Source organism: Phodopus roborovskii, unplaced genomic scaffold, assembly GCF_943737965.1.
Source record: "Phodopus roborovskii unplaced genomic scaffold, PHOROB, whole genome shotgun sequence".
Classification (NCBI taxonomy): domain Eukaryota; kingdom Metazoa; phylum Chordata; class Mammalia; order Rodentia; family Cricetidae; genus Phodopus; species Phodopus roborovskii.
This window is the reverse complement of record NW_026125918.1, coordinates 50,218-194,396: the sequence shown is the minus strand read 5'-3', so window position 1 is coordinate 194,396 and position 144,179 is coordinate 50,218. Positions and strand designations below refer to the sequence as shown.

At 38.0% G+C, this 144,179-nt stretch overlaps 1 protein-coding gene and 1 non-coding gene across 2 annotated transcripts; both read left to right on the top strand.

Annotated features, from left to right (window-relative positions):
* The first annotated feature begins 62,808 nt into the window (after positions 1-62,808).
* On the top strand, positions 62,809-136,625 carry Lrch2 (leucine rich repeats and calponin homology domain containing 2). Its single transcript, XM_051178981.1, has 22 exons — positions 62,809-63,277; positions 87,721-87,865; positions 90,577-90,703; positions 93,835-93,940; positions 94,022-94,158; positions 98,636-98,769; positions 102,229-102,316; positions 102,607-102,718; positions 102,907-103,004; positions 103,102-103,160; positions 106,297-106,404; positions 111,451-111,528; positions 112,956-113,021; positions 117,524-117,572; positions 117,653-117,766; positions 121,242-121,286; positions 124,688-124,738; positions 127,171-127,228; positions 127,972-128,084; positions 128,258-128,395; positions 128,552-128,629; positions 136,478-136,625. Exons 1-22 carry the CDS (start codon positions 62,827-62,829, stop codon positions 136,595-136,597), a joined length of 2,475 nt encoding a protein of 824 aa, XP_051034938.1. The 5' UTR covers positions 62,809-62,826; the 3' UTR covers positions 136,598-136,625.
* On the top strand, positions 125,087-125,215 carry LOC127217976 (small nucleolar RNA SNORA35). Its single transcript, XR_007834132.1, has one exon. It is a non-coding gene; the product is annotated as a small nucleolar RNA SNORA35 (small nucleolar RNA).
* Positions 136,626-144,179: the final 7,554 nt, after the last annotated feature.

The following is a 144,179-nucleotide window of genomic DNA, read 5'->3' as shown; positions in this document are numbered from 1 at the left end:
CTCACACTGAATGTTTAAAAACAATCATGTTTGTAACTTTCCTGTTGGGATAATCTTTTTGTATGCTGTGTAAAGATGTGTCTCTGCCTTCCTCACCTGCCTAAGGCACCTTTTGATTAGTTTAATAAAGAGCTGAATAGCCAACAGCTAGACAGGCAAGGATATATAGGACTTCTTGGCAGAGATAGGAACTCTGGGAAAGAATCAGGGGCAAGGGAGATTTGCCAGCCAGATGTGGAGGAAGTTGGACATAACGTATTGAAGGGAGGTAATGAGCCACACGGAACAATGTAGATTAATATAAATGGGTTAATTCATGTTTTAAAAGCTAGTTGGGAACAAGCCTAAGCTAAGGTCAAGTATTCATAATTAAAAAGTATTCTCTGTGACCTGGCAGTCCAAAGAAAGATAGGCTACATTTTCCATGTCTGCTTCTGTGTGGTTCACAGAAGCATGGAAAACTCTGTATAATATACCTTTTGGTATGCTATTTATCCAACATATATCATTTAGATTTTATATTTATTTTAGTGGCATGGGCATGCGTGTGTGTGTGTGTGTGTGTGTGTGTGTGTGTGTGTGTGTATGTTTGTGTGTGTTGGTGGAGCCCACTCATTCTCTTTTTTACTATATGGGATCTAGGTTATCAGGCTTGTTAGTAGGTACACTGACCACTGAGTCATCTCACCTGCCTCTCACTATGTTTTGTTTTTCTATTTGGAACACAGATATGAGAAAATTCATATGACCTGATACTTCTCTCAATAAGATGGGGTCCAGACTTCAGTGTTTAAAATATAAACATTAATGAAATTAGATGAGTAGGATATTTTAATTTTAAATGTACTTCAGATTCAAAAGGGATGGGGAAGGGGGAGAAAAAAATGCATATTTGAAGTACATTATTGTTTTGTAGTTTTATTACAGGCTGTCATTGAAATTTCTATATAGCTGAGCTGAGAAGTCCCTGTTACTCCTAATCTTCCTATACCTGCCTCATTACATTCATGTGTCACCATGTCTAACTTTTAAAAAATGTGTATCCTGGGGTTTAAATTCATACCTCATACTTGAAAAGCATGAACTGTGTTAGCAGCTCATATTAACCTATATGTCTTTAATGCTATATTAACTTACCCTTTCTTTAAAACCAAGCCAAATCAAACAAGTGAAAATATCATGAGGGAGTGTGGCACTATGACTCATACCCATAACCTCAGTAGTTATTAAGTCAAGACGAGAAGAGTGATTCTGGAGTACAGGCTGTACTACAAATTGCCTTTCAAGAGTCTGGTCACATAGAATGTTTCAAGTCAGTCTCAGCTACATAGTGAGACTTTTACAACTTTTACAACAGTAAAATAAGCAAATGCAGCAATCTTTAAATCATATTATATGAAAATGATAGACATCTGGGCCCACAAATTATAAATGTGCTATGGGACTAAAAAAGATTTAAAATGCATTACCTGAAATTATGAATAATTTTAGCAATGCTATTCCTCTAATTTTACAAAATGATTTCCAAAGTTTCTACATGCCCAGCTATAATATCTTCCTAGTTAAATAAGACAATATTTATGTTTCTTATACATTCTGTTAGGAGGGCAGTGTAGATATCTCAGTTAGTAAATGCTTGTCATACAACCTTTAGATCTTGAATTGAACACCCATTTTCCTTATAAAAATCCTGTATTTGAGGATCAGTGATATGGCTCAGTGCATAAATACACTTGTTGCCATACCTCATCACCTAAGTTGGATCCTTGAAAACCATGTGATAAATAGAGAGAACTGTAACTTTTCCTTTAACACACCTATGCATGATCCCCACATAAATTAAATAAATTATAAATGTAAATAATAGTTAGCATAGAGGTATGCATCTGATCTGTAGTCCCAGAGATGTGGTGACAGATGTTATACAATCCCTGGGAATCACTCACTGGTCAATCTAGTCTACTCAGTCATCCTCAGGCCCCAATGACAGAACTGTCTCAAAACATGTATGAATGGCTATATATGATCAATCCTCAGGGTTGATTTCTAGCCTCGATGTGTATGTAAATCCACATTTAATCACACCTTTATAAACATGTGCCCCATTCACACACACACGTCAACACACTCTTGTACGTACACACACACACACACACACACACACACACACACACGGAAAGAGGAAGGGAGGGGAGAGGGAGAGGGGTAGGGGTGAGAGAGAGCAACAGAGAGAGAGGGGGAAGGGAGGGAGGGAGGAGAGAGGGAGGGAGAGACAGTGTTCAAGAGAAAAGAAAATGAAATTGTTAGGTACACAGTATTTAATACCTTAAATTGAAATATTGTGACAATAAAAAGTTTTATCAAGTGTCTTCATGTGCCTCATAAAAGTACTTAATGGATCTAGTTGGGGCACAGAAGTAGGACACAAAAAAATTCAAATCAGGAAAAAGCAAAGCAAACAACCTTCCTGGTTTGGAAGCTCACAATATTAAATCCTGACACTAGAGGGCAGCAAAGACAGACTAGGAAATTGAAGACTTGCCTGTGCTATACAGCCAGACCTGTCTAAAAGCATACAAATTAAAGCTCTTAACTAGTTCAAAAGTGGACAGGGCAACCGAGGGGTCCTAGCCAGCCTGATCATGATATACACGGCTCTAGTAGTCCTTGCCCTTCTCCCCCATTAACTCTGCCTCGCTAAAAATTATTAGATTGCATTCATAAAGCTTGCTGCCAATGTCTATTTGGCTACTTCCTCCTGAGGCTGACTACCAAGGTCCAGCTATCAAAAGTCCCCTTTGGCTCACCTAATTAACATGCTCAATTAAAATTAAACACCTCATCCTAACATGGAGTTTCCCCTTTTACCTTTTTAAACTGCCATTTGCCTATGGGCCACATCTGTCTCTTTATCCAGAGGCAGTCCTTTGTTCCACTCCAGGACAAACATCCCTGGCCCTCTTCTTGTTTCTTTCCCCTTCCCCCTTGTCCTCTATCTCCTGTTTTTGTCTCTTATTCCCTGCCCTCTGTCCCTCTGGGGCAATTAAATTTCCTTTGCGCTGAGAACTTGGTCTTGGAGTATCTTGAACTGACATTGAGGTTCCCTACAAAATAATTCTGTGATTCGGATTAGTGTATACCACCCTCTCACCCCACCCCCACCCCGCTCCAACTCCCTAATTCAGTTCTTAAACACTGAGACGTCCTAATGCCCTATCACTTCAATCAATAGTGGCTGATTGGTAAGTCTCCCACCCTTGCTCCTAAACATTTCTCAGGTTATCTCCCGACAGCGATGGAGTATCTGGTGTCCCTGCTCTGTCCTGTGGGATTGGAGAGACTGAAACCCACTATGCCCTTCACTGGTTTATGGTGGACTCCCTTGGAGAGAGGTGAGGCACACTCTGTTCTGTCTGTCTCAGATGGAAGTTTTCCTTTTCCTTTTGGTGGCCACAGCACTGGAATCCAGTGTCTTAAGTGTCTAAAATTCCTGTCTGACAGGTCCTGTCTTTCTCCTCTCACTATTGTGCCCCTCTTAGTGACAGAGCTTGAGCGATGCCTCCTCCATCCCAGAGGTCTCCTCAGGTATTCAAAACCAGTGGACACTTTAAGCTGTCAGCCCTGGCCCAAGGCCACCCCTAGGAAAGGGTATCCATTCTCTCCATCCTGACGGAAAACTCCCAACACACACTCAAAATTACTGATGCTCTCTAACACTCACAAATAGCCCTTATATTCCCTAAGAACCAAACGAAATGACAACCTTTACACTTTTATAGGCATAATGACTGATAGGGAACCTGTTTCCACCTCACCCTGTTTTCCCTTTACAAAACATCCTGTGCCTTCACCTGTCCCTGCTTATGCCTAAAACCTGCCTGTCCTGACTTACTAGTGGCCATGTCAGAGGAGCAGCAGGTAGCCCACCAGGAGGCAAATCCTTGATGGGTGAATCTGCACTAGGAAAGGTCCTGAGATCAAAGACTCCAGAATGTCTTTTGTTTCTGCTGTGCCTTTACGTGTTTGCCGCTGCCATCTTTCTCTGGTATCTGGCATGGTATGGATGGGCGTGGAGAGATGCCCACTGCCTGTAATGTAGTGTATTTATCCCATTCTACTGGGCATTTTGCCTGTGGATTATCATGAAGATGATTTCCTTCTAGCTGTACTGTTTATCTGAAGCAACAATTTTATACAATAACTGTGTTGATTTAAATAAGAGTTTGACGATTGGGTGAGGATTTTTAATAAATATAGTAAGGGATTATGACAGAGGTTCGTTTAATGAGAAAATGCAGGTAAAGTGAATAAAACATTGCTCTTGCCTCTGGTAAAGCAGAAGCTGCAGAGGATAAAAAATAAAACAAGGAAGCGTCACACAGCTAGAACACACCAGTTTCTATTGAGGAGTCTTATAGCCCGTGGCTTAGGTTAATGACTAAGGAAAACAACTGAGTCCCAGTAGCCCAGCTACTTTCAATTCTTTTCATCTTAATGTTGGGAGATGTGTTCACAGGTTTCAGACTGCATCATACCTGAAACATAGCTCTGAAAATAGTTAGACTAAGATGCTTTTGTCAAATAGCTTTGAGGTAAAAAAAATCCAAGAAAACAAATCTACAGTTATAGAAAGGCACATAGTTGAATGAGGAACTCATTAAGGTGAGGGAACAAGAACAAAACGGCCCAATTATTATTAGCTGATGACTTTCCTTGCTAGTATTGGCTGGTGACTAGAGATGATGATTAATTCCTTGTACCCATTTCTGCCCTCTACCTCTTGACATTAGAATCAATTAATGAGTGGGTATGTACTCTAAAGATTTAAAGTTGGGCTGACTAGTTGTTTTTCATGTATAAAAATTTAGATTTGTGATTCCTTTAAGATTACTTATAAGACTACTTTTTAAGTTAAGCGATAAAGTGATTCTTTCTTTTTGCAATATTCGGCCTGTTAGTAAAAGAAATGGCTGAGAAAAATACCCTACCTGCTGATACTTTGTTATCTATACCAAGTTACTTAGATGTAAATGTATGTGGATTCTTGGAATGACTTTGTTTTAATCATGTAAGGGAGATGAAAAACATGTTTTTTACTTATATTCATTATTATCATTCACTTGAAAAATACATGTAACCACACTGTAATTTTTATATTGCCTGCAAGATTTTGCTGGGGTATATAAGCTGTAAGAGAAAGAATGTCAACAGAGTTAGAGAGAGGGAACACATCAAGAATGAGAATTAGGAGGAAAACATCAAGTTAGTTAGAAGGAAAACACCGAGAGACAGAAGGGGCATTTCTGGATAGAGATAAGGAAATAGAATATTGAACAAGAATAAAGAAGGGAACCATCAATAGAGTGTATCTTTCCCTTACCCCTCAGATAAAAATGTCACACACACTGACTCAGCGGATTTCCTTTGGAGTCCTGTGCTACGGGAGGCTGGTCCCTCAAGCAGTGAAACCAACTGCTTTTCTGCCTTCTTCTAGCCACAGCTCAGCAATCTGTTCCTGTCCTCCTTGCGGACCAAATAGCATAATCCTGCCTGCCAGCCCTCTCCCTAGAACCATGGGAAAGCCCAGCCATCTGTGTCAGGCAGCCAGCAGCCTTTAGAGACCATGGCTGCCCTTTTCAGATCCCCTCTCCCAGTCTTCTTTCCTCCCCAGTCACCTCCAGTCAGGGGCCTCTGCCATCAGAGCCAATGTGCCCAGCCCAGCCTGGCCCAACTCAGGCTTTCAAAGTCTCTTTAGCAACTGGTAACCTAAATAAAATGGCTGTGTCAACCTGCCTCACTTCCTCCTGTTCCCTAGCTTTCTATTCCCGCTCCCAAAAGATCCCATGGCCGTGCACTCCCCCACACCTGACACTATGCCACTGTCCCTGCCCAGCCCATTCCTAGCTCTTTGTCACTGGCCCCTATGCCACACACCAACTGCCTTCTGCCAAACTGCCACCCTCCCGCTTTCTCAGCTTCCTGCTTTCCTGGCCTGAAACTCCTCCTGAAGCTTACATAAACACAGAGTCCTCAACTCTCTTATATCTTAATTTTGTCCTACACTGCCAAAACTTCCCTTGAACAAAATTTCATTCTTCTGTCCTCTTTCCTTCTTAAAGCCATACACAGCTACTACCAGGTTAAGGCCACAATCAGATAAACAGAATACATACTAGGACCTCAAACTCCTCAGACATCTGCTTAATATGGCATTTGAAATGTGCAACCAAAAACTTCCCACAATAAATAGACACCCTCATCCTACCAAGAAAACTTCAAGGTCTCCAAAAAAAAAAAAAAAAAAAAAAAAAAAAAAAAAAAAAACAGATGGGACACCACACCAGCCACTCCACCTTGGACCCTGGTAAGACTAACCACTGTGAAAAACTTCCCCATGCCTCACCTACTGCCAGGAAACTGCACAAACTGTGCATTCTTTTGGATCATCAGCTGTACTCTGCCTCCTCAAAATAAGGTCTCGTTTCCCAGATTCTTCCTCTATGGGAAAAATCCCTCAGAACTGAGTCTGACAGCCAAAGTCTTGTTCTGCTTGACAAAGGAAGACTGAAAGCTTGCTCTTGTCTGACAACTGAAGACCAAAGACACAATCCAAAAACGACTGTCTAAGTGAATCTGTCATTTTAATTCATTAAAAAAATAAACAAAGAAAAAACCAGATCTCAGGAAACAGTGATGGCTAACTGGAGCTTTAACAACAAACTCCTCCGCAGTCCACTTTATATGTAAGTTTACCTTGCTGACAGGCGGCACACAGATTAGACTTTCTAAAGGTTATAAGAAACAGACAAGTGAGGTATGAATGATATAAGTTATGAAGGTCTAAAAAAGTAATAAATGTGTTAAGGTCTGTAAATATGAAAGGTTAAGTAAATTGTAAAGGCTTAAGCAAGTCATTTATGAGTCCAAGACAGTAATTTAATTATATGAAAAGTAGTTTAAGATTTTTCTTTTTTGTTGTTATTGTTGTTGATTTTTTTTGGTATTGTTTTGTTTTTGTTGCTCTAGTGTTTTGAGATGGGGTTTCTCTCTGGAATAGTCCTGGCTGTCCTAGAACACCCTTCGTAGAACGCACTGGCCTTGAACTCACAGGGATCTGCCAGGATCTTCCTCCCAAGTGCTGGGGTTAAAGTGTTGCAGCTCCCTCCACCTCAGACTTTTTATTTCTCTCTCTGCTACTGTTTTGAGTCCCATTCCCCCTCTATCATCTATTGTCAAAATACACAGCCAATAGTGCAGACCCCTCCAGACTTCTCTTTTAACTTGCTCCTGTCAAGTTTTTTCTACTCCATTCCTTCATGCCCTCTTCCCTAACTATGAAAGGACTGACAGGAATTTTGCCTTTTCCTCCACAACAGCCCCCAGGGTACTGTATCCATCCTCTTCCTTCCCTCAGTCTTCAAAGATCATGGCTACAGTTCCCAACACTGTCCTCATCACTTCCTCTGAAGCTGCAAGGTTGCCACCTCTCATCCCCCCACCCCCTTCTACAGAGGGACTGAAACCACAGGTCATGCCCCTCAGGACCTAGCCACACCCCATCCCACTTCACATTGGCCAGGCGTGTAACTATTGATAACAAGCCAGGCCATTACTCCCTGTTGTTAGCCACACCCCCTTTCCTTTCCGCTCTGAGTTAGACTGCTGTCCTTTTCAGATTCCTTCTCCCAACCTGCTCTCCTCTCCAGTCACCTCCAGTCAGGGTCCTCTGCCTATTGCGGTTAAATAAGGATCAGGATAAACAGATAGGCCGAATAGATGTTTATTCAGGGAGAAATAACTTACAACCTAGACAGATGAACACCAGCAAGTTCCACCGGATGCTCTCCTCTCCACCTCCTGCCAGCAAGAGAGCATTCCCCAGCTCCTCCTCAGACCTCCTACCCCAGGTTACTTACACCCCTGGCTCCACCCCCAATGGGCGTGGTCGGTGCCACAGAAGGAGAAAAAGTGAATATCCCCCTACATCTGCCACCATGGCCAATCTGCCCAGCCCATTCTGCTCAGCCCACTTAGCAGAGGATAGCCAGGGCTTTCAGGTAATACTTGTTCCCCAGTTCACATTAGATAGCCAATCTAAATTTTCCTGGTACCTCAGAACTCTCAAACAGTCGCCAACTAAGTTCTCCTGCCGGTTTCCTACACCTGAGGGTGGGATCTCTTCCCGCCCCCCTCATCTTGGGACTCTTCTCACAAACAATCAGGACCACGAACCTAAAAAGTGTCAAATGTATATCCAAGATAATTTATTTAGTGAGCTTCTCAACTTTACCTTTGTCTGAACAGATTTCAAACCAACTGCCCACAGCTCCAGATACTCCAGTGCCAGCCACAGCTCTTTCCACTACATCTGCCACTGGCTATATACCCTCATAGCCCCAAGTGGTCCTGGAAATCTGGACATAGACAGACACTGACTGCTCTTCCTGTCCTTGATCAAAAACCCAGCCCCCTTGCATACCGCAACAATGACTATGCAGTGTCAGGAGGAAGCAGCCACAGAGAATGACATCCACTTACCCAACACCCAGCAACCCAATTATAAACCAGAGACGCATGGCAAAGTTGGCTCTCGCAGGCCTTGCCCTTCCCCCCATTTCTCGTAGCTTGCTAAAATCCATGAGATTACATTCATAAAGATAGCCACCAAGGTGAAGCCTTCAATGTACTGCAGTCCAAAAATCAAAAGCCCAGTTTGACACAAGTAATTAACGTGTTCAATTAAAATTAAACACATCACCAGAGCCCTGGGTTTCCCCTTTTAACATTTAAAAAAAAAATTTAAAGACAATCTTTTCTCATTTTACCCAGCAACCCCAGCTGCCACTCCCTCCACTCCTCCCTCGACACACTCCTTCCCCCCATCATACTCCACACCCACTCCTCAGAGAGGGCGAGGCTTCCCATGGGGAGTCAAGGAACTCTGGCACTTTACTTGGAGGCAGGATCAAGGGCCTCCCCACTAGAGCTATGCTGAGCCAGGTGTCCCTCCAAAGAAGATGGGCTCCAAAAATCCAGTTAAGCACTGGGGATGAATCCTGGGCCCATTGCCAGTGGCCCCCACAGACTGCCCAAGCCACACACACTACTGTCACCCACATTCAGAGGGCCTAGTTTGCTGCTATGCACCCCCCTCCTGCTGTCAGTCCAGGGTCAGAGAGCCCCCAAGAGCTCAGGTCACTGTTTCTGTGGGGTTCACAGACCACCATTTGCCTATGGGCCACACATGTCTCCTCTTTATCCAGAGGCAGTCCTTTGTCCCACTCCAGGACTAATATCCCTGGTCTCCTTCCATTGTCCCGTGCCCTTCTCCCTCATCCTCTATCGCCTGACTTTGTCTCTTTATTCCCTGCCCTCTGTCCCTGTGGGGCAAATCAATCTCCTTTGTGCTAAGAGTTTGGTGTTGGGGGATCCTGAACCAATACCAGTTCCTTTCAATACTCTCCCCCCTTTCTGACAAATTCCAACTATACACAGTTTCAGAAACCTTAGAAGGTTGTGAACTACACATAATTACTCAGGGGCTTTTTCATCTAGATCACCATGCCTTTAAAAGGAGGCTACTGGTTAGTGATAACATTATGGTTGCCTCCTTTTCACTGCACTGCTGATAGTTGTCTTGCTGCGCCCCCTGTCCCCATCCATTTCCTAATCTTTCTCCCCCTGCTCATCCGCCCTTATCCTTAGGACAGGGGTGTGTTGATTTGACCAAGCTGCCTCCAAACTCCCAGGATCAAGCACTGAGTGTTAGTATTCAGGCATCTGTACTGGCCTGTCCTTGGGGTTCCCACAGGATATGTCCTCAGCTGCAGCCACTAAGAGCACTCACTGCCTGTGCACATTCACTACTTTCCCCTTTCAAAGGGCTCTGTCCACTGTCCCCTTCCCATTTCTCTCTCTGCTCCTTTATCCCCTGCCCCCATTCATTTCTCTGCTACCAGTGTCCCTAGAGGCCGCTGTCTGCTCTCCACTCCCCCATTTTCCCTTTCCCTTAATAATATTATTATTAATAATAATAACACCCTCCACTTGAGCTCTGTCACATGGATTCAGTTTTGCACCGCTTTTAAAAATTACAAAACTAAGTATGTGTGAGACTGCTACTAAGCCTACAGTGCCCCTTCTAAAATCACTCCTTTCTTCCTCCTTAGGTAAGACCGCCTCTCTAAGATCTGCGCCCTCTGCAACACACTGCTATTTTTACCTTTCCTCTCCCACTAAGTCCAGCCCCTTCTCCAGTTCGGTGCTCACTTTGCCCCTCCCTTCACACATGTGTGGCTCCTCCCGTTTATACAGCCTGCCTTCCTGGCCCCTGCGGTTTCAATTTTCGTCTCTGCCCCACCCTGCTGACTTACAGGGACCCTGAATATCATACAGGAAGTCCTGTAGGGTACGGGTTCAAGGTTCAGAGCATAGGGAAGGTACGTGGGATGGCAAGGAGGATCTAGACAAATGGCTGAAAGGGAGCAAGAGTGGGGACCCATGGCGAGGGACCTAGGTGGAGCAATATCATGGGCAGCAGTTGGCCACAGTTAGTACAAAAACCGAGAGAAATCCACCAAGCAAATGCCTGTTTTCCATTTTCCATGCCTAGATCATCTAAACTTGTCTATGGACTTTCACCCTCAGGTCATATGGGCCGCGACTCTGCAATAGGCTCATTTGAAAAGAACCACCGTTTTAGTCCCCGCCCCTTTCAACAACTGTTAATCCCAGGCATTTTATAAGTTTCCCTTCTAGAACATAGAACGGAGGGGTGCATGGAAGACAACGAGCCCAGGACCAAGACAGGGTGGGAGTTTGTTCAGGGCAAAGAAGGCAGGAGAAAGAGCACAAAGCCTCTCCCCGAAGGTCACCACCACCCGGCGCCATTTTATGCATCCTGCGGGACGATGCTGAGGCCTGCCCGCCAGGATCCTTCCTGACCCGAAGACGGAGAGGGGCCCAGGGGCTACATTCAGAGAGACAGGACTAGAAAGGACCAGTTACCCTCACTGTTTGTAGTCACTTCGCCACCAGGACTTGCATTCCAAGCCATCTCCAAGAGGAAGGGGCCCTTCCCTTCTGGAGGACAGAGTCTCCTCCTGGACTCTCCTCCTGCTCTTCACGGGGGGGGGCATGGCGCCCTCCAATCACTGCCCTTCCTCGCACTGTTGCCAAGGCTCAATGGGCAGAGTTTAGTGTGTGCCACTCAGCACCACGCCTCCAATCAGGAGGGAGGGGCGGGTTTTTTTTTTTTTTTTTTTTTTTTTTTTGACCCAAAGTGTCTGAGCTTAGCCTGAATGTCTGAGAATTCACTATGCTGGGCTACAACGTTTAGCCTGTCCCTACTTCCTCAGTGCCAGGTGTAACAGTGTGTGCCACCACTGCCTGGCTGCCAATCTTTTTTACTTTAATCAAAATTTTTTTCAGCCAGGCGGTTATGGCGCAGGTCTTTAACCCCAACACTGGGGAGGCAGAGGCAGGCAGATCTCTGTGAGTTTGAGGCCAGCCTGGTCTACAGAGGGAGTTCCAGGACAGCCAGGACTGTTACACAGAGAGACCCTGACTGGAAACTAAACGAAACAAAATCAAAAATATTTTTTTTTAAGGCAGAGCTCTCAAAGTACTGACTGACTCTTCAGGAACTCACCATCTAGACCCAGCTGGCCTCAAACACAGTTATCTGCCTGCCTCTGGCCATGGAGTCCTGGGATTAAAGACATGTGTCCCTATTCCTAGGGAGTCATCATAAATCATAGCAGTTGGACCCATCCAAGGATTAATAATGCCTCAATTTTTAAAATCAGCTTCTTAAAATTTATTCCCAGTGTATATAAAGAAAATTGTGATCATTTTATTGGGGTTAAAATTTTATTTAATCTATTTTTAATTGTTAATTTTTAGTTCAAATGTTTGGGCCTTTTGCCTCCATTTATGTCTGTGTGAGTGAATTATATCACTGGGGGGGGGAGAGGAAGAGAGAGGGAGGGAGTGAGAGAGAAAGAGAGGGAGGGAGAGTAGAGGGGAGAAAGGAGGAGGAAAGAGAGGGAGAGAAAGAGAGTCAATGTTTGAGAGGGGGGAGCAGTGTGTATGTGTAGATCTCAGTGGACTCTACTTAATCTGTATACTATGTGGTAGTTTGACACACTTGTCACCAGATGCCCTTACCACTGAGTTATCTCACCTTCCACTTATGGTCTTACCTTGAGACAAGTATATATAACTCAGTGTTTCCTTCAAGTAGTATGGAATGCTTGCTGCAGTTTTAAAATTGTAAAGAGTAAATAAAATCAACTGAAGAGTAAGTTAGAATCTTAAATGTACTTCACATTGAGAAAGGAAAGGAAAGAACAAATTGAGAAAAGTGTATATTTGAAGAACATTATTTTTGTTGTATTCTTGGCTGGTCTAGATCTGATTCTATAATGGGGATTGGTTGTTACTCCTAATATTCCTGTACCAGCCTCATTACATTTGTATACCACCATAACTTTATCTTTTAGTGGGTCATCTTGGGGATTAAATCAATTTCTCATGCTTACTAAGCATGCAGTATGCCCCATATCTCAACACAACCATCATCTATTTAATGTTACATTATATTTCACAAGCCTAGTAATTAGAATTAAAAAAAAAACATTTTATATCATTTTCACAAGTAATTCAGGTATGATGGTGCACTGTTTTTCTGGCTTTTGGGACCCTACTCCTCCCACTGAGTCTCCTTGCCCAGCCTTAATACCCGGAGAGGATTTTAGTCTTACTACATGTTGATATGCAAAATTTTCTTGATAACCACGGGAGACCTGCCATTTCCTGAACATAAATCTAGAGGAGAGATGGGGTAGGGGGTGAGAATAGAAGTGAGACAGGAGGAGAGACTTAGGAGAGAGGAGTGAGGGGATAATATTTATTTTAAGCCAGCATTTATTTGAGCAAGGGACTGAGAAATTCTTTCTCATCCTCACCTACACTGGGCAACTGAAACAACCATGTGCTAAATGAGATCCTTTCCTAAAAAGCAAACCGAACAAATGAAATTATTTGATTATGAATGTGCTTGTATGGTGGCTTACATGTGTAATCTCTGTCCTGAGAAATTGAGGCAGAAGGACTGCCTTTCGATGCCAGTCTTAGTCACATATTGAGTTTCAGGACAGCCTCTGTCCTCCATGGTTGTACTCCCGAGCTAGCAGATGTATACTGCACAAGTACAGGCCACAGCAGTCAGAACAGGTAGGAGCCCCACCTGCTGATTGGAAACCCCTACTCCTCTGGATAGGACTCCGAAGACTCAAGCCCCAGATACCCACCCCCACATATACCCGCGGTTACCGCCACCCCCACATCTGAATCCATGTCCCAGCTTCTACACAGTTGGGTACCTGATTCACAAGTGCAGGCCACACCTGTTAAAACAGAGATCATCTGCTAGACCAAAGTCCACATTAGCTACCTGAAGTCCAGCCCCCAACTCTGTAGGAGAATCCCTGGTACATCTGAGGTCATGCTGGCCACCATGAATACAGACCACAAAGATCAGAAGACCAAAGGTAAAAAATGAAACCCAAGGAACAAGACTCACATCCAAGAAAAACAATTCAGAAAATGACCCCTGGATCTATAAACATCCCCAAACCAGATGCCTAGTTCCTAATTTCAGAACACAATCAACATCAGCCAGGGTAATATGGCATTATCAAAGCTCAGCTATCACTGTGCAGCAACCCCAGAATACTCCAAACAGTTGAAGCACAAGAAAACAACCTTAAATCCAATTTCCGGAATGCGACAGAGATCCTTAAAGAGGAGATGAATAAATCTCCTTTAAAAATTCAGGGAAACACAAAACAAAAATCTAGAGGAAATGAAGAAAACACTTAAAGAAACCCAAGAAAACAAGTGTGAAGGGAATTTGTAAAACTGTGAAGACCTGAAAACGGTAATGGAAACAATAAAAACAAAAACCGAGGGGATTCTGGAGATGGAAAATCTAAGTAAGCAAAGCCTAACTATAGAACCTAGCTAGCATCATCAACAGAATACAAGGGACAGATGAGAGAATTTCAGGCATAAAACAGACAATAAATGAAATTGATACACTGGTCAAAGAAAATGTCAAATCTAAAAAGTTTCTGACAAAACATCCAGGACATCTAGGATAATATAAAAAGATCAAACTAGGAATAATAAGAATAGAATAAGAAGAAACCCAGCTAAAGGACCCAGAAATATTTTTAACATTATCATAGTAGAAAATTTTCCTAATCTAGAGGAGATGCCTGTTAAAGTACACGATACTTACAGAACACCCAATAAATTGGAACAGTAAAGAAAGTGCCCTGCCACATAATAGTCAAGACAGTAAAGATACAGAACAAAAAAAAATATTAAAAGTTGCAAGGAAAACAAAACAAAACAAGGTATAGAAGCAGACCTATTAGAATTACACCCGAATTTTCAATGGAGATTCTAAAAGCCTGAAGTGCCTGGACAGGTGTCTTGCAGATGCCAAGAGACCACTGACACCAACACAAATTACTAAACTCAGCAAAACTTTCAATCACCATAGATGGAGAAAACAATAATTTCCCAGACAAAGCCACATTGAAATAACACCAAACCCAAATCTAGCCCTATAGTAGATGTTAGAAGAAAACCTGCAATTCAACAATGTTAAAAACACTCAAGAAAATACAGGCAATAAATAATATAAACCAGGGAAACCATACAGGAAGTACACACAGACAGGCATGTGTGCCTGTTTATGTGTGTGTGTGTTTGTGTGTGTGTGTACACTATCACTACTAGCAGCAAAATAGGAGTAATTAACAATCATTACTCATAAATATGCCTCAATGTCAATTGACTCAGTTGCCCCAATAAAAAGATACAGACTAACATAATAGTTGTAAAAACAGGATCAATCCTTCTGATGCATACAACAAACATACCTCAACAGCAAAGACAGATATTACCTCAGAGAAAAGAGTTGGAAAAAGACTTTCCAAGCAAATGGACACAAGAAGTCAGCTGGGTTAGCCATTCTAATATCTAACAAAATAGACTTCTAATCAACATTATAAAAAGACATGAAGAAGGCCGGCCACTTTATAGTCATCAAAGGGAACTTACACCAAGATGATATCTCAATTCAGAATAAATATGCCCCAAACAAAAGGGCACCCACATTTGTAAAAGCAGCAGTACTAATGCTTAAACCACAGATCAAACCCTATACATTAATCATGGGAGGCTTCAATATCTCACTCTCATCAATAGAAAGTGAAAGATTTTAGTTTGCAGAGCAAGGATGTAGGAAAGGGGCAGAAGAATAATTCTTGCAATCAGAATATAGAAAATCATAAAGAATGGACATTGACATGGGAGGAAAAGACAGAAATTATGAGAAAAGAAACGTCACTATGGTGATGGGGCTAGTGGTTATATGCTAGACTGATCGTGTTAAATAGAGCTAGTAACTGAGTCATCAATCTTTCGTAGAATAACTGAAGGCTCTAAATGTACAGCCAAGAGAAAGCCAGAGTATGAAATAAATTTCTCACAGGTCTTGGCCCACAACAAGGAAATAGGCCCCCAACCCTGGAACAAACTGTCCCAGATGAACAACACTGCTTGGGTCACTCCTGGCCAACGGACAGTCTGGGAACTTCCCAAGTCATTCTATGGTTTATCCTTTGAATAAGAACAGGTCGTACCTGGGTCATCTCTCAAACATGAGATCATACTTTGTAATCAATCACCTTGCACCCCATGCATGTATGCTGACTGTGGTCTTTCTCTATAAAAATAGAGCCTAAACTCTTTGGGGGGTGTGCAGCTTTCTCCAAGATTGCTGTCACCCGAGTGCACTCGTTCAATAAACACCTCTTGCTTGTTGCATCTCCTGGTTTTGGTGTTTGTGTCACAGGCCTCTCTCACCGGCCTATCAGGACCCCGGGATTAGGGTCCAACAAAAGATCATCCAGACAGAAACGAAACAGAGATATACCGGAACTGGAAGTCATGACTTAAAAAAGACCTAAAAGATATCTACAGAACATTTCACCACAACAAAAAAGAACACACCTTCCTCTCAGCACCACATGGAACATCCTCCAAAAGGGAACACACACTCGGCTATAAAGTAAGCCTCAAAAATTTACAAGCAAATTAAAATAAATCCTTGGATCCTATCAAACAAATATGGTTTAAAGCTGGATATCAACAATAACCAAAACAACAGATATCCTTTGAACTCATGGAAATGGAACTGCTCCCTGCTGAGTGACTACGGGGTCAACAGAGAATTAAAACAGAAATTAAAGACTTCCAGGGACCAAATGAAAACCAATGCAAAATACAACCAAACTTATGGGACACAAAGAAATAGGTGCTAGGAGCAAAGTTCTGTACAGAACAAAAAAAAAAAAAAAAAAAAAAAAAAAAAAGAAAATAAAAGAAAAGAAAAGAAATTAGCGGGATGTCATACTAGCAACTTAACAGCACACTTGATAGCCCTATTACAAAAAGCAGTAAACACACCCAAGAGGAGTGGGTGGAAGGAAATAATCAAGGGAGGGCTGAAATCAATAAAACAGACACAACAGAACAATACAAAGAACCAAGGACACAATCAGTTGTCCTTTGAGAAAATCAACAGGATAAACAACCCCTTATCCAAGGCACAGAGAAAATATCCAAATTAAAGAAATCAGAAAGAAAAAGGGGGTCATAACAACAGACAATGAGGAATTACAGAGAATATTTAGGTCATATTGAAAACACTGTACTCTACAAAATTGGAAAAGCTGAAAGGGATATACTGAACCTGACAGAAGAGAAAGTTGGGTAATAGGCATGAATGTATGGCACAGGTGACAATTTTCCTGAACTACAATAGTGCAGGCCCTATGATCAACAATTTAAAAAATGGGACCCCATGAAACTGAAAAGGCTCTGTAAGACAAATGACACTGTCAATAGGACAAAACGGCAGCCTATAGAATGACTGGGAAAAGATCAGCAGGGCAGTGGTGGCACATACCTTGAATCCCTGCATTTGGGAGGCAGAGCAGAGCAGATTTCAGTGAGTGAGGTCAGCCTGGTCTACAAAGTGAGTACCAGGACAGCCAGAAGTGTTACACAGAGAAACCTTTTCCTGAAAAACATAAACAAAATTTAAAAAAAAAATAGAGAAATAATCTTCACCAATACCACATCAGACAGAGGGCTAGTTTCTAATGCTTACTCTTACTGAAACTTGTTATGGACTGTTTTGTTGATATTCCCGGGAGGCCTGTTGATATCCCTGGTAAATGTAGCAAGAAAGGATGTAGGGTAGAGGGGAGGTAGGGGGAAGGGACAGTGTGGAGAGTAGGGAAGGATAAGTGTAGTCAGGATTTTAGGGAGAAGGGGCTAGCCAATGAAACACACCTTGAACAGAGCCAACACACTTTAGCCCTGCAACCAGAACTACAAAAACAAAAGAAAACAAAACAAACAAACCACCCTGATCCTGAACCCAGTGGCAAAGAAACACACTCTGTCCCTGGAAACAGAGCCAGTGCAAGAAATACAGCCCGGCCCTAAAATCAGAGCCAAAAGGCTAAAAAGGACCAGTGAAAGAAACACACTTTGCCCCTGATGGCAGAGCCAAATCTGACTCGAAACCTGTGCAGAAAACAAACAAATCACTGAGCAGGAGATCTAGCCAATCTGAGCACAAGGGATTAAAATCTGAGCAATCCCCAACTTGGAAATCTCCCTCGAAAAACTCCACCCCCTAAAAAGCACTATATAAACCCTGTGCCTGTTCAGCGTCCAGGGCTGCCCGACTGTCCTCTGCCACCTTGGCAGAAGGCACTCTCCTGGATTCTTGTCTTTCAATAAATCTCTTGAACAAGGTTTGGGTGAGACCTTCCTTGGCTGGAATGCAGCAGAGGAGGAGAGGAGTAACAACTTTTGGCCAGAGCAGAGAAGAGCCCAGTGTGCTGAGCAGAGCAAGGCTTAACACTTTCCCCTGGAAAATCTTCCCCTAGCTTAGCAGAATTGTTAAAGAGCAGAACTAAACAACTAAACAACTTCGCTGGGGGAACCCGCTCCTGCAGATACACTGGCAAAGCCTTGTGCTGGAGCAGGGCTAAAAACTGTTACTTTTACAGCAGTATTCTTGGCTCCCCAGCACCAGCATACCTTTCCATTCCTACTGCAAAACTCAGTATTCCACGGCTCCCAAATGCCAGAATCCCTGTCCATCCCATCCAAGCTGCCCCAATGCTTACAAGGATGTAATATATGAGACAAGAATTTTTTTAAAAAGCAAGAATTAAATAAATAACATGCAGCATTGTTGAAATGAAATGGAAGAAAATGATGAGGATAAAGTATCTTTGCTCTCGATCTGTAAATATATAAGGTAAAATATGTCAGCTCAAAATATGCTTTCAGTTGTGATATTCGTCTAATGTTTCCTACAAAAAGTTTTCTTTAGACTCTGTATGCCAAGCTTTAATATCCTACTAGATAGATTAGAAAATACAATATGATATATTTGCTTCCTTGATATTCTATTAGGAGAGCAAGAGAGATAAGTCACTTGGTAAACTCTTTCCATGCATGCTTAAGACTTGAATTAGATGCCCAGATCCCTCTAAAAATCACATACTTGAGGGACAATAAGATGGATTAGTGAGAAAAAGGCCTTGTCATCCCTAGTCAGCTAAGTTATATCCCAGGGAACCAAATGGTGAATGGTATAAAAACAACTCCTAAATTTACCTTCTGACCTACATATATGCACTATGGCATGTCACACAACATTTGACTCCCCCCCCCAAAGTAATATGAGAAACTGGTCTCAGAAGACATGAGGATGCCTTCTGATGAACAGTAGTTAAAGTTCACCTTTAGTCTCCACATGTATGCACACACACACATAAAAGACACGCCCCTGTGCACACACAAACAGAAATGAACACATCTTTAGACACAGCCACACTAATACACATACATAAACCTACACACACACACACATTAAATTCTGCTAGGAGCATAAAAATTATGTTACATACACAGGAAGCATTTAATTACTACTTTACATTGTCTTGGGATATAGCAATTTTAGACAGTAAAAGCTATCCTCATGTGCCTCCATGTGGCTTCTTTAAAAAAAAAATACCGAAACAGGTTCCATCTGTGGCTCAGGAATAGCACACAACCCAATTCATAGCAGGAAATATCCAAGCAAATTACACAAGGACCACGTCCTGCTTTGGTGCCTGATAGAGCTTGCACTAAAGATACCCATAGGCAGAGTAGAATTTGAAGGCCAGCCTGTGCTATATGTCCACAATCAGCCTTAAAAGTAAGAACTGTCAAAGTCTTCATTTGTTTAGAAGTGGGGAGGGTAAATTTGTTGGTAGAGCTCTTGACTAGCATGCACACAACCCTGAGTCTGATGCCTAGCACAGTGCATCAGGGAAGACAGCAAGTGTCTTGCATTCTGGTCCCCCCCATGCCTGATGACCTAAAGGACGACAGCCTCAAGTACATGGGACCCTATCTCAACAACAATTATCACATTCGCTAAAAACTTCAGGAATTGATTTTTTTTTTTTGATACGTGGCTTTGGAGACAAGATGACCTGTCTGTGGTGACACTAATATATTCCTTTCTCATTTGGAGCTCTGTTCTCTACTATCTGCCTCCTCCGATCCTCTCACTTTAGGTTTTGCTATTCTTGTGTGTCCACCCCTTTTGTAGCTCTGTGCTTTTGCTCCTCCTATTTCTATACCCTGCCTTCCTAGCATGTCTATTCATTACATTTTGGCATGCACATTTCTGCACCTTGCTTCTGATTTACAGAGGTCCTAGTTAATGTACACAAAGCTCAGTTTGAGGACCAGAGAAGCAGGATGGCGGGGAAAAGGCTGAGGATAAGGCAAGGGAAGCTGGGGGGAATGATTGAGCAGCTGAGTGGCAATCATTTGGAGCCAAGGTTGTGGGAGTGGGGGTACTCATGTCAATGCAGGGGCAGGAGCCAATCATCACTTCTACAAACAACAGAACAAACTCACCAATCAATTGTCCATTCTGTGTCTTTCTGGCACTTCCATAAATATATAATTAAAAAGCTAGCTCCAGATTCGGGGGGGGGGGAGGGGTGAGGTGGCGGCACACACCTTTAATCCCAGCACTTGGGAGGCAGAGGCAGGTGAATCTCTGAGTTCCAGAACGGGCTCCAAAGCTACACAGAGAAAACCTGTCTCAAAAACAAAAACAAAAACAAAAACAAACAAACAACAACTAAAAAAAACAAAATAATAAAAGATAGCTAGCGATTGGTTGCAGCTATGTGGTCTCGTGGGTCGCGACTCTACAATAGGCTTGATGTGGTCATTTGAAAAGAACCGCCGTTTTAGTCCCCGCCCCTTTCAACAACTGTTAATCCCAGGCATTTTATAAGTTTCCCTTCTAGAACATAGAACGGAGGGGTGCATGGAAGACAACGAGCCCAGGACCAGACAGGGTGGGAGTTTGTTCGGGGCAAAGAAGGCAGGAGAAAGAGCACAAAGCCTCTCCCCGAAGGTCACCACCACCCGGCGCCATTTTATGCATCCTGCGGGACGATGCTGAGGCCTGCCCGCCAGGATCCTTCCTGACCCGAAGACGGAGAGGGGCCCAGGGGCTACATTCAGAGAGACAGGACTAGAAAGGACCAGTTACCCTCACTGTTTGTCGTCACTTCGCCACCAGGACTTGCATTCCAAGCCATCTCCAAGAGGAAGGGGCCCTTCCCTTCTGGAGGACAGAGTCTCCTCCTGGACTCTCCTCCTGTTCTCCACGGGGGGGGGGGGGGCAATGGCGCCCTCCAATCACTGCCCTTCCTCGCACTGTAGCCAAGGCTCAATGGGCAGAGTTTAGTGTGTGCCACTCAGCACCACGCCTCCAATCAGGAGGGAGGGGCGGGGCATAAGCAGCTCCTACCATGTCTACTATCGTGTTCTTAAGTGTTGCTTTGCACAAATCTTAGCAGGTAGAAAACCTCCAAAGAGAAATAAGTAATCGCTCCGTTTTTCTACCACTCTCTTAAATGTGTTCCCTGCTTATATTAAGACAATGTCGTCATAAGTATTTGGCTCCAAATACTACTTATTTTTGTGTTTTTCTTTTTTACTTTTCAGTTCACGTTCACGATTATTTTGTGTCTGTGTTTGTTACTCAAGTGAGTGCCTGATGCCTGTGCAGTCTAGAGGAGGACTGGAATCCCCAGGAACCTGGAAATAAAGAGAATTGTGAGCCAAGTGGTGCTTTGAATCAATTGCTTTCTGTGAGCGAACAGCCCAGTGTTCCTAATCACTGAGCTGATTGTCCATCAGCCGGTGTAGTTTGTGTGTGTGTGTGCATGTGCGTGTGTGTGTTCTGTATGTCCGCACATGTGCAAGGTCTGATTCCGTGTGTGTGTGTGTGTGTTTCTGTATGTCCTCACATGTGCAAGCTCTGAATTTGTTAGAGTGTGTGTACGCGTTTCTGTATGTCTGCACATGTACAAGCTCAAAATTAGTGTGTGTGTGTGTGTGTGTGTGTGTGTGTGTGTGTGTTTCTATATGTTCGCACATGTGCAAGCTCTGAATTCATTGACTTTTTTTTTCTCTTTGCACTTTTTTTGGTGCTCAAACTCATCTTTTCAAGTTACCTTGTTGAAGAAGTAGGTTTTTCAGCCTGCTGCTGGTCTTGTCCTGCCGCCCGTGCTATCCCCAAATAACATGCAGAGACTTTGTATTTGATATAATGCTGCTGGCCAGGTACTAGTTTCTTATGGGCTAGTTCTGTCTTAATTATTAACCCATTTCTACTAATCTAAGTACTTCCACGTGGTCTTATCTTACCGGAGAGTGGTCGCTGCCCTTCTGCTCTCTCAGTCTTCCATCTTGACTCCTCCTTGCGACTTCCTGGAATCCTCCTTTTCTTCAAGTCCTGCCTATCTTGCTTCCTATTGGCCAACAGTGCTTTATTCATTAACCAGTATGAGAAACATATTTACAGAATGACATCTCCCATCACCTTGGCTTCTGACTTATCTCAGCTGCCCCTTATGTTCTTTTGCGTTGTACTTGGAATACACACATGATGTCACTTTATGGTAATATCATATAACTCAGTCCTTCTGTCTAATAACAGAGACATTAATGCAGGGGTTAAAATGAAAACAACAATAACAACTGACAGAGTAGGAAAATCAATCTAAAATGTAGTTCAGATTCAAAATGGGAAGGGAACAGAAGATAATTGTATAATCGAAGTACATTTTTCATTTCATTTGTAAAAAACAAAAGATTCTTTGGGTCTCTGTATGTCAAGCTATGTTATAAAGTGTAAAATTACAACTACCTTAACTTTGAAAAAGTGAAGGGCATACATTACTTTTTTTTCTTTCTTTTTTTTTTTTTTTAGATACTCTTTTAAGACTGCTGGAGAGACAGCTCTGAAAGTAAAGCAGTTTCCAAGCAAGCGTTTGGGCCTTTACTGTATACCCAGCTCCTATACAGCATATTCTCCTATGTGCTGGCCAGCAGGATTACTCAGTGGTTAAATGCACTTGCTGCCATGTATGAATTAATGAGATGGCTCCCTGGGACTACCTTTGTGAAAGGAAAGGACTTCTACATGCACATTATAGCAGGCCTTTAAAACTTTTTGAACCATATGGGTATATTCCTATAACTCAGTGTCAAGGTTCAGAAAAAGATTGGAGAATCCTTGGGACTCACTGGCCAGCCAACCTAGCATAATGGTTAAAACCCAGGCCCCACTGAGAGACTTTTTTTTAAAGAAAAACATGTGGAAGATCACTCAAGGTTGGCCTCCAGGTTATGCCCAAAGTTGTAGAAGAATGCCTATATGCATAAGTGCTACTCTGGACACACAAAGATGGTTATGTACTTGTACAGAGAGACCTCTACTTGTAGTGATATATTCATGATTAATTATATCTTTTTTATTTTGTCTTTTATTTTTTTAATTTACTTTATATAACAAAGTCCATTTAAATGAAAACAAACATTTATAGACAATATTTGGGAATTTGGGCATTGTTCTTTCCAAACTACTTCCTGCTGGTAAGGGGCGCTGTCATGGGGGATTCTAAGAAGATTCAGAAATCCTGGCTGTAGTCTGTAAGGCTGCTTTGTCCAGCTGTTTTGAATGTAGGATCACCTTTTCCCCAGTAATTTGTTCTTGATCTTAAATTTTGGAGTCAAAGCATTTTTTTAATTTAATTTATTATTTTACATGTCGATCCCAGTTCCCTCGCCCTCCATCCATCCCTCCCTGCCTCCTTCCCTCCCTTTTACCCTCTCTGCCCTCTCACATGCACTCTAACCACCCTCCACTCCCATCTCCCCACCCCAATTCCATATGTAGGGGAAGGCCATCCAGTTGGGGTCATGTAGATCTGACAGGTCATGTGAAATAGGGACTAGGGCTTTTCTCCTGTCTCCAGATTAAGGCAGTTATCCCTCCATGGGGGATGTGTTCGCAAAGTTCTTTTATGCACCAGGGATACATCCTGGCTCCACTGTCTGAAGTCCCTTAGACTGCTCAGTCCTTCTGGCTGAGACCCATATTCGGGGGTGGGGGGCTGAATCAGTCCTATGCTATCATTCTAGTGGCCCTTAGCTCCTCCTTGTTCGGGTAAGCTCTCTGTATTTGTTTCTGCCGCCTGGTCTTGTCCTCTCCCTCTGCATCTGGGTTCTAGTTCGACTCAGTGTTTATGTATGGGTGTTTGATCCTGTTTCCAACAGGCATTAGTTGAGAGCTCCCTGAATAAGTTAGTTGTTGATCTTACTCTCTGGGAAGGGCATTTATGATAGCCTTTCCACGGAAGCTCAAATTGTTAGTTGGTAGCAATCTTGTAGTTCTCTAGAACTTACTTTGTGTTCAATTTTATCTTCAAACCAATATTGGCTCCCTCTTTTATGTTCTCTCTCTCTGTCTCTGTCTCTCTCTCTCTTTCCTGTCTTCTATTCCTAACCAGGCTCAATCTTCGTGGTCGCACATGTTTTCCTTTCCTCCCCCTCATTTTCTCCTACATTTCCCTCCATTCGCTGCCCCCCCCCCACTTCCCCTGAGCTCTGGGGGACTTGTCCATTACCAGTTCTGTGAGGGACTTTGTATGAATCTCTTAGAATATACCTTGTATCCTAGTTCCTGAGGTGGTGTGAATTATAGGCTGGTGATCCTTTGATCTAGGTCTAAAATCCATATATGAGTGAGTACATACTGTGTTCCTCTTTTTGTGACTGGGTTACCTCATTCAGGATGGTTTCTTCAAGTGCCATCCACTTGCCTGCGAATTTCAAGATACCATTATTTTTTTCTGCAGAGTAGTATTCCATTGTGTAGATGTGCCACATCTTCATTAACCATTCTTCAATTGAGGGGCATCTAGGTTGCTTCCAGGTTCTTGCTATTACAAATAGTGCTGCTATGAACATAGTTGAACAGATGTCTTTGTTGCATGGATGTGAATCCTTTGGGTATATGCCTAAAAGGGGTATTGCCAGGTCCTGTGGTAAACTAATTCCCATTTTCCTGAGGAACCGTCATACTGATTTCCAAAATGGTTGTAAGAGTTTGCACTCCCACCAGCAGTGGAGGAGTGTTCCACTTTCTCCACATCCTCTCCAACATGAGTCATCTTTGGTGTTTCTAATTTTAGCCATTCTGGCAGGAGTAAGATGGTATCTCAAAGTTGTTTTGATTTGCATTTCCCTGATAGCTAAGGATGTAGAGCATTTTCTTAAGTGTCTTTCAGCCTTTTTTATTTCCTCTATTGAGAATTCTTTCTTCAGTTCTGTACCCCATTTTTTAATAGGGTTATTTGGTGTTTTGTTGACTAGTTTCTTGAGTTCTTTGTATATTTTGGAGATCAACTCTTTGTTGGATATAGGATTGGTGAAAATCTTTTTCCAGGCTGCCCTTTGTTCTTGTCCACTGTGTCCTTTGCCTTACAGAAGCATCTAAGTTTGAAGAGGTCCCATTTATTAATTGTTTCTCTCAATGTCTGTGCCCCTGGAGTTATGTTCAGGAAGTGGTCTCCTATACCAATTTGTTCAAGGGTACCTCCTACTTTCTCTTCTAAGAGGTTCAATGTGGCTGGATTGATGTTGATGTCTTTGATCCATTTGGACTTGAGTTTTGTGCATGGCCACAGACATGGGTATATCTGCAGTCTTCTACACACCCTCATCCAATTGTGCCAGCACCATTTGTTGAAGATGCTGTCTTTGCCCCATTGTATAATTTTAGCTGTTTTGTCGAAAATCAGGTGTTCATATGTGTGTGTTAATATCAGGATTTCCAACAGGATTCCATTGGCCTACCTGTCTATTTTTATGCCAATACCAGGCTGTTTTCAGAACTATAGCTCTGTAGTAGAGCTTAAAGTCAGGAATGGTGATCTCCTCCTGAAGTTCATATATTGCATAGGGTTGTTTTGGCTATCCTGGGCCTTTTGTTTTTCCAAATAAAGTTGATTATTATCCTTTCAAGTTCGGTGAAGAATTGTGGTGGGATTTTAATGGGGATTGCATTGAATCTGTAGATTGCTTTTGGCAAGATTGCCGTTTTTACTATGTTTATCCTACCTATCCAAGAGCATGGGAGATCTTTCCATTTTTTAGTATCTTCTTTAATTTCTTTCTTTAGAACCACAAAGTTCTTATTATATAGGTCTTTTACTTGTTTGGTAAGCGTTATACCAAGATACTTTATGTTGCTTGTGGCTATTGTAAATGGTGATGTTTCTCTGATTTCTTTCTCTGTCTCTTTGTCATCTGAAAAAAGTAGGGCTACTGATGTTTTTGAGTTTATCTTGTATCCTGCTCGTTTGCTGAAGGTGTTTATCAGCTGTAGGAGTTCCCTGGTAGAGTTTATTGGGTCGCTTATGTAAACTATCATATCATCTGCAAATAGAGACAGTGTGACTTCTTCCTTTCCAATTTGGATCCCCTTTTGTTGTCTTATAGCATTAGCTAGAACTTCTGTTACAATATTGAAGAGATATGGAGAGAGAGGGCAGCCTTGTCTTGTTCCTGATTTTAGAGGAATTGGCTTAAGTTTCTCTCCATTCAGTTTGATGTTGGCAGTTGGTTTGCTGTATATTGCTCTTATTATGTTCCTGTTATCCCTGACCTCTCCAAGACCTTTATCATGAAAAGGTGTTGAATTTTGTCGAAGGCTTTTTCCGCATCTAGGAAGATAATCATATGGTTTTTTTTTTTTCATGTTTGTTTATATGGTGGATCACGTTGATAGATTTTCGTATGTTAAACCATCCCTGCATTCCAGGGATGAAGCGTACTTGGTCATGGTGGATGATTTCTCTGATGTATTCTTGAATTTGGTTTGCCAGTATTTTATTGAGTATTTTTGCATCGATGTTCATCAGGGATATTGGTCTGTAGTTTTCTTTCTTAGTTGTGTCTTTTTGAGGCTTGGGTACCAAGATTATTGTGGCCTCATAAAAAGACTTTGGCAATGAACCTTCTGTTTCTATCTTAGGGAACATTTTGAGGAGTAGTGGAATTAGTTCTTCCTTGAATGTCTGGTAGAATTCTGTGCTGAATCCATCTGGCCCTGAACTTTTTTTGGTTGGAAGGCTTTCGATGACTGCTTCTATTTCATTGCGGGTTATAGGTCTATTTATGTTGTTTGTCTGTTCTTGATTTAATTTTGGTAAGTGATAGTTATCCAGAAATTTGTCTATTTCCTTTGAATTTTCAATTTTTGTGGAATACAGATTTTCAAAGTATGACCTGAAAATTGTCTGGATTTCCTCTGTATCTGTTGTTATGTTCCCCTTTTCATTTCTGATTTTGTTAATTTGCATGTTCTTTCTGTGTTTTTTCATTAATTTGGATAAAGGTTTGTCTATCTTGTTGATTTTCTCAAAAAACCAATTCTTCGTTGCATTGATTTTTTGTATTGTTTTCCTGGTTTCTATTTTGTTGATTTCAGCCCTCAAGTTGATTATTTCCTTGCATCTACTCCTATGGGTTTAATTCGCTTCTCTCTGTTCTAAGGCTTTCAGTTTTTTTGTTAATTCTCTTATTTGACTATCCTCTATTTTCTTTATATGGCACTTCGTGCAATGAACTTCTCTTGTAGCACTGCTTTCAAGGTGTCCCATAAGTTCGGGTATGTTGTATCCTCTTTCTCATTGAATATTAGAAAGTCCTTAATATCTTTCTTTATTTCTTCTTTGACCCAGGAGTGGTGCAATTGCACATTGTTCAGTTTCCTTGAGTTTGCAGGTTTTCTGCTATTTGTGTTGTTTTTGAATTTCCAATTATAAAGCATGGTGGTCCGATAAGATACAGGGGACTATTCCTATTCTCTTGTATCTGTTGAGGTTTGTTATGTCACCTAGTATGTGGTCGATTTTAGAGAAAGTTCCATGTGGAGCAGAGAAGGTATATCCTTTTGTCTTTGGATGGAATGTTCTTTAGATGTCTGTTAACCCCAGTTGAGACATAACTTCTGTTAATTCTCTTGTTTCTTTGTTGAGTTTCTGATTTGTGGTCCTGTCTAGTGTTGAGAGTGGTGTATTGAAGTCTCCCACTATAAGTGTGTGAGGTTTTATATGAGCTTTGAGTTTTAGTAGTGTTTCTTTTACGAATGTGGGTGACTTTGTATTAGGGGCATAGATGTTCAGAACTGAGACTTTGTGTTGATCGATTTCTCCTGCCATGAATATGAATTGACCGTCTTCATCTCTTTTGATTAATTTTGGTTTGAAGTCTAACTTGTTAGATATTAGGATAGCTACGCCTGCTTACTTCTTATTTCCATTTGATTGGAAAATCTTTTCCCAACCCTTTACCCTGAGGTAATGTCTATCTTTGAAGCTTAGATGTGTTTCTTGTATGCAGCAGAAGGATGGATTCTGTCTTCATATCCATTCTGTTAGCCTGTGTCTTTTTATAGGTGAGTTAAGACCATTAATGTTGAGGGTGAGTAAGGACCATTGATTGTTGATGCTTGTTTGATTTAGGTTTGATGTTGGCAGTGGTATTGTGAGTATATTAGTTCTGTTTTACCCTTGGTTTCTGGCATAGTTGGATTATCTGTTGCCTACATTTTTGTGGGCGTAGTTACCTTCCTTGGGTTGGAGTATTCCTTCCAATACTTTCTGTAGGGCTGGATTTGTAGATACTTATTGGAAAAATCTGGTTTTGTCATTAAATATCTTGTTCTCTCCATCTATAGTGATTGAGAGTTTTGCTGGATATAGTAGCCTAGGCTGGCATCTGTGTTCTCTTAATACTTCCAGAACATCTATCCAGGACCTTCTGGCCTTGATTGTTTCCATGGAGAAGTCAAGTGTAATTTTGATAGGTCTGCCTTTATATGTTACCTGTCCTTTTTCCTTCACTGCTCTTAATATTCTTTCTTTATTCTGTATGCTAGGTGTTTTGATTATTATATGTCGAGGGGTCTTTTTTCTTTGGTCCAGCCTATTTGGGGTTCAGCATGCTTCTTGTACTTTAATGGGCATGTCCTTCTTCAGATTTGGAAAGTTTTCCTCGATGATTTTGTTGAATATGTTTTCGGCACCTTTGAGCTGGGCTTCCTCACCTTCCTTTATGCCTATTATTCTTAGGTTTGGCCTTTTCATGGTGTCCCACATTTCCTGGATTTTTTTTGTTAAGGATTTGTTGGATTTATGATTTTCTTTGGTCGATGTGTCTATTTCTTCTAGTTTATCTTCTGTGCCTGAGATTCTCCCTTCCATCTCTTGAATTCTGTTGGTTATGCTTGTGTCTGTAGTTGCCTATTTTTTGCCCATTTTTTTCTATTTCCAGCATTCCTTCCGTTTGTGTTGCCTTTATTTTCTCTATTTCAGTTTTCAAGTCTTGAACTGTTTCCTTCACCTGCTTAATTGTTTTTTCTTGGCTTTCTGTACTTTCCATAAGGAATTTGTTCATTTCTTCCACTTTTTTGTTTGTTTTTTCCTCCATTTCTTTAAGGGATTTTCTCACATCTTCTTTGAGGGCCTCTATCGTTTTTATGATGGTAATTTTTAATTCGTACCCTTCTGCTTCCTCTGCTTTGTTGTTGTGTTCCATTCTAGTTGGTGTAGATTCCCTAGATTCTGGTGGTGTCATGCTTGTATTTTTGTTGTTAGGTGTTTTCTTTTATTGCCTTCTTCCCATAGTTTCTTCCAGTAGGTGTTGGTGGGGGTCTCTCCCTCTCTCTATGGTACTTTCCCGATGGGCTTATGTGGGTCAGAGATTCAATATCTGTAGCTCTATGTGGCCCAAGCTCTCTAGGAGGTTTCTCTGCAGACAGAGACCCAGGGATGGTGTCAAGGATGAGGATCCATTAGAAGATGCCAGCAGGTATGCACAGTGGTCTCGCAGAGATAGGGGAATCTCTGGGAGGGGCCTGGGACTCCAGCAGAGGACTGGAGGCGGGGTCAGAGACCAAACAGGTGGAAATTACTGGTGGTCCCGTGTGGATAGTAAGGTTTCCTTTGTTTAGAGTTGCTCCGAGAAGTCTCGGAAGTAGTATGGACGGTTGGCTCCACCCTCTGTCCCATTGCTTAACCAGGGTGGCCCGACGGTGGGTAGGGTATGGGGGGGTAGGCTCGAGGTGGGGATGGGTGGGGGTGTATCAGAGTATTCGGAAAGCAAAGTCATCCAGAAGCTGTGGAAGCCAGGCACACACCTTTAATTCCAGCAGCCAGAAGCTAGGAGGTGGTGATTCACACCTTTCATCCTAGGATTTAGGATTAAGAGAGAGGGATCTCAGTGAGTCAAAGGACACCCAGATCTACACAATAGTGAATCTGAGTAAAAGAGTATTATATCTTACCCCTTCAATCCCAACATTAGGGAAGTATGTAAGACAGTATCAAGGTCAGTATGAGGTATTCATTCCTCAGCCACCCTGAGGAGAGGCTACAGTCTGATGCTTGGTGAGAGCTCCTGGAGACAGGATCAGCCCAGTCAGCCTGAGGTAGAGGCAAGAAGCTAGTGGCCAGCTGCTTTGCTTTTCTGATATTCAGCTTGAACCTTAAATCCCAGTATTAGTCGCTGGATCTCTTATTTTTCATGCAACATGTACACACATAAATTCTCTTAGGAAAACAGGAAAAGAAAATTTTCTCAGGTACACAGTGAGCAATTAACGAGTACATTCAATTAATTGAATTGGTATGCAATCGTTTTCGTACAGGAAAAGATTTTCTCAGGTGTCTGCATGTCCTGTCACAAGTTCTCACTGGGTCCTGTTTGTGGCCCAGGAACAATGAAGCACAACCCATTCCATAAAGGAAAAAGCAAAATAAAACACCAAAGCAAGCCTGCCTGGATTGGACAGCCATAATAATAAATCCTGGCAGTAGAGGGCAGCAAAGGCTGACTAGGAAACTGAAAGTCAGCCTGTCTAAAACAATGGGAACAGTCAAAGGTCTGCTTTTGTAAAGCATTGTTCAAACGTGGGGAGGGCAACTCAGTTTTCAGAGTGTTTGACCCCCATGAACAAAGCCCTCAGTTTGATCCTCAACACAGCAGACCATCAGGAGAGATAGTACCTGTCTTAGCTCCCAGTCATCCTGACTGCATTACCCAATGGAGAACAGATTTGGGTTGGCAGCATGTGTTTCAAAACCTTATAATGTTAACTAAAACCCAAACATATTTTTATATTTTTGTTTTAGATTATTTTTATTTATCCTTTGACAATTTTATACATGTATATATAATCAACCTTGATAAAGCCCAGCAACCCAAATTTTCCCTCCCAAACTTCTTATCTTCATCTATATAAAAAAATTAAAAACTATAGTCCACTGAGTTCAATTAGTGCTTTCTGCATGTGCATGGATGTGAGGCCATCCACCAGACCATAAACACGCTACAAGTAGTCATATCCCAGAGAAAAATGATTACTCCTACCCTGGTAGCTATCCGATACCAATAGTGTCTGACCTAGGGGTAGAGCCTCATGAGACTCTCCCCCATGGTGCTGGAATGCTGACTCACTTGACCTTGTATTGGTCTTATTCAGGTAACCATAGCTACTGTAAATTCATGGGTGTAATATCATGTCATGTCCAGAAGACAGCAATCCCCTCTACCTTCTGAGTCTTATACTCTTTCCAATTCCTCTTCTGTGATGCACCCTAAGCCATCAGAGGGTTGATAAAGATGTCAAATTTAGCATCAAGCACAGTCACTTATTCTCATTCCTTAGAACACTTATGACTTTCTGGTGCTTGTTGACTTTGCAAACAGAAGTTTCTCTGACTGAGGTTAAGGGTGGCATTAGTCTATGGGTACAAATATAATCATGTAGATGGCAGTATAACAACATGTCTATTTAACAGAAGAATTTAAAAAAAAAACCTTGTGGAGGTTTCCCCCATAAGGCTTATAACCTCCTGCCCCAGCCATAGTGCAAAACATATTTTTAAAAGCTTTTGCCCGTTGTTTTTGAGACGAGGTTTCAGCTTCTTGCTCATATCCCCCCCCCCAAAAAAAAAAAGAAGAAGAAGAAAAGAAAGAAAGGAAGGAAGAAAAACCCTGCTTCACTTGTTTCCCTCCTCTGGATAAAGCTGTGAGCCACCACTCAATGCTTCATATGAAGACTTGAGGAAACATGTGTCTGTTTATCTGAATTATCAAAGCTACGTTCATTTTGTTTCATTTTTGTAGAGACAGGGTTTCCCTGTGAAACAATACAGTTTGTCCTAGAACTTGCTGTGTAGACCAGGCTGGCCTCGAACTTACAGATATCTGCCTGTCTCTGCCTCCTGAATGCTGTGATTAAAGGAGAATACCACCACCACCTGCCAGTCAAACCCAGTATCTTATGAATACAAAGTAGTTTCTGTTGCACTGAGACATAAAACCTCATTTTCCAATATCTGAGGGAGGGGATTATAGACATGAACCACCACATCTAGTTTACACACTCTGGGAACTGAAGCTAGGGCTTCATCTGTGGTAGGCAAGTAATCTATCAACTGAACTAGGTTTTCAATTCTGTACTCTCTCTTTTTAGACAGGAAAAAAATCTCCTACAAATTTTAATAAAGCCCCAAGCACAGAAATATGAGATTTTTGTAATTTAATTTGCATATATATTATGTTAATATTTTTAACTGAAAGCATTTCTTGCAATAATGTTATTTTCTAACTACAAAATATCAGACATGTTTTATACACACTGAATCACAACTTTAAAAGTATTTTAAATATCAGACACCTCAAAGAACGTGATAGTGGAGATATAGGTATAATTCAGCTACTGTGTGTAGGCCTTGGGTTTTAACACCAGCAGTAGGGGGAGGTCAATTAAATAACACGTTCTTCAATTTCTGGGGCTGTCCAGCTATACATACTTTCAGAAGCCATAACACAATGGAAATTGTACGCATTTGCTTAGTGGCCTAATTAGATTATTAAACATTTAAGAAGTTTCCATTGCTTTTTTGTTAAAGTACAAAGTATCAAATTTATAGTGCACACTCCATTAATACTGTGTATCTACACTCAAGCACATCTGCAATGAAACTAAGTTCATGACCAAAGTATCTCCAGGAGGAATGGGTTTATTTGGTGCACCTTCTACAGCATTGTTCAACACTGGAGGAAGTCAAGACAGAAACTCAAGCAGAACAGAAACAATAAGGCTGGAGCTGAAGCAGAGACCGTGGAGAGGTTTTGATTACTGGCTTGCTCATCCTGACTTGCTGAGCCTGCTTTCTTGTAGAACCCAGAACCATCAGCCCAGGGACGGTGCCACCTATGATGGGCTGGGTCCTCCTCTATTGATTACTAATTAAGAAAATGCCCTCCAGATTGATTTTATGGAGGCATTTTCTCAATTGAGGATCCAGCTTCTCTGATAACTCTAACTTGTGTCAAACTGACTTAAAAAACTAGCCACTATAACTGGCCAGCTAATGGGGCTCCACCTTCTCCCATGGTTTTTCCTGGCTTCTCACAGTACCAAGCCTCAACTGCTTTTCATGACCCCTTATGGCTGGAAAGACAGTGCCACATGGGTGACTCTTAGCCTGCCAAGTTCAGTTGCCCACACAAGGGTCAACCTTGGCCACCACTGGACCACAGCTTTTTTATGCTTGCAGGAAACACTTCCCAGAAGATTTCACCTTGACCTTTTCTTAATCACTGCTAATTCCTCAGCTCTCGCTGCGTGGCAGTGAATATTCCCTTTCGTAGTTCTGGTATCTTGTTAATCACAGCTGATTCTTCAGCAGCAGCTAGCCAGAACCACAGAATCTAAATAACAAACAGTCCAGATAGAATCTTTTAAACTTCTCTCTGAAGTTTCACGAGCCAGGCCCCATCTTCTCCATTGCCTTCATCATTCTTATCTTCTAAGCTCCTACAGAACAGCTCATTAAGCATTAAATTCTCTATGGCCTTTCTTGCTCAGAGTTCCAAAGTCCTTCCATATCCTCCCAAAACATTGTGGTTAGGTCTGTCACAGCAATACCCCACCAGATTCCAGGAATCTAGAGTTGAAAAAGTGAATAGTTTCATTCTCTATCACCCTTAGTGACCCACTAGGGGTGTTTTTGCTTCCTATTCCTGGGACCTTAAGCTCTGCTGGCCCAGAAGTTCTGGTTCCAGAGGGGAGAGCTCTCCTGCCAGGAGCCACAATAAACATTCCATTGAACTGGAAGCTCACCAGCACAAAATTATGGTTTTTTTTTTGGTAACTTTTAAAACATAGTTTTAACTAGTTGGACATTTCTACTTTTATATCTGACAAATATCCCAAAATTGTGTGTGTGTGTGTGTGTGTGTGTGTGTGTGTGTGTGTGTGTATCCAAGAATCAGATAACCACCACTGCCATTCTTCCTGTCCTACCCTCTCTTATGATAGATCAGGTCCTGTCTCCTATCTTCTGTAACATGAACTATTAAAGATTGCTCCCACTACAAATGTTCATTTACATTCCTTTTGAAACTTATATTGAGACACACAATGCCACCACTTTTTAAGTAAGAATTTATTATCAGGAAGTTAATGTTGTTCAACATGCACACATAAAAGTACACAACATGGAAGAATACAACTATGTGAATGTTCTGAGTTGGGCATGGTGGCTCATTCCTGTGTTCTCAGCATTCAGGCAGGAGGTGCAAGGCAGGAGCATCAGATGTTTCAAGTGCGAAAGAATTCAGAAGGTGGAATGTGAAATGTAACACACAGAGTTCAGGAGGTGAAATGTGAAATGTAACACACAGAGTTCAGGAGGTGAAATGTGAAATGTAACGTAACGGGGGGGGGGGGCAAGAAAAATATGGGCGGACTTTTCTGGGTTTGCCTCCAAGGTCTATAACCTCTAGATTAAATCCTCTTCTCCAATTGCATTTCTTTAACTGTTCTTCAATTAACCTAAACTTAAGTAGTTTTTGTATGGCTTTGTCTCCTCATTTCTGAAGGCTCCTGAACTTGTGATCTTTAAACCTGCCTAATAGAGGAATGTGATGCTTCTGATAGAGATGAACAATATCACAACTCTCTTCTCCTATTTGACTGGGTCATTGACCCTTTTCTGAGCCCTGAGTAGCTATGTTTCCTGTCATAGATCTCACACCCAGCATAACTGTACTTTTTCTGTCCCTGCAGTCAAATCTAGTAATAACAGTTTCTAGAAATTCTGACAGTCTGCAATATCAAAAGTGTAAAAAGTCTATATTTCATTGTTTAGAATGAAGGTTAGTGTGAAAATGAAAAATATAACAAATACCACATTCCAAATATTGTTACTTAACAATTTTGTTTATTCTCAAAGTTTGTTTTTATTCTTTAATGCACACACACACACACACAAAACACACACAACACACACACACACACACACAAATTTGCACTTATTGCTCATTATGTTTAAACATAAACATATACCTAAGTTTGACATAGTTAAAAAATAGATTTTTGTTTCAAAGAATATATAAGGCATTAAGAGGATTTTAAGAAAATTAAGTTGCCTGAGGCATTGGCGGTGTATGTCTTTAATCCCAGCACTCTGGAGGCTGAGGCAGGTGGATCTCTGGGAGTTCGGGGCTAGCCTGATTTACAAAGCAAGTTCCAGGACAGGTTCCAAAGTTTCACAGAGAAATCCTGTCTCCAAAAACCAAAAGAGAAAAAGAAAATGACGTTAGAACACAATGCTTGAATACAAGTTTACAAAATGGGAAGATCTTTGTAAATCAGGTATAATTTTGTCATATGATACAATTAAATTAGTACTGTTTGTGAAATATAATTTTCTTGGTCAACATGTATAACCTCACTTTTTGGCCTTACTAGGATAATTTGTTAAATGGACATGATGTTTTATATGCAGATTTATATGTTATGATTTCTTCTACTTTGTTTTGAGTTAAAAGCCATGTATTTTAAAGCATATCATTTAGATAATATTATCCCTTATGAATTAAGCAAGGAGATAATTAAGTGCTGGGGAGATGGATAATTAAGTGATTAGAAGTCTTGATGAGTGAATTCAGATTCCCAGCATCTATGTAAAGAGCTGGGCATGGCCAGCACACCTGACTATAACTCCTAGAGGTAGAGACAAGATCAATCTGTGGAATTCCTGGCCAGATTGTCTAGCAATCTATGACCTCCATTTTCTATGAAAGGGTCTGACTCGAAAACTAAAGTGGAGATTAATAAAGGAAGTCATTCAGTATCAACTTCTGGCCTCCACACATGTACACATGCATTTAACACATTTAGTGATAAGCTCAGTAACCAATAATGTGTCACCGTCACATTAAGGAAAGAAATCAAAGCAATTCCCCTTGATGTCATTTAACCATGACTGAGCCCAGATTTGATTTATCTACTTCACATTCCCAGAATCCTCTTCTGTCCTGTTTCCATCTGTTGTGTGAATCTGAATCTATGCTGGCCTGAAGGCTGTCTTGTGAATCTGTCCCTGTGTTTTTATCTGTGTCTGTTTCACTTCCTGGCAAAGGGTTTTTCTCTGTATTGAGCAATACAGAAAGCATTACATAGAGAAGAAATGAGGGATACTTTACAGAAACCTTTAACAGAGTTTCACAAGGGATTAAGTCACTGACTCCAACTGACTCCAACTAGCCCAATAACATATAGTATTGCAAACATCATCATTTATCAATCAATGTCCAAATGATGTGTTCAACATGCATAGTGGATAGTTATGCAACACATTGCCTTCAACCTCTGTATATGCTATTTTTAACAAGCAATACACATGTATAACTCTGAGTCAGAGGCATAGAACAGTACATAATTTAAGATTAGAGTTAGACATTAGCTTAAGTTGTAAAATTTGCATGAAAAATCAAAGGCAAATAAGATTATCTTACATTGCTCTCTGAAAGGCAGGTTTAAACAAACAGGTTGAATACATTTTAGGATAACAGTCTTAAGTCTTAAGTGACTTTAAGGTCCTATGTGAGGTCTAGCAAAATCTCCAGTCTCTTAGAAGGTAAAAAAATCTTTTTCATATTATTGTAACACATATACAAACACAAGAAATTCATTAGTCTTGAAGACAATTTTGTATACTGTTGTTGAAATCAGTTTCTTCTTTTATCTCTTCTTTTCCTTTTTCCTTCTTTCTTTTCCCTCCCTCTCTTCCTCCCTCCATTCTTCACACCCTCCCTCTTGCTTGCTTGTTTTAGTAGCCCAGAGAGGCCTCCCATTTGCTACACACAGACAAATCTGGCGTTGAATTCCCAGTTTTCCTTTCTCTAGATTGCAAATACTGGTATTGGAAGTATGAACTAAAGCTGGGTGGTGGCTCATGCTTTAATCCTAGCTCTTGGGAGGCAGAGGCAGATGAAATTTCAGTGAGTTCAAGGTCAGCCTCGTCTACAAAGCGAAGTGGAGTTCCAGATTAGCCAGGAATGCCACACAGAGAAACCTTGTCTTGAAATAGCAAAATAAATAAATAATTAAATAAGTATGATCTACTAATTTGTTTATACAGATATACCCCTATCCTGGCAATGAAACATCAACTTCTAAAATTAAAATGTTAGGCCTAATGGTACACACCTGTAAAACTAGAAATCAAGATACTAACTGTATGAAAGAAAATGACCCCCAAAAGAGTGGCATTAGTAGGAGCTGTGGCCTTATTGGAGGAAGGGTGTCGCTATGGAGATAGACTTTGAGGTCTCATATATGCTCAAGCCACATCCAGTGTCTCAGACCACTTCCTGTTGCCTGTGAGTCAAGATGTAAGAACTCTCAGTTCCTTCTTTAGTACCATGTCTGCCTGCATGCTGTCTTGCTTCCCAGGCCATGTTAGGATTGTAAGTGAGTCACCACAATTAAAATTTTCCCCTTATAAGAGTTACCATGGTCATTGTGTCTCTTCACAGCAATAGAAACTCTAAGATACTATAGAAACCCCAACTAAGGTGGGAATATTAGTAGCTTGAAGGTCAGTCTGGGTTATATAACAAGTTCTCAGCCATACCCATCCCCATCCTGTCTCAAACAAACAAAACTCCACAGAATACAAATCAAAATAAATAAACATATTGATACAATTGAATAATTAAAAAAATCATCCTGGCTTTAGATATTATCTGAGATTTAACTTTTGAGACACTGAAAAATATACAGTGTGATAATACATAAGCATCATAATTGAATAATACATATAACTCTAGGCCTGTGAGACATTGAAATTGTTCCTTTGCTGGAAACCTAGAATAGGAATTCTGCACTGAGTAGGACTGCAAATTAACATCCAGTTTGCCTTCTAATTGCAGTTGATTGTCCTTCTCTTTTGCATGCTAGACAGGTAGCCCAAGGCTACATAATGCTTTACTCAGCATAACATCTCAACTTCCTATGGGTATTTAAATGTTGTGTTTTAATTTTAAAAGAAGTGATCACTTACCAAACTATTTTATTTTAAATTTCCTCCAAACATACTTGTACTGAATGTTGTTTTAATCACAGTACAAAATGGTATAATTATACACTACAATGTGAGTCTTAAGAAACAATGTCTTTTAATTTATGAGCATTTGGATAACTCAAGTTTATAAATTTGCATTGTTCACTAAAATTAATTTTGATTACTTTCGTTTGTTTTTTCAAAACAGGGTTTCTCTGTGTAGTTTTATAGACCAGGCTGGTCTTGAATTCACAGAGATCTGCCTGCCTCTGCTTCCCAGTGCTGGGATTAAAGGCATGTGCCACCACTGCCTGGCTTAATTTTGGTTTCTAAAGTCCACTTTCTTTCAATTGTTTGTTTTGCTATGTGAAGTAGGCCTTACTTAGAAATGAAAATAATAATTATAAAATGGTAGGAAATTTTACCATGGAAAAATAAGCCAAACATAGTTTAACCCAACTCTGCCACTTTAAGAATATAAAACATGGCTTCAGATCTAAATTGGAATCTTTTCTGCCTAAGGGCTAGCTACATATTGGTAGGAAGGTCAGGATAGCAGCTGGGCCTTTGCAGGAATGTTACTCAAGGGGCTTTAGCATCTACATTATCTACTGAGTTAAAACAATAACACAGTTTGGGTTTTCCTTGAGGGGGATACATTAATTCAAACATAAGTATGCAAACACAAAATAGCTACTATCCAAGAAATGTATAAAAATGACAACATTATAATAGTGATTACCCCTAAGTGGAAGGGAAAGAATGTAATGACAAAGGTTACACAGGTAACTTCAAATGTGCTGATAACATTTGACCTTTCTTTCTCTCCTTCATCCCCTCTCTTCTACTCATTTTCTTTTAACTCTTATTACTTTCTGGATAGAGTTTTACTACCCAAAATATGCTGGATTCAAAATTACTATGTGAACTTAAAAATGAAATCACAGGAGGAGGATATGACTACTGCTTGAGTATGGAGAAGTTTTTTATTTGTAGACATAAGGGAGACAACAGGTAGAGATAGGAGTCCAGGCTGAACATGGCCAGCGGACTAAACTGCACTGAGAGGAGAGAGGGAAGGCAAGAGAGTAGGCCCTACCAGGGCCAAGAGGCCAAGAAATCAGCACAGCCAAAATGGCTGAGTTATATACGGATCAGGTTCGGGGAAGTGAAGCAGAACACAGCCCCTTGGAGGGAGAGGTTTAGGGGAAGGGGCAAGTTGAGAAGGCTTCCAGCAGCCAAAGGCTCTGAGTGATGCTAGGAGAGCTGGGAGGAGCCACTGGTACTGATTGAGTGATGCTGGGACAGCTGGCCTGCTCTGCTTTGATATGTTAAACAGGCACCACAGTTAGCCTTTTGCCTCTGGTTTATGAGACCTAACACTGTGTATTTTTGGCTGGCCTTGAAACTTCTATGATTCTCTGTCTCAGTTTCGCCAGTGCTGTGATTATAAGCATATGCCACTATTTCCCAGTTTACCCGTTTTCTTTAACACACTGCTCATGTGCCTGATTCAATACAAAACACTTTTTTTTCTTTTAAAAAGGTGAGCAAAAGAAAATCAAGGAAACAGTTCCAATGAATGGGTAGAGCAAGACAAGAGAACTGATTTCCTGAATTACATTAAATTGCCTTTCGAAGAATCCTTGGGGGACAAAGATGATTAGTTTGGCTATTTTAACTTTCTAATTTAATTTTTGAAGCATATTTTGAGCATCTTAAAATTCATAAAACATGTCTAAGGAATTCCACATTGGAGTGAGAAATGTGCTATGATTTTGAACTAAGTAACCTGAAATAAATGAGAGTGAACATAAAAGTATAAAAACACGATATAGGGCAAACATCCACTTACAATTTTTATTACCTTTTATGTTGATTCTGGACATTAAATATGCACATCTAAGACTTGGCTCAAAGCTGTCACGAGCATCGTGCTTTACATGTTCTTTTATTATTGCTGTTGTTGTTATTATTCTCTCATATATTACATCTTGACCGAAGTTTCCCCCTCCTCCCCTCCCCCTCTCCTCTCCCCTACTAACTCCCTTTCCCCACAGATCCATCCTTATCTTCCTCCTCTCAGAAAAGAGCAGGCCTCCCAGGAACATCCACCAAACATGGCATAGCAAGCTACAATACAACCAGGCACATACCATAAAATTAAGGCTGGACAGGGCAATCCAGTAGAAGGAAAGGGGTCACACAGCAGAAAAATCGGAGACAGCTTTGGCTCCCACTGTTAGGAATCCCACATGAACATTAAGCTATTCAGCCATAGCAGAGGACCTAGGTCAGACTCCTCCAGGTTCCCTGTTTTTTTGTGAACTCCCCTCCCAAGAGTTCCAGTCAGCTGATTTTGTGGGCCATGTTCTCTTGATGTCCTTGACCCCTCTGGTTCACCTAGGTCAGACTCCTCCAGGTTCCCTGTTTTTTTTTTTTTTGTGAGCCCCCCCCCCCAATAGTTCCAGTCAGCTGATTTTGTAGGCCATGTTCTCTTGATGTCCTTGACCCCTCTGGTTCCTTGATCCTTCTCCCTCCTACTTCACAGTACTCCTTGAAGTCAGCTCAGTTTGGCTGCCGTACTCTGCATCTGCCCCCCTCAGCTGCTGGATGAAATCTCTCTGGCCTCTTTGATGAGGATTCTGCTAAGGTCATGTTCTGGAACACTCTGAAGACAGGACAAGCTGTAGGTGGAAAGGTTTTGTGGCTGGGCTAGTGTCCCAATCCCTCCACTTCGAGGTCTCTCCTGGTTATAGAGATGGAAGGTACAGGCTCATGCCCCTTATTACTCTTTGTTAGGGTTACTCTCATAGATTCCATGGAGTTTCCATTGTGCTATGTTTCCACCTTGCCCCCAAATGCCCCCAAATTTCAGTCGTTTCTCCCAGTATTCTCCTCAAATCCTTCCTGTTCCCAACCAGACACACGTTCTTATCTGTTTCCAGCTATTGTCTTTGAGTCTTTTCTATTTCCACTACATTGGACAGTACTTTGACCTTTAACTGTCTCCCCCACCCCCACCCCACCAAGCTTCTTTTTTTCCTTTTCTCTTTTTTCGCATTAGGGTTGCAGTTTAATGGGTTCTATTACCTAAGCTTATACAGAGAGAACAGATGTAATTGAGGTCCTTCCTAAAGAGCGCTCCTTCATCATTTTCATGAAATGAGTAAGAACAGTTTGTGGCAGATCCCACTGTGTTCAGATCCTCTGCTACACAGCTGGGGAATTGTTTAGCTCTCAGCTTGTAGCCTGGCATGCATAAACAACTAGATCCCAGGTCTGTCATACAGGTTCTATTGTAGCTGCGAACAGAAAACTCACACAGCTCAATGTGGACAGTGAGATGAAAGGTAAAAAATGCTTTAATATGACATATTGTAATTTTAAGGAATCCCTTATTAGATTACTTTATTTATGGGAAATATTACAGTCCAAGAATCCACTTAACTCCAACTGCTGTTTCATTAACCAATTAATGAATAAATTAATCTATTAGGAAGGGAATATAAAATATCACAGTAAACTTATTTTAAACATTTTTAAAAAATCTGTTGACAATGTGATCAGATCAAACATGTACATATTCTTTCATCTTCTATAAATAGGCTACTGGAGGGTGATAATTTGTTGAACATGATAATATAAAAATGTACCACATGTTCATATATCAAGAAAGCTTAAATTTTGGTACAAACATTAATCCAACAAAGAAAATAATATTCATTAGAATATTTTTATTTAATAAAAACTTGAGCAAAAGTAACTTAGCACAGACTAAATTTAATCAGAAAGCATATTTTGTTAAACATCTTATTCTCTGCATGTTTTGCAATATATTGCTTATCTCCAAATTCCCACTAGATGTGGTATCTAAACAATTTCATTTGTGTTAAATTTGAAGAAACAGTTTTGAATAGTAAAGGTGATGTATAGTTTCATCATATTTTTTTATTGTGATATTAAACATCTTGTGTTTAGTGGGTTGAAAATAAGCACACATTCAATTAGAGAGTTATAGCCTTCCTTGCTGCAATCACTGCATTTTCTAAGATGAATCCTGTGTATTTCTCTTATAGACAGATATTCAAGTAAATTCTCAATGAGGCCTTAACATCTGTATATTTAGGGATATTCAGCGATTGATATTTTCTTGAGTCTATATGAACTCTAAACTTGCTAATACCCTTCTGGAAAAAAAAAAGCTCAAAACAAAAAACAAACAAAAAAACCACAAGAAGGAACACTTTGCTGTTTCCATGCTGTTATATAAACAACCACACAATAATAACAACTATCTTCTTTCTTTCATTAAACATCCCACTGAAAATCCATTCATGCTCAAGTGCTTTTTGTTAGGTAACATTACCATTTGTTCTGATTTGTGGTACAAGAATTTTGCCATAATTACAGTCTTTTATATTGAGCTGATGTTTTCAAATAGACATGGCATCTGCTGATTTTTGTATTCCAGACCCATAAAAAGAAGTAAAAATAAATGAACAAAGCATGTTTAAAATAAAGCAAATAAACGCCTTTACCTTTTGAACATGATGTTCAGGCCTCTTGACTTTATCCTTTCCTTTTGAACGGACTGATGCTTGCTTGTTCACCACATATTGCCATCTCTCCAGGTTTGTGAGTCAATAATTCTGTTGTATTGTATGTATTGCTCTCCAAGTATAGACTTCAGCAATGTTACTTGCATACAGAAAATCAACCCTGTTCACATGGAAATTTTCAGGTAACCTTCCCTTTCCCCCTAAACCTGATAAAAGCATTTATAGCCACCACAGCTGATTTTGTGCAGAAGTCGGGAAGTATATTTAATTCTATATGAGTATCATCTCTCTATGTGTCATATACTCAACTTGAAATGGAGTGTTTCTTTTGTGTACAAACAAAAACTCTCTGCCATGTGTAGACATGCGTCACCCTATGTACAATGAGTGAAAAAAAGTAGTGATAGAACTGTATAACCAATGAACAGAAGTTGGGCTATGTGTCAGTTGAAGTTTTCATCACAGTGTCAAAATGTCCCATGAAATCCATAGTCATTTGGTTCATGGACTTTGACAGAATATTATGTTGCTGGGAGCATGTAGTGGAGGATCTTCATCATCTCATGGTGAGCATGATACAGAAAGAGATAGTGCCTGTTTCCTTTTCCCACATCTAGGTACTCACTTTGTGAGATGGTTACACCCACAGTCATGGTGAGTCCTTCCCTTTAGTTAATCTTCCTTAGAAACACCCTCATAGACACAACCTCAAGCATGCTTTAGTAGCCCCCCAGATACTCTCCAATCCAGTCAAGTTGTCTGTTAAAATTAAGCTCTCAGTTATCACAATGACTTACATCATTTCTCCAAATCCCAGAAACAACAGAAGGAGGTTCTCAGGTTATGGACACTTAGAGATCAGAAACTGCTGACCTGAGCAAGTGGAAGTACACAGTCCCCAGTCTGGCAGCTGGGAAACCCGCATAGGACTGAACCAGCAGTTAGTTGGGAGGCCTGGGACATCTATGGGGCCTCTGCCAGTGGAACCAGTATTTATCCCTAGTGCACCAAATTGGGAGCCTAGATACATGGAGGATGGCCTATGTCCTGCCCCAAATGAAGTGACAGACTTTATTGATCCCTCATGGAAGGCCTCACCCTCCCTAAGGAGTGGATGGGGGTAGAATGGGGAGATGGTAGGGGAAATGGGAGGACTGGAGAGAGAGGGAATTGGGATTGGTGTGCAAAATAAGATTCTTTTTAATTTAAATAAAAATAAAAAAGAAAATAGCGTTGACCCACATTCCCCTGAAAGTCCAGGTGCAAAAGTGTTTTGTAAAAATATAATCATTCAGTTTATTTAATCTGTTATTACTATAGAAAGATAAAATGCAGCATCATATAGTGTAACATAGATGAAAGCATACAGATTTCTACAGGAGCAAAGGCATTAACTGAATGATCATTGTACTTAGTGTCTAATTACAAATTCAATTCTGGCTGCAATTGTTACAAATGTTAGGGTCATTTTTAAGGAATGTGTTTAAAAACAATGCTTGATGCATCTCATCAGCAGGGTGTATGCTTAATATGTGGGCATCGCTGGATTCTACTCATGGCACTAAGATGGCAGGAAAATGTACTGCCTAGTGGTGAATAGCAAGAATAATCTAGAAAGTGTTAGCTCCGTAATATGTAGTAAATCAGTTAACTGTACACACATGAATATTTATATGCATACGTACATGCAGAAGCATCATCCCATGTGCCTCATTTATTTAGCAACCACATACTGAGCCAAGTTCTAGGTCATGTAGATACTTCAATGACTAAAGAACAGAATATATGTTCTACTTGATCTTTCATTGTAGGTGGAAGAGACTAATTATAAATAAAATATATAGTATATTAATGATAAGTACTGTGTAGAAAATAGCAGGGAAGGGGGAAAGGGATATATGTGTGTTGTGGCAGGTTGTATTCTTAAGTAGGATGGTCAGAAAAGACCTTGAGGAGGAGTAATATTTTCCAAATACTGATGAGGACATCAGCCGTGGAGAAATCTGGTAGAAGAGTATCATCAAGGGGCCATAGAGCCACTGCCGTTTGACACTACTCCCAAGAAGATATGAATAAGAGATTAGTTTCTCCAAAGGGAACAAAAACAGGTGAAAGGAAAAAGGCCATCAAAGCCCAACTTAGAGGCACGATGAATTTTACTGGGATTTCTTGCAGGAATATGAGTGACGATTATACTCAGGAACTCAAATGACTCCAAGACAGCCACTTTATTAATAGCCATCCCAGCATGGAAGCTCACTGCATGACTGTCAGGCAGCTCATTGAGTTAGGGAGTATCCCTTTCAAGGAGCTCAGTGGGTCTGAGTGTGTTCTAGGCAACCAAGCTTGTCGCAGGGTTTATATATATTTGGGAAGTGAGGGGCCTAGAAAATCTGGTAAGTTTCAGGGACTCCATGAACCTTTGGAAATGCTACTGCCTGGGATCAAGCTCTTCTCTGTAGGATGTACTATTCTACCTCCCTTTAGAATAATGTGTGTCTTCATGAGTGCTCCTTGATGTATTTTTTTAAATAAATATTTATTTATTTTTCTTATTTTACATATCGATCCCAGTTCCCTCCCTCCCATGCATCCCCAACCTCACATCCTATTCCCACCCCTGAATCCACAGGGAGGGTGGTGCCTTCCAGGAGGGATCAATAAAATCTGTCAAGTCATTTGAAGTAGGGACTAGGCCCTCCCTCCTGCCTCTAGGTTAAGGGAATATCCCTCCATGGGGAATGTGCTCCCAAAGTCCTTTCATGCACCAGGGATACATCCTGGTTCCACCATCAGAGGTTCCTTAGACTGCCCAGGCCTTCTAACTGAGACCCATGTCCAGGGGGTCTGAGTCAGTCCAATGCTGGATTCCCAGCTATCAGTCTGGGGGTCCATTAGCTCCTCCTTGTTCAGGTCAGCTGTCTCTGTGGGTTTCTGTAGCCTGGTCTTGTCCTTTCTCTCTGCATCTGGATTCCAGTTTGGCTCAGTGTTTAGCTGTGGGTGTCTGCTTCTGTTTCCATCAGCTACTAGATGAGGGGTATTTTTTTTAATCTCAGAGGAAGCTGCCATATAGCAACCACATGCAATTCTTGAGATTGAGAGAATTGTCAGTATGTCAGAAGAGTTAAATGGCCAAAGGCAAGTGAGAGAGTCAGAAACAGGGGGTATGAGGTCAGAAATGTAAGTGGGAAAAGGAATATGTAAGGGTTGTCATGAGGCTTAAAACATTTTAAAACTTAATTAATTAATTTATTTGCTATTTCCTTGCTTGCAGGGAATAAGTGTGTGGCATAGCACACCCGCAGAGGTTAGAGGATAACCTATCAAAATCAGTTATTTATTTCCAGCTTACTGATCTTTGGGGATTAAACTCAAGTTGTCAAGCTTGGTGGCCATACTGCTAGACGATGAGTCAACATGCCAGCTCCATCACAAAATACAGAGAAATGACATAATTTATATTCTTTTTTTTGCATTTTTCTTTTTTTTTATGAAAACTCAAGATGCCAAGCATAAAGTATAAGCATTACCAACAATTACAAGACATAAAGAGAATATCCTGAAATCTTGTTGGAGTTCCTCATTTTTTTCTTTTTTATTTAAATTTGAAACAAGGTTGTTTTGCATGTCAATCCCAGTTCCTGCACCCTCCCACTCTCCCCTATCACGCCCCACACCAAACCCCATCCCATCACCTTTCCACTCCCCAGGGAGGGTGAGGCCTTCCATGGGGAATCGTCAAAGTCTGTCATATCATTTGGGGCAGGGCCCAGGCCCTCCCCCATGTGTCTAGGCTGAGAGAGTATCCCTCTATGTGGAATGGGCTCCCAAAGTCCATTCGTATACTAGGGATAAATACTGATCCACTACCAGAGGCCCCATAGACTGCCCAGTCCTCCCAACTAACACCACATTCAGGGGGTCTGGGTCAGTCCTATTCTGGTTTACCAGCTATCAGACTGGAGTCCATGAGCTCCTCCTTGCTCAGGTCAGCTGTCTCTGTGGGATTCTCCAGCCTGGTCTTGACCCCTTTTTTCATCACTCCTCCCTATCTACAACTGGATTCCAGGAGTTCAGCTAGAATTTAGCTGTGGTGTCTGCTTCTGTTTCCATCACCTACTGGATGAAGGCTCTAGGATGGCATATAAGGTAGTCATCAATCTCATTATAGGGGAAGGGCATTAAAGGTAGCCTCTCCTTTAGTTTTAGATTGTAAGTTGGGGTCATCCTTGTAGATCTCTGGCCATTTCCCTAGTGCCAGATTTCTCTTCAAACCTATAATGGCTCCCTGTATTATGGTATCTCTTTTCTTGCTCTCCTCTATTTTTTCCCCAGTCTCAAACTTCCAGTTCCCTCATGCTCAACTCTCCCCTCCTCTTCTCCCTTTCTCTTTCTCCTAACTCCCTTTCTCCTCCACCCATGCTCCCAACTTGCTGGGGAGATCTTCGTCCTTTCCCTTTCTCTTAGGGGCCTCCTTGTTTCCTAGTTTTTCTGACAGTGTGGATTGTAGGCTGGTGATCTAAAATCCATATATGAGTGAGTACATACCATGTTTATTTTATCATTTTTCTGACACAGGATTTCACTATGTTGCCCAGGCTGGCATGGACTGCTGAGCTCAAGCTATCCATCTGCCTCTGCTTCCTGTGTACCTGGGGACACAGATGAGTGGGTACCACACTTGTCTTAGACTTGTGTTATGTTTTATTATTTAATTTAGCTGTATTGTTCTGAGGGGAGAATTTAGGCCTTTGTGCATACTAGGAAGGCTCTTTATTACTGAGCTACACACCCAGTCTTATGTCTTAAGTGAATTATTCTGACAGAAGTGTTGAGAACAATGTGTAGCAGGCAAGAGTGGACATACACTGTAGGTCAATTCAGCACCATTTTAATATGCAGGCAAGAGATGGTGGTAATTTGGAAACAATGAACAGTGGTGCGGTTCGATATGGAATATTTTGAAGAAGCACAACTAAATATAGAACTTCACAAAACACCACATTATCAAATGTTCTGTCTCTCTCCATCTCTCCCTCTCCCTCCTTCTCTCTCTCATCCTTCCTCCCTCCATCCATCCATATCTCATTTTTAATTGTGTGTATCTATTTGTGTGCATGTAAGTGCAGGTGCCCCAGGAGGCCAGAAGAGGGCGTCAGATTTCCTGGAACGGGAGTTACAGGTGATTGTATGTTGCTTAATGAGTCAGTCCTGGGAAACAAACTTGACTTCTTTGTAAGAGATTTATACACTCTTAACTTCTGAACTACTTATCCAGCTGGATTAGAAACATTTTTCAAAAAGTATTTACAACTGGCTCACACTTAAAACTTACCAAAGTAATTTATTTAAGTGAAACACAGAGAATACACCCATACTAAGGTTTAAAAATAACATGTCTACTTTCTAATTCCTGTGTTCGCTGTGTCAGTTTTTAACATGTCACAGAGTTTTCTAAAGCAGAATATGTCTGTTTTTACATAAAAATCCTGATTTCTGCATTTTTTTTCTTTTTTGGTTTATCGAGACAGGGTTTCTCTGTTTTGTTTGGAGCCTGTCCTGGAACTTGCTCTGTAGACCAGGTTGTCCTCAAATTCAGAGATCTGCCTGCCTCTGCCTCCCAAGTGCTGGTATTAACTGCAATAACTTTTGTAAAGCAGAAATTCTCTCTCTCTCTGAGAGAGAGACTATCACTGTTGCCAGCTGTCTCAGACTGACCTTGAATTCATGGTTGTCCTGCTTCAGGCTCTTGAGTAGTTGGGATTATAGGCACACACTACCCTGTGATGCCAGGGTAAAAACATTTTTGAAAATGGAAGTATAGAAGTCTATAATTGGTGGTAGTGTAGCACTTAAAATATATTTATATTTTATACAAAATGGGATGCAGAGAGCCTGGCTGGTTGCTTTTGCTGAAACTTATAGGAAGTTAGTCACAAAACACACAGAGTGTATTCCATCAGAAATATTGGTATCGATGCTCACACTGAAAAATATTACTGGTAGGAAAACAATCTCCCTTACTTCAGAGACAGGATGGTGTCCTACATGATCTTAATGGGCTGGTGTTATCCAACTATAATTAGATGCATCCACTGCCTCTGATGGAGCTGCCAGGAACAGAATCTTTTCTCTTGCATGTCACTGAAGAAAAAAGGAGAAATTGTTACTTTCAGGCCCTTGAAAACAGCTCTTAATCAGTCATCAAAACTATCTTTTTCCGTTTCGATTCTCCATCATTTATGTTGATTACAGACTATTGTTATGGTAAAAATGAATACACTCTTTTTAAGGCAGTGAGTGCTTCTGACATAAGGAATCCATAGTTCAGTGACAGCATACTTGGAAGTCATGCCTTACAAATTGGCTAATTTCCTGGGAATATTTGGCCAAAGAATTATTTTTCTTTGTTCTCTCTCTCTCTCTCTCTTCTCTCTCTCTCTCTCTCTCTCTCTCTCTCTCTCTCTCTCTCTCTCTCTCTCTCTCTCTCTCTCTCTCTGTCTCTCTCTCTCAAGTGCACAGTTTCATGTGTCTCAGTCTGGTCTCCAGCATGCTTTGCAATTTGCTGAGGTTGACCTTGAATTTTAGATGCCCCTGTCTCTACCTTCTGGTTCAGGCTTCATATGTGCTAGGCAAGTACTCTACCAATGGAGCTGTTATGCATTCCCAGCCGTCCATTTGTGTTTGGTGCTTTTCATTTACAAGTTCAGACTGTGGTATTTTCTGACCCCATCTAAACATTCGGAAAATATATTTTATTTTGAGACTATGGTTTTGTTGACTGAGTATAGTTTACTTGGAGACATCTATTCTTTCAAAAATCTGTACAAGATTCATTCAAAAGCACTAGAGGATTGACTTTCACATTTTCAATTTGACCTAAATGCATCCTGAATTTCTTCCAGGTTTCACCCACATGAAGGTATATTCAAAGCTGTTCATCTGGGATTAGTCTCATCTCACTGACTTCACTTACTGATTAACAAATGTGTAAGGGCCAGTTTCTTTAAGGCAACCAATCTGGTCTTTCTGTGCATTTAATCCATTTCTCGAATTTTTAATATGAAATCTGCCAAAGAATAATTATAAACAGGAACAAAAATAGATTTGTTAGTTTCAACCCATAAAATTAAATCTTGTCCTACTACAGTCTAGCCATTTTCTTATTGCTGAAAAGGTAACCAAAAATATGTTAGCAATATTCATGTAAAAATACAGTAATACTGTTACTCAAAGATATCAGCAATTTGTTTCCACTTTCCTTTATTCATATTTTTGTGATTATAATATGAGATATACTGATATGTTCTGAGAGCATTTTGCAAATGTTTCCATGTTTTTGATTTTATACTACAATTACTTTGTAGAACTAAATAATTATATAGCTGTGTATTAACTTATTTTGGCTAGCTTATATGTATAAAAATTCTCTGACAATATGTTGCTAAAGTGTAAATTTGTTTAAACTTGTTTGGCAGTTCAAAAACCTAGCATTGCCTACGTAAAGTGGTTGGTCCCCCATTATATTTTAATGTACCAGCCTTTTCAATGATGAATCTCCTAGCCACTCTATGGGAGTTACCATGGACACTAAGAGGCACTCTACAGCCAAATCAGGTAGAGAGAAAAACATGGTTCTTTTCATGTGTTTCACGTATCTGCAGACTTTCAGAATTGGTTCTATCACTAAATACATGGCATTTAGCTTTAATTTATCCGAGATTTTTCTGAGAGCATTTCAGCTACAGGTTTTTGTTTTGTTCTCTTCTGTACCCGATTGTATTTCATCTCCGTGAAGACCTTACACGGTGAAGATACATGATCATTTCCTAGATGTTAGTTAGCTCTGGCAGTAAAGCCTGAATGGGACTGATTGGACTGGCAGATAAGGAGAGATTTGGGTAGACTATCTCCCCCTCAGTAAGATCCATTAAGTCTAGAGGAGGAAGATTTATTTCTGTCTACACTCTTTCATTTGGTAAGTATTATCTTGCTTGTGTTTTTCTTGCATTTTGTGGTTGTATCTATACATGTTTAAAAGCAGTTCTTGGGAGGATTTTCTTTTGTAGGGATTTATTGTATTCCTGTTGATAGACTTTTGAGGGGGGGGGCTGTTTTTCTATGAGATGGTAAATGTACTGGGGGATAAGATTATGTATCTACTATAACAATATATTTATCCACTAAAATCTTTTAATTAAAGGGTATTTTGAGTTCAGTTTTAAGGAGAGGGCAACATTAGTGTTAGTGCTTAATAATTATACAACAATTTCATATGTTCTTTTATGCCTCAAACATCTATATAAATTTGTCTTCCTGTGTTACAATTTTGCATATTTAATAGACTTCTACAGTTACTCTATGGCATTGACTAACCAAGATATTGTAAAATGTGAAAACAAATTAAAATGCATCTTTCCCTAGTTCTAGTCATTTATATCTTTACCTTTGGGTGAATTAAAAATTTTACCACTAAAAGGCTTACACAAATTTACATACAACCTTCCATACAACCTTCTTGATGTCTTTTTACAGTTTGTCATTAAATATGCATAACCCAACAATATGTTGTATGATATTATCCTTTTCCTACTGTATTAATTACCTTTTTTCAAGCCACTTGTTTATACTTCCACCTACACTGGCAAGACTATTATTTGTTTTCAGCTCTACAGCAAATGCCCAACAGATACATTAGGAAAGTAGGTAGACAGCTGGTAAACAGACTGATTCTCAGCCTCAGGGCTTGCAAAGCAGTTCACCAAATCCATCTTTCCCTTGTTCTTTTCCTACCATCTGAACTTGTAAATTGCCTGCTTTTGCCTTCAAAGTGCTTGAATGTCTCGAGTGTTGAAAACAAGATGCATGAAATCAAACTTGTTCTTCATCAGCTTTCACATCAGTCATTAGGTTTTCTTTTACTGTATTCTATAGCACCAATTCTTTTAAATGGTTGAATTGGAAAAATTGTAACTGACAACATTTTCAAGTCTATAGAGAACAATCTAATGATATATATATATATATATATATGTGTGTGTGTGTGTGTGTGTGTGTGTATGTGTGTGTGTGTGTTTGAATCATGTTGATTAATATATTTATTACCTCATCATTACATTTTTTTGTGGTGAGATCATTTAAAACAACTAAAATTTGATTGCTTTGTCTTTTATTTTTAATTTTAACAACGTCATTTTGAAACACTATTGTATTTGCTAGCATACTGAATTATTATTTTCAGCATTTAATTTTAGTATAATTTGGGAATTTCAGTAATGTCTTTTCTGGGTAATCCTCCCTTGGACTCCCTCCCATTTTTGGGAGTTCATTCTCATTTTACCATAATAGATCTATATTTATTCTGCTAAAATTGTATTTCTATATTATCAATACTATTATTGGTATTGAATAAAACATAATCACAGTTGTAGAAACACAAGCTGTGTGCAAGCTATTTTTAAGCATTGAGTCAAGGGACAATTTCTTTTTTTAAATTTATTTTATATAACAAAGTCCAATTAAATGAAAACAAACATTTATACACTATATTTGGGAATTTGGGCGTTGTTCTTTCCAAATTACTTCCTGCTGGTAAGGGGCGCTGTCATGGGGGATACGAAGAAGATTCAGAAATCCTGGCTGTAGTCTGTAAGGCTGCTTGGGACAATTTCTTTTTTGCAAAGGAGAAATCCATCCAGGGCCAACAATATCCATTTAGGACTGTAAACTAGAAAACTATTTATATTTGGATGTAAAGTGATATTCTTGAACCAAAAACAATAATGTGCCATGAGGATCAAGATGGCTGATGTTTGTGGACCCTCATTACATTCTAGGCACTGTATATGGGGAGTAAAAAGATTTCAATTCACTGCTGGAAGTAAGAGCAAATGACTGTTATATGCACTAGAGAAATTACCAGAAAAAAAATAATTTGTTTTCTTAAGTTAGACTTCTTATCCACATAACCAATTTCTGTTAGAGTCATAAGCCTGAAATCCAGTTTTATTTCTAGCCTCTCATTGACTGTTACATGCAATCTGTTACTAAGTCCTATTGATGATAGCTTTTCAATATTTTCATGTAATTTTCTTCTCCTAATCTTTAATGTCCTTCCATACATACTTTTTAGAGTTTTAAAGTCAGATCATTATATTTTCTTTCTTATAAACCTTCAATGAAGGCCAGGTATGGTGATACATGTATGCGATACCAGCACTTGGGAGGTTGAGGCAGAATGATCAGGAATTTAAGACTGGCCATTGTACATAGTGATTTGGAGGTCTGTCTGGGGTAAAGGAGACCCTGTCTGAAAAAATTCATTCAACAAAATATCCCCAAAACATTCAATGGACCCAAATGTAGTTTTGTACATATTTGGAAGGTTAAGACAGTAGGATAGTGAGTTCCAGTGGATAAATTCTCTCTCCCTCTCCCTCCCTCCCCCTTCCCTCCCTCTCTCTCTCTCTCTCTCTCTCTCACACACACACACACACACACACACACACACACACACGCTCTCACACACACACACAAATAAACTAAAACCCATCAATGGCCTGACATCTCCCTTGATATTAAATTCTTTATTTTTGTCTCTGTGGCTAAGGAAGATTTTGCATACTTTTTTTTCCATTTTGACCTCATTTTGTGTTCCCTAGCACTTTCCTTCTGGCTATTTATTGTGAGCTTCCTTTGTTTATTTGAATGAGTTGTGCTTGTCTGGAGCCCTTGCTCAAGTGCCTCATTCTTTTTGCCCTGCTAGCACTTGCTAATTCTTTAGTTCCCAGTGTAATTCCTTTTTCAAGAGCGTTCTCTGACTCCAAGTATAGCTAGGCCGGTCCCTCTCTATAGTCCCTTCTATATTTGCAGCAATCCCTGGTGTTCTACAGTTATAGTTAGTTCATTTTCCCTACTACAATATGAATTCTCTGATGACAGGGACACTGTTGTTGCCTGCTGACCATGATTTCTCACTCAATTTTCATGTGTTTAGCATAGCATGGTTATTTAGAAATGTGTGCTAAATAAGATAATATTGATTAAACAAGAATATAAGTTTTGAAAATTATGGAATGATTTGTCAATGTGAAATTTTGGGGATAAATTATATATATATATATGTGTGTGTGTGTGTGTGTGTGTGTGTGTGTAAGACTTCAAGAAACCAGTTGGACCAACCTCCCACAACACATTAGAATCCCTAATGTATCCCTCCCCCATGAAGCCCTCTATGTTCTTTTTATGAAAACATCCAGGGAAAAAATTTTAAGAGATTTTGGATTATTTTTGCGCTGTAGTTAAATATCAGGTCTTATGTTTGTTGAATCTATTTTTGTCCACTGCGCTGTTTCTCACACTGATTATATATATATAATATATATATTATATATATATATATATTATATATATATATGTGTGTGTGTATGTGTATGTGTATATGTATATATATGTGTGTGTGTATATAATGTGTATATACATATATATGAAAATGTCTTCCTTACATTTGAATCAGTTACTGTTATTACTGTTATAACTTTCATCCACTTTTTCACTTTCTGACTTTCATCCAAGCTTTGGCCTTCTTGAGCGAGACAAAACCAATGTTTGTTTCCCCTTTCCATAAAATTGGAAGGGTATCATCAAGTGCTTCCTAATCACTGAGTTCTGAAACTTTAAAATGCAGCAGCAGATTTAAGGAATATATTCATGTAGTCTTCTGCTGTCATCCCCCAAGATTCTGATTTCATAGCTGTGGGGGTGATTATATGGATCAGAAATGTTAACAGGAACCCTAGAAAATGTTGATGCAGTAATCCATAAACTGCTTGTCAGAAAAAAATTATTGTGCAAAAATAGTTTTTAATCACTCAATGAACGATATTTATAAAATCTAACTCTCAGTTTCCAGCTGTCTGTGGTTTCTTTAGGGTAGTCCTTGCAATGGAGTGCAATATCCAGGGTTTTGTCATTTTAGCTTATTTTCTGCACAGTCTCACGAATCCAATGCTGGCTTTGGATTCAACTGAGTCTAGATTTGAACTCCTGATCCTTTGGTTTACATCTCCCAGGAGCTGGAATTACAGGTGTGGGCCAACCTGCGCGTGTGTGATTCAGGAATGAACCCAGGGCTTCAGAAGGCTCTTGTGATTGTGTTGTTAAGTAAAACTAGTTAGAGCAAGAATAAATGATGGGAAAGCCATGACCCTAAGCTTATAGATAAGCAAGCAAGAACAAATGGGTTGAGATAACAGTACTTGATAGCATATTTTCAAAAAAAAAAAAAAAAAAAAAAAAAAAAAGTAGCAATGTGTCCCAGGCCTACCGCGTAACCTTTTTAGCATTTCATTTTCCCCGTTTTACAGCCAAAGAGAGTTTCCCCATTATTATTTGTTTGTGAGAACCTCTGCTCACGGTCACCTATTGATCTTCTCTCTGCAGTAGAGAAATGATCTGCTTCATCCCTTATTAGGATGTCTGTCCCCTTAACTCACAATAAGAGTCAGCATTCTGTAACCATCATTCCCTACTTCAGCTGATGGAATCCTGGCATCCTTCTTTGAAAATGTTTTTTGTTCTTCAACAGATGACTTAGGGTAATCTCAAACTCTGAAAATAGTTACTAGCACAATCCTTCCACATGCATACGATTTGAATAGGTCTGGCAAGATGCATTTAAGCTCGTAAAAGTGTCACTGAGTGTTATGAATTGACTTTACATGCCTCACTACAGCCAGTGTACAGATTAGCACTTTCTATTATGACACCCAGACTCTGCCCTTGACTACAAACAGCAGGAAAAATTTATGAGCCAGAAAACCTTTCTTGGATTTTGCCTTAGGGAAGGGAAGAATGAAATTAATTTGCTCATAGGATGGAAGCATGAATCTCTGAGGAATCAGGGTAGGGGGTAGGGCAGTCACACTGAGTGAAAATACAGTTGAGGAAATTAGTTCTTAGTATCTTCAGATGGAATTACCAGTCTGGAGAAGAGAGTCAAGGTTGTAAATAAAACTTTGAAACTTAGCAGCTTTATATTCAATTAAAGAATGGAGGAATGGCCTCAGCTATTATGTGGACAGGGGATAGTTTAGAATGTGGTACTAAGAAAGAAGGGATCATACTTCAGTGCATTGTAGAGGTAAATGAGTTCAGTTCTTGCATGCACAAAGGTGAGACTCAAACGCTGTCTCTTGGAACAAAATACAGAAGAAGGCAATGGGGGGCTTAGATAACAGTCACCATTGCTCTCCTCTATTCCTCCCCTGACTAAATTTTCCTAGTCCCACATGCTTTCCTCATCAGGGGAGGAATAGATGAGAGGGTAAAGAGAAAGAGAGAGAGAGAGAGAGAGAGAGAGAGAGAGAGAGAGAGAGAGAGAGAGAGAGAGAGAGAGAGAGCACAAAAGCGGGATCCATTATAGGATTGAAGAAAATACTGACTCTAGAGAAATGTCCAGAGACCTACAAGACTGACCTCTACTAACAATTTGAGCAACAGTGAAAAGGCTACCAAAATGCCCTTCCCTGATAATGAGATTAATGACTAACTTATCTACCATCATAGAGCCCTCATCTAGTAAACCAAAATGAGATTATGGCTAACTTATCCATCATCATAGAGCCCTCATCTAGTAACTGATGGAAACAGAAGCAGACACCCACAGCTAAACACTGAGCCAAACTGGAATCCAGATGCAGAGATGGAGGACAAGACCAGGCTACAGAAACCCACAGAGACAGCTGACCTGAACAAGGAGGAGCTAATGGGCCCCCAGACTGATAGCTGGGAATCCAGCATTGGACTGACTCAGACCCCCTGGACATGGGTCTCAGTTAGAAGGCCTGGGCAGTCTAAGGAACCTCTGACAGTGGAACCAGGATGTATCATTGGTGCACAAAAGGACTTTGGGAGCACATTCCCCATGGAGGGATACTACCTTAACCTAGAGACAGGAGGGAGGGCCTAGTCCCTACTTCAAATGACTTGACAGATTTTATTGATCCCTCTGGAAGGCATCACCCTACATGTGGAGTTGGGGGCTGGGAATGGGATGGGAAGTGGTGGTGGGGGCATTGGAGGGAGAGAGGGTGGGAGGGAGGAAAGGGAACTGGGATTGTTATGTAAAATAAAAAAAATTATCAAAAAAACCCAAAAAAATCAGTCAACATTGCATTTCTGTTTTACAAGACTATATTTTTCAGTATCTTATATGTACCAGAAAATAAAAATAAATTTGTTTCTGTCTCTGCTTTTCATGATTCCCACTGAAGTGAGAGCAAACAAGGTAGAAAGAAGGTGGTACTAGCAGGGTGTGGTGGCACTCACTGTAAAATTAGCACTTTGGAGGCTGAATCAAGAGAATCTCAAATGTATGAGCAACTAAGCTACACAGAAGGGTGACCAAGTCTCAACAAAACTAAAAAGGATAGTGTTACAATCTGGTAGAGATAGCCCAGATTGTTTTTAAGAACTCACTGAATTTGAGGGGAGCCAACTGATGAGAATTTCATCAAAGGCTTTTTTTTTTTTTTTTTTTTTTTTTAATGTAATCATGACTTGAACCCTGAAGGACCATGCGGAAAAATATGGAGAGGTTAGGAGGTCATTTGGATTAAGAGGAATAGTAGAACATGTAATCAGTGTGGTATGGTGCATGATGCTATCCGGAAGGAGGTACAAGCATATATGTGGTAGATGAAAATGGAGAAATGGGCCTCGACAGCATAGTGAAACCTCCACATGCCTTGCTAAGGTAGCCAGATCTTTTAAGCAGTAGGAGTGAGAATAAGTCACAATTTATGGTGAGTCACTTGGCAGCTACATGGACAATGGAAGCAGGCACAACTCTTTAATAACTCAGGAGATAGAAATGTCCTCAACAAAGACAGTAGTAGAAGGACCATGGCAGCAGAGGATGAATTTGAGAATACTGAGGAACACTGTTGTTTTGGGTCATTATTTTGCATTGTTTTAACTCAAAGCTTATTTTCCTAGGAACTCTAAGTGGTTGATATGATAGCATCTTCAATAGGGGAATGGAAAAACTTGGAATGGTTGTGTGTGATCCTAATCCTAGCTCTTAGTAGGGTAAAGAAAGAAACTTTCTATAAGTGCGAAGTCAACTTAGGCTACATAGTGAATTTTAGGCAAGACTGTGCTATACTGTGATATATATTTTAAGCATACACAGTCACAAGGAACAATGAAATTTGCCAAAAATGGATGGATCTAGAAATATCATACGAGGTAACCCAGATTCAGTAGGAACAATACTGCAAGATCTCACTCATATGCAGATCCTAGTGTGTGAGACAGAAAGGGAAAGAGAGAGAGAGAACATATGTGTTTTTGTGTAGTAAATATTGTACCAGAGGTTGTTATTATATTTACTAATCTAGTTCTTCCCAATATCTCAGAAGTAATATTATTTATGTATTCATGTATGTGAGTATATGCATGCACACAAATGTGTGTTGTGTATGTGTGTTTGTTTGTGTGTCTGTGTGTATGTACAAAGGAGAGGTCTTCTTCTGTCACACAATGATTATTCATTTGAGGCCAAGCCTCTCTCTGAAACTGTGGTTCTTGTTTTATTTTCTTGGATGGATTACAAGCCAGGGATGATCTCTTGCCTTTCTCAAAGAATAAAATGATTCTTAGCAAGATTATGGTAATAAGTGTCTGCGAACACACAGGTCAAGCAGTATATGGTCATGTGACATATTATATACTGCATGTGGTCTTTATATTAGTAAAGTATGTGTAACAATTAAGATGACTGCTTATAGTATGCTATTCTAAATAAAATTAATGAATAAAACAATGCTTCATGTCCTTGGGAAAATCCAAAAGAACATATATAAAATATTACAGGCAAGTACTTGCCTTTGATTGCAAAAGAAAAGATTACGGATAAGTCTTTATCAAAACAAAAGAACCTTTATTTATGGACAGTTAACTTTTGCTAGGGGTAAGAAGTAATGTGCCCACAGTCTGCCTTTAGCATCTATAGGCAGTTAATCTTTCTTGAACGAGGGAGAGACACTTCCTTCAGAGGTGTAGTCATTGTTAAATTTACCCATGTTCTTTAAAAAATTTTTGAGTTTATAACTGCATCCTTTCCTGCTTTACACTCTTTTCTCCAAACCCTTCCATAAACCCATAAACCTCCTTATTCCCATATATATATATATATATATATATATATATATATATATCATCCATCCACATACCAAGTTGTAAGTGGCCATCACATTATTTGGGCATGGCTTGGAAAGCGTTAGGTGAACAACTAAGGACATCTGGATGGATAAAAGACAGTAATGTAGACAGGTTATGCTAGGGTTCCAGTGCTTAGACACTGGGTTTAGGACTGAGACATACTTCTAGTTAAACTGTCACATTGTCACTTCTCAGCTGAGACCTTAGACATGTTACCCAACTTAGCTGAATGCTAGTTTTTGGAGTTTTAAAACCTTCTTACCAATAATGCTCTCCTTACAGGTCTTTTGTGAAATCCTAAGAGATAATTTACCTTTTGATATAGAACATTTCTAGTAAGTAGATCAGAATCATGACAGCAATACTCGATATCCTCCCATATCCTTCCCAATGGTTTCATCCATATTTTATAGATAAGGAAATAGAAGCACAGAGAGAGGTAACTTGGTCAAACCCACATAGTTATTACATAGAAAAAGAAGAAAGGGGCCTAACAAAATCCCAAGCAAACAGTAACTTGAATGAAGGTTATGGTAGTGGAAGAATTAGTGTAGAACATTTATTTACATCCTTAGTTTCACAAACCTATGGCAAGAATATCACTTTTGATCAGTAGACTCCCACCAGCTAGTAAGAAAAAAACATACCTTCTCTGTAACTTTGTGTACACATCACTAAATAATCATTTTGCATCAAATAATAGTATTTAAGTTGACAGTTTCATTAAGGAATATGTAAGAGAAACAGAAGGGAAGTGGATATGTGAGTGGAGACTTTGGTTGGCCTGAAAACGTGGCTCAACAGCAAAGCCAGTGTAAAAGCTTAGGTTTAGCATTTAAGAAGGCAGGGTGGCAGGGGGTGTATTCGTGAGACTAGTACTTCAGAATTATCTATTTTATTATTTAAGGACCAGCTTCAGCTCTTTTCATAGAATCTTAACAAAAAACAAAACAAAAAACCCACAGAATCGAAAGGAAAATCTGCCGTTTTCTACATTAATTATACCTATGAAACATGAAGTCATCTCATCCCATCCACACTCCTTTGCTTTGTGGATTCATGCCATAATTGTAGACAAAGTACCGAAGCTTAAGTAAATGTCCTTATGATGTCTATATTTGCCCAAACCTTGTGGTGTGTTTGAGAGTTGTGATTTCTAACTGACTCAGTAAAACAAATGCTTCTAGAATATTACAAAACTGTGGCTTCCAAGCACTCCTGCGTAACAGGCAGTCCTTTGATACTTCCTTCTCTATCCCAATAGGTTTACTAGTGTCATCATAAATTCCATAATTACAAACACACAAGACTTGCAGCTATAAAAGAAACTGCATTTTAAAGTCTTGTGTGGCTCTTCCGATTTAAAGGCCCTTTAGATTTATTTACTCAGTGTTTAAAAAAAAAATCAGCGCAAGCAACTTGGGAGGCTGAGGCAGAAGAATCACATTTTCTAAATGAGCCTGGGCCACTTAAGCCATGTCTAAAATTGAAATGTTAAATGAGGACCGGGAATATAACTCACTGTAGAGTGTGAGCCTAGTATGCATAAGGCCTTGTGTTCAGTCCTTGGCATCATACCCGCAAGCACTCATGCATACACACACAGGATAGTTGATGCCTTTCCTGCAGCTGTATAGATGGTGTTCCCCTTTCTATTAACCTTCGACTTAGCTGGGTAGCTCTTCCCTGAGATCTTGTGCAGCTTGGGGAGAATTACATATAACTAGGAGTGCGATGTAAGAAAGAGTGAAAAGAATCTCAGTGAGGATCTGATGGCCCTTCTCATGTCTTCCTTTTGCATGAGGGAACATCAACAGGCTGGGGTATTGGAGTTTCTTGTGTGTAACTCTAACTACTCTGATTAAAATGGTAATGGCTAGTATGATCAGAGAACAATATTCTGTAACAGCGACAAACCCTATTTAATTCATATTATTGAGTATTATTATTTAATGTTATATATAGACATCGAAGCACAGAGACTTCATTTTGCAAATATACAGGAAGTTAAGAGATTGGAACAATTTTCTGAACTTCATAGCCATTGCTCTAAATCTATTAACTTCTTTTGAAACTCGATGTTCTTGTCAAACAGTTTTACAAATGTTATTATTCCTGGTATTTATGTATGTTTAGAGAACTTTGTATGTTTCACATGCTTCTTGCTTAGACTGTCTTTTACTTCTTTAGAAGGCTATTTTCCTTGTTAAACTTGTTTGTCCATGGTCCTTTAAACTTAATAAATACCCTTATCTTCAGGACATCTTTATACCAGAACCTTAGCACTGTTGTAAATAACTTCAAAAATTCTTATCGCCCTAGTATCATTTATTTATTTTGTAGTGCTAAGAATTAAACCTGAGATCTCCCATATGCTAGGGAAGCCTTCAACTACTGAGCCAGCTCCTGGGGAATTCTTAAAAATATTTCCTTTTCTAATTTTTCCTTACTAATGAATTTAGAGTTTCTTTCTCTATTCTTCTTAGTTACAGACTTTCTCAATTGACCCTTGGTTTGATTTGAAATACAAGGGATAAAAATTATAAGACGCATTATTTCTTTGTGATAGAAGGTCCATTTATTTCTTTGGAAGAAAGCAGGTTTGCGGAATACACTGATTGAGATAGCAGTCTGGGCAGTGACAAAATACAACCTGAAATTTAAAAAAAGGGGGTGGGATGTTTTGGGGTCTTTTTGTGTAGTATTGGTTATCAAATCCAGGGCCTTGCACTTGCTAGGCAAATATTCTGTATTGAGATAAATTCCCCTCTCTTACCATTGTGTTTAGTAAATCCGTTTTACTCGCTAATTCCCAGTATAAAGTTTAGTTTAAGTTCTACTTTTCTCTCTTAGCATAATCATTTAAATTAACCATCTATGCCCACAAAGCCACCCAGAGGAACGGCTTTTCTTCCCTGTATTGTTTTTTCAAAGTATAGTCTAAGGCAGATCAATTTTCTTGTGACAGAATTTTCTCTGAGACTGTGTGGTACATTGTTCAAATTCACAACGATGTGAATGATGCACACACAAATGTTGAAATTAGTGATAAAGGGACATGCCAAAGCATTCTGGTTGTTTTCTGCAGTAACTTCATTGAGTATTAGTGAAAGGAGTTGAATGACTCTTTGGGAGAGGTACAGATAGTGGGAACTGGAGCAGCAGCTTCAATGGCTCACTTCTTAGCTTCTAAATAGATTGGGTCAGATTATGGAGGCCCTAAGCTACCTCATAAATGACTTTCAGCTTTCATTGGCCTCTACACTAAACATCTCTTTAAGCTGTAAGAAGGAACTCCTAAACCCCAAGATTGATGGGCTTCAAATTCCCAGCATTAAGTCGCCAGAATTCCATTTAAACCAGAACCTGTATTCCAAAAAAATATTTTCTAAGATTATTTGATGATCAAAGCGTTCTTATCATCCAATACTGACATGATGAGAAGAAACTGGAGATCTTTTGGAGTTCTGGGAACAACTTCAAAGAGTAAGAGAGCAGAATGTGGAGAGCTCTTCTACCATGTTTGGAAGGCAGCATATTGGCTGGGACTCACTGTGAAGAGAAGCTGCCTTGAGAACATCGACGGTCTTTCCCTACTTTGGGCTTCTAAAGGATAGCGGAATCCACGTATGCCTCATCCTCCCTGTTGTACTCATTTCTCTTTCCAATGTTTCTATTAGTTTATTAGCATGGAAGTTTCTCAGACGGTTGCTTCCCAATCCTCCTATGAGCTGTTTCTATACATCTTGAAAGGAGTCTTTTTTATCCCCACTTTACATTTTTTGTTTGTTTTTGTTTTACAGAACGAGAAGACGAAGCAATCCGAGGGATTTGGGAGCAGGGAGAGGAGGCACAGAGCCCGAGCAACCTCCGGTTACCCTGGTACCTCTTCGCTAAGATTTTGGTACCCAAAGCAGCCCACTCTGGATTTTGCATCCTTCCTTGGATCCTCGGTTTTCTTTAAACAAACGTTGGGCACGTTCCAACGTCCTCTTGTGTGTGCGCAACACCTCCTAGCCACTGGCCCAGGGCTCCTTCCCACCATCTCTCTCGCCCCCCCTCCCACCCCCAGCCTGCGCATGCGTCCTAAGAATCCCCTCCACTCGCGGCCCAGACTCCGAGTATTGTCGGGGGCTATTCTCTCTCCCAGGAACATGGCGGCGAGTCAGGGAGGCGGTGGGAACAGTGGGGGCGGCGGCTGCGGTGGAGGTGGAAGTGGCGGTGGCGGCGGCGGTGGCGCGACTGGAGGAGGAGGTGGTGGTGGAGGAGGAGGTGGCGGGGCCGGGGCGGGAGGTGGTGGCGGCTGTGGCGGGACCGTGGCGGTGCCCATCCCGGTACCGACTCTTTTCGGTCAGCCGTTCCCCAATGGGCCGCAGTGGCACCCGGGGAGCTTGCAGCCTCAGCACACCGTGAGGAGCCTGGACCGGGCCCTGGAGGAGGCGGGCAACTCTGGCATCCTAAGCCTCAGTGGCAGGAAACTCAGAGACTTCCCCGGCAGCGGCTACGACCTGACGGACACCACCCAAGCAGGTGACAGGCCGGGGGTGGGGGGTGGGAGGTGGGGGGAGGGGAAGCGGGGCCTGGAAGGAGGATGGGGAGTGGGTAGCTGCGTGGCTGCCTTGTCGGACTCTGCTGGGCCGGCGCGCGGAGGCGGCGGGAGTCCGTGAATCCTAGCAGCCTCCTCTGACTGTGAGGGGCAATGCAGGCAGCGGGAAAGAGGGGCGCCAGCAGCCCAGGGATGGTGGAGTAGCTGGCTGGGATGTGAGGGGCATTATTGTTAAAGAGTGTTGCATGCAGGCTGAAGGGTCTTAGTGACACCTTCCTTAATGCACTTCGTTCAACTCTTGGTCCTGTCGTTCCCTATCTCAACCATGAGTAGAAGGGGGGGGGGGCGAGGGGAGTTGGGAACAGACAATGCAGAAAATCATAATCTCTACATATTCCTTGAAGGAGGCATCCATGCCTGCAAGAATGGCATAGTCCTTTTCAGAGTAAGGGCTTGCTGTTCCTCTGTGTTCTTAAGGTGGACTTGTTTAATCATCTTAAGATGTTTTTGTCTCCGTTTTTTTCTCACCTATGCCTTATAGAGTGAGTTGTATTTTATTTTTATTTTTTTCAATTTCCTGGTGTTGAGAGGTGATGTGGTTAGATTAGTGCTTGTTACACTAGCAAATTAAATCATCATTCACTTATGTGTTTGGTTACTGGGTGAAAGGTAGTCCAGTTTTGATTGATCTTAGTTTGGATCATTATTGCAGGAAACTAAAATAAACATGTTTGGGCATTTGTTTTTGAGAAAAAATCCATTTCTTGTGGAGCTGATGTTTAATGGATTATCCTATACTCTGTGTTAGTCTTTGTTGTGGCTGGCATTTTGTTGATGTTGGGAATTCACTCTCCTTCTAAACCAGTGCTCCTTAATTTTAGCTTTGTTTAGGTTTGCTGGGAGTTGTTTTTTTTTTTTTTTTCCTTTTCACAATCTTTAAGTTTTGTTGATGTGTCTCATCTCCTCTGCTGAAATAAATTATGCACCAAAATATTTGAATTGATGTAGTGATTTTGAAGCAACATAGTAAATTCATGCATAGTGAGAAGTAGTAAACCACCTTATTTACACACAAGATAATTTTAGTGCACACAGTTTCTAGACATCAAATCAGGATATGTGCAATGGCAGGGGATTGCAAGAGGAGGAAACAGTCTAAGATTGAAGCTCCCTATTCAGTAATTCTCTTAGGCAGTATCCAAGTAACTATGAATGCATAATCAATACCGGATTTTGGTTGTGGAAAACAGGTTTGAATGTTTACACCTTTACTCAGAACAGATTTCCCAAGCACACTATTCACAGACTCATGCCTAGATACTGGCCAGATGTGCTCCTTGGTGTGTGCTTCTGAACCTTCAAGAAAAATGGCTCCAGGATGCATCGTTGTAGGGATATTTTTTTCCTTACTCTTCTTTATAACCCACAAAGGCTCCTTCTACCTGTAGGACAAAGTTTAAGCACCAGAGCTAGACATTTCAGGCTGTCACTGTCTGGCCCAGGTTAATTATTGCAACCTTATCTCCACAAATGTTCCTACCATCTCTTTCAACTAGGTCAGCTTCCTGCCCCTTTCGTATATATTTTGTGTAATTTTGCCTCATCATTATTTGAGGCTGTCTGCATGCATAAGATTTTCCAAAAGGCTGTTTCCATAATCAATAGCAGTCTCCCATTTCTTTGAATTCCCAGGGTACTTATTGTCTTTACTACTTATTTGACACCACTGGCTTCATTTTTCTTTTATATTGTGCCTTGCTCTCCCTGAGGATATGGAGAGCAACTTTAAAGGCATATACTTGTTCAGTGTTCCCATTCCCTACTGCTCTTATTGTATAATGACGTTTCTCACAATCATGGCCATCATTTTATTCAGTTATAACCATTTCCCTGTAAGCCTTCCTTTGCTTGGTTTCCTGAGGCAAGTTTTACCACAACTCAGAACCATATTTGTTCTTGGTAAACAGTTACTCACCACCATCTTTTTGTATTTGGTGGTGCAGTGTTTTGCACATGCTGTTCAAAAACTCTCCATACCCAGATCCCTTCCATCATAATCTTTACAAGTGTTTATATGGTACATCTTTTGAAGTGTGTACTTGTGTGTGTGCCAAGGTGCATATGTAAACGTGTACATGAGAGTGGAGGCTAGAGGTCAACCTAAGTTGCAGTACTACTTTTTTTTGTAACAGGGTCTCTAAATGCTCTGGAATTATCAAGTAGGCTAGGCTGGCTGGTTTGAGAACACTGAGAATCCCTCTGTCTTCTTCTCTTCAGCTTTGGGGTTACAAATAAACAATGATGCCCAGTATTTTTTCTTTCTTTCATAGATTCTGGGTATTAAATTTAGATACTCATGCTTGCCTGACAAGCATATTACTTACTGAGGAAGGTGTCTTTGTGAGTTTCTTTCCTTTTCTTTTTTATTCTTTCCCTGCTTCCTCCTTTGTGTGTGCTACCCTTTTGCACAAACATGCACATATGAATGCAAGCACATGGGTGCCATGACCAGCTTTTGTGGTCGTCTGAGGAGTGCCTTGTGTATCAGTTCTTACCTTCTACCTTAGGATAGGGTTTCCCGGCTCCCAAGCATTCCAGGCTAGCTGGCCCATGAGCTCCCAGGGACTCTGCTGTCTCTTCCATCTCCCTAAAGGAGTGCTGGGATTACAAATACTGGAGCTACTGTGTCTGTCCATTATATAGGTTCTGGGGACCTGGACTCCAGTTGTCATGCTGTTGACAAGTCTTTACTCACCTCATTTCCCCTGCTCCTACACCCACTTTTTTGGAGACAGACTCTATATTTCAGGCTAGAACTCAATTCATTTTGTATCCCAGGTTGGCCTTGAACTTCAGATAATCCTCCTGACTCAGTCTCACTGGATTATAGGCATAAGCAACCACTTAGTAGGATTTCTCAAAATAACTCAGCTTTATTATAAGCTGTGGTGCACATATGAGGGGATTGCAGATTTTCTTCCTGAGTTTTGGCTATCATGTTTAATATTATGCTTCCCAAGCCCATTAATTTGCCTGCAAATTTCATTTTTCTGAAAAGCTGAATAACATTCTATTGTGTATGTGTGTCACGTTTTCATTATCTATTCATTTGTAATCGGATATCTAGGTTGGTTCCATTTCATTGGTATTGTATATACATCATCAATAAACATGGATGTACAACTCCCTACGTGGTACAGATTCCTTTGAGTATATGCCCATGAATGATATAGCTGGGTCATATGGTGTTTTTGTTTGTTTGTTTTAATTTCTGAGGAAATTCCAAGCAAATCTCCATAAGTGCTGTATTAATGTTAATTCTATCAGCAGTGAATAATTTTTACTCCCCCCATCCCCACAAACCTGTCCTCTTCAGCATTTGCTGCTAGATTTCTGGATGATAGCCATTATAACTGGGATAAGGTGAAGTCTCAAACTAGTTTGAATTTGCATTTCCCCAATGAATACGGATGTTAAGTACTTTAAAAAATACACGCCATTTGTGTTTTTTCTTTTGAAAACAGTATCTACTTAGGCCATTTGTTCACTAGCAATTTTATTTCCTAGCCTACAATGTGTATGTGTATATATGTTAACTGCTGTAAGTATGTGTAGAGTTGTAGCATTAAGAAAGTTGACAAAGAGGCTAATATTGGGTAATGAAGAAAGATGGAATGCAGGTAAATAAATCACGAGTCATGAAAGAAGATTTAAACACATTTTTTCTTTTCACAGTTCAGTCTGTAATAGTTTTGCAAAATTTTTTAGTGGACAAGTGAATGATGGTCATAACAAGTGAATAAAAATGTAACTGATAATAAAAGTATAAAATCCTAAGTGAAGCTCTGTCATGTCACTTAAGAATGGCCATTCCAACTGTATGGCAGTTCACTGAGGGTTTGTGACTGGGCAAGTGTTTGAGCGGCTTCCTTAAACTGGCTGTGTTTATAAAAAATAAAAATTTTTGTTTGTGAAGTAATTAGAACAAGGTGATTTTATTTAAAATAGATAGAATGACAAATTCAAAAGGAAAGGGAAGCCAATCGTTTAAAATTTTTGTCATTCAAATGTATGTTCCTTTTGAGATTATAACAAAATCAGATAGAGTCAAATAGGTTTTGTGGTATTACTCAGTTTCATTTAAATGATATCAGTATGTGAGTTACTTGTCCTTTCTTTTGACAAAATGTATTAATTCAGTATTTAGGAGCAGTATTTTTGAATACAGATATCATGCTCATTTTATGTATATGAAAGTAGGCACCTTAGATATGAAGAAACTGAATATATTTGAGGTTATACATACACAATACACAAACATGTATATTAAAATACTAGCTATCTTCTTTAAAATAATTCTGCTTGATTTCATTGTTACATTGTATTTACAATGACTCTTAGTGGGTTAATGTTTCAGAACCAAATTGATTATTTAGACAAGCATGAGGTGGTTTATTGGATGGAGAAGAGACATGAAGAAGGGAAAATAGAAGAGATGTTATTCTGCTAATGAATCGGTAGTTGAGCTAAAAATAGCTGAGATGCTATTCTGCTAATTAAGCAGTGGTTGGAAAATGAACTAAAACAATATTGACTTAAGGGAAATAGATAAGTTTCAAAAGAAGAAGGAAGGGAGGGCTTTCTGCGTCATTTTATTGTCCCTCATATATGCATAAGATGAAAAGACCAGTGTTTCCTGCCTTGGCAAGACATGAAAATCCCAAGGGAGGTTTATTTATTTATTTTTAATGCCAACACCTTACCCCAAGACCAATTAAATCAGGGTCTCAGTGGCCAAGAGACTTAAACAAAATCTCCCCAGTTGATTCCCATGTACAGTCAAGGTCATATAAATGTAAATACTTTCTGTTTGAGTGAATGAAAATACAGACAGAAATTTAGTGATTAACCCAAGGTTGAAAACCCAAACTAGGATGTATTCAAGTTCTAGTGCAGTGTTATTTTTTATCTATTTATGTAGTGCATGATTATGAGCTTACTAGGAACCTTCAAATTTTTTGGGGGTATCCCTGCCTTATCCAGTTTGTAAACTTTGTACAGGGTTCCCAATATATGTAGCCACAAAGTCTTGCTTTCTCTAATAGGTTTGCCAAGAGAGAAAAATGCAGAGAAGTTGGCTGTCGGCAGAGTGGATCTTTGGTGTCTGTTTACATTTTCCTCTGCATTTATATAGTGTGTTCTGCACTTATCTCTTCTGTCCCTTTCTCAGTTCTCTTTTCAACTTCAGGTTCTCCTTCCTCCTCTTGAGAAGATTACCATTGAATAGGAGTTTGCAACCTTACTTGCTTTCAGTTGGGGGTTTATCCTCATAACCTTTTGAGTGTATCCTCTTTCCCAACTCTCCTTCATCAGAATTCTCACCCACAAAAGGGTTCACAAAAAAGGATCCAAAAGTTGTTATCCTGTTTTAGGAAAGCCACTTATTCTCCGTGCAATGTCTTGTTTCAGATCCCCTGCTTACAGACATGGTATGAGCTTTTTGGATATTGTAAAAATTGGTTGCCTTAAAATGATTTTGATGAGCCGGGCAGTGGTGGCGGCACACGCCTTTAAACCCAGCACTAGGGAGGCAGAGGCAGGCAGATTTCTGAGTTTGAGGCCAGACTGGTCTGGAGAGTGAGTTCTAGGACAGCTAGGGCTACACAGAAAAACCCTGCCTTGAAAAAGAAAACAAAGTGAAAAGAATTTACTGGTTATTAAAAGAAATCTTGATTATTTTCACAGCTTCCTCTGTCACCAGTGCTACAACTAAGGGGATGTGTCCAAGCCTACTTGCAGGGCTCCATCTGATGCATTATACAGTAACATTTATGTCCATGAGCAGTAGGTCTGTAAAACAGATTTAGGAATTCTTTTGCCAGATTGTGCTGTCCTGGATAATCACATGTTTTCCTGTAAACCAGGAATTGACTCTAGGATTTCCTACATGTGTTGGCTCACCTCTGCAACTATAGGATATGGTACATTGTATTCAATTGTAAAAATGGAGCCAGATAAACATAGCATCTGACTTGGTTTCATAGTTGAAAGTCCTGCTAGTGCATTTGTTGGAACAATTTTGTGATTTAATTTTTGATCTGAATCAAGTATCTGCCTTTCTTTATGGAGCGTCTTCCTGAAAAATGAAATATGATGCACATTTTTCAGAGTTGACTCATTGTAATAGCTGTAGATTGTATTTTTGAGTTGCTGAACCTTGAACTGATTCATTCTGGAATGAATCCTGTAATGATTCTTTAATTTCTTTCTTTTGAATGCTTGCAATTTAAATAAAAGTTTAACTTGAATTGGAAGGCACAGTCGTTGTTAAGCTAACTTCCTTCGTGCAACTCTTCATATATAATTGTCCTATTTTATTTTAGGAAATAACACTTTGATATTGGTGGAGTACATAGTACTCCTTGTGTTTGAGAAAGGTTTAGTGATTGCCAAGGAGGTGGGTACAGCAAAGTATTGGTTAGGATGTACACTGTGACTATTTTTCTCTTATTATAAAATTGTTAATGAAAACATTAAATAAGTTACTTATTTCTTGTGACAGTAAATACTTAACTTCATGGATAGCATCACTGTCTATTTCATGATATATTTTATTTGCTTGCACAGTCTTTTATGCCGTTATATTTGAAAACTTCAGAATAGAATAAAAAAAATCATTCTTAGAACTCTAACTTTGGTAATACAGCCAATAGACTAGAAAGAGACAAGCCTAGTATGTATGTAGGGGTACATCTGTAATCCTAGCCTTCTGAAGGCTAAGAGAGTAATATATTCTTTCTTCTTTTTTTTGAGATTATAATAGAGTTACATCTCTTCCTTCCCTTTCCTCTCTCCAAACCCTCCTCTCTTAAATTCATGCCCTCCTTTTCACTATTATTGTTGCATGCATATATATTCCAAAATATAATCTGTTCAGTCCACATAATGTTACTTGTAGATGTTGGGATGACATTTGATTGAACTATTGGAACACCAAAGGGTGCTTTAGAAAGAATATGCTTAGAAAGGGGATCACATAGCTCTGCATAGTGGGAGGGAACTCACTGAATATTGACATCTTAAGTTGCTAAGATTCATCTAATTTGTGTTTGTTAGTGTGTGTGTGTGTGTAAAAGCTGTAATTCATTCTTTTGGGTAACTATACTACAATTCACCTTATTTACTTATTTACTTTCTCTCTGATGACTATTTTTATGTTACAACTTTTTTTCTCTTGAAAACAACTTACCTGTAGACATTAAACATATCTTTTGTATATGTGTAAAACTCTTTCTTTTACATATTTTGAATGGAATTGCTAGGTTGTATGTTAACATTCAAATTAGTTTACAATTTATATTCCCACAGGCATCTCGTGTGTGTGTGTGTGTGTGTGTGTGTGTGTGTGTGTGTGTGTGCGTGTGTCCCCGTGTCAGCAGTGTTCCAGTACATGAAGCTAGATTCTCAGGAGCTCACTGTATAATTGGCTAAGACTAAATTGTAATTTTTAAGACCAGCCCCTATCTTATAAAAGGTACACAGTGATAGATGGAAATACCTGATAGCTGATAGCCTATTGTGGCCTCTCTGTATGTACACTCATGGGTGTACATCTATGCATGTGTGTTATGTCATGTGGAGCTTGGATGACAACTTCTCTCCTTTCATCATTTGGGTTCCATAGATTAAACTCAACTGTGTCATTGGGTTTGGTGACAGGCAACTTTATCCTCTTAACTACCTTGCTGACTTGTGATTGATTATTTGTTCGAGACAAGTTCTCCATCTATATCCCCAGATCACCACAGACTCAGATTCCTTCTGCTTCTGCCTTGCAAGTGGTTGAGTTTCAGATGTGTGCCATCCTGGTTCATCTAGCACCAGTTTCTAAAAAAAAAAAAAAATTCGTTTTTCCAGCCAGTTGTCTTGTCACTGTTGAAAATCATTGGAAGATGACTACAAAAGTTTATTTTTGGACACTCAATTCTACTTTATGTATCTCTGTGTTCTTATCCAAGTATCATATTATCTTGATCTTTGTAGGTATATAAACCTATGAAATGGTCTGTGGATAGAGACTGGAGCGTTTCAACACTAGTCTTTTTTCTATATTTTCGGGGTTATTCTGGAACTGCTAAATTCCCACTGGATTTTAGATCAACTTATCACATCCTGGGAAATTTCAAACTGTGATTGTGGTAAAGATTGAGATGATTTGTAGGTCAAATCGAGAAGATTTTTTATCTTTAAATTTTTTTTGTTCAATGATGGGTTTCCTGCATGCATGTCTGTATGAGGGCATTGCATTGAGTAGGACTGGATTTACAAATGGCTGTAAGCTGCCATGTGGGTGCTGGGAATTGAACCCCGGTCCTCTGTAAGAACAGCCAGTGCTCTTAACTGCTGAACCTTTTCCAGCCCCCTGAGAATTTTCCATCTTAACAATATTATGTTAGCTAATCTATGAATAGGGGATGTATTTTTATTTATATATATCTTAAATTCTTACAAAATATTTTATAGTTTTCAAAAGAATTTTTTATATTAATTTAATTTTTATTTTACATATTGATCCCAGTTCTCTCTTCCTCTGTCCCTCCCTCTTTCCCTCTCTACCCCTCTCATTCCCCCAACCACCCTTCCCTCCCATGCCCCCCTTTCCACATGTAGGGTGATGCCCTCCATCCACAGTAAACACTGAGCCAAAGTGGAATCCAAATGCAGAGAGGGAGGACAAGACCAGGTTGCAGAAGCACATAGAGACAGTTGACTTGGACAAGGAGGAGCTAATGGGCTCCTAGACTGATATCTGGGAATCCAGCTTGGGACTGACTCTAGAAGGCCTGGGCAGTCTAAGGGACCTCATATAGAGGAACCAGGATGTATCCGTGGTGCACAAAAGGACCTTGCGGGCACATACCCTTGGAGGGATAACTGCCTTAACCTAGAGACAGGAGAGAAGTCCTAGTCCATACTCCAAATGACTTGACAGATTCAAAAGAATTTCTTGTGGATATTGTGACTAGGGTATTCCCCCCCATAATTTCACTGTTATTTTGTTTGTTGTTAGTATGTAGATGAGAGTTGATTTTATTACATAGTGATCTGTAACCTTCCATCTCATTTAACTAGTTCGTTCTAAGAATTATTCGTTTATTTGTTTGTAGTGCAGGGTATTCATCCCAGTGTACCAATGAGGTAAATGTTCTGCTATTGAGCTATATTCTAGTCATTTGTAACAGTTTTTGTAATACAAATATAAAGTTTTCCATGTACATTATGACATCTGAAAGTCAAGATGTTTTTCTTGTTTCATTCATTTAACTTCTGTGGTAGTTTGAATTTATTTGGCCTCCATAAGCTTTTAGGGAGTGACCCTATTAGGAGGTGTGGCCTTATTGGAGGAAGTGTGGTCTTGTTGGAAGAGGCTGGATGACACACCTTTTTTTATATACATTTTATTGAAATTAGAAACAATCTTATTTTACATATCAATCTTAGCTCCCTCTTCCTCCCATCCTCCCGTGCCCACCACTGACCCCCATTTCATTCCCCACCCACTCCCCAGGGAGGGTGAGGCCTTCCATGAGGGACCATCAAATTCAGTCAAGCCATTTGGGCCAGGGCCTAGGCCCTCCCCTGTGCTTCTAGGCTAAGAGAGTATCTCTCCATGGGGAATGGGCTCCCAAAGTCTGTTCATGCACTGTAGTTACAAAGGGCACATGCCTTCTTTAATCCAGAATTTGATACTGGATGGAACACCTTTAATCTTGGTCACATCTTCTGCTGGAAGTGTATCTCTGCGGGGTGAATTTAGAGGTTTGTTTGTTTTCCCTGAAGCTTACCTCAGTGTGACAGACTTCCTGCTGCCTTAGGGTCAAGATGTAGCTCTCTGAGCTCCAGCACCATATCTGCCTGCACATTCCCGTGTGTCACCATGATGATAATGCACTAAACAAGTCCTTTGTCTTCAGTTGACTTATGGTTAAAATTTAGCTCTCTCAGCTCCAGTACCATGTCTACCTTCATGCCACCGTGGTGCCTGCCATGAAGCCTCTGAACCATAAGCAAGCTACCCCAATTTAATGTTTTCTCTGTAAGAGCTGCCATGGTTGTGGTGTCTTTTCACAGCAATAGAAACCCTAGTTAATACACCTGCCAACTTGCTTTTTTCTTTTTGTTTTAACTCAGAGTTCACTTAGTGCTGTCTGTATAAATTTGGGTGCAGGACCATCTCCTGAAGCGTGGGTGGCCTCTCAGAGGCTGCATCACTGAGGAAAACTTCTTTTTGCATTACAATGCCTTTTAATTCTGTTTATTGTCTAGTTGTCCTGATTAGAAATTCTACTACAATTTTTTATATTTAATAGATTAGTGAGAAAAGGCCTTTTTTTTTCTTGTCTGTGTTTGGAACAATGTCCTTTCAGTGTTTTTTTTTCCCCAATAGATATGATGTTAACTTTGGTTTCCTATAAAAGCTTTTATCTGGTGTCTTAGTCACTACTCTCCTGCTGTGAAGAGACACTATGACCATGACAACTCTTATAAAGGAAAGCATTTAACTGGAGCGGGCTTACAGTTTCAGAGACTGAGTCCATTATTTGTCACGGATGTGGGGAGAAGTCATGGAGACATGGAGAATTTGAGCATCCTACATTTGATCTGTAGGCAACAGTGAGAGGGGAGGCGAGGGAAGGAGGGAGGGCTGAAAGGAGGGATGGAGAGAGAGAGAGAGAGAGAGAGAGAGAGAGAGAGAGAGAGAGAGAGAGAGAAAGAGACTACTCCTAGTGACACTTCCTCCAACAAGGCTGCACCTACTCCAACAAGGCCACATGTTTCAGTTCTCCTAAATGTGACTAAACATTTGAATATATGAGTCTTTGGATATCGTTCTCATTCAAACCACCATGTCATGTTGAAGAAATTCCTTTGTATACTTAGTTTTGTAATATTTTAACCTTAAAAAGCATTGGATTTTGTCAAATACTTCCAGGCGTTGAGATCATTTTATGTTCGTTCTTTATTACATTAATATGGTGTAATATACTGATTTATTTTTTACTCATTTTGTTTTCCTGGACTCCCCCGACTTTACTTAGTCTCAGTCTATATCAAACTATGTTTTGTTTTTGAAAAGTATGCAACTGTCCATCTTTCCATGTTTCTTTTTCCATATTATTTTTTGCCATGTTTCTTTTCCTGCAGTCACTCCCTACTGACCCATCTATCAGACATCATGGGCTTCTGTTATTCCTCTTTCATTTCATCCTTCACATCCAGCGATTACTCTAGGTCCTTTTTACAGCAGCTGTAATCTTTTACTGCAATCAGTAGCTTTCTCCCATTGTACAATTTAGTAGAGTCGTTAACTTTTGAGGGTCTTGGCTGATTTGGTACTCACTGTATAGTCCAAGTTGACATTAAACTTCCAGTGAACCTCCTGCTTCCTAAGTGTTAGTACTACAAGGTTGTGCCACCACACTGAACATTATATTTCTTCTTTTTGTTAAATTTATTATTCTTTCATATAACATATTTTGACTGCTCTCTCCCCTCTTTCCACTCCAAGTATCTTCCCTCACCCTCAATCCATTGCACTTCCAGTTCTTTTCAGGAAAGAGCAGGCCTCCCAGTGATATCAACCAAATATGGCATAACAATGGGCATTAAGACTAGATGCAAACCCTCATATCAAGGCTGGATAAGGAACCCAGTAAGAGGATAAGGTCCCAAGAGCAGGCAAACGATTTAGAGACAGCCCCGTTCCCACTGTCGGGCATCTCACAAACACCTCAAGCTAGACAACCACAGCCTGTGTGCAGAGGCACTGGTGCAGACCCATGCAGGCTCTGTGATTGCTGCTTCAGTCTCTGTGAGCTCCTAATGCTGGCTGGTCTACTGCATATCTGCAGTTCTAGAAATCTTAGGTGAGATGGATGCAGAGACAAGAGAATCCCTGGGAGCTTGCAGGCCATACACCCTGGAGTAAACCACAGGAACCACAAGTGATCTTGTCTCAAATAAGGGAAAAAGTGTGATCCAACACTTGAGGTTGTTCTGTGACATACACACACATGCACTATGACACGTACCTGAAATCACATGAAAATGTACATACACGCATGCCCACAATATAAAAACTAAACGAAAAATAAAAACAGAAAAATGTGCTGAAAAAGCCCAGTGGTGTTAGCACATACTTTTAATCCCAGGACTCGGAAGGTGAACGCTGGTGTATCTATGAGGACAGCGTGCTCTACAGAGTGAGTTTGAAGACAGTGAAGGATACACAGAGAAAGCCTGTCTGGAAAAAAAAAAAAAAAAAAACAAGCAAAGTATGCTGAAATGTAATTCCCAAGAGAAAAGGTAATAACCACAAAAGATCTCAATTGTAACAAGGAAAAACAATACTACTGATAATGATTTTGTTAAGATAATTTAAATAATATTAATGCACTATTTTAATAACATATGTTCTTTTTCTTTTAAAAAATGTTACAACATAATAGTATAAACCCCCATTGGATTTTAATTATATTTATATTCATAAACCATTATCTAAATCTATTCCTTTTTGTTTACAAAAGAGACAGTTAAAATTATAGGAATTTTTATTCTAACTGAATGGAATTAATACAAAGTATAGCAGAGTAAAGATTAAAACTCCCACTATGACATACAGCCTAATTAAGGGAATTTAGTTCTGGGGTGTTTCCTGTTGTAAATTTGTATAAAGAAACATCCTTTTTAAGTTTATCCATGGAAGGAAGCATGGGAAGTAAGACAAAATAATTTATATCTTAATTGTGTGAACTATTTCATACTAACCACATGTTGTGTTTACCCTGAAAAGAATGAAGATAAACTTACAGAGATGTAATACATAAAACTGAACTGGTTTAAGAAAGATTTTTTTGTTTTTGTTTTTATTTTGTTTTTCGAGACAGGGTTTCTCTGTAGCTTTGGAGGCTGTCTTAGAACTTGCTTTGTAGACCAGGCTGGCCTGGAACTCACAGAGATCTGCCTGCCTCTGCCTCCTGAGTGCCCCCACCACCTGTCCTGGTTTAATATTTTTTATCTTGTGGAATATACATAATAAAAGAGCTTATAATGTTAGAAATAATTTAATCACCATTTACACTCAGGAAACTGGAATAGCACAATAATGACTGTATAATTCTCAAGAAATATTCATAAAGTTGGTGTTTCAAACAGAGTTCCAGGAAAAACAAATAAACAGGTAAAGTTTACACCAAGAGCAGGAAAACAAAATAGTAATATATTCCTTAATGAGATTCATTTCACAACAGTTTCAAAACACACCTCCTCAGGGAACAATAGAGACTTGGGAAAAGACAATTGTAGCAATGTTCACCTTTCATGATTAAAATTCATCATCTTTCTTTTGTGGACGGAATGGTGGCCCTCACACTTAGTCAGGTCCAGTTACAGAACCTGTGCTACCTTATATGGTAAATAGTTTGCAAATATAATTAAGAATCTTGCCATATGGACATAACTTGGGTCATCTAGGTGAGCCCTGTAGGCGATTACATGTGTCTTTGAAAGAAAAAAGGCAGAGCATGAAGAGATTAATGAGACATACCTGTAATCCCAGCATTCTGAAGTGTGAGACAGGAGGATACCATGTTTGAGACCAACTTGAACACTATAACTCACGGAAATGGGAAAAAGAAACTAGACAGATACATGGGAGAGAGCTAGATGAAGAGAGAGGTCAACATTGGGGTACTGTGTGCAGATAGATTCAGCAGCCACCTGAAGTTTGAAAAGACAAGACATGAAGTGTCCCTTACAGCTTCCAGAGGGAGAGTGGCCTTGCTGAAACCTTGATTTTCATCTCATTAAATTCACCTCAGATTTTTGTGATTCCCCCAAACTATGGCAGACTCAAGTTATACTATTGTGAACCATTAAGTTTATGGTAATTTTTATAGAAACCACAGGAAACTAATAGATTCCACATTAATCATTTACTATTACTATTGCGTGAATGCCTTTAAGTTTTTTTTTTTTTTTTTTTTTTTAGTAGCTCTGCATTTCAGTCTTCGGCAGAACATATACTAAAAAAATACACTGTCTATTCTTTGTTGGGCATCAACGTGACACTTCATTTAATTAATATCCTTAGGGACACACATTTAAACAACTATACAGTTTCCCCTTTGTTTCGTTTCTAAACATAAAACATATCGATGATTATTGGCCATGCATCAGCAGCAGACAGATTACAGTTTACTGTTTCCTTGCTTTCCTACGAGACACTCCTTACAAAACGCTGGCAGGCTTTTCGAGATGTTAATAAAGCCTCTGAAATAATCTGATCGAAATGGTGTTCTGTATCACTGCTGAGCTTCAAAGAGCAAGGAAATTGGGGAAAGGAGGAGTAAGTCAGATGGAATTGGAGTCTGTTAGCTGCCTTCCAAGCTGCAGCCACAAGCATCACAGATGGGTCCATCTGCTGCCCACTGTAATGCCTGGCCCGTTAGCAGCAGTTTTGCCAAAGTACAGAAAAAGAGCTTCAGAAATTCTACACACCATACTAATTATACTACTTATATTCTGATCTTATTCAGTGTACAAGAGTGAGATGTGTCTAGTAGAAGGATTGTAAAAATTGCCAAATTGAAAACTAAGAGAAATGAATCATCTTTTAGTCTATTGCTGCTTAATAATACCGATTACCACTGTCCCGTATTTTTTTAAAATATTAACGTTATTCATATTAATATATGAAACCCTGAACATTTTTATCTTTAGTAATCTTTCTAATATTTACGTAAATTGTTGGAACATACCTTCATCATCAATATATATATATATATATATAACCATATCACCATAGATTTTCAGTTTATAAGGTATTTGACACAAACACAAAGAAAACATTGGCATAAGACAGAAAGAGGAGGAAGGTGGAAGAAAGGAAATAATTTTCTGCTTAAAGGAACATAGATTAACGTACAGATCATCTGGAGTCAGAATTCAAAATTCCTATCAGTGGGGCAGAAGCATGGGCACATGTACATACACACACACACACACACACACACACACACACACACACACACACCGTACATTAGATCAGAATCCATTCACTTGCCACAGAGTAATCCTAATTTTATGTGGTAGCTATCTTTCCTTATTATACTTATGAAGCAAAGAATGATTGAATTACATGGTCAATATAGGAAAATGTCCCCTGACAACATTGGTGTTCTGAACACAAATGGGATTTCAAAGCCCATGCCCTCTCTGTGATTTTCCTTGTCTCTATTAATAGGACCTCTTGTCTCTCATTTCAAATATTCTGTCCCTTTCCAACCACAGACCAGGGTCATAGAAATGGTAACTCTTCTAACCATATACATTCCAAAGACTGCTTCTTGTAACAGGAAATTGTACACATATATAAGTTAAGTCACAAATTCAGGTTCAGAAATTAATCAAAAGTATTGTAAAGCACTCAGCTGTTCCTGATTTTACCAATACCCAATTGTTTGCTCTGTGATAAGATACATCCTTCTTAGCTCTTAAAAGAATGAGCACTTATTAATGTTTCAATATTTTTAATCAATTCATTAAACAAAGATTAAAGAAATATAAGTAAACCAATTAATATTATAGCAGGCGAACACAATAGATAAAAACAATTGATTTTATGAATGGGACTCCATGCATTCTGAAATTTTACCCTACATGTAAGACTGTGTATTAGTTTAAAGTTGTATTGATGCTGGCACAAGGCATGAGGATCTTGAATGAAAAATAAAAGATTTTAGAACTCACATCCCACATTATGGAATGAACAGAATACTTGTATTTGATCTACTTGCCCCTAAAATCCTACTGAGTCAATGTAGATGCATATATTCAGGTTCATTATAAGAGATGAACCTGAGTGGTGAGCACCTACATCATTTATAGCAGTAAATATAACTGCCTGTGAGTTAAAGAATATATCCTTATTTTACTGTGCAGTAAATGTGGCTGTGCATTGCCCTAAAGACACAACAGCATTTTCCTTTGAAGGATGCAACTAGACTGATGTTTGCTACTGGAGGAAACTATTAATGCTTATCTTGCAAGGCTGCTCACCACACAAACATCCTTGAAGAGAGAGTATGGAACACTAAGTACTTAGTGCTTCCAATGGAATATATATGAAAACCAATAGAGAACTCTCTCCAAATAATATCTTTCCACATTCCATCAAGGTTTAGGAGTTGAAGCCCATAAACTGGGATTGTAGGCTGAGGGCAGAACAGTTATATAACATGAATGAACCTCTGGGTTCTGTCCCTAGTACCAAAGGGAAAATGGTTGCAGCATAACCATAATTGTGCAAATTAATATCTAAATAATGTAAGCATTAAGTCCTCTGTAGCTGTATAAGGAGATTCTGATTATCACCTTCTGAGACTTATTCTGCTATTTTCCAGGTAACATCTTGAATTGACTCACTGTCATTCATGTAACTGACTTCACCAAACATTAAGTAGGAATGAGGAACTAAGTGTTGAGGTAAATACAAAGCTCAGACACAGACTATAGACAATACCAATTCTTGTCCAACTCCAGCATCATGTGTCAATTTAGATAGTACTTGTACCATTTCAGTGGTTGGAGTAATACAAAAAGAATCACCTTCATTTATCACAACTAAAATTGTTAACTTTTAGAAAGGTCTTCTCACAGAACCATATGTTACCATTCTTAGAGTGCATATTCTGGGAATGTACTTTCAATGTCACAAAAGCTTTAGGATCTAAAATGGAAATCTAACTTACTTAAAGAAAACTAACAGACTAGATCAGAACTACGCTTTTGATTTGGTAGGAGACTGCCAACATTGCTTAACTCATCACTATTTTAGTGCTACTGAAAATGAGTAGACCTTCTATAAAGTCCCTAGAAGATACAAAGAATAGAAATAAAAGGCAATTCATCAATTTGTACATAATGAATGAAAAATAAGGTTTATATAGATGGAACAGAAAATAATAGAAGTTAGACCATTATGCTTGTTTTTGTGAATTGAATTATATATAACAAAATGATGTTATAGGAGATCATATAAAAATGAACAAGTTTCTTATTTTCTAACATGAAAATTAAAAATATTTTTTGTACTACTCTTCAGAAACTGCCATTAATCACATGCAAGTACAGTTGCATTTTTGTGAAATCTGGTCAATATGCTCTCAGACTTTAATACTTCCTTATCTATTTTTCCATCTAAAAGAACCGTCAGAACTAGGAACAAAACCCAATGAGCAAACAGGAGGCAGCACAGCTTTCTATCGCTGCAAGACTGGAAAGTGTCTTTGAAGTATTAGAGACTGATGCTGGAGCCTGATGGGAAATGACAACAACCCCATGGCTCTGGCATCTGTTTTCATCGCACGCCCTCTCCAAAGACAGGTGATTTCTTGATTCAGCATTCCCTAGAAGGGTGTCGGGCTGCCATTTAGGACGAGATAATAATCAGCTTACTGTGATCAAAGCCTTTTAGAATGAGCAGGAGGCATGAGTCAGAGGGCTTCTAATCTATTCCACGATTGAATAAAAATGTGAACTATAATATAGTGGAGGGAAAGCAGTAACTTGACAAAAATGAACAAGAACTGCTTTAAAGCCAACAATTCCTAGAATCACCATGAAGCATCTAGATTCACTGAACAAAAAGAAACAGCGATGGAAGGCTAATTCTATCACAGGCATGTTGAGAAGCAAGGGTGCAAGCAAAAGCAGACCTTGCAAGAAACAAGCACAGCTGCTAACCAGAGGGGTAGATTACGTGCATGCCCTGTGAGGGAAAGACTGTGAATCATGCATCAGTTAAGTCACATGGGAGGACAAGACTTCATTCAATTGGGGAGGGGGCTCCATATAGAGCCGTCTGTGAGAAAATCAGCAACATTCTTCAGTTTCACCAAGAAGTAACGCCTAATGAATCAGAGTAATGACATCAAGCATCAAAGTGATGATTAAGAACAGCACTAGCCTTCAACTCATGTAAACTATATAGACGGTGAATTTAGCATTATGATCCAGTGTCATGTTATTTATGAAGTGGCCGTTGGATTAACTTTTTATTTTTAAAAGACAAGTGGTACCACTTCATCACATAACTTTCTAAAATCCACATGAAAAGAAAAGATAAGAATGAAAAAACATTTTGGAATTTTAGAATGGGGAAAGGCTTTTAAAGTATCACATAAGGAAATAAATCACTAACAAATGAATTCTAGGTTTAGACCCATCTGAAGAAAAGTATCCGTCTATTAAGAAACAATAACTAATGTACACTAATAAAAATAGCACCGTGACTCCCTCGATTATATCATAAATTAAAAAATGAAATTTATCAATATTCAACATTCACATGACAATAGATTAAAATAATTTTTAAAGAGTTTAAACTGAGGTGTCTGTCATGGGTTAATAATGCTGCTCCCCAAATACATAGGTTATTAAAAAAAAATTCAAGTTCCAGGTATGGGATGCCTCCCTTAAGACTTGTTGGACCAGGGGGCCCCAAAAGTCCCACTCCCATAGAAACTCCACCACAATTGATTGCAATCACTCATTGGTAACCCACCATAACTAGATGGTAAGTCCCTACTGCTGAAGGTACTACACACTTGGGTTGCAGAACATAGAGAAATTAGGCTTGTGGGTTAGATTTCATAGTGTGGAAAGGTTCTATGTAGGCTTCTGGGGAAAGCCATTAATGAGCCCTGCAAGCCACAATACCATTATGCCAAGCATGATATGTTCCCACGTACAATGATGACAAGTCTAGTATTGGGAAACAAATTGCTTTCTGATTGGCACAGGAGGGGAATCTATGCCTAGTAGGATAAGCATAGTCAAAAGCCTATATTGTTGGCTATGTCATAGGCTCTAGGGTGGAACCTTCTATTGCTATTTTGTTGAATGGATAAGGGGTAAAATTGCCATCTAAATATTTATGCTTGTGTTGTCAACAGTTAATGGTCAAAGTATTGAGAATAAATGGTGGAATGATTGTTATGGACTATTACTTTATGTAAAGATGTGTTACATTTGTTTATGCTATAGAAGATTATTTTAACCAGACAAAGATATGTTACATTTGTTTATTCTGCATTCATTTACTTATGTAAAAATGTGTTGTTGTTTCACCTTGCCTGCCTAAGGAATCTGATTGGTCTAATAAAATGTTGAAAGGCCAATAGCTAGGCAGTAGAGGGATAGATGGGGTTGGTGGGCAGAGAGAATAAGTACAAGAAGAGAAAGGATGAGAGAATAGGAAAGGAGGGAGAAGGAGCGGGGAGATGCCCAGGACCAGCCATCCAGCCAAAAAGATGAGGATTATTATACAGGAGGAAGAAAGGTAAAAAGCCCTGAGGCAAAACGCAGGTGAAGAGAAACAGGATAACTTGTAAGAGCTAGCAATAAATGATCATAAGGCTGAAAATTCATACCTAACAACAAGTCTCTTGCTAGAGAACTAGAAAGTCTGGCCTGAAAATGATTCTTTTAATCACAGTGTCTTATGTTCCCTTTCAGGCTGTCTTCAAACTTTCCCACTACATTATCGATTGCTCCACTTGCAGGCAGGCCCCTCCTTTTGCCTCAATTCATCTCCCCCATTCAACTTCTGCTGTCCTCCACTCGTGCTCTGATTATGCTGCTCAGGTGTCTCCTCTGCATTCCAGTCCTAAACCACGTTTACCCCTAATCCAGAGATCATTCTAGCCTCCTAGCTTCCCCTATGCCATACCCACTATGACTACCCCTTTCAGGCTACAGATTTTGGAAACATCTGTTTCTTTAAGAGGTACCTGGAGCCACGGGTATTGTCCACATGTATATATCTTTTCATGTCTATTCTTTGCCAAATAGAAGGCAAATTAAGAGTCAGCCTCTAAAATTCCTTTACAATATAAAAAAGAATTTGAGTCCTTAATAATTTCTTATGGTATAGGTTAGATATATGTGCATGCGCACTCGCACACACGCACCCCCCCCACACCAAATGAAAACCTTCTCTTTTGTCTTACCCACCCTTCATAAACTCTTCAAAAACTCACCAGTCTTCACTTCATCCAGACATAGCATAGGCTAATTTTAGTGATGCACTAGGGTTTAGAAAGAATTAGAAAGTGCTGGGAAAATCAGCATAAAATAAAATCTTAATTACAGTCATTGGGAGATCTACCAATCAGCATGCACAGGAGAGGGAAGCCAAAAGATCAAGTCCACAAGAAGATCTGAGGTGGGAAACAAGCTTTTGCATCTGCTATTAGTAGGATACTTGCTGGATGTCTCTTTGTTCCAGTTTTAGGTAGTCAGCCTGACCATTGATTAAAAATTGCCTCCCACTTAGTCTATCTTGACAAACCTGTGAAAATGTCAGACATAAGGACAGTTATCTCCCCCTCAGATGTAGTGGGTGTCAAACTCAACAAAATCTGAGTAAGTCTCAAGCGGGTGGGTACTTCTGAAATGATGGATCTTCTTGGCTTCCTGCAGGAGGCTGACTGACACAAGGCAGGGCCAAACAGACCCCATTTTAGACTATCCAGTTACCTAAGCCCATGGTAGCTCTCCCTCTTCAAACAAGGGTATAATTTTTCTCTTACATACAGATCCTGAATGTTCAAGACCTGTTTTTCTAGTTTCTTTGTTGGTGGAAATCGATGGCATTCTACCAATGGCCACTCCTCTTTTGTTGTGTATTCTTTTTTCACACTTTCTTTCTTATTTAATCTTTGTGTCTGTCACATCATGCATCCCAATCCCACCCATCTCCTGTCTCCTTGCATCTGCCCTTTGTCCCTGTAGCCTCTCCCCCACCAAAACACAATTACAAAATCAAAAAGAAAAAAAAAATAAAGGAAGAAAGGGAAAATCTTGTCATGGAAGCCTCATTGTGATACAGTGATTTATGCAGTAAACCCTTTTATCCATATGCCTTTATATGGAGTGTTCTTTGCAATGAATCATTGGTTTGGTTGGAGACTTTTAGTCTCTGCTACACTATCGGCACTGGACCCTCACTGGGACTCTTTCTGGACATCCCATTGCTACCTTGTGTTGCGATCCTGGAGCCCTGGTCCACAGGATAGCCCCACTTCCCGTGCTCTGGTGGATCACAGATGGGGTGAATGTTGGGGTGGGCAAACACATAACCCTGGTACTGGCCCTGGGTAGTTGCAGGTTTGGTTGCTACCTCTCCCCTCAATTCATCACCAGGGTGAGTTCTCAAGCATTGTCCTGGCTAGTTCACCCCTTGCAGCAATAAGCAGGGGGTGGGGTCAGTTTTCCCATCCTCACAGTCAGTTCTCCTATACCTATGTCTTCAGGGCCAGCTCTACTGTGTTGCCCAGTCAAGGGGACCAGGCTACATCTGTACCCTATTTAACCTCAAACACAGTTTTCTAACCAATGGATCTTCACCAGGACCTTGTATCATCTTTGCTCTCTAGTATCTCCCACTTAATAACCAGTCAGGTTTCTTCTCTGCTTGGGACACATCAAACTCAGGTAGAGTCTTGAATATTCCTTCCATTTTCTTCAAATTTAGAGACCTATCCTCTTCGCCATGTAAGTTTCAAAGCTTTGAAAGCATCCTAACACATTATTACAAGTTCCTAGTGTCTTTAACCCCATTCATTTTCCACATAAAATTTCCATTCTCCCCTATCTCAATGTATGGACATTTTGATATGATTTCAGGCACACATGTGTCACAGTGCATGTGTGTGTAGGTCACAGGACAACTTCAGGTGTTGGGTCACACCTTTACCCTTATTTGAGGGTTTCCCAAGCATGGTCTTGACCCTTTTCCTCATCACTCCTCCCTCTCAACAACTGGATTCCAGGAGTTCAGCTCAGTATTTGGGTGTGGGTGTCTGCTTCTGCTTGCATCAGCAGCTGGATGAAGGCTGTAGGATTACATTTAAGGTAGCTTCTCCACTAGTGCTTAGATTCTTAGATGAGACAAGATCACTTGTGGATCCTGTGGTTTACTCCAGGGTGTATGGCCTGCAAGCTCCCAGGGATTCTCTTGTCTCTGCATCCATCTCACCTAAGATTTCTAGAACTGCAGATATGCAGTAGACCAGCCAGCATTAGGAGCTCACAGAGACTGAAGCAGCAATCACAGAGCCTGCATGGGTCTGCACCAGTGCCTCTGCACACAGGCTGTGGTTGTCTAGCTTGAGGTGTTTGTGAGATGCCCGACAGTGTGAGCGGGGCTGTCTCTAAATCGTTTGCCTGCTCTTGGGACCTTATCCTCTTACTGGTCTTCCTTGTCCAGTCTTGAAATGGGGGTCTGTGTTTAGTCTTAATGCATCTTGTCATGCCATGTTATGCTATGGTGATATTAAATGTGTGCACCCCCACTGTCTAGCTGACAGCCATTCTTGATATCTCTAAGTACTCCCAGTTTAAGTGACATTTTCTGGTTCTATGATATTGTAGCATTAATAACATTTCTATAACTTGTTATTTTATTTATTCCTCTGAGACATTACCTTTGAGATTTATAACCATCAGATAAAGTTAATTCCATCTTTTGTATCCATTGGTATAAATATATATATATATTAATGTTCTGAAGAGTTAATTCTCTCTGTTGATGAATAAATAAGTCTTTTCTCTAGCAAGTGAAGATGTTGAACACTATTGATAGGATATTTTTTTCCTACCAAGTACAGAACAGATGGTTGGCCAGGCTGGACTCTAGATGTCCTCCCTGATACAGATAATCCTTTTCTGAAGAATCTTATCTTTTAAGTCAATTAATTATAATAAACTAGTACAAACGATGATATTTCCATAAGGTAATTCATTTGATAATTACCAAGGTTATTAAGAATCATTTGTCTTTCATGTTTTGTTGTTTTTCTTGTTTGGCAGTCAGGGCTAGAGAGAGGATAGCTACTATTATAGTACTCAACATAATCTTGAACAACAGATATTTATGCAGAAGGGTCTGTTGTCTTGATATGGAGAAACATCATGTGATGTCTTAGTTTTATTTTCAAATTTTTATTCAGCAAATAAACATCCAATTTAAAAGGTGAGATTGATAGTACTATGATTTTATTTTCATGAAAAGCCAATTAGAGAATATGTGTATATGTTTACAATAACTTAGGGCAAGAAGGAGTAAAGTGCAAACATAAAGTTTCTTGTTTGATCAACTTATCAAGAGGATGTTGGTGACAGTATGTGAAAATAAAGAAGTAGGGTATAGAAAAATACCTTCAGTTTATACTTTTATTCTTTCAGAATTAGAGGTGCTTGAAATATATCAAAACAACTCAACATTAAAACACGGCTATTTAAAGCAAACATGATGGTACATACCCGTAATCTTGGACCAAGGAGATAGATGAAGGAGATCATGTGTTCAAGGGTAGGCTGAAGTGCATACTGAGGCCTAGTTCACACAGAGTTCTTTGAACAGACCTTATCTTTTTTGCTTTTGAATTTATTATTATTATTTTACAAATTGATTCCAGTTCCCTCTCCCTCCCATTCTCCCATGCCCCCCAACCAGATCTTATCTTTAAAAACACAGCACAACAAAGTAGCAAAAATGCTATCCAGACATCCTTATTTTGTCATTTGTCACTATATACCTGTAATTTGTCCATGGAATTAGATTAACACTCCCGGAAAGATTTTTATCTTAAGAAGGCAAGATTGCTGTGTGTAATTGCTCCCAGGAAGTACAACATATTTGATTCAGGTAGAGGAAACTAGCCAAAGCATCTAAGACATGAGAGACACTAGTGGAGACATTCAGAAAGGTAGTCTAGGCCAAGGAATGGAAATGTTTTCAGATGGATGGAGATGTCATTGGCAGGGAGGCTGTTGGTAACCTTGGAGCATGTGAGAATGAACAGAAACCTAGGAGTGTGTTTGAAAGCCCACAGTAAATTTAGTCATATAGTAGACTTGTGTAAATTTGCCCATAAAGGAGTAAGAGAAATGGAAAGTAATGTGGGTTCAGGGTGTGGATAGAAATTCTTATTTTTAAAGATTAAAGAGGATTCCTTTCCTCATTTTTTTGTATGTGGTGTGAGTATGTGTTTATGTACTGCAGGGGATAAAGCCCATGGAATTGTGTATACTAACAAGGTGTTCTACTACTATTGTTACATTTAAAGATACATCTCATATTTGCATTTTCAAGAGATTTAGAAGCATATTTTGTTAAAATTATTTTAAAGTAAATTTATTTTTATATCACTATATTAAAATATTTTCAAGATATTGGTGAATAATAGTTTAAAATATATTCTATAGTTGCTTAGATTCTGAGTGAAAATGGTTCTGTTTATTACTATATACACAGGACAGGTTGTATAATTGTTACTCAAACATTGCTTTTATTTTTCAGATCTTTCCAGAAATCGCTTTACAGAAATTCCTTCAGATGTGTGGTTATTTGCACCACTTGAAACATTAAATCTATATCACAATTGTATCAAAACCATTCCCGAAGCCATTAAGAATTTGCAGATGTTAACATATCTTAACATTAGGTAAGCAAACAAATTTGGAAATAAACATTTTCAGGGTATAGAGAGGTCGCTCAGCAGTTAATAGATTAGGTCTCTGGTTTTAGAGTACCAGGGTTTGGATTCCAGCACCTTTATGTTGGCTTGTAACCATCTTTAACTATAGTTTCTCAGGATGCAATGAAGTCTTCTGACCTCAGGTACCAGGAATACACATGATGCACATCCATGCATGTTGGCAAAGTACAATATAAGTATTTAATAAACAAAACATTTTTAGGTTTTCTTAAATCTTTAATTGCTATTAATAGAAAAGGAATGGCTTTTCTTTATGCTCATATTGTTTTGTACATTTTTGGTCTTGTTCTTTAAGGTGGTGTTTCTCAAAGTTTCATAATTAGTAATTGTCTGGGGAACCTGTTAGGTCTGCTGAGGTACCTCCATTTTCTAAAAGGTCCCTTGGTAGTTTATCTGCATGTGTGTTGGTCATTAGCTCTCACCTTGAGAGTAAGGTTTTAGAACATAAATATTATCTTCATTTGTTGCCCAGTTCTGAATTCACTTATATGGAATGCTAGTTTCAGTCATACATTATAATGAAACACATTTTATGTAAATTTTTATCATTTGTGATAGTGATAGTTCAAGAATGGGAAAATTGGGATGGAAGGTTGGAAAGTTTGGGAGCAGATGAGATGACAGAAAACTCTTTTATTTGTTTATTTATTTATTTATTTATCTTATTTTACATATCGATCCCAGTTCCCTCTCCTCCCCTCCCTCCCTCCCCCTCCCTCCCTCCCATGCCTCCCGACTACCCTCCCATCCCATTCCCCCCCTCCACTCCATAGGGATGGTGATGCCGTCCAGGAGGGGTCAGCAAAATTGATGACAGAAAATCTTTATGCTTGACGTGATTGATTTTCTTTCATTTTTGGGGCTCAACCCAGGGTATTGTGCATGCTAGGCAAGCATTTTATTACTGAATGACATCCCTAGTCATTTTATGTTTTGGATGGGTTTGCTATGTACTAGGTAATATTGCCTCATTTATTATTTTAACATCATTTTTGAGATATTATTTTGAGATAGGTCATGTTACTCCTATATTTCACATGAGAAAACTGTGTGAGGTTGTTTGCAAAAAGCCATAAATTCATACAGTTGTTTTTTGGTGTCTGTAGGAGAATGACATTTTCCAAAATATTAAAGTCCATCAATATTCAATCAATATTCAGTTTCCTTACATAAATAGTCATAGTGTATGGAGGATTGTGATTGAGACATATGACGTTAGATATTTTAGAAGTCTTTTGAGGATTCCTAATTGAAGAACATTGTCTTTCCCTTTTGTTACACACACACACACACACACACACACACACACACACACACACACTCTCTCTCTAAAGCCAGCCTAATCTTTAAGGAGATTCTCTGAAGAGATAAGATCAGGTGAAAGATATTATCTCCCTTTCCTATTCTTGCTTAAATAACATAGAACTTTTGTCCCTATTCTTTATATAAAATGCTAGGTATGGGTCTCTAAATGCTAATTTGATAAACAGGAAAACAATGTTAGCTTATTGCTTCTCAGTGCTTGCTAGTATATAATTTGAATGTTGTCTTCTCCATCTTTTTGATTTTTAAATACTTTGGGCCAGTCTATTTAAATTTGAATTTGATATATAACATGAAGGGTAAGGATGTCAAAGCCAGATTGACTGGGCTCTTCTGTTTACCAACTCTGTAACTTTGGAATATTTTACTTAGTCTCATCGTGATTTACTTTCCTTTTGAAAATGGGGGCACATGAAGAGTGTTTTCCTAAAGTAGGTAGCTGTGATTGACAGGTGAGTTAATTCAGTTGAGTTACTCTGAACATTTACTGGCACATAGTAAGTACTCAATAAAATGGTAGTGGTTACATATTTAAATGTACTCTAGGGAATTTTCCATTAATGTTAAGCTGGCATAAAGTGCTACCAGGCTGTTCTGCTGAAAATTGTCTAAAATCGACTGGTATTTTTAAAGTTTATTTTACTTTTAATTGAATATATGGGTGTGTCCTTCTGTGTGGGTGTGTGCATATGAGTGCTATGCTCATGAAGCTCAGAAGATGGTGTCAGATTCCCTGGAGCCAGAGTTACAGGAGACAGTGAACTGTCCCATGCTAGTAATGAGATTTGAGTACACTGTAATGACAGTCCATGTCTCTAACTTCTGAGCCATCTTTCCACTCTACAAGCTACCGATATTTTAGAAGATAGACTTCCATCATTTTAAGCACAATGTCTGCACATTCACCTGAGATCCTTTCCATGGTTAGACTTATGAAGGTATTGAGTATGCTAAAATTATGTTCCAGAAGAATGTTCAGACATTCTGTAGCTCTGAAAAATTCTGAGTTATTATTGCATGGGTGACATGTGAGCTGTACCTATATGTAACAACAGACATTTGTGTTTGAATCTCTGCTACAATAGGCAAGTCACCCAGTGACCTTAGGCCTTCATTTTTCAATTTTATATTGAAGCTAATATTTTATGTCTTGGGTTAATGTGAGGATTAGGCAGTGCATGAAAGGATGTTTTATGTGCTTGTTTGCAAAGAAACAGTCAGTAAATGGTACTTGTTGGTGAAGGCTTAAGATCAAGGTGCTTTGTAATTTTTTAGCCTAACATCGAGGTTCAGACATATTTTTCATAATGAGGCTCTCTTAATTTTTTTTTCAGTCGAAATCTTTTATCAACATTGCCAAAATACCTATTTGAGCTTCCCCTTAAAGTTTTGGTCGTCAGCAATAATAAACTGGTATCTATTCCAGAAGAAATTGGAAAATTAAAAGATTTGATGGAGCTGGTGAGTAAAATATTGTATAAAATCATATATGCCAATATAATATGTAACTTTTCATTTTGGAGTTGTATACTTATTTATTTGTGGAATTTCACTGTAATTTTTTTTAAAAACGGGATAACTTGGTATATGTCTAAATTTGGTTGGGTAACAATTTCAGCTGCACTTACCTATGTCTGATTTTAGGCCCCAGCCAACAACAGAAGTTTGGTCGCTCCTCAGTCTTGGATGCTTTAGGAGGCTTTGTTATGAGCTTTCAGACATAGTTTCAAGTCATAGCTGTTTATTCATTTACTTTGTGGACAGAGACATTCTTAAAGAAATGAGATTTTCTTCTGATATTTTATGGAGTTGATGCAGAGATTTAGAACAGAGTGGTAAAAGGCGAGAAGGCAGCCATGTGTGCTGATGGCTCATGGCCTTATTCTCAGCTCCTCCAGGCAAAGATAGGATGATCATTTGAGGTTAACCGTTTTTACATCAAGCCGGCCAACATATTGAGACCCTCATTTCATCAAAACAAACAAATGAACAAGTAATCAGTTTTTAAAAGTAAAGCATAGGATGCTCACAAACAGAAGTAGTATTAACAAGCTTTCTTCAATTAATGTGCTCATATGACTTTATAATGCTTTTAGGACCAAAGTAAATGTAAAGAGGCAATTATATGCAATTGATTGTAGAAATTATTATCATACGTCCGAATAATAACATTTTAGATTTTGCATGATATTGTACCTCTAGATCAAAAGTGCTCAAGCACTGAAGTCTTTTCATGTATTTGTGTTACTTCAACTGTGCTGTTTATTTTAATTTTCTGTTTTGTATTGAGGTAAATCTTTCCTAATAAATTGGTACTTTGGGGGATTTTCTTAAGTAGAACTTTATTATCTTTCAAGGACCAGAAGATATCTTTTTAAAAACTTATTTAAATTTTATAGTGGGAACATATGGTTATAACAATGTACAGTAATCAGAAATGTCAGGATTGTGGGTTAGAAAAGATCTTAGAAATGATCGGATACACTCAACTGCTTATTATAGGAATCTGATAAGTCTACCTGTATATTTCTAAGATGGACAGTTCTCTGGGTTATATTTGAACCTCTCTTAATTCTCTTTTAGAATTCCATTTCTTACTAATTTTTACTACTTTCAACCAAAATAATGTTCCTTTTAGCTTTATCTATTGACTTTGGCCACTGTGTAAAGAAATGTGCAACTTCTTTTCCCTCAAATACTTGTAATCTACTGAGATTTTAAGACCTGATATTTTTTTTTAAAAAAAAGATGAAGCACTCTTATTATCTTTACTTGTTTCCGTGACTTCCTTTTTTTGTGTGTTTTAGTTACTTAAATTGAACTGTGCAGATTTATTAGGGTAACTAAATATTAGCTTTTGAGAACCAAATATTAACAGGTACTTAATTTCACAGCTTGCATAATTTCCTGTTTAATCATACTTATCAGTTCTTTGAAAATTTCATACAACATATTTTGATAGTATTTACTATTCTCCCAACTTTCTCCTGACCCCCCAAATCCACCCAGCTTCCCTACTCACTGAACATTGTGTCCTCGTTAAAATACATAAAAATACCATCCAATTTAGTTTGCCCTGTTCATATATTCTTAGATGAGTGGCCTTCCACTGGGGCACAGTTGATCATACTCTCTAAAACTAACAACAGGGAACCCCAGAACATTTAGTAACTATATTCAGATAAAGAAGTGTCAGTGTAACAGAAATGAAAAAATCAGAAATCTATATACAATAGAAAGTGACCATAATTAGCTAACACTATGGACATTTTCAGTTAAACATTAATACAAATATATTCATATTTTTATTTGATAATGTATGCTGTCTAATATGAACATTGTTGACCTATTATTGGGTGACTCCATTTTAACTGTATTTATATAGACATGTAAATGTATCTTTATATTTCAAGAAGCTTTACAGTAGTAGGTTTCCATATGATCATTTCCCCCCCAAAATGTCTTTTGATGAATGTCCTTTAAATCAGGGATATGCACATACACAAACACACACACACATACATACATACATATATACACACTTATATATTTGGTTTTTCGAGACAGGGTTTCTCTGTATTGCTTTGTAGCCTGTCCTGGAACTACCTCTGTAGACCAGGCTTTCCTCGAACTGACAGAGATGAGATCCACCTGCCTCTGTCTCCCGAGTGCAGGGATTAAAGGTGTGTGCCAGCCACCAGTGCCTGGCAGGGTTATATTTTTATAACCTTGAGAGACTTCAGATGATTCCTTTGGATATCTTTGACTGGGATTAGACCACATGTATATGTGCTTGTAACTGTTTCATAGTCTTAGCTCTTTTGTAGAGAGTAATTTATTTAAACTTATTATGACTGTTGTCTGTTCCTCTACTCACATTTCTAAATGCTTGACTTTCTTGAGGCTTTTATCCTCCCAAATTATCTGAAATCAACTATAATAATTGGCAGGTTACTTAAATTCGTTGATATTTATCTATACTGTTTTATGTCTTCAACATTGGCTCATTCTTCTAATGTCAATGGACAAAGCTGTTCTTCAGTTGAGAGTTTTCGTTATGCGCTTATTATATCTAATCTCAAATTGTTGCATAGATTTTTTATTATTATTTATTTTACATGTTGATTCCAGTTTCTCCTCCCTCTCTCCTCCCTTACCTCCTTCTCTACCCCCTCACTTGCACCCTGACCACCCTCCCCTCCCATTCCCCCACCCCAATTCCACATGTAGAGCAATGCCATCCAGGTGGGGTCATGTAGATCTGTCAGGACATGTGAAGTAGGGGCTAGGATTTCTCTCCTGTCTCTGGTTAAGGCAGTTATCCCTCCATGGGGGAGGTGTCCTCAAGGTCCTCTTGTGCACCAGAAATATATCCTGGTTCCACTGTCTGAGGTCCCTTAGTGGTATATCGACTTATGCAGTAATACAAGTAAAGATCCGCCAGAAAAGGACATTAGAAATAATATTTGTTGCTAGCAATTTGTCCATATTCTTTATTATTTTATTATTTTTATTTTACATGTCGAAATTAAAAATTTATAGTATATTTGAATTTCTCATTTTGATATTTTTTACTTTCTTGTTTTATTTAGGACATTAGCTGCAATGAAATTCAGGTCCTTCCCCAACAAATGGGAAAATTACATTCACTTAAAGAGCTAAATATAAGAAGAAATAATCTTCATGTTTTGCCCGAAGGTAAGATATGGACTGTTTTTAGTTACTTGAGTAAGCGAGTGACCATACAATCTTTAACATTTTTTTTTCATTCTTGAACAGAACTAGGAGATCTCCCCTTAGTCAAATTGGATTTCTCCTGCAATAAAGTGACCGAAATTCCTGTTTGCTATAGGAAGCTGCATCATTTACAAGTAATAATTTTGGATAACAATCCATTGCAAGTACCGCCAGCACAGGTTTGTAGTAAGCATATGATACCTCTTTCTTTTCAGTTTTATTATGATTTTATGTTTATAAATTAAAAAACAGTATTGTATGGGTCCTTTTTGTCTTTTGCATAGCATTATCTAGAGTTTTTCTAAGAACTGATATTTAACATTTTTTGTTTTGTTTTATTTTAAGATTATCTCATGTATCTTTTTTTTGGCTTTTTGAGACAGGGTTTCTCTGTGTAGATTTAGAGTCTGCCCTGGCACTTGCTCTGTAGACCAGGTTGGCCTTGATCCCACATAGATCTGCCTGCGTTTGCTGGGATTTAAGGTGTGTGCCAAAACTGCCTGGCTAGATGTCTTTGAATATTGATCCTCTTCCTGTCTCTACCTGTCAGATGAACTTGGAAACCTGTGCTACTATCCCCTGCTAGAGACTTTATTTTACTTTGATAATAGTTTTAGTGTAGGTTATAGGCAAGCATTTGGAAAACCCAGACTCACTATCTCATTGTATGAATTTGTCATTCTTATTGTAAATCTTACTTTAAAAAAAAAAACAGTTCTGAACTCTCTTAGGTATACATTTGCTTGATATTTGCCGTTGAACTATTGTTATAATGCTTATTGTCATGTGGGTTGGAATTAGAATTTCTTTAGGAAAATTCCATGTTGGGCATTAAGATGGACTCTCTGCTTGACCAAGTGTAGTTTGCTTGAGGTAAGATATATCACGTAAGGAAGACTAGCTACATATCCATTCCAGCATATACTTGTTACTGAGACAGAATTATGACAGATAAAAAGATATAAGTGTAAAACATTCATTTTGAATTTTAATAAAATTATATTTATTATATTATATTTAATTAATATATGAAAGCCACAAGGAATTCACTAAGACAGTAAAGAACAACCTAAGATATAAACTCAGGAGATCAAAGAGAATTCATGAAAAACAGATAGGAGGGTTTTGGAAAACATAATAGAGACGGAATAGTGGTAACCAGTGCCTCCACTTACAGGCACAGATTGGCTGAGGAGCACAACAGTTCCTACTGCTACCAAGCTTTGGCATATGAGCAGCTACCTTTTTTCTTTCAACAATGATACATTGCATTCATTACAAATGGACTATTTTCTTCTTTTTTCATATATTCATTAATTTTTAGAGAACTTCATACAATGTGTCTTGATTGTACTCACAACCCCCTTCCTTTTTTCCTCTCCCTTCTACAAGATCCACTTACTCCCCATTATTTCTTCATTTTTGGCTTGCTTTTCATCAGAAGAGACTATCTCCTAGCAGAAATCTGGGCCCTCTTCCTCTTTTAACTTTTAGTTACCTCTTTTGTGATGTTTCTGAGCTTTAAGTGTAGAAGCTTTGCTGCACATATATTTGTTGGGGCTGGATATACAAAGGTCAGATGACCTCTGCATTTTGACTAGTTGTGGCTTTCTTTTATTCTTACGTTTTATTGAAAATAGATATTTTCATACAATATATTCTGATGTCTCTTCTTCAACTCCAAGACTCCACAGCCACCTCTCCAAACACTGACATTCACATCCTTTCTTGCTCTATCTCATTAGAAAACAAACAGGCATCTAAAAATAATAAAGTAAGTTAAAATAAAAATAAACAAACTTGAGTAGTACCAAGCAAGCAAGCAAACAAAAAGGTAAAGCCGAGAAAAAGCACAAGAAACATACACATGTGCATAATCACAGAAAGAAATCCCCTAAAACACAAAATCAAAAATCATAATACATAAACAAAAGAACTGTGTGGTAATAAAAGAAGAAAGAAAGAAAATGCCCAGACAAAACATTATGAGAAAAAAAATAACTTTCAAATTTTCCACGGAGTTTATTTTGTATTGATGTCTACTTCTGGGTGTGGGCCTGGCCTTAAGAGTAGTTTGTGTACTCAAGAAGACTCCATTATAGAAACTAATTTTTCACTTGCAAGTGGTTACCAATTGGACATACCTTCTGGGTTAGGGATCCAGGCTTGTGACTACTTCCCTGCTTAGCACTGAGACTTTGTCTGGCTTACACACATGCAAGCCCTGTGCATGCTGCCACAGTATCTGTGAGTTCATGTGTGTATGGGTCCTGCTTTTTTAGAAGGCCTTGTTTTCTTTTTGTTCCACATCCCTTTTGCATTTTGCAATCTTCTCATCTCCTCTTCCACAGGGTTGCTATTTTCTTTAATGATTTTTATCAAGTGTAAACAGAAGCTCTTTAATGAGGGGTGGAAACTACACTTATTTGTGGATATAAAGAAAAATATTTGTAATGCAGTAGAGACTGTACTGGTTTAGGGAACTTGCAGTAGCTGGTTCTCCTCTACCTTCCATGGGCTCCTCAGTCATGGATAACTGGCTAAATTTATAATGCCGAGCAAGAATTCCTTTCTATTGATTCCTAAGTCGTGAGACGTGACTCTTGGCTACCCCTGAGATATTAGTGCCATTATTGTACCTTTGAGAATATCTTGTCATACTAGTGAATGTTATGGCTCATTGATGTTACAGCTGTCTATGATTATTTGCTTGTTTTTGATCTGTTGGCAGCTTGCATGTTTGGTCCCTTCTGAAACTACAATTGTTTGTCCTTACTGAGGAGGCCTCCAGTTCAATTCTAGATGGATTCCTCTAAATACTGAGTATAAATTGTTTTATATTTTTATCAACTGAATTTTACCTTTTTTCTTGGAGGATACTAAGGCATTGGCTGTAGCATACATTGTTTTGGGGGTCCTTTTGATGTCCTTAATCAGAAACTTGAATGGAAGTTTCTGAGGCCTGGTACTGGGTTTTTAGATAGTCAAGGCTTTTGTGGAGAGCATTGCCACCCCTATTTGTGTAACTTTAATCACTCCCACCACTTAGATATAGTCCAAAGTCCATGTAATATCAACAAGTGTATTCATAAGAATTAGAGGATGTTACGAGTAGTTTTTCCCCGCCGCCGGTCCCACCGCCATGCCCCAATCAACACACGGAGAGACACTGTATTTGATATAATGTTGTTGGCCAGTTACTTGTTTCTTATCGGCTAGCTCTGTCTTAATTATTAACCCATTTCTATTAATCTAAGTATTTCCACGTGGTCTCATCCTACCGGAGATGGGCTGGTGTTGTGCTCTCTCCGGTCTCTACATGCTGACTCCTCCTTCCTCCTTCCTCGAATCCCCCTTGTCCCTAGTCCGGCCTATCTTGCTTTCCTATTGGCCCACAGTGCTTTATTCATTAACCAGTATAGGAAACATATTTACAGAATGACATCTCCCATTAAAAGGAAATTTTTAAAAACTCAAATTCTATTCTAATAATGTATCTGTGTGAAGCCAGATATTCTTCATATATTTCAACAAGAAAAACACAGTGACAGCTTGGAAAAACAATACTGAGTGATGTGGTCATCCCAGCACCTGACAGGTGAGGCAGGAGGATCAGCAGTTCAAAAATAGGGAGTTCGAGGCCAGTCTTACCTTTATAGGGTTGTCTTAAGGTTCAAATCTTGGTGATTTGAACTAGTCATTTAATTCTTTGCCTTGTTTTTTCTTTGTGTGTGTGTGGGCTTCTGTGCTTGGCTCCAGAGTCTATGCTCTTTGATTGCTATACTGTACTGTATTTTGAAAAGGCAGTGAAGTAAGGTTAAGGAAATTGATAGGGAAATCAACAAATGGTGTTCACATAACTAGATAGCAACATGTAGATAACAAAACTAGATCCCCATTTCTCATCTTGCCATCTTCAAATAAAAACAAAACAAAACGACAAAAGAAATCTTCAACTAAAAACAGAACAAAACAACAAAAGAAAAAGAAAGAAAGAAAAGAAAAAAGACCTCATCCACTTGCCTGCGAATTTCGAGTTTCCATTGTGTTTTTCTGCAGAGTAGTATTCCATTGTGTAACTGTACCACATTTAATGTATCTATTCTTCAGTGGAGGGGCATCTAGGTTGCTTCCAGATTCTTGATGTTATGAATAATGCTGCTAAGAACATAGCTGAACAGATGAAATGACTTCATTCTTAACAAAGAAAAAATAGCAATATAGAAAACTTTTTTTGTTAAGATGATAGATTTTTGTTATCAGCATTCTCACACTTTTCTTCCTTGTACCCCACACATAATCCATTAAAATATACAAACAACAAAGATTGTGCTCGCTCAGCCTAATTTGCGATCATTTAAAATTATAAATGATGTGATAGTGTTTTTTTATGTTTGCAATTAGGGGGCAGAGGGATGGCTCAGCAGTTACGTGAACTCTCTGTTCTTGAAGAGGATCTGAGTTTATTTTCAAGCACCCACGTGGTGGCTCATAACAATTTATAACTCTGATTCCAGGGAATCCCATGTCTTCTTCTAGCCTCTGCCATATGGCAAGCACAAGGTGCACATACATATAAGCAAAATACTCAAACACTTATAAACAAATATTTATATTTGGAGTTATTACTAATTCTACTTCATTTTTCATTTTCAGATATGCTTAAAGGGTAAAGTACACATATTTAAGTACTTAAATATACAAGCATGTTGTAGAATGGATAAGAAACCAGATTCTCTGGATCTTCCATCACTGAATAAAAGAATGCCTTCCCAGCCTCTCACAGACAGGTAATGTAAATAGTCTTAGAGCTTCACTTGATGACTGTCCATTGTTGTTACAAAATAAATTTATCACTCTTGGGTATACTGAACTGATTTTGCCAGATTAAACCAGTGTTGAAGAAAATGTATTTGAGTGAACGTCATTGGTCATTGAATAACTTCTGGAATACTGGACTAAATGAGAGAGTTTTTATAGACAGCATTATTTTAGCAGAGACAATGCATATGCTTTGTAGTATAGTAAAAGCATTGGTTTCCCTACTGTGACAGCTTTTAGCCTACATTTTGATCACTGCTTTAATACTTGCAAGTACAAATTGACTTTGAACTGAAGTGAATGGAAGAGGAAGACATTTTGGAGGTGCCTTTCTTTCTTTTTTTTTCCTTAATTTTCTTTTCTTTTTCTGATGTTGAGTCTTTAATCTAAACAAGTGCTCTATCACTGAATTACAACTCCAGCCCTTTGTTTATGTGTGTTCTCTTTCTTTTTGTATAATTGTTTGTTGCATGCAGAGCCTGTTGTGTACTAGATAAGGGCTCTACCATTCAGCTGTAACTAACTCCTGGTTTAAAATGATGTATCTTTGATATTGTTTGATTGCTATGTCCTCTTTAGGACATTTTGGTATGGTGGATATGTTATTCTTTTTGAATTCAAATCTTCAAGATGTTGATTTGTCTGAAAGGCTTTTTGAAAATATAATTCCATCCAGAAATATAGAAAATAACTTGGAATGGGGTAAGACTACAGAAAGGGAGACTATGACCACCTACAAGATTTAAAGGTTTGTCTTTGATTTATAAGATAAATTTTTTAGGTCATTTTGGATGTGTTTGTAGTAAGTACTGTTGTTAACATGCAGTCTTGAGTTCCCAAATAGGACTTTCTCATGAATATTCTCTCGGTTTTATAAAATATTTAAGTATTTTATTTAGTTCCTAAGGTGATTTTTTTAGTAGTAAAGCAACATTAGAGTTCTATTAAAGTTACAATTAATATCTATAGTAATCTCAATTAATATGCTTTCTATTTTTGGGAAGTGAAATTAGTAATGGTACTCATTGTTTTCAGTCATTTTAGATATACATGGCTGTAGATTGCCTACTGTTTGATTCATGACATAGTTTTTTGAATGCTTTACATGTTTATTTTGGCAACTACTGGAACTCACAGTCTAGGTGGAACAAGAAACCAAGAAGATTTCAATCCATTTGGCACTGGTATAAAAGAATACCTGAGAAGACATAATTTTAAGTAGTAGAATTTTTTTCTTTTTTGGTTTTTGGAGACTGGGTTCTCTGTGTACCTTTTTACACCAGCTTGAATTTATAGAGATCTGCCTGACTCTGCCTCCTTGGTGCTAAATAGTAGAAATTTTTATGGCTAGTAGTTTTGGAAACTGATTAAGTCCAATATATGAGGGGTACATTCATTGAGGGCCCTATTACGGCACCACCAAATGTCAAAAGGTAACAGATAAGAAAAAGAAGCAAGAGATGTGAACAGGATGTCAAATTTACTCCTGTAACAAATCTATTTCCAGGACAAAACTAACTCTTACAGTAGATGTTAATCTCTTCAAAGACTAAGCTCGTACCATCTAAACCCCTACATGACTGCACAGGCCAATGCTTTTGCATTGGGAATTAAGTTTATAACACATTCAGACTATAACATTTACAAGCACACACACACACACACACACACACACACACACACACACATACACACACACACAGCGTCATACATGATGGCTGGCATATCATGGGTCATGTTGAAATTTTTCAAGTTTTCATGGTGCTTAAGTTACATGCTGTCAGTGGAAACCATACTTCATTTTTGAATTTTCATCTTTTCTGGCTTTGTCGATGCATAGTGTGAGCATGCCCTTGTGCTGCTGGGCAATGACAATGAGCTGTTGTTGGATCACAAGGATAGACTAGCAATGCTCCACAGTGGGCTGCGTGTTTCTAAAATGTGATGTTCATGATGCATGGTAAATGCATTTTTATTTTAACTATTTTCAACTTACAATGAATTTATTGGAAAATTTTTACATGTATTAAAATTCATAATTGTGACACACACTTTGAAAGAAGTATTTCTCGTTGTATTCCAAGACTTTAGTTAAGGAGTATCTCTTTGGGAAGGTGAAGTCTTTTAGCTCTGGAATTCTGTCTGGAATTTACTATATAGATCAGCACCGTCTGGTACCTCTGCCTATGTCTTCCTCTTGCCTGTCTGTCTTCTAGGTTACAGGCTTGTACCACCAGGCCTACCACCATGCATTATGGGAAGGTTAAGTTTTAATTCAAGAGCTGATCTAAGGCAATCCAGTTGTGTGAATAGGGGGGAGGGGTGGAGAGAATGTCAGAAAGGGTATCAACTGCTGGTGCTACATGCCTGTAACTCCAGAAATGAGGAGGGTGAAGCAGGAACATGGAAAGTTTCAAGTGAGCTTGGGCTACATCACAGCAAGTTCAAGGCAGGTGGGGTTAAGATGACACCCTGTCTCACAGAAAGGAAAAACAGAGAGAGAAAAAAAGCCTCAGGTCATGAAGCTCTTGGTGAATTATGACATAGTGCTAAAATCAAGGACTGTCAGGCTAGGTAAAACCTGAGCGTCATATTTAAAATAACATGAAAATTATATAGGTAAATTACCATACTTTGCCTGCCTGTAAAATAGGAAAACACCAACCGTTTTTAATTGGACCTTTGCATGAACTATATACAACATTTTCCTGAAAACACCAAGCTCAGTACTTATCACATACTAGGTAGTTATTGCACAGTGTGCAATGAACACTTTGCTATCTGGATGGCATAATTTGCAAGTTACAAATGATTAAGGACGGCTCCAGTCTCACAGAAAACCAGTTCTATATTCAGCACTTTGCAGACAGTGTGTACGTGTGTGTTCACACTTAATTATTAAGTGGACTAACATTTGTTAGTCTTCACTCTGGAAGTGGTAATAGAGAGAAGCAATTGTCTGCAATGGAAGTGAGTCTTTTCTCTTGCTGAGTGGTTTTTCCACTTCATACAGCTTTGAAATGGAGGCACTTGTACGTATTTGTCATTGTACATATTATTTATATCTAACACGTATTTTAACAGCCAGCAAGAGGGAAATTGTGTAATGTTAAAAAATACCCAAAGCACTGAATAAATGTCTTTACCAAAATGATTCTGGTAAGGCAGTCTATTTTTCTTTCTTTTCTTTACAATTTTTCAGGAGAATTACTCTTATCAGCAGCCACATAACAGGGACCATAAAAGAAAAATAGTGCATAAATGACATGAGTAAAATATGTTATAGGAAATCGACTGTTATTTCCTCCTTTACGAATGTTAGACATGGAAAGTATGCATTTAGCATTGTCTAGGGTGTTTTAGCTCAAGTGTGCATTGTGGATTTATGAGCAAAATTCTGACTGCTATTAGGATTTCTCTTTCTGTAGTATGGAAGATTTTTATCCAAATAAAAATCATGGCCCTGACTCTGGAATTGGAAGTGATAATGGAGAGAAGCGATTGTCTACAACGGAAGTGAGTTTCTTCTGTTGCTGATCCATGCTGTTTTGCTATTTCTTAGAGCTTTGAAAAAGAGGCACATTGCCTTTTAATTTTGCATGCAGCTATAATTTTTGTTATATTTTATGACTTCAAAGGAGGGTCTACTGATTTTAAAAAGCAGAACATTCATCACAACATGGATTTTTGGTTGGAAATATGGAAATGGAAATCAGATATTGTATAATTCCCTATTAATCAAAGAAGCATAAATTTTGTCATGTGTTTTGAATGCCTCTTCTATACTGTATGCTTGTTCCTTTCAGCCATCAGATGATGACACAATCAGCCTTCATTCTCAAGTCTCAGAATCGAATAGAGAGCAAACATCAAGAAATGACAGTCATGTAATAGGAAACAAGCCTGATTCTCAGAAAGGTAATTTATGTGATATCTGCTAGCTCTGTTTAATGTACACAGCCCATATTGATGCTGAGATTTTAATTTAAAATGGACTTTGAAAAACTAAAATATTTTTAGATTTATATTAAGAAAACTAAACTTTTATCTTAATTGCTAAAGTATTAGAACATTTATTATATTTTATGATATTAATCTGAACCTAGACCAGGAAGTGTATGATTTTATTGATCCCAACACAGAAGATGTAGCAGTTCCTGAACAAGGAGATACACATATTGGATCATTTGTCTCTTTCCTTAAGGTAAACAAAACTGAAAAAACATTAATAATATTCACTTCTTCCTGATCATACAAATGTAAACCATGCAATTTAAAATGATAACTTTCCTTTTTACAAGGGGAAAGAAAAGTGCTCTGAAAAATCTCAGAAAAATGAAGAACTGGGAAATGAAAAAAAGTAAGTATACTAATTCTCAAAATGGTATTTATGACTTTTTGGACTATTCACTATATATTCCTACTTGATAGCACTTGATAGAATGTGTTTCATATGCTCGCCCTCCCCCCATATTATGTTTAGGTAGTCAACTTTCAAGTACTTTGAATTTCTTAATTAAATTCATAATTGTCATGGATATTTACTTTTCCCCTGAAGTTGCATAATATGTGCATTATTTTGTTACCAAAGAGGACTGTGTCTTCATGAATAGTGCTTCATTTGCATTCTTTAACAACTCTTTCATATAAATGCCATCAGCACCATTTTGTCAGTAAAGAATCTTGAGACCTTGAGTTCGGAATTTCTGCAACTTGGGCTTTGGGTGTCTTAACATACTTTCTACTTGGTTGGCTAGTTATGGAAATGTTAAGGTAGTTATCTCCATGTTTTATTACAGTAACTGAGATTTGTATCTTTTCTTTATACTTCATCTCACAAAACGATGGAGTCATCCTTTTAGGTTGCTTTTATGCTTTATGGACCACATACTAGGACCAATACTGTGTGATTTTCCATGTTTATCATTGACTATAGAGCCTTCAGCATGCTATACACGTGTTCTGTCACTGAGCTATAGCCTAAGTCCTGCTTTTTAAATTAATGAGGTTTTAGGCAGTTTTGCACATGCACACGAGGCATTCCCATCCCCCTTCTCACTATGACCTTGTTATCTCTACTTTCTGTACATCTTTCTCTCATGCTGTCTTTTCGTTTTGTTTTCGGGCCCACTGAGATTAACCAGGGCTGTCTGTGTTAACCAATGGTTTACAAATATCCCTTGGAACCTTCCAGCTGAGCAGTGGATATACAACTAAGCACACTGGTTCACCCTGTCCCAGAGTGTATCAATAGCCAGTATTTCAGAATTGATGGATAGAGCTCTGTGAATTGCACATTTCCTTGACTTTGCTGATGGGCCCTGTCTTGTGTTGGCCAAATGAAGCTAACTGTTTCCTTTTGTAAAGTAACTACTGGATTGTTAAACAATGTATAAAGCAGTAGTTCTCAACATGTGGGTCATGACCCCTTTGGCATACCCGTCTCCAATAATATTTACATTACAATTCACTAGCAAAATTACAGTTATGAAGTAGCAACGTAAATAATTTTATGGTGTGGGCTACCACAACATGCAGAACTGTGTTAAAAGTTTGCAGCATTAGGAAGGTTGAGAACCACTGCTCTAGAGAATGTCATTTCACAGCCCTACACCCAACATTTGACTTTTTCCTTTGCATCTTGTATAATGTTCTCAGAGCCTTAAAAGTGGTGATAAAATGCCTTGTTTGTGGCTACAGTCCTCTTTTTACTTTGTATTTTGGACAGGGCTTTGCTACATTGCCAAGGCTAACCTTGAACTCATTCTGTAGCCCTGAGCTGCCTTGAACTTGTGATTGGCTAGCCTTAGGCTTCACGGTAGCTGAGATTACAGACCTGTGGCAGCATTTTGCTATACTCCTTAGTTTTCATTTTTCTATTTCTTACCTCATCAAATGAGAAGGGTTGCCTAAGTTTGAGCATCACCAGTGTCTGTAAGATATGATAACAGTGCAATATTGTTATTTTTATTATTGTTATTTATGGTTCTTGTTATTAAGTGAGGCGCTTTTGACATAAAATTGTTAGTATTTGGAGAATAAATTATTTTTAATTCAGCTTTTAATGTTAGAATATATTTTAAAAATTTTTGGAAATTTTGAAAATCTCATTTGAACCTTTTTACCATTCCCCCCTTTAAAACTATTTTCTTTGTTTTACAAATAGATTTTTTTTTTAAAAAAAAAACCAAGACAAATACATTTTTATAAGCAGTGTGGTAAAATAAAATGTTGATGTTAGTTTTTCTTTCTTTCTAGAAATAGGCCATATGGAGGAGCTTCGCAGTCCTGCTTCAGTTTCATTTTACATCTTTCGTTTATTTTACATAGCATTCACAATTCCCCCTCCCTTCCCTCCTTCCACTCCTTTCTTCTTCCCCCACCCCACCCCCTCACCCCACTGCCAGCCATCCACTCCTCAGAAAGGGTAAGGCCTCCCATGGGGAGTCAACAAAGCTTGGCATATCAAGTTGAGGCAGGATCTCCCCCCCCCAAGGCATTCCATAAGAGGGAATGGGTTCCAAAATGCCAACACCAGGGATAGATCCTAGTCCCACTGTTGGGACAAACAGACCAAGCCACATAACTGTTAGTTATCCACATGTAGAGGGCCTAGTTCGGGTCTATGCAGGTTCTCTAGCTGTCCATAGTTCATGAACTCCCATGAGCTCAGGTCAGCTGTCTCGGTGGGTTTCCCATCATGAGCTTGACACCCTTACTCCTGTAATCCCTCCTACCTGTCTTCAACTGAACTCCTGGAGCTTGGCCCAGTGCATGGCTGTAGATCTTTGCATCTGCTTTGATCAGTTACTGGCTGAAGGAACTATGATAGTAATTAGTGTAGTCATCAGTCTGATTACAGGGAAAATCCAGTTCTGGTTCCTTCTCCACTAGTGCTTAGACTCTTAGCTGGGGTCATCCTTGTGGATTCCCGGGAATTTCCCTAGCACCAGGTTTCTCCCTAACCCAATAATGGCTCCCTCTATCAAGATATTTCACTCATTACTCTCCATCTCTGTCCCTCTCCCAACTCAACTATCCTGTTTCCCATGTTCTCAGGGCTCAGTACTTAGAAGCACTGGCTGCTCTTCCAGAGGACCCTGGTTCACTTCACAGAACCCACATGGCATCTCACAGCTGTCTAATTTCAGTTCTAGGGAACCTGACATCCTCACATAGACATACATGCAGTCAAAAAACACAGATAATCTTTTTTACACTCAAGGCTGAGAGCTGTGTGCATTGTTAACTTGTGACCATTGTACATTTCAGAAAATTTTAAAACTTTATACTTCAGCATCACTTGTTAGCTGTAGTTATATTGAACAGAAAATGCAGATGTATTTTCCTAAACGTTCTTTATTTTCCACTTTAATATTTTAAATGCAAAGGCATAAGGATTTTAACTCACATGGAATTAAAGATGACAAGTTTCCATATCTAGATGTTGGCAAAGACAGTTGGCTTTACTTTTTGAATAACTGTGTTTGTTTCAGACTTGACAAAGAACAGTTACTTCCAGAAGAAGAAGATGATGATTTGAAAGAAGTAACTGATTTGAGGAAGATAGCTGCTCAGTTATTGAAGCAGGAACAGAAGAACAGGTATTCTCTCAGTAACGAGATTTGAACAGGCAAATTTTGTAATCAGTAAAAGATTATTAATTTAAGGAAACGAAGCTGCAAGTAAACATTAGGTGGCTTTAAATATACATATTCAAGAGGATAACTGTTAAGACACAGAAAATACTTAGAGGAGAAATATGAAATTGCATATGTAGCTAACAAACTGTGCATATTGGCACTGTCTATCTTTGTGGTGCTGGTGATCAAACTCTGGGCTTCATCCATGCTAGGCGAAATCTGCCCTTGTGCTTCACACCAGCCTTAGTTAATGTGCTTAAAATTTTACTTCTGTGCTAAATCATAATAACCGCTTTATTGGACCTTATTCACTTTTAGCTCACAATAGCATCATTTGCAGTATAAGCACTTCTTTCTGAGTATGTATTATACTAGTAAAGTTTATTAGATTTTTCAGATTCTCAGTTATTTGGGGGTATATAGCTTCCCTAAAATTGAAGTGAATTATATAATTGTTTCTTAAACTAGTCTGAAGATTTGAGTATCCCAAGTTCATAATTGTCAGTTTCTGGGGTTAACAACTCCTCTACCATTCAGCTTTCTCCAAATGCATATCTTTGCCAGCATGACATGAGCACGAGTATAGAGTCAAGTTAAGTTCATTTAAAATTTGTTTGTGTGCGGACTGTAAGAATGTGTGTGTGAAGAGCCATGGGTGTACTCATGGAGGTCAGAGGACAATGTCAGGGGTCTTCCTCATTTACTTTTCACAATGAATTTGAAACAGAGCCTCCCACTAAACCTAGAACTCACTGGTTGGCTAGACTTGCTGACTATTGAGTCTCCAGGAACAACCACCCTCAGCAGACCAGGTTTTCAGATGCATGCAGCAATCCCTGTATTTTAACTGGGGTGCCGAAAATCTGAATGCAAGTCCTTATGCTTGCGTAGCAGACACTTTGCCCGCTGAGCCCAAAGCCCATTTTTAGTAGAAGAAATGGACCACATGCTACTCTCACTGCCATTTTTGATGAGAATCTTACATTTATAATTTTGAAATAGACTGAATATTTTTTCTTTTACATGAAAAATTAATAGGGCAATTTTGGCATATTTAGGATGAGTAAGTAGTATTTCATTTCACATACTGAAAATAAATGTCTATGATTAACATGGTGACATGTTTTGAGAAGTTTCATATTTAATTATATTGGCATTTGTTTTAAAAGTATCATTAAAATAGCATCTGGCAGCTGGATTGATGGATGGTTCATGAGTTAGGAGCCCTTTTTGCTTTTCCAGAGGATGGAGATTTTTTTCCCAGAACCAAATGTGGGTGGTTCCTGTAACTCTACCTCCAGGGTAGCTGACACTCTTTTTATTTTGGCCTCCACAAGAACCCACACATATGTGGCACACACTCACATGTACACATGCATATACTTTAAAAAATGCTTCCCATCTGGGTATGGTGGGGCTTGCCTCCAATTCTGGATTTTAGGAGGCTTAGGGTCATGAGATGGATAGTCAGCCTGCTCTGTATAAAACTAAGTCTCATGTCACAAAGTCAAGCCTGAAAAGACCTAGCCAATGTGGGCCGGGTGTATAATTCAGTGGCAGAACTATTGCCCAGCATGTATGGGAGTCTGCCTGGGTTGCGTTTCCAGTACCACAAAACAAAACACAGACAGTGCTGGTGAGATGACTCATAAAGGTGCTTGCTGACAAGTCTGACAGCTTGAGTTTGATCCCTGGTACCCATGTGGTAGAAGAAGAGAACCAACTCCTACAAGGTGTCTTCTGAGTTTCACACAAAACTTGAAGCATGCAAGTGTACAAAGACAGGCGTGCACACACAAAATAAATACATATGTAAAGCCCCAAAGAAAAAACAAGAAAGCTTATCAAATGAGGATCTGCTTTTAGGGACAAACTGGTCAATAGATAATATGATAAATAGCCTTCTAATACCAACTTTTTTGCACAGCTACTACAGTTTCTCTTAAAAATGTCATACTAGAAAATATCAATTATCTGTCTATATAATTTCTTTATCTAATGAATTCTCATTCTCTTTCCTTTTTCTCTGGTGTCACTGCTTTATATAAATGTTTCCATGTTTGTCATTTAATATTTTCTACCACTTCATTTCTAACATGCCATCTTATAATAACTTAATTTTGAGATTATAATGTGATTATGTAATATCAACCTTCATCTTTCTCCCTCCACACTATCCCACATAGCTCTACACTTTACTTTTTCAAATTCATGGACTTTTAAAAAAATTTTTGTCATATGTATGTATGTATACATATGTGTATGTTTTACATATGTATTATATATATATATATATATATATATATATATACATATATATATATGTACATACAACCTGCTCAGTCTATGTTACTTGTATGCATGTTTTAAGGGCTGACCATTTGATATTGGATAACCAATTGGTATACTCTAATATGCTTTTTTCAAACTGGTTACAATAAGGTTATATGTCATCTACGTATTTATTTCCTGTTGAGGTTTAATTTCATGATGCATACTAGTACCAGCTCTTGGAAGTTAAAAAATACTTGAGATCGTGTTCCTTTATTTAGCAAAGTTATATTTATTTTTCATTATGAGAAGAGAATAATGATATTTTTAAGACTCTAAAATATTTTCTATTTGTGAATTTAATTTTAGAATCATCCTTGCCATACATAATTTTCCTATATTGCCATATCTACTATTATTATATTAATTTTTATCTATCTATGCTTCTTAAATTATTCTTTGAAGCTTAGGTTAAATGTTATCTGTGTAGGCCATCTTTTATAGGGTTTGCTTTGGCAATCCCTTTGTAACTACTACAAAATGGTGCCTTGCATTGTACCTTCTACATAATAACACAGAGGACCTAGTGTTATACTATTGTTTTTTAATTGAATTCTTGAAACATGTCAAATTTAAAGTTAATGAAAGTCATCAGTTCAGCTGAAATTTTTGTATTTTCCATAAAACATTTCTTTTATTCTTCAAGATATTTGCAAAGCTAATTTTGTCTTTATCTGATTTTCTTATGTGTTACCAAATAATAATATAAGAACTATTTAGGTTAAGTATTACTATGTACTGACTTGTTTAATGTTTGAAGGCATTATGTATGATTGAGGCAGTCATTCTTTTAGTCTTAATTATAATGAAAATAACCAGCCTTGTAGTCCTTAAAAAAATGGTAATTTTTTTCTCATAATACAAAATGTAACTCTTACCTGCTACCTAAAGGAGAAATAAATTTACTTTTTGAAAGTTCTATGAAGGCGATGTAGAATGTATATGCTAGGTTTTAATACAATTATTATAGTTTTTTCCCTCTTTTGTTTATTGCTGTTCCCATTTAAAAGCAATTTATATAGTATAAGATTAATCCCAAGTACCAGAAAATGTCCCTCCCCAACAAGGACTTCTACCTTGACTCTATACTGAACTGTTCTTTTGCTATCACTGTTTGAAAATAAACATATTTTTATGTCTAGTCTAAAAGAAGTGATGATCTTACTCTCAAATTAGGGTTGCCCATGTTGAGTTCAGTAATGACTTTGTCATAGCTGTTTTGCCACTTGGTTAGCTTTTATTTGGCTAGTGAGTAAGGTCTATCTTTGATTCAATAAGGAAGTTTGTGTTTTGATTTGGTGAATGATGTTGTCCTAGGAAAGTAACAGAAGACAAACTTAATAATCAAAAGCATCAGGGAAAGTGGTCAGTGAATAATGCATAGTGTAGCTAACTCAAAAGGTTTCAGATTATGTAGACAAATTGCTTATAATGCAGCCCTTATTTCTGTGATGTACAGGGTAGGCTTCTGTGAAGCTAACACAGGTGGCTGTTTTCTAACATTCTGGGGGCAGTTCTTAGAGGATGTCTTGAGCCCAGGGGTTGTGGACCATATCGCTATATAGAATACGGCTGAGAGGATAGAAACTCATACTCTCCAAGGAGAAATTTAAATGAAAAGAAAATTATTAAAAATTAGTATCTTAAAAATTTTGATAGATAAAATAATTTTGTATATTTCTATTTGTAACATTGTGCCTATAGCTAACCATGTACATCACATATGAATATGACTCCAGAGTAGATTTCATGTTAATTTTTTAATTTAAAATTTTGTATATATTATGGGGATCATTCTCAGACCTCATGCATACAACAAAATTTGATTTAGAAAAAGGTAGGTTTTTCTGAATTAGGAATAAAATTGAAAAAGGAGAATAAAATGCTAATGTATATGTATGACTTATAATAAAAAGAATATGCTTAGTATTGACTTGAGAAAAATGAACGAAATTTTTCTAAAAGTATTTTAATGGTACTCTATAAATTAATGACCCATTTCCCCACATTTTAATCAGTTCTACTTATTTATGCTAGCAGTAGAAAAATTATTTCTATGGTTTGCCTTTACTGATTTTATGTGTCATGATAAGTGGGTGTTTAGCCAGCTTCTTAATATTTTGTTACTATCATAAAGTAAATATTATTGTATATATGAACTTTACAACAGTTTTAGCTAACTGATTGCCATCACATATTTAGTATGCTAACTTACTCTATACTATTTTAATATGTCTTATGTTTCCATAAGTGTTTTATTTGCTTTTAGGTATGTCCTGAGAGCTTTTCTTTATTATGGAAGAAATTGCTTCTGAATACTGTGTGACATAGATAGCTAACGAAAAAACAATTGTTAAAAGTTAAATAACTGAAGTATAACTAACGATCAAAGAAATTAAAAATATGTTTTGAGAAGTTTATGTATTGGGTTTAATAGTATAAAATGTATTATGACATGATTCCTGTGAGTTTTATCTAATCAGTATTTCAGCTTGAAGAAAGAGCATTGTGTTAACCTCTAGTTTGTGGTAACTACTTGGATAGTTCTTTTAACCCTTGAAACATAGCCATTCTTTCTTTTCTGTTTCCTTTACTAATGACTTCCTTGTCTTCTCCAAATACATCTCCCTTCTCTCATCTTTTGATTTGGTTGATATATGTGAAATGTGAATATAGATGGAGGCCTTTAAGTTATAGAACATCATTCAGTGACAAACTCTTCCAGAGGACCAGAGCAGCAGGACGGAAATCAAGGTATCTAGAGTTGGTGGAAGCCATAAGTATTAAGGGGCCAGGCTTATGTAGCTGTACTGTGTTAGCATTTTGCTTAAAATAAGTACTGGGAACTGTGTTAGGGAAACATATTAATAATGTCAAACAGACATATAGATAAAATAGACATTTAGTTTTTCTGTATCACAGAGTGAAAAAATAAAATATCAACGCATATCCCAGAATTCTACATAGTTGAATTTTCAAATACATAATACATATTTTACATGCAATTTGGCTTGAACTGTTTTTCTTTCTACTGTAGTGTGATACATTTATCATACTAGTAAATGGGGTGTGAAGAGGATTAACTTTTATCTTGGCAAAGGTCATAATCATTTGACCAGTTACCCCTAACAACAATTCTGACATTTCTTGCTAACTAGTACTTATTGTCACTTCTCTTTCTTTTATTTTGTAAAAATCTCCTTTTAAAGTCTATTTTTCTTTGTTATTTCATGGCCATAATTTTGCATTTTTGGGTCTGAGGAAATTTTAGCACATGTTCAACAGGAAAAAATTTAAATGTACTTAGTTCTATGGTTGTTTGGCCCAGAAATACAGTGATTTGTGTCAACACTTGACCTTTTGACTGCATCTACTTAGTGAGGCAATGCTCAGAGCCAAGCTAGTGAAGAAAAGCCTGGCACCAAGTGACTGTTCTATACTCACTATAGAGCTGTAATTACCAATGTGTCTCTAGTGCCTATGCAACTCATTTCAGGTCTTTTCTATAGTCTTTAGATTGATGATGGACATTTTATTCATTGTAATACCATTTGTGAAATTAAGTTAAATTTGTATGTATAATAATGATTTGTGAACATGTACAATTATCTAATTTACCACTTTTGACATTGAGACAAAGAATTAGATAAAGCCGTGAAGAAATAGAAATAGTTTTCTTTCATAGAGAATCATTATTTTTGTTCTAATACTCCATCCTATTGAAGGTTTAAGAATGTTTTGATTTTTTAAAAAACGACTTGACCTTACCACTGATTTTTGCATTTACAATTAAAGTTTATTTTTTGGCTTTTTTTCCCCAAAATGATTATGAAGCACCAATGTAACTTCTGTCATTTTCTGTCCTGGGAAAAAGGAAATGACTCAAAATGGTGCCTAAAATATTTCATTATGTTCTGTGTAATCAGAATTAGATATACACAGAGTAATCATGCAATGGCTAGAAAATATTCAAACTTGGAGAATTGTTTCTAAAACAAGATGCACAACACATTTTGTGAACTTCATTTATAAATAATGTTCTGAATAGTCTAAATAGTACTGAAATATTTTCTAGCAAAGATATTCATGACCTAGATACAGTTTACTTAGGACATATATATCATATATGTGCAATGTTCTCTTCAGTATAGTTTGTAATTAATGTGTTGATTTACTTCTAGGATTCTTAATCATTCAACTTCTGTCATGAGAAATAAGCTGAAACAAACTGTGGAATGTGAAAAGAGGTATAAACATATCATAGTCCTTATATTTGGTATTTTAAAACAAGACTTGATACTCTTATAGTAACTTTCCTCAAAAGGTGTTAACTGGATATGTGATGCAATGTCATATAGGTAAATAGTTTAAATATTAAATATGTCACAATATGATTTCAAATGAGTTATAGGTAAATAGTTTAAATATTAAATATGTCACAATATGATTTCAAATGAGTTATCTGTAAACAAATGCTCTGATTCTGATTCTTTTTTGTTTATACTAGTGGTTTGTCTTGATTCATTCACAAATATTTATCTTATTGACATTAAGATCTAGAATAATGTGTTGCTTCATCATTGGTTATGGTTATTCTTTGTATTTTAGTTTTTTTTGATTGGGGTTTACTAAACTATTTGTTTAATAACCTAGTTTACAGATATGAATTTCAGAGAAATAGAAGATATGAAAATTTCTATTTATTGTTTTTCATGGTTTTAAATTTATGTTTTACCCAATTCCTGGGTCAAACCTTGAGTAATCTAAATTTTCAAAGATAGGGGCACAAAGGTATACACTGAATGATCATTTGTTGGATGCTGGATATATGAGCACTGTTCTTAGCTCTGTAAAGGAATGTCTTACTCAGTCATCACAATAAAATTGTGACGTTGTTACTGTTGCTATGCTCATTTTACATACTAGCAAACTGAAACTCAGAAATTATCATAGCTAGCTCAAGATAACACTGTAAGTGGGAGAGTCATGATTCAAACTCAGGTCCATCTTATTGGAGAACCTATAGTCTTAATGTACAGTAACAAGAAGTTTATTTCTTTACTTCTGATCCTCACATTTCACTGAATGTACTTCCATAGATAGTGCAGATTTGTGTCTCCAAATGCACCTCTTTTTCTGGATCATCTACATTAGTGAATGTGCAGCTACTTATGTAGTCTTCCAAGTCAGCAACTTTGGAAACATTTTACTGTGTGTGTGTGTGTGTGTGTGTGTGTGTGTGTGTGTGTGTGTGTGTGTGATTTTATTTCCTTCCTCCTAATATAGTCAACCTTGTAAAATTAGTATCACCTTAACCCTCTTTCCATTACTATATTAGCTGTATTGGTTTAGCTTCCATTATTTTCCGTTTGAGTTACTGTGATGGTCTCCACACATAACTCCTTTCTTCTCTGTATTATTAAAGATTAGAGGTTGTAAAACTTAAATCTGACAATTCAAACACTGTTTCTTATTTTCTAATGAATATTTAAACCTTTTTTGATAAAAGGTAAAATGTTTGATTAACCATAAAGTTGAAATGGGCTCCAGTCTCAGATCAGAGTCTCATCTTTGCACTCTCTAGAGGACAGCCTTTCAGTTTCGGAGCATAATTCTTATTTATTTCAGCATGATTTCCTATTTCTATATTCTAGATCTTGATCCCTCATTCATGTTTCCCACGTTTCTTCCTTTCTGTGCATGATCTCTTAGAATTCAGCTCAGTTCTGCATGGTCGTGGTGAGGGCTTCTTTGTAGATAGCATCACAGTGGTGGGAGCATGTATGGACGAGGTCACACAGGAAATTATGAAGCTGGAGAGATATAATAATTAAGGTCACTTTTAGTTTTTTATGTAATTCTCATCAGAACAACTGGAGCTCCTAGAAAACTACATTAATTCCTTCCAAAGACAGGCTTTCCAATGAGCATATTGTGTTATACTAAGCTCTACTCCTACAGATTTCACCACGTCTAACTATGAGCTTCAAGCTCTTAATAATTATGAACCTTGTGGGGAACACACTGTTTTCAAGGTATAGCATACCCTTTTTGATATGTGCATATGAATTTTTGCATTTGTTTATATGTGTAGGTGTGTGCATCAGTATATACAACAGTATATATATATATATACATATATATATATATGACTATGCATTGCTACATGGCACAGTATTTATATTATTTATATACAAGTGTGCATCAATATATTATTACAGTGATGTTTCACATGTAAATTGCATGTCTATATCTATATCTATATGTTGTACATTGATATATACACAGCATGGTAGAATTTGTTGTCTACATGCCATTGCCACTTAGATGTAGAATAGGAATGTCTGATTTCCAGAAGTCTTACTTGTGCTCAGATTTTGTTGCACACTCAATGTGCTTCTTCTGGATTTTTCCCCATTTCAAAAAGTGCTGATTCCATTCTTATTGAATGGCTGGAAAAACTTCACCCTCACTTGGTCGTTCCCTCTTAAACCCCTTATCTAATCCATTGCCAAATCATGTCGGTTAGTGGGACTATTTCCAGAACCTGATCACATCTTACCAACTCCACTTGTGCCACCCTTGCCCTCTACACACCCAGCTGTGCACAGGCATAAGCTGGCAAATACTACTTTGTTCCTGAAAAAAATTAGGAGTGTATTTGAATAGAAACTGTCCAAGTTTTGATAGTTATTAGGAAAGTAGAATGATATCCCATTGTTCAGAGAGGGCTCCATATGTAGTTCAGTGTGTGTGTGTGTGTGTGTGTGTGTGTGTTATAGATTGTTAGGTGATTGTTAGAGGTAGTGTGCATAGTATGGTGTGGGAAAGTTAAAGAGCTGGGCTGACTAGCACTTTATTAGAAAAGTTGTGCACGTTCTCTCTCCCCTCTGTGTATTTCTGTATATGTATATTTGTCTGTGTGTGTGTGTGTGTGCGCGTGAGTGCGCGTGGGTTTGTGTGTGCATAACCAAACCAGATAGAGTTCGCAGTTAGTATAGTATTATAGGTGCTTACCTGTTTCATTATTATACTATTATATATATTATATATGCACCCTTTGACTCCTAATTTGTTTTCCCACTTCTAAATGTAGAAACTGTCTGGACAGTGCCTTAATTCTTTCTCCCTGGTCTGTGGCATGGTAATGCTCTTCATGTAGCAATGTAGGCTAGGCATGACATTCATCATTCATTATCCATTTCTAGGATTCTTAACATTTAAAAGAAATTTATTTCATTGATAGATTTCTTTATTTGAAAAGAGATAAGAAATCTAGGCTTTTTGTCTTCCTCTCTACTCTTCCTCCTCTTTCTTGCCTATCCTCTTCTACTGTTTCTTTCTGTATTTTACAAGAACTCATTCAGTTGTTCATATATTACACGTTATATAATCTCTAATTTCTGTACCTTTAAATGCCATTTGTACCATAAATTGCTGCATTAAAAATGTTGTACTCTATCTTACATTGAAAAACATCTATAAATTCTGGAATTGTTGTTACTGTATTTTCATAGTATATATATTATTACTTCCTAGGAATAGGGATGTCCCTTGAATGCTACTAAATTTTAGTTATTTTCTCTTTTCTTGTTCTTCCTTCTCCTGTTCCTCCTCTCCATCCTCTGTCTTTCTGTTCGGAACAAGTTCTTACTCTGTGGCCCAGGCTCACCTGCACCTTACCTGTGTATTCAATCAGGTCCCCAATTCATACCTCAGCCTCATGAGTTCTAAGATGACCAGTTTGCGTCACCTCGCTCAGCTTTGGCCCCTCCTCCCCATCTCATTTAGGTTTTTAAACTTTTTTGAGTTTGTGTGTGTGTGTGTGTGTGTGTGTGTGTGTGTGTGTGTGTGTCTGTGTGAGTGGATGCCTCGTGTGTGGGTGCCCATGGATGCCAGGAGAGCATGTTGGATCCCTCAGGCTAGAAGAAGCATGTGCCAGTCTTGAACTCAGGTCCTTTGTAGCCCCTCTTATGTCACAACTGAAGCTTATAATCAGTAATCCAGTAGGGAATAATGTATTTGTTTTCAGAATTTTTTGACATTTAGATGAAGGAATTCCTATATTTATTTGCTTGTTTCTTTATCATGTGTGTGAGCATACATATGCACATGTGTGCCATGGCACAGGTGTGGATGTCAGAGGACAACTTTCAAGGATCCAGGGGTTTGGTTCTCCCCTTCTTACTATGTGAGTCTCATGGATCTAACTCAGGTTGTCAGGCTTGTTGGCAAGCTAGTACCTTTACATGTTCACTCACCTCACTGATACTATTATCTGACTTGTTTTAAAAGGGTAACTTTTTTCTGTAATAGTCTGTTTATTCCCTCTTTATTTGTACATATTATACTCCTTTTGACCTCTACAAAATAGGGTTGGCTTATGAAAACTGTCGATATAAAATAAACCCACTTTGGTGTTTCTTGTGGAGCAATAGTTAGTAGGCATTCACTGTTGGTTGGTTTCATCAACTTTAACTATACAATATTAGTAAGCCATGTGGTGGTTAATACCTGCCATTGTAGTCCTTGGGAGACTTATTACAGTACCAGGCCATCCAGAACTGCATAGCAAGACCCAGTCTTAACAGAACACTGCACAACATTACACAAAGCAACACAACAAAGGGAAACATACAGATATGGATAGTCTTTACATGGCTGCCTTTAAACAATGAAAAGACAAATTTGTCATCTATAAAGTATGTGAAAGGATTTAATAAATATTAAAGCGTCTTTAATTTTTTAGTGTCTCAGCAGATGAAGGGAATTCACCATTATCACCCCTTGCATGGCAGGTAAGAGGAAATAAAATTAATAACACGTGTACTATTTTGTTGTCATTTGTTCAGTGAAAAAATGACTTTTCTCATTAAAGCCATTAGAAAATCAGAAGGATCAAATAGAACAACAGTGGCCAGAATCTCAGCCTATAATCTGGCAAAACGAAGAAAGGAGACGGAGCAAGCAAATCAGAAAAGACTATTTCAAGGTACCTTATTAAATTTGACATTTTGTTTCATATTCATCCCTTTTTATTCTTAACAGGTTTTTCTTAAATTAGTAACATAGGACTCTTTAGTGAAATGTCACAGCTGTGCATGTTGATTGCCCTCAGGTGTAGGATAATGAATATGCTGTGTGACTATAGCCACAGAATGTCAGCTATTCAAATTAAGAGTAAATCGGCGTATATCATGCTTTTTCAAACAGTTGAAAGAAAGATCAATGTTTGTGTGTTATGCTGCAAATTGTGGCAATTAATTCTGTGGGGTTTTTTTGTTGTTGTTTTTGACGTAGGCTTTTACTATGTAGCCCAGGTTAGACTCAAATCACTATCCCCACACATCTGTCTCCCATATGCTGGGATTGCAGAAGTGGATGACCAGGCCTGGTTCAGAACAAGATTTTCATTGAATTTGTTTCAATAAATAGTTCAGAACTATTTTCAGTTAGCATTTAACCTTGTCTATGTAAATAAATAATTGAAAACTGGTCCATTTTCTTGTTATATTATTGTTATATTAGTAGTTTTCTTTACTACTTTTTTTTTTTTTAGACAGGGTCTCACTATGTAGGTTTGGCTGTCCTGGAACTCTCTATGTAGCCCTGGCTGGCCTAGAACTCACAGAGATCTTCCTGTCTCTAAGGTGTTGATCACTACATCTGATCAATAGATTTCTTAGAATGGTCTTTCAGTAAAGCTAAATTAAAACACTAGAGCGTGTGAATTACCCTAAATTTTTGTTACCTCATTATTTCAAGTCTGTTAAATTTGCAGGGAACTGTCATCAAATTTTAGAATAATTTTAAATAGTAATCTGCATTTATTCTTGGAATTGACTCAGATGTGCAATATAAACTTGGTCCTACACCCTGAATAGCAAATGTTATTGTCCCATACCTTCCCCACACCTCTTACCCATCAAATAACAACCATTTTTCTACATCTGTAGCACTCAGCTACATTACTTCAAGTTCTTGCCAGTAATAAAGAGGATTTCTTTTTTCATTTTGTGTTTGTCAGAAACTAGTCTCGCAATCTATATTTTTCTATTTCCATATCCTGGAAAGCAACATGTGATTGAAAGTGGCATATGATCAAAATGACAATTCTGTATGTCTTAGCAAATAATGCATTTTCCTTAAATGTTGAAGAAATAATTACTGATTTTTATAACCACTGGATTTTGAGTTAATTGGACAATATGAAAAAACACAGAGGAAGGAAAGGGGCAGGGCACTCCAATAAGACTCTTTGATCAGGACCCTTTGCAGCTCTGCAGTTACATTTATACCCTGGCATTTATCTTAGTTTCCTTTTTTAAGTCATGTAAACTTAAACCAGTTCACTGAATAAAAAACATGTTTATAAGTGAATCTTGATGAATGAGCTATAATGTAGTATTTCTAAGCAACAAGACATACTTGATAATTCTTTGATTTCTTTTATCCCAATATAATATAACCATATTGATTATATTTATCAAAACACTTGTATTGGAATTATTTAGTGCCAGACATGGTCATTAAACCTTTATAAATATTAGCCCATTTATTCATCAGGAAACTTCAGTAATGTCAATGCAGTTATCATTTCTATTTTATATACAGAGATATTAAGGCCCAGGACGCCAAGTAGCGTGCTAATCATATAGTTGAGATTAGAGTTCAGAGCTTTTACAATATGGCTTTTTTTTGTGTTGTGGATAGCTTGATTTAGAATGGACAAACACTAACATTAATATAGTTTTATTTTTTAAATATATTTTAATAATTCAAGTGAAATTAATGTAGGTGTTAGTGAGTCTTTACCACAGTCAACTGTTCCTTGGTTTAAAAGCATCTTTTGTTCATTGTTTTACTCTTTAGGGATTACATGATTCTAATGTGTCAATTATATTATATAGTTGCTAAATGATAAAATAGGATAATATATGAAATGACCATTATATAACCATCACTCAGTAAATGTTCATTTCTTTCAAATGTTGTAAAGTGAGTGTAATCATAGTCTTAAGTCATGGGGAAATGTTTTGAGGACATGTGTAGTTCTTCTCAATTGTCAGAAGATGTCAGTGTTAGGACAGTGCATAAAAATTGAGTATCAAATTATTCCTATGATGTCAGGAAAATGTATAATTGATTAGGACTGTAGCGTAGCTCATGTTGATCATCATCACAGAAAGAAAGATATAAAATGGAACTAATGGTACATTAGTCACAGCTATAAAATATAGTAGAAGAATATGTCTCATCTGTATTTCCATATACAGCTCAGTTTGTGACTGACATACTAGATAACTAATTTGCAAGGGATATGGAAGACAGAGTCACATAAAGGGGGCAATTAAATAGAACCCCAAATATCAGACAAAAAAGTCTGGGACATGATCTAAGAACTAGTATTTCTATGAACACCTGGTTGGTTATACTATTGATTTGTAGAAGAAGTCAATGCATTTTGGCAAGGAAAATATAAGTATTTTAATGATTGTCATACTATATTCTCTTGATTCTAAGAATCATTTTGTCACACATTCACATTCTTTATGTTGAACATGTTATCTTTATATGTCAGTATAAAATTGGGATAGTAGTACTTACGATGTTATAAAGATTAATGCTCATCATATAATGCACTTCAGTCATTACTACTGTATAGTAAATTTTATACTTATGTAGTTGGCATATACATTTAATGTAGTCCCTTTAAGCCTGAAAGCAGTAGATTGCTTCTTTGTAGCACTGAGGATTGAACCCATAATTGCATAGGCGGTAGGAAAGTATGTTATCACTGAAACACATGTCCATCCCTGCTTTTCTAAAACAATTGCTTGTGTCTTAGTATAGAGAAATTAAACCATGTGAGAGATGGTAAGATCTCTGGATAGGGTGGTGGTTGTAAGTATTCAGAAGTAAGTCTAAGAGAGTTTGCCAAAAAAAGTTGACTTGACGACTTGTGAATGCAGTGAACTAAGAAAATTGATGACTCTTTCGATAGTAGACCCATTAATAAAGTTCATGTTGTGTGACCCACAACTACAAAATCATTTTCATTCTTCCTTCATAACTGTAATTTTCCTACTGTTAGGCATTACAATGTAAGTATCTGATACTCAAGATAGCTGTCTGTATATGTGGCCCCCGTGGAAGTGTTATTTGATTCCAAATGTTTTGCAACCCACAGGTTATGAACCACTTTTTCAGATTGTAAACCTGAAAGAATGGGTAATAGGTCAGGCTTAGGAAGGAAATGTTATTTGACATATTTAGAGGTTTTGGAATAGTGTTACTCACAGCATTGTATATGTGAATAGGAGGACTGTTTAAACTGTGTACTTAAGTTTAATATCAGACACTTTTAATACAAGTCCCAACATAGTAATAAATTTCATATGTCATTTTGAACAAAAAATCCACATGTTTAAGGAAAATTAAAGTATCGCACTTAAAATGTTTTTCAGTATAAATCAACAAGGAAGAATTCAAGTGGCAATGAAAATGAGGAGGTGAGACAAAGGGTGATATTAATTTGAATTCTTTATTTGCATATTTAGTTGGCTTAGTGAGAGTTAATGCAGTCCTGCTGTCAATTTCTTCGTTACTGAGCATGTGTTTCCTACAATGATTAAAACTTCTGGGGTTTGCTATATAGTTACTAATTTAATCATTTCTAGTGTTTTCTAGAAAACAATTTCTAATAGTGTTAAAGGTTTATCATTTGACTTGGATCCATAACCAGATCTTTAGCTTAGATTTGTTAACATTTCCCCCTTTTACTTTCCCAAACAGAATGGCAAAAAGGTATTACCATTGTTTGCATGTGTGTGCATGATGTGTGTACACAGGTGTGGTTGTATGTGTTTCAGGGCGTGCATCTGGAGATCAGAGAACTGATTTTAGGTGTCTGCTCTCTTTTCACCTTGAATTGCAGATACTGAACTTGAAGTCAAGGTTTCAGACTTTGGGGGAAAATTCTTTCACTGTTGAGCGGTGGTATCCATCCAAGGTTTTAAAGGAACTTTCTCCACAGATACTGTTCAGGGTTTTAAAACTGTACTTACAGTTTACATTCCTGTAAATGTTTCTGTTGCTTCATGCTACAAACAACACAGCCACCCACCCCTACTGAAACAACACTTCATCCCTGCAATCCCCAAGTTTTGTGTGTATGAGATTGGAGAAATTGGTAGTTAATTTGATGTTTCTTACTTGACAGGGCATCTGAAAACAAATTTATTTCTTGGAAATATAATTACACTGGGCAAAGTAAGTTAGCTATATGAAGTACCTTTGCCTAACCTAAATGCTGTTGTCTTTTCTTGTCCCATCAAGTAATATTTACAGAGACCTCCCCACCCCCAAAAGACATTTGTTTCCACAGCTTCCCATTATTTCCTTTTTAGTATCTGTGGTAAATCGTGAAAACAGTTTTGTGTAGGTATATTTGATAATATTTATCTGTTCATGGTTGCAGTCCATTCATATGTATGCTCCTGGCTTTCAGTTGCACTTTGCAATATCTGTTTGATCCTTAAGTTTTATTCATCCTGCATCACAACCCACTGTACACAACCCACTGTATGGGCTCTAAAGTGCTGGTATCAGTACTCAGAGTTTTGGTAAGTAATATCAGTGTACCAGATGATAGCTCTTAATTTATGTCTCTAGGTCGTGCTTTACCATAGAGCTTTAGGCTTTTATAGTAATGTGTCCTTCTTCTTAGCTGCTTGGAATAATTTGTTCATCTATGACTCAACGCGTGTTCACCTTTTTTCCACACTTCAAACACATTCAGTTTTTCAACTGAAGTGCCTTTTTAAACTTAGGTTGTACACTGAAAACTCAGGATATCTGGATTTTACTCACAGATATTCAGATTTAATTGTTTCTCTCTCTCTCTCTCTTCTCTGTATATGATATGACACATTTGAGAGTTTTCTATTTGAGTTTACTGTGCATGAAAAGCTGATAACTTCTTTATGAAATCACCATCTCCCTTCTAGACAAGGCAGAAGTTGGCAAAGTGGCCCAGAATAAAACCTGGCCCACATGCTATGTTTTAAAGTAGTGTTTAAGTACAAAAGAGTTGCAACCATTTGCCTACGCATGCTTTTGCATTCTAATGGCAAAGTTACTGCTGAGACCATGTGGTCCACAAAAACCAAAAATGTTTACAGTCTAGCCTGTAGCAGAAAACATTCTTTGAATTCCCAGTAGAGGTTCATTTTGCCTCTCCTTTCTGCTTTCTCACAGACACTTTCCTCTGACCTGTTTCAATGTCTAATTCATGCAGAAAACCTATTAATTCACTTGTTAATTTTTGGGCACTGAATCATTTTGTTTATATCACCTTCTTTACCATCTTTGTTCCCCTGGCATAGGCCTTCAGTCTTTCTGGCTTGGAGTATTACAGCATCTTCCTTGCGTTTCTGTATTTATATTATCTCTTTGTCGATCTGTCTGTCTGCCTGTCTGTCTATCATCTATCCATCCATCCATCTATCCATCCATCCATCCATCATCTATCTATCTAGTGTGTGTGTGCCATATATGCACCCATGTGGGCACATCCTTTCTCCAGTTGTCTTCCTTACTTAGTCCGTTCAATGTCATTTTTTGAAACAGGGTCTCTTAATTGAATCTGCAGCTCACAGATTCAGCGGGGCTTGCTGATCTTTGAGCTCAAAGGATCCATCTCTCTCTTTCTCTCTCTCTCTCTGCCTTCTCATTGCTAGGATCACAGAGGCATGCCATTGAGTTTTGTCATTGAATGTGGATGCTGGGCATCCCAATTCAGGTCCTTATGCTCACACTACAAGTACTTTACCAGCTGAAATGTGTCCCCCGTCCCTCTTCTCTTTAGTCCATTTTCCCTACTGCTTTTGGAATTCAAGTACAATAAGGCCATACCTTGGCTTAGAAACCTTGCATTTCATACCGTGCCTTAAAAGGCAAATTTCTCAGTCCTTTATTGACCAAGACCCCGGTTGCCATATCAGCATCAGCTCATAACTAGCCCTGCTTTCCCTTCTTTTACCTTTTAGAATTCAGAGTTCCTTTACCGTCATCTTTTTTTTTTTAATTCAATTTTTCTCTGTTTTCGTTCTTCTCTTTTCACTTTACCTGGATTTTACTGACATTTTACTTTCTGACGAAGCTTCTATGTTTTCCCCCACCCCTTCCCCTTTACTCTACAGTGTCTTTGTGATCTCTACTATGCCATACATAGACTGGAAATGTTATATTACCTGTACGCATGAATCTGTGTCCCCTCTAGACTGAGACATCTTTAAGGATGATATTTTACCAAATTTCCTTATTCTTAGTGTCTAGAACAGTATCTGACATAGTAGGTGGTCAATAATCATTTGTCAAATAAATACATGTTTTATGTGGTATTTTCCAGGTTGAAAATGCATTTTCATTTGGTTGTCATTAGAACATTCATTCATAAGCCATGAATTATTTGTTTTTACTTACTTAAATTTGTAACTGTTTCTCTACTTATGCTAATACTCATAATCTTCCAGGTAGTTTGTTATTTACCATGATGATCCTTTGCCAGTCTTCACTGATGTGTCTCAGGGGCTAATACATCTTCCTATTGTGCCTGCACGGTACTTTTGGGTCTTTAAGATTCTTACAAATCACCAGGGAATCTTATATAGAATCTGCTTCATTGTTAGTTGGGGCCAGCAATTGCTTATGTCTAACAAATTCCCAGAGGATACCTATACCGTGGCTCACCAACAGCATTTAAGTGGCAAGTTGTTCGGTTGTACGCTTGTACGCTGCCAATTCCTCCTTTGACAATGGATTGAAACAATTTCCCACTGTCCTTTTGTATGTTAAAGTCATCATTGTGTATTTTAATTTCATCTTTCATGTGTTTATTTTTACATTCTAGCAAGAGAATGATAATGCTCATATGTCACCACAGTCTCCCGTATCATCCGAGGTACAAGTTGTTTTAATGCTTCATATCTTTTCTGTGTTTTATAAAGAGTTCTTCCTTGCCTCCTTTCTCAGATTTCCTTTTTTTTTTTTTTAACAAAGGAATTTATTCACATCTTTTTGAAATCTGTGGTTGATTGCTTTGTCTTGTCTGTAAAACAATTATGAATAGCATTCCTTTGTATGAATATTCCTAGTGAAGATCACTAACTTGTGGTTTTCTGTGGAACTTATTTCTACATCACAGAACGTAAGTCACTTTATGAGATGTATGCCTTCTCTTCCCTTTACAGTTAAAATAAGTAGTGGCTTTTAACTATAGCTTAGGGATGTTAATTTTAAAAGTGCCCTGGAGCATTGTGCAATGGCCTTTGGTTTTCCTTGTAACCAGTTAGGTCTGAAAGCAATGCAAGAGAAATGGCCTTTTTCCACGAGAAACAACCCTGTAGTGGGTTGTTCCTATCGACAGGAGGTCACATATTTCCTGGCATCTTGTATCTAAAGAATAATGGAGAGCTGGGATACGAAAGTTATCATTTCTAAAATTTTGTTCAAGTACTGTGGTGCTTTGACTGACTATATAACTTAATCTGTTGCTTTACCACAAGAATTTTGAATATGTAAAATAGTATCTCATTTAGCTTTGATTACTTTTATTATTCTAAAGTCCATCTTCTTTGGTAGGAAAATGATCATTTTGCGAATTTATGTCGTAAAATGTTTGCTTGGTCTGAATTTATTGTATCAATTTTATCATACAGTTTTTTTGTCTCATTACATGTAAATGGATTTGTTTTTAATAATCTCTATTTTTTATTACTTTGGTGATTTGTATTATAAAACTGTTCTGTTATGGCTATGAGCATTATTTCAATAAAATGATTCTAAATTTTATGTAAAGTAAAATGATAGAGTGCTAGAGAAAAATTTAAATTGGAATATACTAAAAGCAGTCATAGTTGTATGCTTTTCTTTGTAAGTTATGACAACTGTAAGGATAGATGTGGCTACCACTTTGTTTGCATAGTTACTTTGTGGTTTTATGGCCCGTGTCTACCAGGAAGTGTATTAAAGTCATTTTTTCAGGTAAGTTCCATTGCCTTATAGCTTTTGCTTGTGCTTGAATAAGTGGAATTTTTGTGTAGGAATTTACAACAATTTAAACAAAATAACGGAGACAACACTTAAGAGTATAGATGGGTAGTAGGATGAACATGTGGTTTCATTGCTCTACTAACATTCCATTGAGCTGCCTAGCACATCTGGGGAACATTCAGATACTCTACAGAATCCTCACTGCTTCAGTTTCATGGGAAAAGGAAATGATAAAACCCATTAGTGTATGACATTATCAGTCTCTCTGTTTAATTTGAACATAAATATCATCCCATTTATGTGCCTTTATTATTTGTAGCTGAAAAGACCAGTAGCTTTAGTAACTAAAGCTTTGGCCCTACCTGTTTCCAAGAGTTGTCACCCAGAGTAATAAGGTTTTACCATGATTATATTATATTTATTTTCATAAATTATGAAATTTCTAAGGCACTTTAAATTATTACATTTAGTTTTTTCAACAATCTCATTTGAATTGCATGGACTTAATCACATTAAAATGAGATGTTTATGCACATATACTTTAAGCTTTTTACTCTGATCATGGGTTTATGTAATGTTATATGTATCTTTCCATAACTCACCATGGCTTGAAGAAGCACTTTAAAATATTATGTGTTCAGACGGAAGAGATAATCATGTCCTCTTATCCATTATTCTAAAACCCCTGTAATTGGGGATTGGCCTCAGATTTTCCACTGCTAAGTGTCAAGACAATGTTACATACAGAGTCTGTGTTTTTAAATCTTTTAAGTGATGTATGCTTCATTATTTTTGAGATCCTTCTTTTAAAAAAATCCATCATACCTTATTAATGGTCTTCCTTTTCAGTTTTTTCATACTATAAGAAATTATTCTGGGCTGGCAAGGTACTTGACTGGGTAAAGGCTTTTGTCTCCAAAGCCTGACCAAATCAGTTTCATCACAAGGACCCATATGCTTGACAGAGTGACATTACTCCCCCAAGTTGTCTTCCGGCTTCCACATTCCTCTCTTTCCTTCTCTTTCTCTCTTTAACACACACACACACACTCACGTGCACACGCACGCGCGCACACACACACACACACACACACACACACACACACACACACACACCCCTACCTTACTTTTTAAAAATGCAATAAAGATTTAAAATTGTATACCCAGGTAAATGAGGATTATTTATTGAGTTTTAATGTGAAATGTATAAACTTGAGTTGAAATCTAGGTTGACTTCCACTATGCAGGTAAACATTGGAAATAAATATTTCTCAAAATTGGAGTGGTTATGAAAAAGTGCCTTGATGAATTTGAAACAAGTGTTTTGCAATTTTTTTTTAGGAATATGACAGGACTGATGGCTTTTCGCATGGCCCTTTTGGCTTGAAGCCTAGATCAGGTATAGTCTTTAAATAAAATTCGCAGTCTGTCTTTGTTTAATGTAGAGTTTCCCAGCTTAAATGGGTTGGGATCCATAATTTTATGTACTGAGAGATTCTTTCCCTTCTTCTAAAAGCAATTTTCTTTGGATCTTATTTGTCTTCATAGTTCCCATCACCGTTTCTTTCTTCCCATTACCTTCAAGCTCTTGTGATGTCAGCTTTTTGCCCTAGGTATCCTGCAGTCTCCCCTGCTGTGACTGCTATTAGAATGATCCCTCTGCCAGCTGACAAAACTGTTTGAAATTACAGCACTCCATTATATTGCGGTTTTAAAACAGGGATCTTTTTGCATTTGGCATGCCCCAAAGAAAATGAATCCATTTTACTTGGCAAGGTATTGAATTGTGGTCTTATTCCTGAATAACCACCTTGATCTTCGAGAATGATTGCTTTTTTTTTTTTCTCTAAAGCTAGAAGACTGTCATATGTTCAATCATCATTTTTAACCTGGGTCATAAGTTTCTCATAACATATGGTTAAATAAGAACATATGTAAGTGGTAGAAGTCATTGCACTTGTGTTGACTGTTGCTTTTCAACCATGTATCTAACGATCATTTACATGTAATTAAAAATGTTTGGAATACATTATTAATAACATCTTCTGTAATTCTATATTTTTATCATGTCTTTTTCTCCATGGATGACTGTTCTTTGTAATATCTTTATAAAAAAGATGAGGAATTTCTGTTTCTGTACAGCTTTTAGTCGTGCATCTCGTCAAGAATATGGGGCAGCAGATCCAGGATTTACAATGAGAAGAAAGATGGAACATTTACGGGAAGAGCGCGAACAGATACGGCAACTTCGCAATGTAAGTCATGTTGACTTTGCACAGCTCCTATATAGAAATAGGTTTCACTTGGCAAATTTGTATAGTAACTTTGTTTGTAATGCTTTTTCATATTTTGATTGTATAATTAGTATTATGAATGCATATCATATGTTAAGGAAAGACATTTGCAGTTTATCCTCATGTCTTTCTAGAATCTTGAATCCAGATTAAAAGTAATTCTGCCTGATGACATAGGAGCAGCACTGATGGATGGGGTTGTTCTTTGCCATTTGGCCAATCACATAAGGCCACGCTCTGTAGCTAGTATTCATGTACCATCACCAGCAGTGGTAAGTAGTGTCAATAGATTACTGTTTCTCCTAAGGAAAATACAAGTTTTAAAAACTGTCTTTGCCTAATGTACTTAAGCTAATACAATTTTCATTATTAACTAAGTTCTGTATAAATGGATTTGAAATGTATGTCATTTTCCACTTACTTTACAGCCCAAGCTGAGCATGGCAAAATGTCGAAGAAATGTAGAAAATTTTCTTGATGCTTGCAAAAAGTTGGGAGTTTCACAGGTAATTATCTGACAAAATCATCATTTACTTATTAATCTATTACATGGAAAGTAGAATCAGTTACAATCATCTTCATGGTGAGGGATGAGTCAAGTTTTGTGAACACAAACTAGTACATTTTCTTTGTCCCTCTACTGTGTTCCTATATGTAATTGTAGCAGTTCTCTAGAAAGTGGTTTTGTTTTTTAACCTTGAAAGAAGACTTTTATAGCAGGCTGGAGAGAGGTCCTGAGTTTATAGGGCTCTTCTAATGGTTTTGAGTTCAATTCCCAGCAACCATTTGGTAGTTCAGAACCATCTGTAATGATATCTGATGCCTTCTTCTGGCCTGTAGGCATACCTGTAGGCCGAATACTACTTACAAAAAATTAAATAGATCTTTAAAAAAGAAAACCAAAGAAGTCCTTTCTAAAGAATCTGCCTGTGTGGAAAATGCCTGTTGGTCATAGATATCACTGAGTAAACAGAATGTAGTGACGAGAACTCAAGCTTGACTGTGACACTATTACTGCTGTTTATTTCTTTCTGCTGGAGGGCATTTTAACTACTTTGTTGTTCTTTACTGGCATGCTAGAAACTGAACCCAAGTCCTCATGCTGGAAATTGAACTCACGACATTATACATGCTAGACACCCATTCTACCACTGTGTTATACTCTAGCCCTCCTTTGTAACTTCATGAATAGATACTGAATGGAAGATTTAAATTAGTACAACTGTATTAGAAGCAATGAGACTCTCAAATTAACAATCTTGCTGGAGAGAAGGCTCAGCAGTTATGAGCACTAGCTGTTCTTCCAGCGGACCCAGGTTCAGTTCCCATCATCTGAGAACTAGAACTGCAGTTCCAGGGGATCTGACACCCTCATATAAACACACACACACACACACACACACACTCACACACACACACACACACACACAAAACACCAATGCACATAAAATAAAAATAAGCAAATCATTATAAAATAAATAAAAATACATAAAAAACCAAAAATCTTAGTGCTACATATGATAACATTTGTAGTGGACAAACTTTGAAATGAATGTGAATTGGCTTGCATTTTACATAATAATTGCAGTTGTGGCACATGCCTTTAATTCCAGCACTCAGGAGGTAGAGGCAGGTGGATCTTTGTGAGTTCAAGCCAGTCTGGTCTAGAGAGGTTTTTCCAGGACAAGCTTTAAAACAATACAGAGAAACCCTGTCTCTAACTCCCCCCAAATAATTGCAGTATTACAAAATCAAATCAGTACTGCCAGTAGATTAATATGTGTAATAAAAATGTTGACTGTTTTGAAGACATCATAAATCTAACCATAATGTTACTACTGAGAAAAATTACATCCTTAGACTACAATGATTTTGTGTTAAGCAATCTATTTAAATGCTTTCCTTTAAAAGGTAAAATTATTAACTGATTGTCAAATCCAACTTCATCCATTTTCTCCACTGAATAGACACTATATTTAAAAGAACCAGTGAATTCACATGCACATCCTTAACCACTTGCTGTCTTTTTCTTATTATCTGCAATTTATATATGGTGTCTTAAAATTTTATTTCTTAAAATCCTTATTTTTGTGTGCTTATAATTTATTATGAAATTAAAAATTGAGAAAGTTTCCCCAAGCTGCTATTACACAGTATTACATGCTTTTACCATTTTTTGTTTTGCATTTACTTTCCAAGTTTTTTTTAATCTTTAATTTGACAGTAATAATACATAATTATTTTATTACTTTTTTTTGCTCTAGGATACTTTCTGATTTTTAAACAATTTTACTGGGGTGATACCAATATATCATAAGAAACACATTAAGAAGTGTATAAAATTTGATGTTTTTATACTTAAAAAACATTCTGGGCAAGTGGTCGTGACAAGCCTTTAGTCCCAGCACTTGGGAGGCAGTGACAGGTGAATCTCTCTGAGTTCTAGGACAACCTGGTCTATAGAGTGTGTTTCAGGACAGCTAGAACTGTTACACAGAGAAATACCACTTTTCCTCTCTCTGTAGTTTTCATGTTATATCTAAAAGAAAAAAAAAAAAAACTTTGCCTAATACAAGGTCGTAAGTGTTTATACCTATACGTTCTTGGAAAAGTTTTTCAGTGTCATTTAGATTTAGGCTTCATTTTGAATTTCAGTTTTGTGTATGGTGTGCGATGGGTTTGTAAATTTATTCTGCATACCAAGGTCTACTTTTCCCAGTGCCAGGTGTTGGTTGATAAAAAAGACTCATCTTTCTCCACCAAATTATCTTGTTACTGCCATCGAAAATGACTTGTTTGGAAATGGAAATCTTCACTTCTGTGCTCCCTCTTTTACATATTGATTTCCTTATGGCAGTAACACCCTGTCTGATTATAGCTTGGTGGCACATTTTTTAGACAGTGTGTATGCTGTATGCTGCTGCTTTATTCAGTTTTAAGGTTATTTTGGCTGTGGTGATTCCATTGCATTTTCAGATGAATATATCAATTTTAGTGTTTAGCTGGTCAAGTTTGGTAAAATGGCCAGCTTAGATTTTGTTTTAGTTTATGCTGTGTGTGTGTGTGTGTGTGTGTGTGTGTGTGTGTGTGTGTGTGTGTGTTTTGGATTTGCAAATACAGTTTATTTTATAGAAATTCAACATTATAAATAGCAGGTACCTCCCTCCCGCCCATCCCCGGCCACAGACTCTGCTATGGCAGAGTGAGCAGCTGCGGCCTACTGCTTTGGGTGAGAGTTGAGCCATGGAGGCTGCCCGCTCCACGTCCTGCCTGCCCTGCGCATGCACATGCCTGGCCATCGCTCAGGCTACCAGAGTCTGTCTGGACCAAGCCTATGCTGGACCAGTTACTTGGATCCTGCCCAGTTCTGCAATTCCTTCATGTCATCATCTTCCTTCTTCTTGACAGGTTTGGATGGTAGGGCTACAGAGGGGACATTTGGTAGTGGGACTGTTTCAGGCTACTGATATCCAGCAAATTCTTGTCTAGCTCCTCCTGTTCAAGTTCCTCCAACTCTGCCAAGAGCTGTTCCTCATCAAATTCTTCCCCAAAGCCTACAGGTTTGGAAATAGCGGTGGAAATCTCCTCTGATAGTTCTTGCTGGGCAGCAATGTCCACTTAATCAATGTCCATGTTGTTGTGGGCAGCTTTCATGGCCTTGGCAGCGTAGCCCATGTTCTTGAGCACCTCTGTGTTGCTGTTGGCATTCTCCAAGGCCTCCTGCTGGATCTCGATGTTTGACATGGTGCCTTCGATCTGTGCCAGCTGCTTCTCGTACCTCTTCTTGTGCTTCAGAGCCTGTAGGGCTGCACGTTTGTTTTGGTGCCATGCTTCTTGGCAGCCGTCACCTCCTGTTGGATCTTCTTCTCCAGGAACTCCTGCTTCTTGCTTAGCATTTCCTCCATGTCCCGAAGCGCTGGATGGCCTCCTGGGGGGTGGGGCCGCCCTTCCTCCTCTTACCCCTCCAGTCCCAAACAGCTTCCCCAACAACATGGTTGCTGTGCAGGTCCCTGGCGCCTGCTCTGGCTTGGCTTGGCTCAGCTGCCTGCTCCATGCCACACCACTCCCTGCAGCTGCAGGCATCGCCTCTACCTCCGCCCCGCCCCGCAGCTGGGCCCCAGTGCTGCGTTTATAGAATACTTTCCAGAATGTTGTTTTCTCTACAGTTTCGTTCTTTTAATCCAGGAACATGAGATGCCATTTCATTAATTGATTCCGCATGCCTTCAATCCCAGCACTCGGGAGGCAGAGGCAGGTGAATCTCTGTGAGTTCTAGGCTACCTGGTCTATAGAGCTATTTTCTGGACAGGCTCCAAAACAGTACAGAGAAACCCTGTCTCAAAAAACAAACAAAGCAACAACAAAAAATGAATTTGATACCTTTTAAAATCAATGTAACCAGTGTACTGTGATTTCCAGCGTATGAGGACTTTGCCTTTTCGGTTAAATTAAGTATTTATCATTTTATTCTTTTATTTTACTATAATACAATTACTATCTTAATTTAAAATTTTTCCAGATTTTTATTGCTATTATGTAGAGACGCACCTGATATTTTATTCGTTTATCTTGCCAAATTCACTTCTAGTAGATATGTCTGTAGCACTTAGAATGTTCTCTACTTGAAGTCACATATCACAAATAGGATGCCCTTTTGAAACTTACGTTTCCAGTTTGGACGTTTTTCATTTGTCTAAGTGTTTTGACTGGAATCCCTTTTACGTGGAATTCTGGTAGTGAGTGCTATTGGAAGTCTTTTCTTTCTTATTTCTGGGAAAGCATTAAATCCTTCATCTTCTGGTATGATATCAGTAGATCTTCCATACCTGCTGTTCCAGAGGCTTGATACATTTCCCCCAAGTTAGTTTCTTACAGTTGTCCAGTATCATGCATGAAAGCCCATTTTCTCTGTAGTCATCTGCCTTTTATCTGTATCACAGGCTGTTTGTGTGTTTGTGCATCAAATTTTTGGTTACTTATTTAGTTTCTTTAGCCATTTTTGCTCCATAATTGCTTTGGTAAGTAACTGTTGCTCTTCATAGATTTTTGAAACCATGTAGTATTAGCTATTCTTAGTCTTTTGCATTTCCATACACTTTTAGAGAAGTTTATCCACTTATGTAGGAAAAGCAGAAAGCCTGATTAAATTACAGTGGAAACTTTGTTAAATTAATAGAACAAAATATTGAGAACTATATCTAGTTAAACAATATTTTTCTTAACTTCTGTAAACAATGTATGTCCTTAGTGGAATCTTCTTAAATTTCAGTCACAATTAATTTAGATATTAATTTAATATCTGGTCCTGGATTGCTAACATACATTGATCTCTGTGTTCACAATCTTGCTAAATCATTTCCCCACTCCCTCTCCTCCAATGAACAGAAATAACCTCTTTTTCCATTGTGATCTGGCTGATTTTGTTTTGTTGTTGTTGTTTGTTTTCTGGTTTTTTTTTTTTTTTTTTTTTTAAGACAAGGTTTCTGTGTATAGCCCTGGCTATCCTGGACTTCACTTTACAGACCATACTGGTCCCGAACTCATGGAAATCCACCTGCCTCTGCTTCCCAAGTTCTGGGATTAAAGGTGTGCACTACTTAGCATATTGTGTGCTTTTTTATGATTTTGAATTGGGATTATATATATATATATATACATATATATATATATATATATATATATATATATATATATATATGTCTTAGTATAGGCTTAAGAATGTGGGATTCAAGAAGAGAAGTATTCAGAAGAAAGTAAGACACACAGAGGATGGGTATAAGCTTCTCTAAGAAGAGCCTTAGAAAGTAAGACATACCCAAGGGTGGGTAGAATTTCTTCAAGGGAAAGTAATCTGTGGTATATTCTATATTTTCTTCCTTGCTAAAGTTGATGGATTAATTTCCCAGTACAGTCTTGAAGAAAAGTGGTCAGAGTGGACATCCTTGTTTTATTCTGCACTTTTAAAGATTTTAATATTCCTCCTTTGAAGTCTGATTTACCTGTGTGTTTTACATAAATGACCTGTTATCAATGGAGGGAGTTCCCATCTATTAGTAATTTGCTTAACTTTTTTTTTTATCAGAAATGAATAAAGAGTTTTATCAGATTATTTTTCCATATCAGCTGGTATGATTAAGTTGTTTTCAGTTTCTTAATAATTTGAGTCATATTGATTAATTTTATAGACACAAAATCAACCCTGAATTCCAGAGGACTATTCCTCCTGATCATGATGCATTTTGTCGTTACTGTTTTTTTAATGTTGTTCGGGTCTGTTTTTAATTTTTTTACTTAGATTTTTCACATTGATGCTCATGAGGAAGTTGGTTTTTAATTTTCTTTTAATGATTTAGTCTGTTAGATAGTACTGACCTGCCCACTGGGATGAATTTATGTTGTTTTTCTGTTATCTATTTCACCAAGTTTATTAATAATCAATCTAGACAAGGGGCTTCTTTCTCCAAAGATTTCAAAATACAACTTATAAAACAGATGTAGGATATTCTAGCTATTGTTGTCTTTGCATGAGTTTCAGTATGTTTCATTTTTCAAAAATCTTCTGTTCTAGTTTATGAAACTTACTGTCATAATGCTGTTTATCATACTACCTTGTTTATTTACTACTTGTTAAATATTTTATGATGTTTATTCTTGATAATGGTAATTTGTATGTTCTTTTTTGCCTAAATAGAGGTGTGTGATTTTTTTTTAAATTAATGACCTATCTTTCTTGTACTTTTCTATCATTTTCTATATTTAGTATATTTTTCTCAGTTCTTGGCTATTTCCTTCTTTATTTCAAATTTATTTATTTTACATCACAGCCACATTTTCTCCTCCCTTCTCTCCTCCCAGTCCCTCCCTCCATCTACTGTATCTCTGTTTCTGTTCAGGAAAGGGCAGGGCTCGCAATCAACAAAATATGGCATATCAAGTTTCTATAAGACTAAGCACCTCCCCATGTATTAAGCCTGGACAAGGAATTCCAGTATGAGGAGTATGGTTTTATAAGTCAGTAGAGTTGGAGACAGCCCCTGTTCCTGCTGTTAGGAGTCCCACAAGTGGACCAAGCTACACAACTGTAACATATATGCAGAGTACTTAATTGGTTTATTTTGTTTTTGTAATTTTTGCTTTGAAACTTCTTTTTATAATATTAATTAATTATTTGAATTTTGAGTAAATTACTAGAAGAGTATCAAATATAGCAATGAAAATTGAGATGCAAACGTCATTTTGGGGCTTCTTCAGATATCTCCAGTAGTATTTAGTAGTACTAATTTGGTTGTAGAAGTAAATATGAAGGAGGAGGCTTTTAGACTTCCTATTTTTTGTATCTGTGTGTTTTAAAAAATGACTGAAATACAAAATCCAAAAGATAAGCTGATTTGTTGAAGCAGTTCTGTCATGGGCATGTTGATTTTGATGTATCTCTAGGAGATGGCTCACTGGCATTTGCTTGATATACCTTTAGTGGAAATATAGGGTTAGAATTCAGGGTGGGAGTGAGAGTTAAAATTATTAGATAGAATACCAAGGAGTGGTATAGTGAAAGAAGATAAGAGTGAATATGAAATTCTTGAAAATATGTAGGGCATTAGGAGATTAGTAAAGACTACTGTAATTTGAAGCCCGACTACTATAGGCCAATTGATGAACTAAACAAACTCATTGCATAGAAAACAAAATAGAGATAAGGTTTCAAGTAAAGCACTGATTAAAGGTTGTGGTAATAGAACAGTCAAATATGTATGTGCACCATGTGATATTTAAGAAGGTGTTGGTAATTTTAAACAGCGCAACTTTAGTGAGCAGATGCATTAGAAGCAGCTGTAAGATAATAGAGACTGAGCAATGGTGACATAATCCTCAGCACAACGTTTCTGAGTAGAGATAGGTGTGTAAGAGTAAAATGAGGGCATTAGAGACCAAGCTAATCTCTATAATCACTTTCTTAGTATAAATTGTGAATCTAATCACATTTTGTATTATAATCAGGAAGCAAAATGTTGAATCATTGTGTTATTTACATTAAGTTGAATAGAAAGCATATTTGAAAAATCTGCTTCTTTGGGTTGGAGAGATGGGTCGGCAGTTAAGAGCACCTGCACCCATCTGATAACTGTATTTGCATGAGATCTAATCCTCTCTGACTCATTGTCTTGGATTAAACAGGATTAAACAGGGGTATAGGAGCGGGTTTCGAGGAAGGAAAGAGGAATGGAAAATGAAATGGTGCAATGATAAATCTCAAAAAAATAATATAATAAATAAAGTTTTAAAGTGTGTTCCAGACTTATATTTTCTCCAGCTACTAAAAAGTGAACATTCAAAACCCTTTTCTCTTTCCCCAGGAGAGACTCTGCTTGCCTCACCACATTTTGGAAGAACGAGGTCTTGTGAAAGTTGGTGTTACGGTTCAGGCACTCCTTGAATTGCCTACCACCAAGGCATCTCAGCTTTCTATGGCTTGATGTGACGATTAAAAAAATATACGTGTATTTGAAATGATTTCAGATATCTCAAAATCATGAAGAAGAATGTCCAGTAAAAATAGTTTGCCTTAGGTTTCTTTTTTGCCAAATTACATTAAGATCTCAGAATTTAAACTTTGAGTTGTTGGGATAAAATTGGATTAATTTAAGAGGAGTTTTTGATAAATTAAAATTTTCCCTTTTTATGTTAATCAAGAATCTTGACTGGTTTTCAAAATGCAAATTGATTCAAAATTTAAAACATGCTTTCATTTTAATAATCACATTAAGTTGAATATTTTTACTTCACTGTATACTATTAAACATCTGGGTAAAAGTAATCATATTTTAGGAAAACAATTCTATATTTGAGTTATTTCATATACTAGTTTGTACACAATCTCTTTACTATTTTGTCTTTGTTTCCTAGAAAAAATGAATAGAAAAAAAAACCCTGGCATTATTCAATTCTTTTAGTATTATCAGTTGGTGCCAAAATATTTTCATTTATATTGTAGGTTGTTTACATGTGAAGTGCCTGTGTAATTGATGAAAATCTCAAATAGTCTTAAGCATTTTTGCAATTTCCTTTTATGTATTAATAGAACCAATGGAATTTTAAACTATTTTGGTAGGTTTTGTACGGTCAGTAATATGTGAGGATTTCAATGTACCTCACATTGGTGGTTTCTTAGTTAACCCATTGCAGTTTTTCTTAAATTGGTTCTTTCATGTTGTCAAAAATGTTAATATGCTTAATTTATGCTATTTAATTTTGCAAAAGCATAATCATCTTTTAAACTGTTTTATCTGAAGAGTATTTTATTTCTGTGTTGAAAACATTCTACAAAGCAGTAAGACTTTGGAGGGCCAGGGAAGTACTAATATCAAGGACATTTTGATCCAACTGTCAGTGTTTGGGTTTATATCTTGACTTATCATTACATTAAGTACATCAGCGCTGCCTCCCATATTCAGAGAGCACCCATTGACAAGTTGTGATTAAAAATTTGGCCATTTATGGATCATGTATACCTTTTGATCCTCAAGTAACTTGATGTTGAATTAAACACAGTCTGTTTCATAAAATAGTGGGTTCAGTAAAGTCCTTCCTTGCTTTGAAGATGGATAAACTTATGATGATAGTAGTGCAGAAATTTTTCCAAAACATTACTGTGATGAATAACTCTGTTTCCTATAGAAGAGCCTTCATACTCACTTTTGTAGTAGCCAAGCAAGTGTCATTTCTTAACTGTGTGATTATTTGCACTTGTTACCTCTTGATATGGATGCAACTTAATAGAAACATTGACCTGGATATTTCAAAGGGCATTTATAAATGTAAAATGTCACGTGCCAAATACTATGGTAAGGATTGGTTTTAGAATTAGTTCTCCATGTTGTGGGTCAGTTGTTATGAAGCCATATTTTTGAATCTTGGCTTCACTATATAGATTTGTTCTTTTCATTCCCCATGAGTCAAATTGGAGCTATTGAAGAGTAAACATTTTTTTATTACTGTAAGTTTTAATAATTAAATTATTGATAATTTATTATTTAAATAATTGATCTAATTAGATGTGATTAAATAGTTGGATCTGAAAAATATCCCCATTGACATAATGAATCTCCTTAGTGAAAATTTGGATAATATAGGTAACTAGTAAGTACCTTAGCTCATGAATTTTTAATTTAGACAGTTGACAGCATTACATATTTTAAGCATTTTACCAACCAAAACAATCATTCATACTTGTTATTGTGCTATAGAATTCCTCTTATTAGTTAATGTTGTGTTCTTTTCCAAGGTTTTTGTGTTTGTTATTATGGAAATAGTTGTGAATCTTTAGGCAATTCCTTTCCTACATGTCACTTGTCAGTTAACTATTGTGTCATAGAGAAATCACGCCAGAACACCAGTGCTCATTCTTTATTGCAAATAAATGTTTTTTTTTTTTTTAAGATGGGTCCCCTTGAGATCTGTAACACAGAATTTCAATTATCATTGTGCCAAAAGGTAATACCAATATCAGCTTTTCAGCAGAGTCCACAATGACAACCTTATACCAGGACCTGGACATATTTCTGTTAGTAGTTTTTTAGTGTAAATTTTATTCTATATGTTTTCTCTGGCTTATTATATATTTACTTCATCAGTTATTGAATTAAGAATGATTATCATTATTTGAATGGTTTTGTGATTTGAGGAGGATTGAATAATTAAAGAGTATTTTACTGGGCCCAAAATATCATTAGATAGTTAACTTCTGTTAACTTTTATGACCATATGGCACAAGAAAGAAGTGATATTGGATATGTTTCAATTAAAATGAGTAAAAATGCATAACCATTTGTTTAATACTTATCTTTATAGAATGCTAGTTTAATGACTTTTGTAACTGAATTTTTTGAAGAATTCAGAAATGTTTGTATTAGTCACAGATTTATCATAATTGTTTTCTGATGCATTTAAAAGAAATGGAACACTAAATGTATATTACCGATGCAAACTGTGGATAAAATTGAATGAAAACATCTAAACCAGAACTCCTTTTCTTTCTTTTAGTCATAATTCCTTCCTATCAATGTCTCCCCTTTTTTTTTTTTTGGTCAGTGTGAGATAGTTCGTGCCTGTGGTCCCCACTGTGGATGAAGCCTTATGTACTGGCAATGTTCTCAGTGAGTGCAAGTGCTTTCTGTGAAGGATGACAACTTGAGTTTGACTTCCAGAACTCACGTTGTGGTAGAAGAGAACTGAAAGCTGAAAATTGTCCTTTGACTGAGTGTACCCATGATTTTAACCTTCACAAGTAGACCTTGGCACTCTTTTGACCCACACAAAACAAACAACTAAATGCTTTGATAAGGTAAATACACATAGTAGGATGTTTTAGTTGGGGATGGTGGTACACCTAAAATCTTGCCTCCTAGAGAGTCTGAATTGAGAACGTGTTTTGAAACCAGCAGTTTAAGGCTAGCCTGGCAAACAGTGAGACAACAGCAGCAAATGCAACAGAAGCTGAAGTATATTGTTGTAAGAGTCCTGATTGCTTTTATACCATGATATTTTCAAGACAATTTTGAATAAAAAGTTGTCTTTAATCAATCTTTACAATCTAATGTTATCAATGTATGATGGAAAGAGAAAACTTTACTTAAGCCAACACATTGAATAGGCTAATATGTGATTGTTTTGTTGTACTTTTTAGTGCTTCATATATGACAGAATTATAAGAAATCTATTCTTTCACTTTCAACTGTAATTTTTCTAAGCATGCTCATATTTAGTTGGACATTGTGGCTCACCATTGTAATTCACTTTGGATAGGAGGGTTATAGTGAGTTTGGGGATAGCCTTCACTACATAATGAGGCATCGTTAGAAAAATACCCAAATCACTTACTTCAATATAGTACCGATTATTTGTTTATAATTTTGCTTGTCCCTAAAAGTAGAACATTTATATAATGGCAAATACTATTGAAGAGAATGTTGCTATAGTTTCTTTAAAGCTACATATTTACATGAGCACTTAAGTGAATACCTATTTAATAAAAGGTGTTAAAAACTAGTCCAAGTTTATTGCAGAATTTTTAGTGATCTTTAGCAAGCACTTGACTTGCTTTCTGCTTTAATAAATAAGTATTTTTTGTATTCTACATTGGACGGCTCTAGAATAAATTCTCAAGCACATTCCCCATGGAGGGATACTCCCTTAACCTAGAGGCAGGAGGGAGGAGGCTAGTCCCTACTCCAAATGACTTTACAGATTTTGATGATCCCTCCTGGAAGGCATCACCGTCCCTGTGGAGTTGGGGGGTGGAAATGGCATAGGAGGGAGGTCAGGGGGCATGGGAGGGAGGAAGAGGCAACTGGGATCTATGAAGAAAAAAATTAAAAAGACTGTCTATGATTAACCTCTGGCCAACATGATATTAAGTGGGGAAGAACTTGAAGCTTTTCTACTACAATAAGGAACAAGATGATGTTGATATTATCTACATTTAATAAAGTACTGCAAGGGAAGGAAGATTAGAAAAATAAGTGAAAGGGATCCAAATGGGAAAGGAAGAATTCAAAGTATCTAATTTTGTAGACAATTTGTTTCTACAGGTGAGAGTCCTTGGAGATTCTACCAAGAACACTTGAGACTGGTAAATATTCTCAGCAAATTGGATACAAAAGTCACACACACACACACACACACACACACACACACACACACACACACGTATCAGAAATCATAGAAACAATTGCCTTTACAATAGTCTCAGAAAACACCCTGAAATAAACTTAAGCAAAGATGTGAAAAGCCTCTGTAAGAAAACTTCAAAACACTGCAGAAAAAAAAATGGAGGAAAATATAATAAGACAGGAAAACTTTCCATGCCCATTGATCAGAAAAACTGTCATTATGAAAATGACTGTCTTTCCAAAAAGCTGTCTAAAGGTTCAATGAAGTGAAATCCCAAGGAAAAAGAATACTACTGGTGGCATCAACACCCTTGATTGCTGTGGTTTTGTAGCATAACATAAAAACTATGGTGATATTACCAGCAGTATTATTTTTACTCAGGATTGCTTCCATGTGAATTTTAAATATTTGTTATATCTGTGAAAAGTATCATTGAAAAATGAATGTGTATTTGAGGGCATATATAATGTAACAGTCATTGCTGTGTACCTGGTGGAGGGTAGGGGCTGTGGGGAAATGGATGGAAAGCTGAGGGTCAAAGGGGAAATTTATGTGTTGGATCTTAAGTCTGGGTTGAAGATGATGAGAAAAAACATGAGAAGAATACAAAAGACAATCAGACATGAAACACTATTTTTCAGCTATAAGAAATGAGGCTTGGATACTTTATCAGAGGAAACTGGAGAAAGTTGTCAAGAGATGAAGTTGAAAATGTTGACTAGATTAGGTTATGAGAAATCCTTGAGTGACATGCTAGTAAGTTTAGTTATAATTTTGTAATAAATGATAATGGAAGATTCCAGTGAAAGGCCATCTATATTACGCTTCCAGACAGATGAGTAGACAGCATTGTAACAGATAGGTTTAAGAGGTAAGAGACAAGTGAAATCTGAGAGAGTTCTGGCAGTGAGTTAAGTAAAGGATTGAAAGAGGAGATTTTCAAAGGTGATACTCATAGATCTATACACGTTAGCTTTAGACATCAAGACTTTTCTGCCAGTACTACCAGGGACTCAGTAGCTTAACTGTCAGTCTTCATCTCTTCCTCCTCTCCTCCAAGTCCAATCCCTTACTCTCACTCCCAACTCTCCCAGATCAACTTCTGTAGCCTTCCCTCCCCTCCATTCCCATCTCCAGTGGATACAAAGATCTTCTCCAACCTTTCCCCCAACATTACCCAATCCCAGCAAGCATTCCCTGGGAACATACCATCCAAGCATTCCAGAGAGGCAAGCAGAGCAGCAAAGCAGGTAGAATAACTTCAGGTGCCCTCACATCATTTTCTCCTCAAAATTCAATACCCCAGTCTCATCCTCAGCTCTGTAGCAAACTGACTATTGTGATCTCTCTTTACTCTCTGCCCCAATTCTCAGGGGACTAGGCAGATCCTGATGAAAAGCACTGCTCTCCTCCCTCCATTTGACCCCCTTAGTCCATCCCCATTGCTAAGTGTCAGTTCCCAATACCTAGAAACATATTTTACCAGAACTCCCCTGGTAAAACCTGGTTGTCACACCTGGCAGTATCTGAGAAGAATTCCCTAATAGATAACACAGAGCCACCACGATCTCCTAAGGACTAGAGAGGGCAACAGAAACCAAGGAACAAAACACCCAATAAAGAAAGAGAAGACCAGATATCAGCACATGGAATTACTCTTGTCCCAAACCCAGATGTATAGATGCCAGCATAAAACCCCAATTGATAACAGGGCAATGTCTCTCCACTAGAGCCCAGCAATCCTACCACAGCAGGCCCTGAGAAATGCAACATAGCTGAAGCTCAAGACAAAGACCTTATAAGGCTTTATGGATATGATAGAGGTCCTTAAAGAGGAAACGAATAAATCTCTCAAAGAAATCTATCAAAACCAAACAAGCAGTGAAAGGAAATGAGTAAAACAGTTCAAGATCTGAAAGTAGAAATAGAATCAATAAAGAAAACCCAAAACTGAGTGAAATCTGAAAATGAAAGAGTTAGAAACTCAAATAGGAACCTCAGAAGCAAGACTCATCAACAGTATATACAGGAGGTGGAAGAGAATCTCAGGCACTGAAGACATTACAGAAGAAATGGATATCTCTGTCAAAGGAAATGTTAAATCTAAGAAGAATCCTGGGGCAAAACATCCAGGAAACCTGAGACTATGAAATGACCAAATCTTTAAATAATAGGAATAGAGGAGGAAGAAGAAACCTAGGTCAAAGCCACAGAAATTATTTTTACCAATGTTATAGAAGAAAATTTCCTTAATCTAAAAAGGGACATGTCTATCAAGGTACGGGATGCATACAGAACACCAAATATATGGCCCAGAAAAGAAAGTCCTCTCCCCATGTAATAATCAAGCACCAAATGTACATAACAAAGAAAGAGTCATAAAATCTGCAAGGGGAAATCACCAACATATAAAGGCAGACATATTAGAATAACACCTGTTACTCAGTGGAGACTCTAAAAGTCATAAGGGCCTGGACAGATGCACTACAAACTTTAAAAGACTACACATGTCAGCCCAGTCTACTGCACACAACAAAACTTTCAATAACAATAGATAGAGAAAATAAGATATTCCATGATAAAACCAAATTTAAGCAGTCAGTATCTGTCTACACACCCTGCTCTATAGAAGTCATTAGAAAAAAACAGACGCGTTGATCAATGGCCCCAAATCAAAGACCCAGACATGAATCCACACAGTAGAAGTTTCCTAATATATATACATATATGAAGTAGATTCAAATGAAATTGCCAAAAAGAGGGCGACAGAACTCCAACTGGACATCTTTTGTCACCAAATGAAGCTTCCAGTACTGGGATTGGGTTACATCTAATTGAGTTGTTGGCCAAAAGGGTCTCATGGGAATCCCCAAACAACCCAGGCTCTTGCCCCCATCTCGGAAGGAGTCTCACTGGGGAAACAAACTACTTTTAAGGGTTGGCAGCATTCCCAGCAATAGATATCCAACAGAAAATGAACTCAGTTTGGTGGTTTCTTTTCTTATGATGTTTACCATGTGAATTAAAAATATACAGTAATGTACATTCCCAATCTAACCAACAGGCTCTTTGCATAAATATTTTGGCTTCCAGTTCTGTGTTTTAGAGGATTTAGAGAGAGTGAGTCTCTGCATGTATATGTTTTTTGGGCTCTTATCCTTCTGCCTGTCATACTCTGTTATGTTAGTTCTTGCTTTATATTATTGTATTTTATTTCCTTGTGTTATGATGCCTTAAAAGCCTGTTTGTTTTCTAGTGAGAGACAGAGAATGATGGGAGGGGGAGTGAGGAGACACTGGAAGAGGCAGCGGGGAGAAACCATAAACAAGATATATTATATGACAAAAAAATCTATTGTCAATAAATGCAAAGAAGACTATTTTGTGA

Bases quoted from the DNA above. Each gene is read 5' to 3' on its own strand.
- Lrch2 (XM_051178981.1), top strand. From the start codon at position 62,827: ATGCGTCCTAAGAATCCCCTCCACTCGCGGCCCAGACTCCGAGTATTG. The intron at 94,159-98,635 runs GTTTGTAGTAAG...TTTCATTTTCAG, and splicing joins TGCAAGTACCGCCAGCACAG to ATATGCTTAAAGGGTAAAGT. The intron at 102,317-102,606 runs GTGAGTTTCTTC...TGTTCCTTTCAG, and splicing joins AGCGATTGTCTACAACGGAA to CCATCAGATGATGACACAAT.